A 121,896-nucleotide genomic window follows, 5' to 3' on the forward strand; every position below is an offset into this window, starting at 1 on the left:
TGGTGAGGACAGAAAAATAATAATAATAATAATCTTCTACTCTCTTTTTATATTTTCCCTCTTAACTGAACAATCTCCTTGTCTTTCCATCAGATATTAACTTGGCAGGAGAGCCCAAACCTCACAGGTCAAAAACAACAAAGCGATCAGCTGGAGATATGTACAGGTAGGGAAAGATGTATTCTTGTGTATATTTACCTGTCTCGTTGTTTCATTTAAATTACCAATTGTTTTGTTGCCAAAAATTGTAATCATTTTCTTAAATCTCTCCAGCAGTAGTTCTTCTTTCGAGCTTGATTATGATTTCCAGAGAGATTATTATGACAGGTAAGATCTGCACAAAGACAGTGCCAGTGTGTATTTAGAAAAGTGTGCTGACTTTTCAGTCTGCTTGTGCAGAATGTATTCCTACCCTTCCCGTGTGCCCCCTCCACCACCACCTCCTCTCTCACGGGCTGTGATCCCTACCAAACGTCCTCGGGTCAGTGTGAGTGGGGGAACCAGCCGCCGCGCCAAGTCCAGCTTCTCCACTTCATCCAAGAGCAGCCAGCGGACATCTTCACAAACCCGTCAGTGCCTTTAAAAAAAACAATTATTCTACCTCTCTAGAGGGGTTCATTTTAATCTGCTAGTAACAAAGGCATTTTATATATATATATATATATATATATTATTATTTTAGTTTTTTTGTCTGCATTGTTATTATTAGCCTTCTTTTTCTGTTTTTTTTTTTTACTTTGGTTGGCTTGTCAGTTGTCCGTAAATGCATTCATTTTTCTTTCTTTCAGTGAAAGCAGATGACCTCCAAACTATTAAGAGAGAGCTTTCTCAAATCAAACACAAAGTTGACTATCTTCTGGAGAGTCTGGACAGGATGGAGAAAGACCACATTAGGAAATCTGGTACCATTTTTCATGGATTCCCCCAGGGTTTTTGTAGTAGGGTCACCAGACAATGTAAAAATGGGCCCAGACACTAATCAGTAGTCAAAAGGATTTTATAATTGATTTAAAATACCATTATACCAAAATGTGTTCCTAATATCATTTTAACTACGTTGACAAAGTCAAGCAAAACAGTCAAAAATATCAGTCAAACACATAATTATGAATTGTATTTATATTATTACTAATTTCGTTATTAACAATTGTTATACAGTCAAACCAAAATGTATTCAGACACCTCCAACATTCACGCATTATCACAGTTTATTCATTATAGTTTAGAAAATGGTCATAAAATATGACAAGAAATTAAACAGTTAAACTGTCAATATAACAAAGCAAAACATGGTCAGGGAAAGAAATTGTCTGAATTTTTGGTCCAAAAAGTTTTCTTTCTTCTTTCTGGATAATTTTGGGGTATAATGTGTCACAGTTTACTTCATTTTGCTATGCTCACTTACATAAATGAATTATAGTGTCTACTATAGGTTTGACTGTATTTATTGTATACACATTTTTTATTTATTTTTTCAGAGGGAAAGAGTGTGAAGACAGAAGTGGGTGAGGCTTCCTCCCTTCAGCATTCCAGCAAGAAAGACAGAGAGAGGGAAGAGCAAGAGATAAATGATTCTGAGGGGGAGAGAGATTTGTTGGAGGAGGAAGAGGTATGTGTAAAAATCCATGAGCTAAATGATGGAGGTTAAGTGTTGTAATTGGTGCTGGATACTGTACAGATACATAAACAAGCTTTTTATTTGTTCTTCTTAGGTTATAAGCCAGGGAGGAGAGAATGAAGAAGAGGGTGAGCATGAAGAAGGGGAAGACGATGGTGACAGCATTAACGGCGACGACTCGTAGGTTGTTTTAAACACCAGAAATATGATACACATGCTCAAAATTCAGCCCCTTCAGTTCAGGTTGAGGCCAGACTTTAAAAGATTGTCTAATATGATGTAGATGCCTACAATCTTATAATAACTGACACTACAGTTACATCACTTTAACTGATGGCAGTTTATTTTTAATGTTAGCATGACATCTTTTCAGGTTTTTGAAATGTCCCTTAACCATGATGAAGACAAAAGGTCTGTTTTCAAACAACTGAAATTATTACATTCGCCAGTTATTCTTAATCAATCTGACTTGAACCTGAGAGGTTTTTATATTTCACTAGCAGAAAATGTCCATTATGTATTCTCAGAGTGAAACTGGCCTGATGCCTGTGTGCCCCTAGTGTCTTATTTCTGTGAACGATAAAAATTTTATTTTAGAAGGGGGAAACTTGAGTGGCTTCTTTATTACAAATAGCCGAGAAGCTTCCAGGAAACATCTCGGTTTTTATTTACTGCTCTTTTTTTTATTAACCGTTTTCTGAATCATTCTACAGGAAAATTTCAATAAAATATTAAAAAAAAAATTTTTGTTTAGTTTTTTTCAGTTTTGCAAACATAACAGTCATGAAGGCTTGATAACACTGGCAAATCATGCATGTCAGTGATTTATTTATTTTTTAATATTAGCAGCGAGGACAGATTGTTTTTAGTTTCGTTTTTAATTTAGTTTTTCAATTCACATCACCAATATCATGAATTTGATATTAGCTATGATTACTATTTTACCATCTCACTGCTCACTATGAGCTCTAAATGTCTGATTTTCACTAATTTTAACTTTCTTCTGCTTTGCTGGTGTCTGATCACATGGGGTAAAAATGAAAGTGAAACATAATTCAGTCATATTTGGTTTTATTCAATGTTCAGCATTTGATGATAGAAATATGGAAAGTACTACTACTTTTTTATTTTTTATTTAAACATTGTAACTAAAAAGCAATGATCTCCCTTTATCTATGCCTATTATTTACAACTCTTTACTAAAATGTAGTTTACTTACACAGGAACAATTAAGTTCAAATAAAATAATTATTTCATATTGCACACTGGATGTGATACAAGTTTTAGACAATCACAGGGGGAAAATCAGAAAACCACCAAAACTGGTGTAACTTTCTGGGTCATCATAAACCCAGGTGTTAGCCCAAAGTTGTGTAGAAATCTGATCACCGATCTCCAGTGTGAGAACAACACCATTGCTGCCATTACCATTGGAGGTAGGCTTCCAAGCAAACACTGAGCACTGGGTTTTACCATTCTTTAAGAGACTGACTGCCATTGTTGTTCCACCATGACCATGACCGTAAAATTTGAAGTAATAGGCTCCTTTCACTGGTGCTGTGAAAACACCTGCAATGCACATGTACAAAGCAGCCACAGTAAATATCATATGTGAAGAGGATTCTGCATTTGACATGATATTCTCTTTACAGAACTTACCGGTATTTGAGTCATAGGCACCTCCAATATTGCTAAATACTTTTTTGTAGACCAAAGTTATCACAGAATTAGAGGGCCCAGTGTGTCCTGTTCCAGATTCCAAAAGTCCAGCAGAAAAGGCAACCTTTTTGGCTAAACATTTGAATAAACAAATGGACTGGTGTGAAATGTATAAAAAAAATAAAAATAAGTGTCATTTAAAACATTAAAATGTACAACAAAGTGTGAATTATACATGCCTTCATTTTCTTTTTGGAGAAATTCCAGCTTTTGTGAATGTTCTTTCAGGGTTTTCAAAACTGTTCGGAATGTACATTGATGTGATAATGTTACAATGTTACGAAACAAAGAATTGAAAACAATTTAACTTGTAATTTCTTTAAATTAGTTTCTTTAAATTAATGACGTGTTAAATTTTTAAAATAAAAATTTCAACAACTTTTCCACTTTACCTTCATTCTCACTCAATACTGTGGCCAGTGTTTCTTCTAATTTTTGTATCCTTTCATCCATGTTTTTCAGTTTCTCGAGATCCGCAATATTGTTTAAATTTGCTGTATATTCTTCTGCAAGTGAACTCCCAGCACAGAGCAGCAGTACCATTTGTAACACCGCCATCGTCAGTTCTTTTTCAGGTTCTCAAATTAGTCCTGTAATTAATCCATAATGTCCTCTATAAATAAATAACTGTTGCAAAAGCTTCGAAATTTTGTATTAAGTTTGCGTAAGTCTGAAAACATTTGTACTTTAGACTGATGTTGTGAGGGTTTTGTTTATTTTAGTAATCCATTAGGACAAGTGCAATGTAGAACTGAGCACACTAAATGTGTTTAATGAATTATTAACTCCATGCAAGCCTATTATTAATCATTACAAAGAAGTGGAATCTGACCTAAATGATTAGCATATAAAAATACCAAGAATACGACAGAAGACTCTGTTGTCTGTTGAAATTAAATTAAATTAAATTTGTAAATCAGTTTCCCAGCAGGCAGATTTTGTTATAAAATGTAATTTATTGTTTATTAAAATTAAGGTAATTTATTGATTAAAATTGGGTTTTCTAGCAGTATAAGTAATATACAAATATTCGTTTAAGTACAAATATTAAAAAGTTTTTTAAAACCATTGTGTTGCGAGTATATGCAGCATGTTTCTGTATTTGATTGCGCTGTGAGTATATATTTGGAGTGCATGTGTTGTCAGACTGATGATGTTTTCTTAATATGCTGGTGTTTTTACATTTTACATGTTTTTTTTTTTTTTTTTGCTACATGTTGAGTTCTCTCGGCTTCCGTAGATTTGAGAGAATTTTTTTTTTTTAACATACAAACAAAGAGTTGTGAAATAAGATTGCCATCCATAGTGGGTTAAAAACCCATGTCTAAATTCAATTGAGGGTCTAAATTTACAAATACTTAACTCTTGGTTATCCAAATGGTGAACATCAAAATTTTAGACTCAAAGACACAGTGACAAATTGGCCAAGTCACTAACCAAATTATACTAAGAACACCTACACATTAAGAAAAGCTGTTTGGCACACAAAGGAGGAGTGAATTCAGTTTATGTAATATGCATCTATAAGACTGTCTGTGTGTGTCCTCCAGGTTGAAGTCTGATTGATGTAATAGTTTGGTTATGTAAGGGAAACAGGTCAATTTAGCTCAAAGGGAATCATTTAAGATTTTAAAGGGAATTTGAACAGAATCACTGTTTCACGGCTGTTCACGGAGACGCGCCTGCGGTTCAGTGAACGAGCCGTTTAACATCAAATCTGCGCTGGATACTAATATCCAAACTATAGTGAAAACACTATCAATTAGCACAGTAACAAGATCGGCAGTTTAAGACATTAACTTGTAAGCACAAAACACAAGATACTTCTCTTTTCAATATGAATAAGGCTTTATTAGATAAATCTAAGACATATAAACTAATCTAACATAAACGCACGCACACATACATTCACACAAGTTGCAGGAAGGTCAAAAGTTAGGGAAAGATGAGTTTAAGAGAATGGAAATATGGAATCCCAAGTTAACAGCAATACGTTAAATTGCATAGACATGAACAACCATCAATCACGTAATTAGCGCTCGCATTGAGTTCCTCAATGGGGTTAAAATTATATTAGATACACCAGCACAACAAATATCTGGGAATACGTTGCCTTCGTTTGCTGTGAAAGGGACTCCAGTTGAAAGGGGTATCCCGGTGTCGCTGATTGGCTGGAAGTTCAGTAGTGGCTGAAGTGACGTCTTGGGAAGCCCGTGGTTGGGCGTTTGCTGAAAGTGCAGAGTCGTGTTCGCTGGTTGAAGTTGAATGGACGTTACAAAACTTAACTCAGAACACGAAACTCTCAAACGGAAAAGAAAAGAAATAAAGTTTGACGAGACTAGGTTGTTTTCTTTCTCATCGTGGCATAGTAGCAGCAGGCAGGCACGCTGGAACCGCGCTCAAAGAACATTGATGACTAACCGCATGGCTAGATGCTAAAAGCTAAAGCTAGGTAGCAAAGCTACAAGCTAAAAGCTAAGAGCAGGCATGACTGATAGCACAAGCAATGCTAGACTAAAAGCCGACATGGCTAATAGCAGCAGCTAGACTAGAACTAAAAGCCGACTAAAAGCCGACATGGCTAATAGCAGCAGGCAGACTAGAACTAAAAAGCAGACTAAAATCGTGTCCAAAGTTTTTAAACTTCCTTGTTGGCCACCCCTCAAATGTTGCCTTGACCAATCAGATATGGTCCTGGGGTCTGGGGTATCATAAATCATTGTTTATCTTACCAAGCATGTGGTTCTTGCCTCACAGGGTCTAATTTTGGACATGATTCCTATAATATGATTATGATATATTTTACAAATAAATGATTGTCAGGACAATATCAAGCAAGAAAATGCGATTATTTGAATACTAGACATGACTAGGTATCCTATAGTTATCAAAAGACATACACAATAAGTGATTATACATGATAGTCAAATGTGTGGGTTACAGGTAAATGAATATGGAGTTAAGCAATGGAATGATTCATTCATAAGTCTTTTTTGAGTTCATTCTGGTCCATATATAATGTATAAAAAGCAGTTTCTTTGCCATTCTCTGGCAAAGGACTTTTCTGTGAAGACAAAGGTTCAAAGCCCTTCCCCCTTAGGAATTTCAGTCTGGTTTCACTGGCTGGGGGGGGGAAGTCAATGCAAGTATTTAACTTGATCTCCTGGGTTTACATGTTAAATGCGTTGCATTTCAATCACGAACAATAAATTTGACAATCTCTTCTTCAAATTAAAATTGTTAATAATTGTTCTATTGGTGTTAATGTTGAAAGCTGTTGTGTGAACAAGTTGGTTGGTTGGTTATCTTGCCTGGTTCCTGTGGCACTAGAACTGATTTATGACTTCCTGAGGAATTCAGCTCATGTTTCAGTGCACACAGCTCTGATAGACTCTTTGATTTGTCTGATTTGACTCATTTCTGCTACATATATCCCCCTTTCGATCGGCGAGGTGTTTAGGTGAAGACATCGTCGATCGCTGGAGAAACAAAGGCAGAAGAAGCAGACAAACACAGCAAACAGCAAGACAACACCTCCATGACAGTTACTGTACTGGTGCAGGCATCAGGTTATTTAGGTACACGTGGTTAAGTTCAATTAGTCAATGTAGTTTAGCACATTGAGGATAGTTTAGATCGTCTTGGAAATTGTTTTTATTTTGATTCATCAATCAAATTTGTGGTTAACTTTGTTTGGTTCTTCTAGGTTGTCTTACTTTACATGTTTACCATTAGTTTTCTAGTAATTTCATTTCAATTCAATGAATTGACCTATCATGCATGGAGCTCTCTGGCTTCCATTCAGTTTAGAGTGGCTGGCGGATATTAGGTGTTGCGAGTCAATCCTAATATCAGACCTTCGACCCTCGCAGGGTGTCTAGGCATTTCACCTACTCAGGAAAGAGGGGAAGGAGAAGGATAGGTAGAAGAAGAACAAAACAAAACAAGGCTGCTGTGGGTTTTCCTAGCATGGGTTACAACTACTATTGAGCTAGGATGTCAGGTGCAGCTAGTGTGTCATGAACCTTAACTTAGTGTCAGGTGTTCTACCTATTGTGAGGATGGCTGCACGTTTCTTCATGGTGGGTATGTGTAACTTTGTTACACTAAAAGTTGGATATTCTACCTGTGGGAAGAATATGTTTGTTGACTGTGTTATCAGTAGATGTGTTTACCTCTGGGTGTAGGTAATGTTGTGTATTACTGGTGTAGTGCATGTGTGGTCAGATCTGTTCAAGTCTGTGTTGTCTCCCCCTTTTTCTAGCATGTCACTTAAGACTGGCTCTCAGCATCCTTGGCTTGGATGAGGGCGTGTCCATGGTCTAATGAGGGGTCAGTCCAGCAAGGCAGGAAGTTCTTTAGCAGACAGTTGGAGGCAGTTTGGCATGGCTGTGTGAAGCTGAGTTGCAAAACTTGTCTCCTATGTTGCATTCTTCTTGTGATGCCTTCTGGCTGTAGCAGACTTTCTGACCTTCTGTGCTCTGGTGGTTGCTGTTGCACAGACAGGGAATTTGGAACTTGGAGTTGGAGTTCATTTGACAGTTTGTTAGTGACTGAGGTGATGTCCTTTAGTACCTCAGATTTTTCATCAACAGTTGGCCGTGAAAGACTTGTTCATTCTGGGTTGTTGTTGAACAGGTGCTTGTCATCTCTGATGTGGTGCACCAGGTGATCACCGGCCTTCCGTTCTGTCGCTGGTCACAGCGAGCATGACTCAACTTTGTGGTCATATGCATGTAAATTGTCTTGAAGGAACTCTCTTAGTTGTTCCATGACTTGTTCCGTGTCTTCTAATGGTAAGCGGTTATGTTCTTGTGCATACTCAGCACTGTGCATGTCTGAGTGGTGCTGAGGTGGGTTTTGTTGTCGCTTACCCACACGAGTTGCTCTTGGATGAGTCAGGTGATTACCTTTGGATCTCTGGTTAGGTTTCCAGATGTTATCCTTTTGGTTTCTTGAGAAGCGTGGCTGGTCCCATGGATTTTTCCAGCAGTTGGGCTGAAAGCGGTCGTGGATATGGGCGTCACGTTCTCTGTGCTCTTGATGGAAGACTCTGGTGTTGTGATGCCACTGGGTGTCGTCCAGTGCAAGGCTTGAGTCTTTGTTGACAGAGTTCAAGAGTGTGGAGGTTTTGTTACCTTTCTTTGAGGCCAACTTCTGCTTGTTATAGGCCTTCTGTGTTAGGTCACGCAACTGTTGGATGGTCATGGAGTTCGGACAGGCCATGACACCTAGATGGTGACTGACTCCAGGGTGCAGATTTCTTAGGAAGAGGCTTTTGAAGTTCACATCCTCTTCAAGGTCAGGGCTGTTGTGTGCACCAAAGTAGGCTTGTCGGAGTCGGTTGTAATAAGCTTGTGGAGTCTCTTGACGACCTTGTTTGGTTTCCAAGGCAGTTAACAGTCCATGTTCAGACTCTGGGTCTGTAAACTCTTTAATCAGGACCTCACGAAGTCGCTGGTAGTTTGACTTGGTTTGACTGGGCTGTCGATCTAGAAAGTTTCGTACCTCGGAACTGGACGTGGCTCTAAGGAGGTATAACCAGTCTCTGTCAGTCACATGAGGTCTCACTTCCAGATGGAATTCGATATCTCGCAGGTAAGCTTGGATGTCGGGGCTCTCTGTGGAGTTCGGGTTGAACCTGCTGATGTTTTTAGACAGCTTGTTGAGGTCTTTGATGGTCATCCCGTGTGCAGCTTCAAGGCCTTGGACGGGAGGTTTTCTTTCGTTGGCAGGAAAGGGTTGTGTGGCGAAGGCAGGTGAGGTTTTGGGTTGTGGCCCTTCGCTCCTTTCGTCATATGCCAGTTCTTGGACGTGGGACTCTGCTCTGCTCAGCAGTGATGAGGCTAAGAGATGTTTCTCTTTCCTTGGCTCTAGTTTGTGCTTGTAAGCATTTTGGAGTTCTTTTCTGACCATGTAGAGATCATCGTTGGTATCGTCTAGTTGTTGGGTCAGATTGTCCATTTCAGTTCTGTACCTTTCAAGGTGGTCTTTCAAAGCACTGATTTCAGAATTCTTGTTTCTGATGTCTATCTTGGCTTTCTCCAGTAGCTGTTCGGCATACTGGAGTCTGTTTACCAGGTCTTTCTGAGCAGCCGTTGTATGTTGCTGGTCGAGCTGAGCTGCTGTCAGGGCTGCAAGGAGCTTCATAACTTGTTCTGTTGTATCCTGCTCCCTCTCGCTGGGTGCTTTGAGTTGATTTTGAAATTTCACTTCCAGCTTGTCTATGCGACGTTGAGCACGTGTCAGCTCCTCTTGAAGGTGGGTGATGTGCTTGTCGCTCAGTTTCAGCTGGGTTGTGAAGGCATAGCTTAGTGAGCTCGTGATCTTGACTAGCTCCTCGTGGTTGTTGTTCTGGCTTGAATCTTGTGTCAGGAATCTTCTCAGGATTAGGATTATTATTAAAAATAATAACAGTTCAAATGTCTTTGGAGTGAGGCTGTCTGTTATGCCTCTCAGCCAAATGTTCACATCTTCCCCATGGGAAATGGGGTCTGCAGTCTGCGGCATGTTGGCACGCTGGGGAGAAGAGAGACTGACACAGATCTGTGTGGAGTAAAAGCCTATGTGTGGTGGGACAACTAAGTGTTGTATCAGTGATTGTGAACCACTAGTGAAATGTGGTGATGACTGTGTTGGTCTCAGGGTGTCTAAGTAGACTAGAGATGCGAAGACTTTGTCACTCTAATGAGGAAGAGGAAAAGAGAGACAGAGGTGAAAAACAAATTCAAATGACAAGCAAAATTTCTGTTTTTCAAATGAGGAAAAAATTTTTTTCCAATTAAATGTTATCAAAAACATAAACAATATTATTATATTTCTTGCTTTGGACAAAAGAATGCAATAATAATTCTGATATCTCTTTTCTTAGTCTGACAGGATAGACACCGTACACCTTTCAGTTGGACCGCTCACCAGGGAGTCAGCGAGGCGACAGTTGTTCAACACGTATCTCTATTAAATTGATCTCAACGTTGGATGAGATGCTAAACTTGGATTGCGTTTCCAAATGTAGGGAGGTTAGAAAGAACAAATGAGAGGATGATTACAATCAAATTCATAAGGATGATTCGTCGTCTTTGGCACGGTATTTACTTCACTTAGAATTGATTGATGGTTCTTACATGTCCTACAAATGTAAAAAGAGAAGAGGAAAGTAAAGGAGAGAGAGGACGGAGATGGTAAGTCTCAGTAGCGGTTATCTCAACTACAAGGAGAGCGTTGTGTTAGTTGCTGCACAACTAATCAAACAAAATAAACTTTAAGTGAAAGAGGGTTGTCTTTCTAATTTATTTGAACTCGTAGTGAGGGATAACAATGTCTCCTTTTAGGGCTCAGGTTTGTCGTTCCCAGGCTAGCATACACAAAAGAAATGGTAAGAAATAGGAAAATTAAAAAAAATTAATAAATGGGCAAAATATGCAAAAATGAAATTAAAAAGAGGAAATCAATACGTAAAACAATAGTGGTTAAGTGTATAACCAAAACAGGAAGAGGGGTAAAACGCATTCAAATAAGTAAAGGTCTGAATAGCATATATTCAGATGGGTAATAAATAAATTAGGAAGAATAAGTTTACTTTAACTTCCAAAGTTCAAGGCTTATTCATTCCTAAAATAATTAGACCCAACAGAGAATACTAGAAATAAAAGATCATATGAAATGATCTGAAAGGGAAATTTTAAAGGATTCAAAATAAATTTAATGTTTCAATTAAATTTCAATTTGACAATTAATAATTGTGAGTCAGTATTTCCCTTTCTAGTAGAATGAAAATAAGTGGTCTAGTGAGAAAAGAGAGCGATAAAAAGAAAGGGACTAACAAGTGTTAGTTAAGATGTTTAAAATGGTTAAATCACGTCAGCGTTGCCCAAACGCACATTATTCTACCACTGGATGGTAATGCTAACGGCTAACCTTTGAGGCTAGTGGCTTTAGTATAGACTTCAATGTAAATGCAATGGTTTCGTTAGCTTAGCGACACCGCAGAGTTTGTGCGCTGTGCGTGCACAGTTCAGAGTTGCTCCGGAAGTACGTTAGGCTTCCGGGTCACGGTCGTCACTATGGCAACCAAAACACATTCTAGTGGATTAGCACATGAATCGTTGCATTGTTGCAAATACAGTTAAGCATGTTACATGAAATGTCGGCTCATTTCAACACTGTACAAATAACAACACCGCCTTTCAGTTGGTTTTGCGATGTGGCGCTTAAACTCTCAGTTTGTATAGAGTTAAATTTATCTTAATTCAAATAGCAGCTTCCTGCTGTAGTTATTATATCAATCTCAGCTATTTGATTCTCCGTGCCAGTTTTTCTGGACACAAACATAAAAGTTTTCCTTCGCTGTTGGTACACAGTTAAAATTTACTTGATCAAGCTTTTAAAACACTCCCATTCAAATTACTCTCGGACACACGCAGTGTTAGGCGAGATTGCATTCACTTTGTGAACGGATACAAATGGACAAACATTGTTCTCTAATGTTTAACGTTAACTTAGGGGAGTCGAATATCAAATTTGATTCGGCAGTGGAACACGCACTGGCAATTAAACTATATGAAATATGAATACGGGGACTTTGATAAATAGATTGAGGAACCCGCTCAAAACTATTCTTTATTCACCGATTTATATCCCTTTTGAACACTAACAGTTTAGCTCCGTTCAGCAAACAGTGACTGAGATAGCGTTTGAGACACTGGAACACGCAGTGAAATCAAATCAGCTATAAAACAAGGCATTACACAAATGAGGAACACGCTCAATTTCTACCTTATTGTACGATCTCAGATGTTTACTTTTAAGTTCACTTACTGCTGTTAACAAAGGGGAGACGGACTCGAGTTAAAGTCTCCTCTAGCTCCTTTCATTCAAGCGGGAGGGCGCGCGCTGCTTTCGTCACACAAACACACACATACTCAGGTCTCGGAAGCTTTTCATCTTTCATTCCTTTAGCAAAATCAAAGATTAAATATCTTGGTTTATGCTCACAATTTAGATTAAACTGCCCGCATTCTCCACCATTATAAATGTAAGGGAAACAGGTCAATTTAGCTCAAAGGGAATCATTTAAGATTTTAAAGGGAATTTGAACAGAATCACTGTTTCACGGCTGTTCACGGAGACGCGCCTGCGGTTCAGTGAACGAGCCGTTTAACATCAAATCTGCGCTGGATACTAATATCCAAACTATAGTGAAAACACTATCAATTAGCACAGTAACAAGATCGGCAGTTTAAGACATTAACTTGTAAGCACAAAACACAAGATACTTCTCTTTTCAATATGAATAAGGCTTTATTAGATAAATCTAAGACATATAAACTAATCTAACATAAACGCACGCACACATACATTCACACAAGTTGCAGGAAGGTCAAAAGTTAGGGAAAGATGAGTTTAAGAGAATGGAAATATGGAATCCCAAGTTAACAGCAATACGTTAAATTGCATAGACATGAACAACCATCAATCACGTAATTAGCGCTCGCATTGAGTTCCTCAATGGGGTTAAAATTATATTAGATACACCAGCACAACAAATATCTGGGAATACGTTGCCTTCGTTTGCTGTGAAAGGGACTCCAGTTGAAAGGGGTATCCCGGTGTCGCTGATTGGCTGGAAGTTCAGTAGTGGCTGAAGTGACGTCTTGGGAAGCCCGTGGTTGGGCGTTTGCTGAAAGTGCAGAGTCGTGTTCGCTGGTTGAAGTTGAATGGACGTTACAAAACTTAACTCAGAACACGAAACTCTCAAACGGAAAAGAAAAGAAATAAAGTTTGACGAGACTAGGTTGTTTTCTTTCTCATCGTGGCATAGTAGCAGCAGGCAGGCACGCTGGAACCGCGCTCAAAGAACATTGATGACTAACCGCATGGCTAGATGCTAAAAGCTAAAGCTAGGTAGCAAAGCTACAAGCTAAAAGCTAAGAGCAGGCATGACTGATAGCACAAGCAATGCTAGACTAAAAGCCGACATGGCTAATAGCAGCAGCTAGACTAGAACTAAAAGCCGACTAAAAGCCGACATGGCTAATAGCAGCAGGCAGACTAGAACTAAAAAGCAGACTAAAATCGTGTCCAAAGTTTTTAAACTTCCTTGTTGGCCACCCCTCAAATGTTGCCTTGACCAATCAGATATGGTCCTGGGGTCTGGGGTATCATAAATCATTGTTTATCTTACCAAGCATGTGGTTCTTGCCTCACAGGGTCTAATTTTGGACATGATTCCTATAATATGATTATGATATATTTTACAAATAAATGATTGTCAGGACAATATCAAGCAAGAAAATGCGATTATTTGAATACTAGACATGACTAGGTATCCTATAGTTATCAAAAGACATACACAATAAGTGATTATACATGATAGTCAAATGTGTGGGTTACAGGTAAATGAATATGGAGTTAAGCAATGGAATGATTCATTCATAAGTCTTTTTTGAGTTCATTCTGGTCCATATATAATGTATAAAAAGCAGTTTCTTTGCCATTCTCTGGCAAAGGACTTTTCTGTGAAGACAAAGGTTCAAAGCCCTTCCCCCTTAGGAATTTCAGTCTGGTTTCACTGGCTGGGGGGGGGGAGTCAATGCAAGTATTTAACTTCATCTCCTGGGTTTACATGTTAAATGCGTTGCATTTCAATCACGAACAATAAATTTGACAATCTCTTCTTCAAATTAAAATTGTTAATAATTGTTCTATTGGTGTTAATGTTGAAAGCTGTTGTGTGAACAAGTTGGTTGGTTGGTTATCTTGCCTGGTTCCTGTGGCACTAGAACTGATTTATGACTTCCTGAGGAATTCAGCTCATGTTTCAGTGCACACAGCTCTGATAGACTCTTTGATTTGTCTGATTTGACTCATTTCTGCTACAGTTATGTGGAACACTAGAGATAAGTTCAACTAAATTTTTTGTTATCTGGTTGCTAACCGGTTGGAGGAATACAGTGACGAGTAGTAATAATTAAATGAAATTCAGGAGCTAAAATTAGTGTTATACAAAAAATAATAGTGACAGCAATTATAGAACTAGTCATGAACCTCTGGCAATCATGTTCTGGACTTTTTGCCGAGATCTTACGAGAGGTCACAGAAATCTGTCCAATGTATGTTAAATATTAGTAATAATTAGATGTTACATATAATTTGGAAGAAAAAAAGAAAAAATAGTCCCTCATTTAATTTGTGCAAATGAGTATTGGTGATATTTATTGTTTACAGCAGTTTTGTGCAACTAATTTTTATCACTTAAAGGTCCTATGACATGAAAATTTCACTTTCTGAGGTTTTTTAACATTAATATGAGTTCCCCTAGCCTGTATATGGTCCCCAAGTTTCTAGAAATTTGGATCGGTGTAAATCGAGATTTTTCTATCTTTCTCTGCCTTTGAGAAAATGGAAGCTCAAACGGGCTGATCTTGAATCTCCTCATTGTGACGTTGTAACGAGAATTGTTACCTCCCCTTTCTCTGCTTTGCCCGCCCAAATATTTACATATAATTCAATCGCAATGTCAGCACAGGCGTTTCAAACAGACTTTTATGATATGGATTCGACAGCACCGGCACAAACAGTGAGTAACAGTGTTCATGAATGCCTGATCTGTGATCAGTGATTTCTGATGTGTAGCTAATCATTCAAGTTCACACAGACTTTCTTTCTAAATCGTTTAATACTGTTTATGCATCAGTGAATAAGCCAGTGACTAAACGATCAACTTCGCGTTGTTTCTCTTAGTAGCATGAAACAAATCTGTTATTTAAATTGTGATTTAACTACAGAGAGCGATCAAAGACAGCTCACTTTTTTTCCGGAGCTGTTACACATCGCGAGCATATCTGCACACTTGCCCAAACTGCCGTTACAATGAATGATGCTGTTATGCTGCACAACGGAGCTCTTACTGTATTCATGTGTTTGCTGTTAGCTGTGGTGAAAGCATTTTGTGAGATAACGTGTTGCAATAATGATGAGATCACTGCAGCCTTTCATGTGATGGGAAAAGATAGAATTTTTTTTTTATATAATCCACAATTCCACGATTCGTTAATCTCGACAGCTGTAATAGTAAAAAAAAAAAAAAAAAAAAAATTATATATATATATATATAAATATATATATATATATATAAATATATATATATATATATAAATATATATATATATATATATATATATATATATATATATATATATATATATATAAAACGTTATATTTGAGAGGGGTTCCACATGAACGCATTTCGAATGCAACGATGTCAGCCAATCACAACAGTTGTGGTTTACTCGGAGTCTCACAGCAGACACGCCCCTTCAAACAGAGCATTCAAGCCAGAGTGCTAATATCAGGATCTAAAAATGCTTTTTATTTCTAAATTTTAAATGTAAGAATCATACTAACAATATAAGTACACCTAAGAGAACATTAAAAAGCATTTAAAGATAAGGAAATGATCCATGTCATGGGACCTTTAATTAGGAGCACCACGAAATTAAATTGTCATCTGTTATAGGGACTACTGAACAGACATTGAGAAGATGATTTTAAAATGAAAAGTTAAAAATAAAAAATAAAGCTGTAAACACATGAATTTTTACAATACTGAGTGTGTCCCATCAGGTAATGAAAAGTTCTACCCACACTTGTGGTCTTCGTGCTGACTTGGACATTTGGACCAAATACAGGAAATACGTTATATAAGCAGTCAAGTGCAAAGACCATAAGTTCGTCACTGTAATTAAACACCACAATTGAACCATAGTTCATTTGCCATTTGTACCATTTCTCTACTTTTTGAACAATATTTTGGACAGTTCCTTGTTCCTGCTTTTCAAAGTTGTGGACAAAGCATGGGCCTGGACTCTCTGAAACTTGTTCTGAGGTAGGAGAACCAAGAGTTCACAAGCATCCCAATACAAATAAAAAGTTCTTTTGCATCCTGGCCAAGGGCTAAGGGTGCAGATTGGGATAAAAAAAAAAAAAAAATCAAACTATAAATACAGGTGTATCTCAATAAATTAGAATGTCATGAAAAAGTTAATTTCAGTAATTCAACTCAAATTGTGTATTAAAAAAAATTCAGTGCACACAGACTGAAGTAGTTTAAGTTTTTGGTTCTTTTAATTTTGAAGATTTTGGCTCACATTTAAAAAAAACCCACCAATTCACTATCTCAACAAGTAGAGTACTTCACAAGACTAATAATTTTTTTTATTTTTTTATTTTTTACATTTTTAGTGAATTGTTGGCCTTCTGGAAAGTATGTTCATTTATTGTACATGTACTCAATACTTGGCAGGGGCTCTTTTTGCTTTAATTTGCCTCAATTCAGCGTGGCAGGGAGGTGATTAGTTTGTGGCACTGCTGAGGTGTTATGGAAGCCCAGGTTTCTTTGACAGTAGCCTTCGGCTCATCTGCATTTTTTTGGTCTTGTTTCTCATTTTCCTCTTGACAATAGCTCATAGATTCTCTATGGGGTTCAGGTTTGGTGAGTTTGCTGTCCATTAAAGCACACCAACATCATGATCCTTTAACCAATTTTTGGTAATTTTGGCAGTTTGTACAGGTGCCAAATCCTGCTGGAAAATTAAATCAGCATCTTCAAAAAGCTGGTCAGCAGAAAGAAGCATGAAGTGCTCCAAAATGTATTGGTAAATGGGATCAGTGACTCACACCAGCAGATGACATTACACCCCAAATCATCACAGACTGTGGAAACTTAACATATTTCAAGCAACTTGAGCTATGAGCTTCTCCACCCTTCCTTCAGACTCTAGGACCTTGGTTTCCAAATAAAATATAAAACTTGCTTTAATCTGAAAAGAGGAATTTGCACCACTGGGCAACAGCTGACGCTTTTATCCAAAGCGACTTACAATTGCTATATATGTCAGAGGTCGCATGCCTCTGGAGTAGCTAGGGGTTAAGTGTCTTGCTCAGGGACACATTGGTGTCTCACAGTGGATTCAAACCTGGTTCTCTCACACCAAAGCCATGTGGCATGTGTCACACACCCGGAGCAGTGGGCAGCCGTTTATGTTGCAGTGCCCGGGGAGCAGTTGGGGATTCGATGCCTTGCTCAAGGGCACCTAAGTCGTGGTATTGAGGGTGGTGAGAGCAGTATACATGCACTCCCCCCACCTACAATTCCTGCCAGCCTGAGACTCGTACTCACAACCCTTTGATTGCAAGTCCGACTCTCTAACCATTAGGCCACGACTAAGGCCTACATAAAAACAGCTGCACACTCTAATCGATAGACAACAGTATTGCAATTAATAAAGCTATTAATAGTTTGTCTTATTACTGAAAACATCCATAAATGTAGCAGTTTTAGCCATATTCTCACAATAATTACAATTAATTAACAATTAGTTAACATGCTTGGATACAGCACTCTGTGAACAGCCAGCTTCTTTAACAATGAATGTTTGTGGCTTACCCTCCTTGTGAAGGGTGTCAATGAATGTCTTCTTGACAACTGTCAGATCAGCAGTCTTCCCTATGGTTGTATAGCCTAGTGAACCAAACTGAGAAACCTTTGCAGTTGTTTTGAGTAGCTGATTACCATGTCATATTACCATATTCTAATTTGTTGTTTTTGTCAAATCTGAGCCAAAATCATCACAATTAAAAGAACCAAAGACTTTAACTACTTCTGTCTCTGTGCACTGAATTTATTTAATACACAAGGTTCACAATTTGAGTTGAATTACTGAAATAAATTACCTTTTCCACTACATTCTAATTTATTGAGATGCACCTATATATCTCATTTAATGGAGTGATGTTTTCTTCTCTTTGCCACTAGAGGTTGCTTCAACTCCGCTAGCACTTGTAGACAGGAAAGGCCCTCTGGATGCTCAGGACATGAACTGGCATGCATTCAGTTTACACCAGGGTTTTATCCAAATATAGATGGGTATACAGACTGCAGTTATCTGTAAAAAACCTCTTGTATTCAGTGGCATGGTAATGTCAGTAGCCCAGGGAGAGTCAGCTCGGGTTCTGGAGAAAGAAATATTCTCCTTACTGAAAAAAGGAGTGATAAGAATAATTCCAACAGAGGAAATGCAGCACGGCTTTTACTCCTGTAATTTTGTGGTTCCCAAGAAAGGGGGGAGGTCTCCGTCCTATTCTAGATTTACAAGTCCTCAACAAACACCTCAGAAAGTACAAGTTCAGGATGCTTTCACTCAAAATATCTGTCAGGGAGACTGGTTCAAGTTGGAAATATCGGAGATTTGCATATCATGCAGCATACGAGTATGCCAAAATTCCCTTTTGCCTCTCTCTAGCTCCGAGGATAATCCCAAAATGTGTAGACTACTTTAAGGAATACAGGAGTCAGAGTCTTGTCATATCTAAACGATCTGGTCGTTTGCGCACCATCTCCGCGACAAATAGTGCTCTATAAAGTTCAGTCAGCACCTCTCCCAATGGGTTGTAGATGCAATCGTGTTATGTTACAATAATGTGAATAAAGAGCCCCAAAGGGAGTTACGAGCTCACTTTACTAGAGGGATAGTCCTGGGCTTTATTTATTGGCATTTCTATTCATGGAATATGTGCTGGTCTTCCCCTATATACGTTTGTGGGGTTCTGTAGACTGTAGATTTGACAGAACCTTCATTTGCCCACTCAGTCCTGAGAGAGTGGACAAGTTATCCATTAAGCACTTAGGTATTTCCATGTTAATGTCAAATCTTTCAGACTTTACAGATCTGATTTAATCACTTGAGTTGGGTCAGAGAGGTATAATCTTGATCATAGTCATCTTTAATCTGCACCATCAGCATTTTGACAATACGGGAGTGGTCTATATCTTAAAGTGAGATACTGAACAAATGTTAGAAAGAGAACCTTTGGTTTTTTAACGCAACCCCATTTCTCTGATAACATGAAGTGAGGTATCTCACAATATTGCCCTCCTTGCTTGTCCTGCACGGAGAAGAGATATGCAGAGAATGACATTACAGCAGATAGCTGTGGGTTATATAAAAGGATGCGGGACTCCCTGATCACTGCAGCGATTTGGTCTGCCGTGATTGGCTGACGTGGTGTCATTGGTGCTTCCACAATTGGTCACATCTGGGGTGTTCCCATATTGAGATAAATCACTTCATGTTATCATAGAACCGGGGTTATGTTAGTAACCTAAAGTTTTTTAATAGGCAGAACTTAGGTGTTCCTGTAGCTCGATTGGTAGAGCATTGCGCTATCAAGCGCAATGTTGGGGGTTTGATTCCCCGGGAATACATGATACAAATTGATAGCCTGAATGCACTGTAAGTTGCTTTGGATAAAAGCGTCTGCTAAACTTTAAAATTATTTTTACATTTAATTTAATTTTAATTTAGGTGGAGGCAGAAATATTCCCCTAACTGCTTCACATACTGTACTCTGTGCTGGTTTGTACTGGATAACTCCAGTTATTCCTTTGTTTTGCCTCCAGCTAATGCTGTGAAGTAATTGAGACGTTGGCATAAAAAGATCCCCTAAAAACTAAAATGTAAATGATCTCCTTAACTAAAAAGCAATGTTCTCCTTCTCTTTATGCCTTTACTCTTATTTGCTAAGATGCCGTTCACTTAGATCCAGCCCCTTACTCTAGATCCTATCAGAAGATATAAATTTTGTCTGGTAACAACAACAAGCCAGCAAATTTGCCTAATAACCAAAAACCTGTTATAAGCAATTCTTGTCAGGTACCTAAAACTCCTTTTACAGTCTTCTATGAGCCAAGAAGTTGATTGAGCAAAGTCAGAGAAGAACAGAAGCAGGAGATAAAGTAATGCTGATAAAAAAGAGCAGAGTTTATTTAATAATCTTTTTGCATTCATTTTACAGCTTTTGTATCTTTATTTTTGAGAGTGAAGAAAACAAACCCAAAAAGTATTGTTATTCCAAACAACATCCCATAAACCCTCCATTACCATTCCCACTCTTACTCATGAAGACAAACAGCCCTTGAAGTAAAATCATAAGACTAAACTATAATGGAGAAAATAATATAAGAAAACTAATATAATATATCAATAAATGAATACTGATTATATGATCAAACTAAATAATAAAATGATTAAATGCTAAATTATTATCAATGAATAAATGATTATAAAAGAAGAAAGTAAAAAACAACATAAATGTATATGGTTGCTCTCTTGAAGCAATACAGTTTGCATTTGAGTATTATCAGATCTTTTACACAGGAGCAATTTTTTCATATTGCATCCTGCGCTAGATATGGGTTATACAAAATTCAGAAATTCACAGGGGGAAAATCAGAAAACCACCAAAACTGGTGTAACTTGCTGGATCATCATAAACCCAGGTGTTAGCCCAAAGTTGTGTAGAAATCTGATCACCGATCTCCAGTGTGAGAACAACACCATTGCTGCCATTACCATTGGAGGTAGGCTTCCAAGCAAACACTGAGCACTGGGTTTTACCATTCTTCAAGAGACTGACTGCCATTGTTGTTCCACCATGACCATGACCGTAAAATTTGAAGTAATAGGCTCCTTTCACTGGTGCTGTGAAAACACCTGCAATGCACATGTACAAAGCAGCCACAGTAAATATATGTAGGGTGACCATATGCACCGTTCATACGGGACACATCCCAGCCAGGATTTTAATATTGCCTAAAATATACAGGTTTTGGCTATTTGCACTGTGCAGGCTGATCGTTGTGTAACATTCAAGAGAGCTAGAAAGCACAGAGCAGAGGGCTCCTTATTTTTTTTTCGGATTTGTGCGCAGCGACGCTTCAAGTCAATCGAACGAACAAACACGTGCGCATATTTGCATCGCTTTGATCGTTCCCTCTAGATCTCACCTTCTCATACGCAGCCCCACGATTTGTCTATTATGTACAATACCTGCATGTTATTGGTCAAACTGCTCTTGATGTTTTAGGCATTATTAAAATCCTGGCTGGGACGTGTCCCGTATGAACGGCGCATATGGTCACCCTAATCATATGTGAAGAGGATTCTGCATTTGACATGATATTCTCTTTACAGAACTTACCGGTATTTGAGTCATAGGCACCTCCGATATTACTAAATACTTTTTTGTAGACCAGAGTTATCACAGAATTAAAGGGCCCAGTGTGTCCTGTTCCAGATTCCAGAAGTCCAGCAGAAAAGGCAACCTTTTTGGCTGTGAATAAATGAATAGACTGGTATGAAATGTATGACAAAATAAAATTCATTTGTAAAATTGTAAAATTAAAAGAATTTAAATGTCAACAAAATGTGCCTTTTACTTGCCTTCATTCTCCTTTTGCAAAGATTTAAGCTTATTTTGTGAGTCTTGTAATAGGGGTTTCAAAGCTGTTCAAATACACAAAGATGATAATGTCACAGTGTTGCTAAACAATGAACTTAAACAGATGTGTATGTTGTTGGGCTGGGCGATAAAATGATTTTATCGATTAACTCGAATGTGTAGTTTACATCGATTTGTTTGAATGAAAATCGCTTTTCTTTTTAACATCCGCTGAAGAAGACCGTGGCAGCACAAGCACACCCGCCTAAAAAAGCAACCTACAGCAGTTACTACTTACTTATTTTATTTATGACAATATGTTCTGACACTATATATATAAAAAAAATAATAACTTATCCAGCGGCATTACAAGATGGAAATATAGACTAGAAAATATATTTACACTTGTTCTGTCGTCTGACACTGGCTACATTTACATACACCCAAAGAATCAGTTTGTAATCGGATTGACGGCTTAATCTGATTGAAAAATATTCAGAAATTTTGGATCGGATTAAAGGGGGTGGTTTATACTTCTTCTAATACGATTGAGCGTACATGTAAATACTTGGTTGGATTGAACCACGAAACTGAAAGGACTGCGCATGTGCAATGACGTAGAAATAATGTAATGATGTATGACGCACAGAACGTGTGGCTCTTCCTTTTGAATAAAGTGTTGTATAAATGTGTGTCCTGTCATTATAAAACTCCTTTCACTCGGCAACTGTGACGTGGAGCAGGACAACCTTGTTTTGGATACTCATCCACACTGGATTCTACAGGCAACCCGTTTTGGGTGCAGGGAGGGGCTTTTTTTTGTGTGGTAAATATGAGCAGCAAAGCACAGTGGTTTATATATATATATATATATATATATATATATATATATATATATATATATATATATATATATATATTTATCCATAAATGGGTAAATATTAAGTCTGCTGTTAAAAACAAATGAACTGTGTAGGAGAGTGGTTATTATGTGCAAACAGTGAGAAACTCGATATTATCTATATGTCACTTTCACTTTCACTAGCTATTTGAACAGTGCGCATGTAAAAAAAAAAAAAAAAAATCTGATTTGAAGCTTGTGACATATAAACATGCACATCAACCCAATCACTTTATTTAGCATACAATCAGATTCACCAATCGGAATGAATTCAGTCTGATTGAACCAAAAAGTGTGCATGTAAACGTAGCCACTAGCTGCATTTACATGGACCCTACTAATCCAATCGTAATAGGAATGGATTGATTTAAATCGTAAATCAGATTTCTTGTGAAAAAAATCGCACATTTTTTAAGGCCATGTCGCCCAGCCCTAGTATGTTGCAATTTCTTTAAAATAGTTCATAAATTGTTTTTCTATAATGACGTTGAAAAAAATGCAACCACTTTTCCACCTTACCTTCATTCTCACTCAATACTTTAGCCAGTTTTTCTTCTAATTTTTGTATCCTTTTGTCCATGTCATTCAGTTTCTCAAGCTCAGCATAAATGTTCACATTTGGTGAACAAAAATCTTTTGCAAGTGAACTCCCAGCACAGAGCAGCAGTACCATTTGTAAGACCACCATCGTCAGTTCTTTTTCAGGTTCTCAATTAGTCCTGTAATTATTCCACAATTCAGCTTTGAATTGCAAACGCTGTTACAAAAGCTTTGATACCTTTTCTTAAGGTTGCATAAGTTTGTTAACATTTGTACTTTAGACTGATGTTCTGAAGGGTTTGGCTTATTTCAGTAATCAATTAAGACAAGTCAGATGTAGAATTGAGTGCACTTACATTTTCAGCGTAATAAATTATATATTAATAGATTATTGACTCCACGCAGGTCTATTATTAATCATTATAAATAAGTTGTATCTGACCTAAATTATAAAAATATTAAAATACTTACAATTGGACAGAAGACTCTCCGTAGACTCTCTGTTCTAGCTTTAAGTCAACACAACTATTATATTAAAAAGTTTATATATCAAGGCAATATCAGAGATGGTTCTGGTGCTGTAGAAGCTCTTCAGGTCACAAAGCATCATCATATTTCACTGTTATCATCATGGATATTTAAAGATAAGTTAGTGACCTCCCCAAATGAGGTCATCCAGACTGGGAATGCCTCCTTTAAAAGGCTGGTTTAAGGTGTTCCTCTGCATTTCCTCTTCACCTTTTATCCATTGCAGCATACTAATACAAATTCCTGCACACTTATAAAGTTGCACACTAAAACATGTTCTCTTCTCCACTTTGAGCATAAATAAGTCATCTGTAGTGTGATAAATGTAGAGCAGCCTCATCTTTATAACTTTCAAACCTCAAATGTTTCTTTTTAAGCACACTTATTTCTGGTGTAACGGGGTATTTATAAAGGTTTGTGATTCAGATAGTATTATAACAGCATCTGTGCATTGTGTTTGTGTATACGGTGTATACTTCCCCTTGTAGGTTGAAGCTATAAGGGATACAGCTACGGCCATGTGCACATCAATATTGGGCATGTGCACATCAATATTCTGTGATTTTTTCTTTATGCTAAACACCAATAATACTGTATTTGCATTATTATAAGGGGTAGATTTGAGTTGGGGTAGGTGTGACAACCCTTCAAGAGTTATAGTAAACTGTATGAAGTTTGTTAGTCATGAACTGGCTCAAAACGTGTCTTTTAATTGCAGGTTTGTTCTTTTATTTGTGATTGGCTAGTTCTTAGTTATTTATTTCGGCCCTGTAAGTGCAATGAGAATGCTGATTGGAGAAAAGGGAGGGGAGAAGAGAACTGACGATTGAAAAGAGAGGTATGTTGTTTCTCTGAGAGTTTTAAGCCAAAAATAGACAGAAGTGGAAAGTAATGAAATACATTTACTTGAGTACTGTACTTAAAGGGTTAGTTCACCCAATAATCAAAATTATGTCATTAATTACTCACCCTCATGTCGTTCCAAACCAGTGAGACCTCCGTTCATCATGGGAACACAGTTTAAGATATTTTAGATTTAGTCCGAGAGCTCTCAGTCCCTTCATTGAAGCTGTGTGTACGGTGTACTGTCCATGTTCAGAAAGGTAAGAAAAACATCATCAAAGTAGTCCATGTGACACCAGAGGGTCAGTTAGAATAGTCGGATATGACAAACTGCTTTGTTTTGAACTCTCTCTAACAACAGACATGGAAGAGAAGACCATGCTGAATAAGTCATAGTTTTTGCTATTTTTGGACCAAAATGTATTTCCGATGCTTCAAAAAATTGACCCTCTGATGTCACATGGATGTTTTTTATTACCTTTCTGGACATGGACAGTAGACCGTACACACAGCTTCAATGGAGGGACTGAGAGCTCTTGGACTAAATCTAAAATATCTTAAACTGTGTTCCGAAGATGAACGATCACTTTTTGAGTATCTGTATTATACTTGACTATTATTTTTTATTATGACCTACATTATCTGTACTTTTACTCTAATAATGGAATTGTGTACCGTGTCCACCTCTGAAAATAGAGTATCTAACTCCTGGCTAAGAGTGTTAAATCGACATTGAGCATTACAAGTGTTTTGATCACTTTTGTTCATTTGTTTGGTGTTTTTTCCATCTTATTTTTCAACATGGGAGTAAGCCATTTTCTGTGAATGTGAGAGACTTCCTGTTCATTAGCCACTGTTGGGAAATAAAACAAGAAGAATGACAAAGTCCACTAAACGGTTTGCACAAAACAGTGTATTCATAATTAAGATAATACTTTAAAATAATATGGTAAGACACAGCAGCTTGCAATATCAAGCAGCAAAACAAGCTGTTTTGTACAGTTAAAAACTGGAAGTGAATGACACTGGAAGCCAGAACCATTAAATTTACTAATGGCTGCACTGGGGAAAACAAGGTGGATACTCTGTACAAGAGTTTAATTTATGATTTGTTTTCTTCTGAGCTGACATTATATACATATATATATATATATATATATATATATATATATATATATATATATATATATATATATATATATATATATATATATGCTTATACGAATGAAGAGGCCATTTGCTCTTTCAAGGCTCCCACACTCCACAGCAAAGGTACAGGTCTGCAACAAGTTAAAGGATAAATTCACTCCAGAATTTAAATTTCCATTACATGAACACCTTGGATGACATTGGTGTGAGTAAATTAACATGACATTTTTATTTAATTCTGGAGTGAACTAACACTTTAAGGCGTGTGACTGATGTGTGTGTGCGCCCATGCATGTAGTCTATTGACTGCTAATATTTGCTTTTCACTTATTTGCAAGAAGTGAGGTTTGGTGTTTTATAATCTTTGTGTTACCGAAACGAGCTAAGTGTATTTTCCTATGTCAATTTAAACTGCGTTATTTGTGGTTCCCTGCTATTTTTTGGCTCCCAGTTAATGTGAATTTTACTCATATATATGTTATCTCATTTTCTGAACATGTAGTTTAAAAGGCATTTCTAAGAAAAAAAGCAACAAAACAACTGACAGTTTGATAATCAGTAGCAGTCTTTATTGATTTCTCTGTTACATATATACATAATTCATTTATTTAGTCTTTCCTATTTATTTAAAAATAAATGAAAAATAAATCAAATTGCTAACTTTAATAAACTTACCTTTTGTGCTGTTTGAAGTTATTCTCTTTTGGGTTAACTTGGGTTATCTGTTATAGGCCTAAAATATTTCAGTTGAAATAAATACTCAACTTAAAAAAAAATTCAAACATGTAAACTGCACATAATGCAGTTTTTAAATTAACTTCTAAATTATGAAAACTCTGTTTGTTGTTGAAATATGTTCATTCACACAGTGCCTCTCTTAACTCATTTTTCAACAGGTTAAGGCTATTTAAACATTAAATAATTAATGTAAAATATAGTAAGTATATAGTCTGATATTTCACGAAATGCTCTTCTCTTATGTATGGTGAACTAAAGAGCTGTGGACACTGATGACTTCCTGAGGTAAATGAAAAGCTACATTACAACCTGTTTTATTGCTGTCTTTCTGCTGTTGAAACACTGATTGAGCGATTACATGAAGCAGGAGATGTCCATTTATGTATATTTTGAATTGAAAGTAGTTGCTGTCAGATATTTATCACAGTCACTGCAGTAACCATCCAGGACAATTACCCGATCAAAGTCACCTGAATAATAATTACCCTCACCTGTTGTCACCAATCAAGCAAAGCTACAAATGCAGACCCTCACTAATTACTCACTGAATCTCAGAATTTCATTTTTCTGTCCAAGATACTAGAAAAGGTAGTATCCTCACAATTATATTCTTTCATAGGGGAAAAATTGTATCTGTGAGGATTTCCTTTTAGGGTTTAGACTGTATCTTAGTACTGAGACTGCTCTAATTAGAGTTACAAATTACCTGCTCTCATCATTCAAGATTCAGGATTTTTATTCCTCACATACACATTTATATAGAGCATATATAACCAGCAGTGGTGTGAGTCAGGTCCACTCCATGGACAGTGCAATTATTAAAGAATACACATCATCTGATCATGGTTGTATCTCTCCATTAGTGCTATTGGATCTTAGCACTGCGTTCGACACTATTGACCACAACTTTCTTTTCATAGACTAGAAAACTTTGTTGGCATTAGTGGAAGTGCATTAACATGGTTTAAATCGTACATATATGATGGCCATCAATTTGTAGCAATGAATGAAGAGGTATCCTATCGATCACAATAGCAGTATGGAGTACCACAAGGCTCAGTACTAGGGTCGTTACTCTTCATGCTTTACATGTTACCCTTGGGAGATATCATCATGAAACACAGTGTTAGCTTTCACTGTTAAGATGATGATACTCAGCTCTATATTTCTTTGTGGCCCAATGAAACATACCAATTTGAAAAACTAGTGGAATGCATAGTCGATATAAAAAATTGGATGACGAGTAATTTCTTAATGCTAAATTCTGAAGAAACAGAGGTGTTAAATCTCTTTTTAAATCTGTTTTTAAATCTCGCTTATTACTTATAAAGCCCTGAATGGTTTAGCACTTCAGTATTTGAACAAGCTCTTGTTACATTATAGTCCCCCACGTCTGCTGCATTCTCAAAACTCTGGCAATTTGATAATACTTAGAATATCAAAATCCACTACGGGTAACAGATCCTTTTCCTATTTAGTGCCAAAACTCTGGAATAACCTACCTAACATTGTTTGGGAGGCAGACACACTCTTGCAGTTTAAATCTAGATGAAAGACCCATCTCTTTAACCTGGTTTACACATAACACACTAGAGCCTGGTTTCTCCCAAAGTTTTTTCTCCATTTTGTCACCGATGGAGTTTTGGTTGCTTTGTGGCTTGCTTAGTTGGGGATACTTCATTTACAGCGATATCGTAGGCTTGATTGCTAATGATTGCAAAGATACTAAACTGAACTGAGCTGAATGATGACAACACTGGATTCATTAATGAACAGCCTTTAACTGTCATTTTGCATTATTGACACACTGTTTTCCTAATTAATGGTGTTTAGTTGCTTTGACACAATCTGTTTTGTTTAAAACGTTATATAAATAAAGGTGACTTGACTTGACTCAGTATAACATTAAACAGGATATTCCTTGAATCATAAATAAACGGGGAAAAAAAAAAATGAAATACTTGTTCATTTATCAAAACAATATAATTTAAACAGATAGAACCATGTTCCCTTTATAGTAATGAAATTGACCCCTGTACATTATTGATCCTTTAACCAACCCTTAAACCTACCCAAACAACCAAACCTGTTACCCGTATCACACCTCAATAGCAGCAAAAGAGTTGTGCATTAACACATGCTTTTAATCATTCTTTAATATCTGTTAAAATAATTTGTTAATTTTCAATAATTGCTTGATCGTATAGAATTTAAAGTTTAATGGCATTTGTTAGCATTTTAACTTACATAAAATAATGATTTGTTTGAACATTATCTAATGTTTAATAAGTTTATTACCAAACATCAACAAGCACATTATCTTACATTTCTAACTATTTGAATATATATTATTAACAAATTATCCAATAACCATTATTTGATGTTTGTTAATGATTTATTAATGAAAGTTATTAAAGCTTTACCCATACTTAACTGCAGACATGGAAATGGCATAGCAGGAAGTATTTGTACAATACAAATATTTAGAGTGTACCTTATTTTCCCATAAAGATGGTAAAGATCACAGATTCTTTGCTGAAGTTCCTAATCCTACTGCTAATATTTGCTTTAGGAATTTATATTCCTATGTCAATTTAAACTTTCTTTTGTTGTTGTCTGGTTGTTTTGAGCTACCAGTAAATGTTACATAATATTTACATTTAGTCATTTAGTAGACACTTTTATCCAAAATTACTTACAAATTAAGACAGTGGAAGCAATCAAAATCAAGAAAAGAGCAATGATATGCATGCATACATCCGTAGATGCGCTGGGACACAGTCATCAGTGATGTTTCCTGAGATCATTGGGTGTTTTGGGTCTTTCAACCTCAGACACCCTCCTTCAGGCATCCCAGCTGGGGTTGATCAGGCCCCAACTCGTGTCCCAGCAGTGCCAACCCACTCTTTGGACCTTTTAATCCAAATCCACCTCGATGCTCTTTCTGTGGCTTCTGTGGTAGACTTAATAGCTCTCCTCTTTGCAACTGTGGCTGAGCAGGGTGTAGCATTTGGACCAATCAATTATTATTATATTAACAAATAATATCTAGTGCCCCCTCATCTAACAAAAGGGTCTATGGACCCTTCCCCCAAAATGCAACTATCACCTCCAAAATGCAGAACATGCCTCTGGTTCCATAGCAACTAAACACACACTATCTGATAACACTAGGTTTACAGCTCCCAGAAACTCTTAACTCAAGTCCCTCAAAAACAGACACCTAATGCACATGAAAGGGACACTTCTCTAATTAATTCATAGAAAAACCTTTCTTTGAATTAATTCACATATACTTTAGGGCATTGTTTATGCTGTTACTGTTCTTGTATATTGTCTTTTGAGTACTGTATGTGTTTTAAGCATGCTTATAATGGATCACTAGTTAATATAACAGGAAAGTAACATACTTGGATTTGACAGACAGTTGACACTGGGAGGTCAAGTAAATAATTACAGCAGTAAATATTTATAATTAATCATAACTAGTTATGATTGATTATTCATATTTCTCCTTTGAGCTGATTCGCTACAAGGGTGAAGCTCTTACACAAGGATTGGGTGGCGAAGCCTCCTCACCTCACCTCAATGGGTTCACAGCGAGCCCTCCAACCCCTCCTCCAGGACTCGACTATGAGCTCCTGATACTTATGCTGCTTGTGCTCATTGGCTGCTTCCATCTGGTCCTCCCAAGGGACTATCAGTTCCAGCAATAGAAACTGCTTAGAAGAAGCAGATGTCAGCACCATGTCTGGTCTTAAATAGGTCGATGTTACAAAATCTTGGGAACTTGAGCTGGTTACCCAAGTCAACCTGCAGTTTCCAGTCTGGTGCTGATGAGAGCAAGCTGGCTGCTGGTGTTATCTTGCGATCGTGGCTGATCTCCAGCGTTTACAAAAGCAATTCTCCTCTGACTGCGGATATGTTTATTGTTGGCCACTGCACTGGAAATGTCCTCTGCCACAGACTTCAGGACTTGGTCATGTTGCCAGCTATAGCTACCCTCTCCAAGGGATGACGGGCAGCTACTCAGAATGTGCCACAGGGTCCCAATTCCGGGGCAATGAGGACAAGTTGTCTTGCCACAGACATGCAGGTTAACAGGCCTGGGAAACACATCATAAGATGCTTTTCCACTGTCGGGCCAGTGCGAGCCAGGGCTTAAAACTGCCCGGGCGGGACTAAGCCTCGGTCCAGTAGCACGAGGCCAGAATAGCACAGCGTTTCCACTGTCGAGCCTGAAGCTCTGCACTTCGCTAAAAAAAAACCTGCCCTTTACACACCTCCCATTTAACCCCATCAGTTCACCAACAAAGAGAAGTTATCAGAAAACGAATAAGAAAAAAAAATCACTGGAACATGATCGATCACAAAAAACATAACCGGCATTTTTTTGTTTGCACACTTTGTTAAATATTTTAATTAAAAAGCATCAATGTTATACTATAAGTGATACATTGAGCATAATTGTTAATTGGCCTATTTTAATGTACTTTATATAACCTTTATTCATGATGAATTTATTCAAATGCTGTCTACATTTGACAGCATATACTTTCACACAATACTGTCAGGTAGCCTAGACCTTTGGTTAATATAATTATTTAATAATATAATAATTTCTATAATAATTAATATAATTTGTTACTTCTAAATAAATTATCAATCAATTTATCTCTGATAATCCCAGCTTGCTATGGCCATGCAGGCTTGTTTACGCATTAAACTTGTGGCCACAAGAAAAATATATGTTGTTCCCTCAACATAAACTATTTAAAATATGAAATAACAAAAATAGTTTAATGAAATACTTCATAATATTTAATCATAAATCAGCAAGGCCTCCTGTTGGGTCCATGGCTGAAAAGAAAAACATACAAATTTTAATAACATTGTAAATTACAATTAATAATATTATTTATGTATATGAAATTAAAATAAAAATTTGCACATTCAGCCCAACATATTAAGATGTGCATTAAAAGTAAATATCAATTTACCTCATTTTAATATGGTATCTCGTAAATATTTGTTACATTTAAAAATGTCTATAATGTTTTATAATAAATAATAATAATAATAGACATGCAACGTACATATAAATCTGAAAGTCACTGGGTCTCATTCATGAAACATTCGAAAATATACGAGTAAATATGTGAGTGATTTGCGCGTAAAGAGAACTTCCCGAAAACTCTTCTCCTGATTCACAAAAAACTTCCTAAACGTCAGATGTGATAGTGAAATGTGTGTGTGTGTTAATGAATTCCAATCAGTCGTAAATGCGACGCGCGTGCACGCTCATTCTCAATTACCATAAATCCCTCCCATTAAATCCGACTGACAACTATATATGAGCATCATATTATGACACCAAACGAATGATTCCAACACGTCTTTTCAAAAGCGAATGAAAATTAAAAATTCTCAGCTGCAGAAATTGAAGTTTTATTATCAGAAGTTCATTCAAAACGCCACGTTTTATTTTCAAGCGTACATAGTGGCGTATCAGGTCCTAAAAAAAGGATGCTTGGCAGCATATTACAGACGATGTTAATAGAGTTTCATCTGTTAATCGAACAGTCCCAGAAGTGAAAAGAAAAACCGTATGTAATTACTATATATAATATTTTTTTTCAAAATGCTGTGTGAATATGTACCCGATTAAGAATTAAAATGCTGCAGTAGGCAAAACGTTCAGACGTTAAACGCACTATTTACGCGTGACTGGGAGCAGGTGTAGATTTCTTTCGTACCAACTAACATTTGGAAAATACGAACGTTTTAATGAATCCGAAAATTTACGCCAGAACCACTTTACACGCGATTTACACAAAAAATCGTTCTGCTCGTGTTTCATGAATGAGACCCAATGTCTTAAAAAAATGACACTCTCTGATTTATCATCCTCATTTATATAGGCTACTTATATAAATTCTGTGATTTGCAGACAGTGTCCTTAGCTGATATTTTGTTGAGTTGTATCTACAATATCTTCTGAATATGAATGAATAGCCGTTAGCTTACTTCAGTTTCAAGAGAATAGTCAAAAACAGAGTTAACCTGAATCTGAAAGTCCCTATATTGGTATGCGTTTTGGTGGTTAATTAATCAGGTTTTGCCAAAACCAAGTTATAATTGACCGATATTTATCCTAACAATATGCATGTGAAATATTCAAGAGTATACTAACTTGCTGAATAAAAGCTCTATTCCAGTCTTTAATTTGTATTATATTCTGTTTACCACCAGATGGTGCCATAATGAAAAATATGAAAATGGATTAGTTCAGTATCCATTGTATCAATTTGTTTAGTACTTTACATGATAGACCTTTTACACAATGCTGAGGTTCTTAGATGTGAAAGTTGTCATGCTTAATGGAAGCAAACAAACATATTTTTGTGTTCCCCTTTGCTGCAATAGCAATTGTGTAAGAAAAATACACACAAGTGTTTCTAATAGTGTTGAGAAATTATATATATATATATATATATATATACAGTATTGTTCAAAATAATAGCAGTACAATGTGACTAACCAGAATAATCAAGGTTTTTAGTATATTTTTTATTGCTACGTGGCAAACAAGTTACCAGTAGGTTCAGTAGATTCTCAGAAAACAAACAAGACCCAGCATTCATGATATGCACGCTCTTAAGGCTGTGCAATTGGGCAATTAGTTGAATTAGTTGAAAGGGGTGTGTTCAAAAAAATAGCAGTGTCTACCTTTGACTGTACAAACTCAAAACTATTTTGTACAAACATTTTTTTTTCCTGGGATTTAGCAATCCTGTGAATCACTAAACTAATATTTAGTTGTATGACCACAGTTTTTTAAAACTGCTTGACATCTGTGTGGCATGGAGTCAACCAACTTGTGGCACCTCTCAGCTGTTATTCCACTCCATGATTCTTTAACAACATTCCACAATTCATTCACATTTCTTGGTTTTGCTTCAGAAACAGCATTTTTGATATCACCCCACAAGTTCTCAATTGGATTAAGGTCTGGAGATTGGGCTGGCCACTCCATAACATTAATTTTGTTGGTTTGGAACCAAGACTTTGCCCGTTTACTAGTGTGTTTTGGGTCATTGTCTTGTTGAAACAACCATTTCAAGGGCATGTCCTCTTCAGCATAGGGCAACATGACCTCTTCAAGTATTTTAACATATGCAAACTGATCCATGATCCCTGGTATGCGATAAATAGGCCCAACACCATAGTAGGAGAAACATGCCCATATCATGATGCTTGCACCTCCATGCTTCACTGTCTTCACTGTGTACTGTGGCTTGAATTCAGAGTTTGGGGGTCGTCTCACAAACTGCCTGTGGCCCTTGGACCCAAAAAGAACAATTTTACTCTCATCAGTCCACAAAATGTTCCTCCATTTCTCTTTAGGCCAGTTGATGTGTTCTTTGGCAAATTGTAACCTCTTCTGCACATGCCTTTTTTTTAACAGAGGGACTTTGCGGGGGATTCTTGAAAATAGATTAGCTTCACACAGACGTCTTCTAACTGTCACAGTACTTACAGGTAACTCCAGACTGTCTTTGATCATCCTGGAGGTGATCATTGGCTGAGCCTTTGCCATTCTGGTTATTCTTCTATCCATTTTGATGGTTGTCTTCCGTTTTCTTCCACGTCTCTCTGGTTTTGCTCTCCATTTTAAGGCATTGGAGATCATTTTAGCTGAACAGCCTATCATTTTTTGCACCTCTTTATAGGTTTTCCCCTCTCTAATCAACTTTTTAATCAAAGTACGCTGTTCTTCTGAACAATGTCTTGAACGACCCATTTTCCTCAGCTTTCAAATGCATGTTCAACAAGTGTTGGCTTCATCCTTAAATAGGGGCCACCTGATTCACACCTGTTTCTTCACAAAATTGATGACCTCAGTGATTGAATGCCACACTGCTATTTTTTTGAACACACCCCTTTCAACTAATTCAACTAATTGCCCAATTGCACAGCCTTAAGAGCGTGCATATCATGAATGCTGGGTCTCATTTGTTTTCTGAGAATCTACTGAACCTACTGGTAACTTGTTTGCCACGTAGCAATAAAAAAATATACGAAAAACCTTGATTATTCTGGTTAGTCACATTGTACTGCTATTATTTTGAACAATACTGTATATATATATATATAACTTTAAAGTACTATTATGCACCGTATATATCCAGTATATGTATATATGTATAAATACCCAATCAATTTATGATAGGTAAAAAAAATTCTCTAATTGCATATCATCAGAAATAGGTCACATCAGAGATAAATATTTTGTGAACATCATCTCCAAGTGTTCTGATGTCATCTAAACAAACACCATAGGAATATGCTAAATGGGCTGATGCTTTTGAAATAGTCAACACCGGATGTGCAGTGACATCCGAGCATTCTCCATTTTCTTACGACCCCCTTTTCATCACATCATCTCTCTCTCTCATATGCTCTGCTTTGCCTCATCATTAACCACCAGCTGATGACTAAATAGGAGTTAACTCGCACAGGCTACTAAATAAAGAAGCCCGAAGGGAAGAGGACATGTAATATCATGTTACATTTCTTATATTAATAACTTACCTCTCGTCTTTCTATTTGTAAAGTAATCTTGAGCTATTTAGCTGCCATGTGCTCACATATAATCTTTTGCATACACTGTAATGTCTTCCCAGAGTTTTAAGCATGTAGGCCATAAAAAATGCATTCTCAGTGCTGATAAACACACCGAGCATAAATGCAGTCAGGCAAGTATCATGTGAACCATTCTGGGTCAGAGAGAAGTGCAAGCCAGAACTGATTGCCCAAAAAGTAAACTGACATCTGTGAAACCCAAAGAGCTACACCAGCCTCGTCTCTCCATGTCATCCTGGAGTGACCTAGTGCACATTCTAGCGCAGAGGATGAGCCAAGTGCAGCAAATAAGACCCCCCACCCCCTATTTATAGCTAAGATATGATCTGTGTAACACTTAATATGGAGAAAAAGTCTTCATGTGTGCCTTAAGATCCCTTTCCATCTCATACCATTTCATTATTCATAATCTCTCATTCATGCTTACTTTTTTTTGTTGTCCCATACACACACTTTCTGTTTCCCTAAAGGTCATATAAAAAAAAAATCAGTTTGGTTTGGTTACTTTGCCTTGCTCCAATCTCTAGTCTGGCTTACTCCATGAAGAATAGTGTCTCTTTCTTTTTTAGCAGCCCTCTCTCTCTCTCTCGTATCAATCTCAGTGTCTCTCTTTCTCTCTCATGCACTCATGTAATCCCACCCCCTTAAAACGCTCTTGACCCTGTTACTCGTCTCTTTTACCCGTGTGTAGGGGTTTCATACAGGGGGCCTCAGGACTTGGTCTTGTCTGTTCTGGGTGGTGGGGATCACACATTCTTTCTAACGTAATTTTATGAATTAGGCAGTTTGTTTTAAATTAATTGGAACTACATATTTCCCATCTTAAGTATTGAATCATGAAGTGGAACCTAGTGTTCCTTGGGCTCCTTCTGACCTTCGGGCAGCTCTCATGGGGGCAGAAGGGTATGGACATCCCTGAGTATGATGGAAAGGACCGCGTTCACGACCTAAATGCCAAGAATTTCAAGTCTGTGATGAAGAAATATGACGTGATGGTGGTGTACTACCATGAGCACGTAGGATCCAGCAAAGCCGCCCAGAAACAGTTCCAGATTGAGGAGCTGGCCCTTGAGGTGGGTTTGATTCAGAAATTGGCCAAAGGGGATGGGGTTATGATGGGGTTATACTGTAGGTAGCACCTGGAACCAGTGTAACTGTGGACAATTCTGAAGCATGTGTTCTAAAAAAAAATGCTGGGTTGTTTCAACCCAAATGTGAGACAAATATGGATAAACCAAACTACTAGGTTACATTTTTAAATAAGATTTTAACCCAACGGTTGGGTTTGCCCATATCTGAACAAAATTTTGACCCGAAAGCAACCCAGTATTTTTTAGTGTAGAGGTTTTGAGTGTAGAGGTTAATGAAAATCCTTTACTAAAGACATGTGAAAGGTGGAGTACCATTTAGAGTAGATGTAGATTATCAGATTTACTCATTTTGCCAAAATATTCATGTATATGCACACATGTAATGAGCCTGCTACAGACATCACTTATTTAGATAACGTGTCTAACCTTTTTATTTTAAGTCATTTAGACATATTATTTGTGAGTTTTACACATTGTGCAGCTTTTTAATAAGAGCAGAACATATTTACACATAAATTCTTGAGAATAAATGTCAAAACCATTGTTGTTAACTAATAACAATTGTTTACCTCTAATTGAAATAAAGCTGAAATATTGAAAACATACCTTAAACAAACCTTAAATGAAATGAATAGTTAATAGGTTTAAAGTTGAAGTTGAAACTAAACTGAAATTATTATTTGTTTTTAATATAAATATTTAATAAAACGAATAAAAATGACAAGCACATAAGTACAAAAAAAACCTAAAATATTAAATAAATACTGTAATTGCATATTAATGAAGTCAAAATAAGACTGGTAAAGAGCCCTTTCTTGTATGAAGTTCTGTCTTAATTTCAGTTTTGTTTTCTACATCTGAAGGATATAGCCAGCCACAGGTTTATTTAGCAAATAGTCAAATGTGTTGCTGCATGAGCAATGCCAATCAAAGACTCCTGAAACCAGCAGGCAAGTTCAGCGCAACAGGAATGACTGTGTGGCTATTTATAGCAAGCAATATTTTACTTCTGGGCATGTTATAGATCTGCTCTTATGGATCATGGAACGTTACATTGATAGTAAACATAACTGCATGGCCCTTGAATTTGACAAAAATATTGTGATTTGCATAGATTTATCTACTTGTGGGTGGCTGAAACCATAATTTGATGCTTCTAGCCTTAGTATTAGCCATAGTTTTTGATTGCTCAACCTTGATAGAGGACAATTACTTTAATTATTTATATACACCAGAGGCTTTGCTCTAGATCAGAAGGAAAAGTATAGTCCACCAGAGCCAAGGGAATGTGGGGCCTGTTACACCAGCCATGAAAACACTCTGAACTATGGCATCTATGTTCAGAAAAGTGCTGATGCACCACACAGTATATTTGCACTCTGAGCATAAGCCTGGATGGGTCATTTTTCAAAGAAAAAAATGATTATTATTTTGGTTTTATCTCAGACTCAGTATATTTCCACTTGGGTTTGTCGACAGGCAAGTACTAAAACTAATGTTAAAAAAGATTATGTAATGTACTGTAAAATAACATTTCTAGCATTTTGAAGCTTCAATATTGATATTTTCTATTTATGTTTAATACCAGTACAGTATGTAGGGCCTGAAGGACAGGGCCAGGGGCCAAAATCATTAGTAACACTGTATTAGATTGCGTAAGAAGACAGAGATTAGCCAGCTGTTGACAACAGTGTGGTTAATGTTTATTAAAATAATAATAATAAATTTAATAAAGCTGTAATAAAAGATAATACACATATTAGGTCCTTTTTGTAGAACTGAACCTATTTCGAAATTGTTGACCTTCACACTGTTATTGATCTGAACTGAACCAACACTGAAACGACTTGAGCTAAACTGCACGATTGTCTACACGAGCTACTTTACAGCAAAACCTGAAATGTCTTTATAGTTGAGTTTCCATAAGTGATTCCGCTATTTTCCTGTTTATCTCTGTGAAGCTGCTTTGACTCGATCTGTATTGTGCAAAGTGCTATAGAAATAAAGGTGACAACTCGAAAAACCATAAATGATCTTAAATGACCATTAGATATGTTACCTTGGCAACTAGCTGAAATAAAATAAGTTTAAGTACTGAAATAACAAACTAAAACTAAAGAAAAATAAAAATAAAAGCAAACTCAAGATATTATTAAATACTATATAAATACTAATAAAATAACACAAATAGTATAAAAATAATTCACATTAATATTTCAAGTCAACCTTTCAGATAAAGCTTGTTCTAACATGCCCCCACATGTCTATATCATGATGTGGGAAGATTTGCATATCGCCGCCCAAATGTTCACACAAAGAAAGAAGGCGTAACTTTTATTCTCGCTTTTGAAGCCGGCACCATGTGGAGGAGACGCTGTTTCATGTGAAAGCAAAACTACTTGGTTTGGCCTTCCAAAAAAGGACACAACTAGAAATCAGTCGATAAATTGTATTTACAACATTGTTCCAGAACAGTCCAACCCAAATATTCAGATGCGTGCAGCACATTTTACAGAGGAAGAGGACTGTTTCCTGTGAGAGCAGCCCACAACACTGGTGTCTGGTTCTATAAAGTTTGGCAATTCCAACTTTGCAAGGACAGTCTGGCGTTTCTGACTTTTAAATGTAAAGGATTTGCCACTGAAGGTTAAAACGCAAGTTTTGAGCAGTGTAGAGTAGTGCTTGTTTAATGTTTCTCCGATCACAAATGCAGACATGGTTTTATGTTTATGTGGCGTGATACGCAACACAATGCCTAAAAAGACTGTATAAGTCATTATAATTAGTAATTATGTCCCCACTGGATTCAACAAATGCCTTGTTTGTAATGGGATTTATTGGTTTTGTCTCATCATGTCACACATGACATCACAATATGTTAAGAGGGACAACATTTCCGTCACACACTTGAGGTATTTGGCCAATCAAAACACACTGGATAGCTGGCCAATCAGAGCACACCTCGCTTTTCAGAATGATGTGCTTTAAAAAAAAAAAAGCGACTCAGAATTCATGCTCTGCATTTAACCCATCCAAAGTGCACACACACAGCAGTAAACACACAAACCGTGAACACACACCCAGAGCAGTGGGCAGCCATTTATGCTGCAGCGCTCGGGGAGCAGTTGGGGGTTCAGTGCCTTGCTCAAGGGGACCTCAGTCATGGTATTGCCGGTCCAAGACTCAAACCCACAACCCTAGGGTTAGGCGTCAAACTCAATAACCACTAGGCCACAACTTCCCGGTAGCACATTTCATTACATCAAATACACAAAATATTTTTTTTTTAGCAACATCATATGACCTCTTTAAAATAAACAATAACAATGAAATAATCATGATAAATTATTATTATTTGTATTGTTATTATTATTAACCTTGTTAAGTGTGTTGAAGACTACTATCTGACCCTTGTTTAATGTTGGTTTATTAACATTTATAAACATTGTCCAAAATAATTTTCCAGCCGTGCATTATGCAAAGCCTTTTTCGTGATAGACCATAGATATGAGGGGAATGTGTGCGGTAAAAAATGCATCACAGCAGTCCAGCGCTGATGTAATGTTATGTGAGTTATAATAACTTATAACAGCAGGTGTGCTGTCTGGGCGCAGGAGCATGAAATCTGTAGTGTTGGCTGAGAGGACTGAGTGTTGGGCATAGTACTGTACCTGTCAGCGGATCCCAGAAACTTGAACGTCACCACCACTTTGCCAAAATAGTCCAGGTTGGTCTATGCAGCAGCACTAATTATAGACGCCATAGCTGTTTGTGTGGTACAGAATGCTGTGATGCTCCATACCAGAAGATCTGCTTTCTTCCCTTATAAAAACACTTATATGCTTTCATTTACACCAACCAGCACAGGGAGCTCTGGTTTAATTTCCTTTACAAATTTGGGTTAACTTATTGTTGACATAAACATTTCCTTAGGCCTATTGTAACTGAATTTTAAACTGAATTTTATGAATTGACGAATATACATTCAAGCTATGAATGTATGACTGAAAGAGATGGAGAGGTGCAAAGAGGAAGAAAAAGGGTGCATTACCCCATTGCTGTGTATTGAACTAAACGTCTTCTCCTCCTTCCTCTATCACCCGATTTTGATTTGTCATAAGCAAACTCTATCTAGATTCATTGCAAAAATCTTCTCTTGTTGACTAATGGCTTTTTCTGGATCACCTTATATAGCTGTGGTCTATTTGGCCTTAAGCCTTTAGCTGAGTTTAGCCTAAGATTTGATTAACAGACACATACCCCCCTCCCTTTAAGATATTATGTTGCACTAATGCATAGGACTAAACTGATAGGAAAACATGAGATTATTAAAATACTAATAATAATAAAAATAAGTGAAATATTCTCCTATTATAAGGTACGGTACTATAGAGAAGAATTATCACTCAAATATTGATGCTCATATTATAAACAAACTGAAAGAACTTGCATTCAAATCTCAGATAGCGCATTTACAACAAAAATAGTTGTGTAAACCCTAAAGACTTTTTACAAATCAAATTTTCACAAAATGATATGATCAATAAATCCATTATTTTAAGTGATCATATTATACAAGATTCAACTTGATTTTTGAAAGTAGAAGACAGTTTAATACAATTTATGACTTACATTTAACAGATTGACTTACATTTAACTTACAAACTTAACAGTTTGATTATACATCCCCAAAATTAAATTTTTTAACTCACCCTCATGTTGCTCCGAACCTGAATGATTTTTTTCTGTGAAAAAAAGGATACATTTCAATACAGTGAATGAGAATTTAAGTTTTCGAAATTTTACCATAAAAAATAACATAAACGTCCATACAATGAATGCACTAAATTCCAAGTCTCAGACTGAAAATGTATTTCATTATTAAAATAAGTTTTCCTTGGCATGTTGATGAGAAATCTTTTTTCACGATTCTTGAATCATTTTTTTGTGCCAGATATCTACAATGATCTGATTAGGGGTGTGTTTCCATAGTTGATTTTGGGAAACGTAACCCAGGATGATCTGAAGGATACATTCTGATTAATTTATTGACTTGATTTGATCATGGCGGTTAATGCATAGATACCTACGATATCACATAAGGAGCATTACATAAGCTATCCGCCATAACAGATCTGCAGAAGTGTTTAGCAGCATCTGAAATGTTAACCGTTCCAAGATTGCGAACATGGTGACATATGTGAACAAGTCAAATGAGGGATCTACTTATAGATATCTATGCGTTAACAGCTCACTTGAGGGGAAAATTATCAGTGAAATAATGACTTGAAATTCAGTCTGTTTTTCATTCAAAGCTACCACATGACATAAAAAGACTTTAAATTCTGCATGCATGTGACATTACACATGGTTATGATATGTTTATTCTGCTTTTTCATTAGTTTTGAACCTTAAAGGCTTCAGTCCCAGTGTATAGTAATTACATAGAGAAGAGCATTTACTTAGCACATTGTTTGCCCTTTTGTTTGCATGGAGGAAACAAAGTCAAATATGTTTAGAAGTCACTAATATATACTGATAATTTTAGAATTACATGGATGAAAATACTCAAAGTGAGACATGTGTGAGTATGTATAGGTATTGGCTCCTCACAATGGTTGGTTGCATCTGTCACCACGCCAACACCCTGTTACTGCAGCTCAGCAGGCACATGTAGCGCTGTGATTGGTGGAAGCAGCTGTCCATCATATGGGTCAAGTTTCACACCGATTTAGAAAGTGCAGGGGCAGCGCTCTTGATGACGGCTTTTATGGATGTAAGACTGTGGACGAAACTAACCACAGTTCTTACGGCACAGCCTGAAATATCTGTGCAGGCAGAAAACAAATTAGCTGTCTGTCCTTGTCCAACACGGTGTGTTTGTACTCAGCTACTAAAACCAGCTCTCATTTTGATAATAAATACATAATGGTTGTGCTGACAGGACACAAACCCTAATGAGCTTAAAACAAGAAGTCACTTTACTTTAGTGTTTCCAAAATAACAGGAACTTTCCTCTGAACAGTTATTTCGTGTGAACAGGGTATATGTGAGGGAACCACTAACATGAATTTAAACATCAACTAAATCACACATGGTGTTTAACGAAGCTGAAGGACATTCAAAATGATTGTTACTGTGATATTTTTTTATATTTTTTTTACTTTTTTGTTGTTGTTTTGTTACACAGCTTGCTGCACAAGTCCTGGAAGATCTTGACGATGAGGACATCGGTATCGGCCTACTCGACGAGAAGGCAGACAAAGCTGTTGCCAAGAAATTAGGTAAGCACATTTAAGAAACACTCAAATGTTACCATACCTATAATGTAATGTGATCTACTCCATATAAAAAAACTACTTTAGTACTTCTAATGAACTCATTTGCATGCAGTTTTATAAAAATGTTTAATAAAATCATGCAAAAAAAAAAAAAAAAAGAAGAAAAAGAAAGCTGTGTTCAGTCATAGCACCTAAAATACATGTTTTTGTTTATACATAACCTTAACCTAAAATGTTGATGTTTATGTAAATGCTTCATGTTGTTGTCTGTTTTGTCTTGTCTGTAAATAAGTCCATGTCTGTTACTATAGGGCAGAGGAAGGGATAGGTCATTCATTTTTGAAATAGGATCAATCAAGTCATTTTTTATAAATTGGATTTGATTGTGTTTCTGGTGGAAATTCTCAAAACTAGTTTTTGCTGTTTTAGGATTTATTTGATGATTTATTATTTCCTCTGGTATAGATGACTTGTTAAATTATAGGATGTCAGCAGAAGAACAAGCATGACCTCTGGTGGATATTTCCCACTTGGTTCTCACAGGTTTAATTCTATTTTGTGCTCTTCAGGTCTGGATGAAGCAGACAGTGTCTACATCTTCTTCGAGGACGAGGTCATTGAGTATGATGGAGAGCTTGCTGCGGACACACTGGTGGAGTTCGTCTATGATGTATGTGAAGAATAATTTATACCTGGTGCTGATATGTTTTTGTTTTCTTTCACATTTTTAATTTACTTCCTGCAATTCTTCCCCCCAACAACTTCTCCTTATTGCATATTCTTTTCATTTCCCCCCTATCTAATCAACTCTTTTCCCAGCTCATTGAGGATCCAGTTGAGATCATTGACAATGTGCGAGAGTTGAAAGGTTTCCACAATATTGAGGAGGATATCAAGCTGGTGGGTTTCTTCAAGAGTGAGAAATCTGAGCGTACGTATCCAAATGGGCCATGCAATGGGATTTTTTTCCCCATTTAAAAATAAGTAATCTGTTTGAGAAGTTCATCTGTGGCGTTGTGATTTTTAGACTACCAAGAATATGAAGACGCAGCAGAGGAGTTTCATCCACACATCAAGTTCTTTGCCACCTTTAGTCCAAAGGTAACGTAATGTAAATGTTATTTACACAACCCAACAGAAGTCTAGTTTGACCAATTTTATTGGACTTTCTGGTGACTTTTAGGTTTTATATCTTATCTCATCTGCAGAACCTGGTTTTACCAAGTGCAACATGTTCCTGGATCAACATCTTTGTTGCCCTTGGAACAACATTGTGATTAACCAATCAGATTTGAAGAACCAGTTTATAGTTTTTGTGAAGTTTAGGCTTACAGTCAGGGTTTGGTGCTTGTTCATCAGTGCCATACATTTATCACTTTCTCTGATTTTAAGAATTAGTTAGGTTTAGGTGTATGGTCAAGACTACATTTTTTTTATTAAAATGTTTTTCCAGGGTCAACAACATATGTTGACCTAGGAGCACTATCTCATCTGGATATAATTTTATTTATGCTAAAATGACTTTCTGAATCTTTGAAATGGCACTAGCTTAACTCTGGCAGCAGAATTTTAATAAACAAAGGAACTCTTTTCTTTTGGCTACTTTTCTAAAACTTTACACTAATGTATTAATATTTTATGGGTGTCCATAGTGCATAAAGACTATTGCAGCGGCAAAATCAGTTGTAGTGTGTAGCAATATTTAGACTGTATTCAAATGAAAAGTTAATCTGCACGAGTAGTTTTTGAAAGCAACACCTTTATTTCTATGCAATCTCAATTTACCCTGAAGTTAAAAAGCCCTGAAATTGACAGTTTCTCCATTGATCTTTTGATGACCACTGTTTGCAGGTTGCTAAGAGTCTAGACTTGAAGTTGAATGAGGTGGACTTCTACGAGCCCTTCATGGATGAACCCGTCGTCATCCCTGGTAAACCCTACAGTGAGAAAGAGCTTGTTGCCTTCATCGAGGACAATGACAGGTGTGTTGGCTGACGTGAAAACATTTGTTTAAATTGAGAAATAAAATCAGTAGTGAACATTATTGAAAATGTCTCAACAGGCCGACGCTGAGGAAGATGCAGCCACACAACATGTATGAGATCTGGGTAAGCTGATGCTGTGTCAGTCATACCACAGTTTTTCGGTGCTTGCAAGGCAACACTTGATATTGCTGAAACATTCTGTTTTTCTTCTTTTTTTTTGACAGTTTGCTACAATAAATTCAGCTTGAACCACTTCACATACAGAATCGTTTCAAAGTTTGTTTTGTTGATAATTTCACTCTGCCATTGAGATGAATGGGAATGCTAATGGATAGCTCTCTCCAGGTATTACAGACCTCCTTGATTTAACCGTCTATAATTTAATGCCAAGGGTATGTAATGAAAAGTAAGGTGATGTAAATGTACACTAACTTTTTTAAGCTACACTATGTAACTGTAACCTTCCAAACCATTTCTTTATTTTACCCAAGTAAACTTTGATAAACTGCTGGGACAATTTCCACAAGAAAATTGCATGCATACGTCATTAGCCTGTGGGTAGAAGATAAAGGTTTCTTGTTACAACAAATGAGCCATGGATCATTCATAATGGGTAAAAAAATCGACAAACAAAACAAAAACACATTATTTATTTGTCCATCTGCCCTGAGGCGATGTCCTGTATCAGGGTTGTTATGGCTAACTAAAAATAAAATGAAAACCATTAAACAAAAACTATTAAAGTGACAAAAACACACCAAGAAAATTACTAAAACTTGAACTAAAATTACAATTAATATGGAAAATATAAAAATTAAAACGAATAGTGTCTCAACAATACTAAAATAGCTCTTTCCTGTATCTATGTTTAGATCAGAACATCGAACCACAACAAACCAAATTCTTCAGGAAGATGCATTTAGCTTTTTTTTTTATTTTTTACTAAGTTAGCTTTAAAAATGAAAGTATAAAAAAACCTGTAGATTTGCTAAGATAATTATTGCAGAAATACATAATCATAATCTGTGAAAAGGGTCCATATCTTTCAGAAAATTTAAACACTTAACTTATGCTGCCTTGCAAGCACTGCTATTACCTTCAGGACATAAACAGTATATTCACAAGATTATCTTTAAGAAAAAGATTTGTTGCTAGACACAAGGAAACTAATGTACAGTAAATGATATTCTTAATGAAGGATCAAAGACATTGCAAAGGTATTCCAAGATGTAATCTCATGATTTGATATAGTGACTGCGGACCACAAGATCTTTTGCTTCATGTTCTGTAACCATCATTTTCTGACAGGAGGATGCTCTTGATGGCGAGCATATAATTGCTTTTGCTGAGGAGGGAGACCCAGGTATGAGACATTTTTATTAAGCTGATCAAGGCCACTGTCAATTAAGAACATAATACAACTTTATCTCTCACTTGAACGTGTCTGCTGTTTTCTGGGGGTCCTTGCAGATGGCTTTGAATTCCTTGAAATCGTGAAAGAGGTGGCAGAGGATAACACAGACAATCCCGACCTGAGCATTGTCTGGATCGACCCCGATGACTTCCCTTTGGTAACTCTATGGTTTTTATTGTGCTAAGAATTGTGCAATATTCCAAATATAATCCTTGTTGTGAAAGTAGATTCCAGTACATAAGCAGTGATGAGAGCGTCTCTGTGACCTGCAGCTTGTTCCCTACTGGGAGAAGACCTTCGACATTGACCTTTCCTCACCTCAGATTGGTGTAGTGGAGGTGGATGATGTAAGTTTCTCACAGTAGGATTAATCTGCTGTGTGTCGTGTCTTTCGAGACTGAGCTGTTGTATCCTCTGCAGGCTGATAGTATCTGGTTTGATATGGATGACGCTGATGACATGCCAACAGCTGATGAGCTGGAGGATTGGCTGGAGGACGTGCTAGAGAACAAAATTGATCCTGATGAGGACGATGACGACGATGATGACGACGACGACGACGATGACGATGATGATGACGATGACGACGACGATGATGACGACGACGATGATGATGACGACGACGATGACGACGATGATGATGACGACGATGACGACGACGACGACGATGATGACGACGACGACGACGATGACGATGATGACGACGATGATGATGACGACGATGATGACGACGATGATGATGACGACGATGATGACGACGATGATGATGATGACGACGATGATGATGACGATGATGACGACGACGATGACGACGACGATTAAACTTGTACCATTTTACACATATTATCCAAACTAAAGTCTGTTTATTTGCAACTGTCTGAATAATCAACATCATAAAAATTCCTTCATTAATTTTTGGCGGATATCACAAGGTTAAAAATGACATCATTTAACTGTGACCTTCCATGCACATCTAGGGATGTGCTTACCATTCTCTCACCCATTGACCCAATGTTTTATTCAAAGACCACGCTCTCTCTTAAATCTTCAGATATTCACTTTCGAATGTTGACGTCACTTCTAAATTCAAAATTATTAGCAAAATATGTCTTGCTTCCAGTTCTTTGCCATCCATTTTTTCATTTCATTACACTGTAATTGGCCGTTAAACACACCACTAATACATTGAAAAAGGACCTGACTTTTAAGCATAAAAATGCAACCAAATTTTTTTTTAGATCGTCAGAGTGAGCAGCAACATTATTTAAGTGTACATCCATCTGTTAAATTTGTTGTTATTGTCTCAATGTATATTTGTACTAATATGTGGATGGATTGTTTGTCCCACTGTGATAGGACCTAAAGGTGCTAAGCAGGCTTTTCCTCAAGGTCATTTGTCATACCTTCTTTCTTTGGTAAGATAGGATGTGACCTAATGTGATGTTAGACAGAGAAGGGATTGTCCAGCCTTCCTTCTGTGTCTAAAAAGTGCAGTAAATCACGTTTTCTACAGAAAAATGAACTTTTTTTTTTTTTTTTTTTTTTTTTTTATTAATAAAGACAACTTGGTTTAACTCTTAAGTCTTAAAATAAAAACAGATTGGAATAAAGTGTTGTGAATCACAGTTATTGTTTTTTTTTTTTTTTTATTAGATATTACAAATATGTTTACATTACCAATATGCGTTTGTAGGTTATTGTGTCCTAAATATTTCAAATATGGATTTTACATATCCAGAATATGCCATTGTATTTCTTTTCTATTTTAGCATAGTGTCATGCCGAGGATACAGATGTTCATACAGCAGCTGATGTTTTCGATACAAAAGATGCTACCATCTCACATAGATATTGCAAATGTGTCTCTGTGATATTTTTTATTTATTTATTTATTTATTTTGCCTCATTATTCTGACTTTTATTGCTTTCCTGTTCCAAATGTGACACTTTCTCCGATTAGGATACATTCATTCAATACTTTTTCATCAAATGGTCAGTAAAGGAAGTCAACCTTAGGAGGTCAAAATGTTTTTTATATTAGCTGTATAATTTTGTATTCTTGTTGGGGAATGAAAACTTGGCATGAAATGGAAATTAGCACTATTTTCTAAATGATCATTCTACAGATCTTTTTTGATCAATTTTTTGACCTTTTTGATGTTTAATCAAAATATAATAGGCTAACAGCCTCTCGTTAACCCTTTGCGTTCATGCCTCCATTTTTGAGTGCAACGCCTATATATAACATCCCATTAACAACCGATGAATATAATATTTGTTCTTTTTCGACTTGAAGGGAATATCTCGCCATTTTTTTTATATAAGTTTCATAACGAAGTAAATTTTTTTAACTAAAATAGATGTCAACATGCAGTGCAAACAAGACGAAGAATGGACTAACTTTTCTGTAAAGAAAATTTTTTTTAAACAATGGATATTCTAGAATAAACTACACCATCATATGAAAATATTTTGCTATCAATATTAGATATATCTATCAGGAGCGACTTTCTGGATTTGGCGCCACCGGTTATACGTGCATACATCATTGTGTCAGCAGACACGCCCATTACTTCCATCTTAGCCATGTGGAAATGACCACAAACGACTGCACGACCGCTCCGTTTGTTTTTTCATTGTGAATATAACTGTGCATGTTCAAAACACGAGCACAATGTCCGAGTCCGTGTGCAGGTTTCAGGCCGAGGTGGCAGCCGTTATGGAGGTATTACTGAAGGTGGCCGTCGTGGAGATAACGAAAGTTTTCGAAGGACGCGCATTGGATTGCCATGGCTGCAGGGTCGATAGAGAAGCTCAGGTCAAAGAAAACCTGGTGTGTGTCCCTGACATCAGGGCTCATATGAAAAGTGCATTGACTGATCTCTCTGAAAAGATGGTTTGTAGCGTCGGCGTGCAAGTAGGAGAGACACTGCTGTCCCACCATCAGGGTATGTTTGTCTGCGTAAACAACAGCCACTTCTCTCGCTGTGCACGTCGCTTGTTTTTACTTTCACAGTTGAATTCAGTGTGCACCGGAAGTACGGGCTATCGTATGTGGCAAGCCGTAGCATTATATATTGCTTAAAATGACCTAGTATCAATTTTTTGTTACTGGTATTTATTTAATTATTATTATTAATATATAGTGGCTGGTATAGTTTTCTTTTCCTCGTAACCGTTCATTAGATACTAGTATTTTAATCTTTTTGAGCTATTAGTCTCTATTCCAGTGGTATTTAGTTACTTTTTACTAGGTTATAAAGTACTAGTACTTAATTACTTGTAACTTTTTGGACCAGATATTAGACCTAAGTTTTTATATTTTCAGTAAAATTTCTTTATAGTGATAAAATATTAGTTCAAAACAGCAATGTGGAGAGAGTAAATGCATATTGATTTGTTAGGGTGTTGATTCAAACCAAACATATCCCTATTGCAGTTTTTCTATCTGTATCAATTAATTTATTGAACTCTATCTATATTACATCTATATGTGATTTGCTGATTCATGTTATGCTCTAAACTGAAAGAAGTGAGTAAATGAATGAGACAAAATGAATAGATAAAAGTCACCGTTGGAATAGTACTACTACAATTAAATAGTTACTTAGGTATTGAATCTGAAAATGTATTATTTATTATCGGATTGTTTGAAATAACAAGTAACAAAAATAAGTACTGTTTAATTTTAAGGAATAGTTGGTTTGCCATACTTTTAAAAGTAGTTGCAGCAGTCGGTTGAAGGTTAAAGTCCGTCTTTGCAGCAGTTTAAATTTTGCAGACCATTGCTTTGTTTTCATGCAAAAAATACAGTGATTTGTGTGTGCAGCCTTTCTTAAATATGAGCAATAAGTAATCATCATTATGACATTTTTATAGTCAAAGTATTTTGGATAGACAAAGTTTATTAACCAGTGTGTGTCTATGGTTTTATTCACCTGTTCATGTAAAGCAGAGCTGGTTCAAAACTTTAAAGGATTTTGATTGAAAGGACAGTATGCTCTTAAAACCCTAAATAATGTGCTTTAAGAAAACCTGCAGCACTCATTCACACAGACCAGTTTTCTAATGTTTCTGAATTTTTTAATGTATTGTGTTTTTTCCCACACCCCATTCAGATCCGTACATGCCCACTGAGAGAGACGAGATTTGTCTGCTGGAATCCAGAGGAGAGGAGGGGCTTTCTCCCTCTGAAAAACTCTGTGAGGAGTCTCCAGAAGCTGTGGATTTGCAATGCATGGTTGACCTTCCATGCACTATCTTCAAAGAAACTGTAGGTGGCGCTGATTTTAAACTTTCTCTTAGATTTGTCGACTGAATGCCATTAAAAAAAACAGAAATTCAAGATTATATATATATATCTCAATAATAATTAAACAACACATTGGCGTGTTCACGTTTCTTTGGTGTCTTTTATTAGTTAGATGACATGGAAGAAAACAGATTAATCTTTTTTAGTGTTTTATTTTGACTTTGTAGCTGGACGTTCAGTCCACATTACATTCATAATTTTGTTTTAGAATCAGATTTAGTTTTGTAACTTATTATACAAATGACCACAGAAATATTTTACTATTGAAAGTTACAAGTGTACTGTGAAGTAAACACTATTTCATAATAATTACATTTTAAATTTCAATAATATTTAATAATTATGTCTTAAATTCTTCACTGTTCAAACCCTCAAGCTATTTAAGATTTCAAACCTTGTGCTTTTATTTTGGCAGAATGTTAGGAATTATGTTGGGAGTGTGAGAAAAAAAAAAAAGTCAACCTAGTGCACAGATCACATTTTCAATATAGATTAAACTTGCAGAACATGCAGAGATTGAGCTCGCTGAATTTAATTAGAATTTGAAAACATTGGATTATGATTTGCCTGCGCTTTGCTCTGAAACAAGCAGCACATAAGACCATACAGTTATTTAAATCACAGACTTTAATTTGATAATTGTTAAAGCTATATTGCAGTTATTGTGCGACCCCATTCATTTATTTTTGTTTTATGTTGGATATCATTTCTAAGAAGTTTTTCATCATCTCATGACCCCCCTGCAGTTCCCTCACGGAGCCCCATTTAGGAACCATGACTTGGAGTACAAATTGATTAATATAAATGTAAATGCAAAATAAAAATGTTCCTCTAAAAAAAAATCACAACTTTTGTAATATGTTAATTTAGCCATTTCTGCTGCTTTTCACTACTGAACAAGTCAGTATGTATGTATGTATATATGTGTGTGTGTGTGTATACAGTATGTATACAATGTATTATTTCCTGTTTTAGGGGATTGGCAGAGAAGACGGCTTAATTCATGAAGCCCAATGGCCAGATGACTTAAAGAAAACCGAGATAATTCAGGAAAATGGTATGAAGAAACCAGACATGCTTGATTCATAATCATTTATATTTAAAAATATAAATATAAAAAATGTTACTGTTTGAAGCTAACCAACTATACTAAACTACCAGAGTTAAATACATAAATTGTAGTTTTTCATTCTAATATATAAATAAAACATTTGATGCTCCAGTAATTTAATGTATTTTAGTTTTCTTTTTTTTTGGTAAATAATAAAGAAAATGTAACACTTTTGTGAGAATAAAATATTTCACCCCCCGCCCCCTTTGTATTTTTAGGTCTTCAGGAATCCTTTTCAGACTCTATAGTAGATCCAGAGTCTCATCTGTTCAGCTCTGTTTTAGGTAGCATTCCCAGTGCAGACCTTTCCACTGACACTATGTGGGACCTTAGCCTTATGGAAGTCAGTTCTTTGGCGTCTGTTGAAAAGTCGCCTCTCATAGAACCTCCTCAATCCAGCAGAACCCCAGCGGAGGCCACTGAACTCAGCCAGGCATCAGGTGATAGTACTGCCAGTGCGAAGAAGGTGCGCTTCCAGCTGAGCCAAACACCGTTCGACTGCAAACTGTTACGGCCTTGCTCTGTGCAACTTGTCAACCTCTTGAAGCCATCCAGTGAACAAAGGCTAAACGGTTCCAACAGAAAATGCTTTTCTACACCCAAAGACCTGCGAACCCATCAGCGTGTCCATACGGGACGTCGGCTGTGCTGCTTTAAAGAGTGTGGGAACGGCATTTGGCGTCTGCAGGGTGTCCTCGTACATGGAAATGCTTATGTCTGCAAGATCTGTGGCAAGAAGTTCAAACGCAAGAAGATCCTGAAGCGTCATGAGCGATTTCATACAGGTGAAAAACCATATTCGTGCAGGGGGTGTAAAAAGACATTTGCTCTGCGGAAAAGCCTGCGAAGACACGAACGCTTCCACACTGGAGAGAGACCTCACGTCTGCCCGCACTGCAGGAAAGGCTTCCGTCTCAAAAACAATCTGAAGGCTCATCTGCGCTTTCACACAGGGGAAAAGCCTTTCGTTTGCAACCTGTGCTCAAAGGGTTTTAGGATCCACAAGAACCTTGAGAAACACAGGCTCGCTCACGCGGCGCCAGTTAGCTTTCGAACTCTTCAATAACTGACAAACGTTGTGTGTGACCTAAACCAAACGCCATATTTCTACCTCACATCAGAACCACTGTATCCAACCGTAAATCTAGCACACAATGGCAGGAAGAACGTCAGGGTGACTCATTTTGTGGTCACATTTTCTCTGTGATATCATGTTGTAAATGTTTTTTTTTTAAAGTGTTTCTGGACCGTTTTCTTCTATTGTAATCTTTGCCCCCAGCTGCATCTGTACTAATACTATACAAACGTTTTATTCTTCATGAGGTTCTTGCCTGTAAGAGTAACACATCCAGGGCATTACAGGGTGCAGTGATACAGTCCAACACTAGTAGGCTTGACTGATTCTCGCTTGATGTAAATACTAAAATCATAGTTCTAGGATGCTTTTAAACTTTTAAGTTTTTTTAAAGAATGTTTTTATCTTCTGTCATAACTGTTTTAATGCCCTAAATCTTGTCTAGACCGGTTCAAGTGTAGTTGAACACTGGAGATGATTGGATGCTGCCGGATTCACAGCCTTGTAATCATTTTTTAAGCAATTTGTACTTTATATGTTTTTTTAAAACGTTACTATTTCTTAGCAGCTTTGTTCACTTTAAGCTTATTTTTAGAAAGCTAAAAAAAAAAACTTTAACTTTGTTAGAGACACTACTGCTCACATTTTCCCATTATTATGTTTTACATTCTTTCTTGCATTTAATGTGAGATCATTATTTGGAGAAATCAAACATTTCACTTGAAATCTTAAATTGCCAGAGAGATTTTTTTTTTTTTAAATAAATGTGAATCTTTGTCTTATTCTTTGTTTTTAACCAGCTATGCTTCATCAATCGTATGGTTTTAGTTTGATATAAAAAAAAAACCATGTAGTAACTTAGATTTGTGAGTTTATAACCAACAAAAGAAATTGTTCCACTATATTTCCTGTTTTTCCATTCCTCATGGCCACTGATAAACATTTCAGTTTTCTTTTTGAATAAACAATAACCTTATCTTTGTTTACTGGGCTGACTTTTTTTTTTTAATTGAGACCAGTTACGGACATTGACCTCAAGTAAATTGAGAAGGTTTACTGAAGAAAAACTGTTCCACAATTGTAATGACAAACATTTAAGCTAGCAAATTTGAGAATGATTCCAGATGAAGCTTTGAGAGTCTTTCCAGTAGTGATACAAATGCATTTAAGGAGAAACAACCTTGTTTTTATCAACCATTTAAAGTAACCTTGCAGTGATTATCAAGATCAGGGTTCCTAAACTAGGCTTTGTGAAAAATATATTGATGGAAAGCTAATAATTAAATTATATTTTTTAATAAAATACAAATTATCTTTAAAAAAAAAACATGATAAAAAATATTTTATTTGTACTTGCATTTTGGTAATTGGTCATGTGACCATTAACTGAAAATCATTAAACTATAAACTCTTCAGTTTAAAAGACACAAAAGGTCTTTGAATCATATTAAACAAGAAATATGCTTTGTGACTGAAAAAAAAAAAAACTTATTTACTACTCGTTTACTTATTTACTTAACTTGCTCAGAATACATGGTTTGAAGACATCAATAGACAGACACTTTCTTTAATTTTATTTTATAGTTCACTGAAAAACCACTACAAACAAAGTGGTCTGTTAGCAATGACTTCAGAAACTTGTTCCATTTTGGCTGCCTTTTAGTAATACTTGAATCATTTCTGTAACACAATCTAAAAACAAAGAAAAGAAAGCATAACTAAGGCCAAAAGATTTGATACGAGAGCACTTCTGAACACTGATCTAAGATACCGTCAGTACAACATGAGAAAATTGCATTAGACAAATCACAGAATTGCAGAATGATTGCATTACTTGTCGAGTTTCACTAATACTCATTTTTCATCATAATCAAAACTACTGTATTTGAAAATAAAAACTTCAGATTTTGTCCCACTTAAACTCAAATCACTAGTAACGTAAACAAAAAAAAGAAATCACTGGACCAGAACGGAGTAGAAAAAAAATACGTTCCAAATAAAGTACAATAATCACGTGGGTCCTTTTCTTTTTCAATGTGGAAAACAAACACATGGTTTTTCCACTGCTTTTTTTCATGCCTTAGCTATTTACAACAAAACGCTCGTAAATCCAGTACGATTCTGCCGTGTTCTCTTATAAAAGTCACATCCAGGCATGTTGAGACCCAGATACAGCAGGATTTTCATTTATTTGACGGTGGCTGAGTTCTGGCTCTTAATTGAACACCAGGCCATGAAAATATCCCTGTCAAGAGAGCAAACATGACACTAGCATGGGAATATGACCTTACAAATAAAAAATTAAACATGCATGCAAAAAAAACAAACCTGCAGTGTGTGGCCACACATTCATTGCTGCAATACTCCTTATCCCAGTCTCGACTCTCCACAGCAGGGTTTGTACACCCAGCACGGACACAGAGATTTGAAGACGAGGCCTCAGGAGCAATGCTTACCTCCACCTCCATCTGAAAAACAAGGGAGAGAACATCTCTGAACAACTCTTTGCTGTGTGCAAAGAGATGATTTGTGTTTGATCTTTAAATCGTTTCCTGTATGGATGTTACTAATAAGCTCAATTATAATAACTCTGTTAATGGTAAAGGGATAGTCACCAAAAAATAAAAACTCGGTCATCATTTACTCAAATAGCTTCAGTTCCCATTGACTTTCACTGTTTTTTTTTGGTTCATACAATGGAAGTAAGTGGGAATCAAAACATATGTAAATATGTTCATTTTAAGTATTGTTTCGGGAAACACATAATTGTGGAACTAAAACTATAGCTGGCTAACAACACTTTTGGAAAAAGCTTTGGAATTCAATTTTTTATTTTTAGGGGAATTTTTAATTATGGGAAAAACTAACCTCTTCAGGTTCCTCCCGAATCACTGTCTCATCTGTCCCAGTGACCAACTCCTCTTTGGGTTCTTCCACTTGCACCTCAACAGGGGCGGCGGGATGCACTGTGGCGGAGATGGTGGATGTGGCAATAACAGGATTGGCACTTGTAGCTGTAGTAACAATAATCGGTGTAGACAGGTCGGAGTGTAAAGAAGCAGGCACAATCTTTATCTGAAGAGGTGGAGGTGGTGTAGCCGTGACAGCCAAGGAACTTCCTGGCCCTCCACGGGGCTTGGCCTGAAGAGGTGGCGGAGCTTGGGTTTGTACCATCTGCTGCAGACGTGGTGGAGGTGGGGTGCCCTGCATCTGCTGCAGCGGTGGAGGCTGTCGTCCGGCAGCAGCCGGCTGCACGGCTCGCAATCCGGCCGGGATCACCGTCACCATGGACGTGGGGATCTGGTGGATCTGAGAACCTCCCTGCAGCATCTGTTTGGAGATGATGATTTTCGTGACAGTGGGGGTCGGGCTGGGGGAAGGGGTCAGGGGCTGGCCGAAAGCCAGGGGTAGAGAGCCCGTGCGGGAACGGGTGGTGACTTGAGGCCCATCAAGGATGATATTGGAGGCGCAGATGTTAGTGATGGTGTTCTGCTCAGGGATGGGTGTCAGCCGTGGACGAGCAGGGGCAGCAGGAGCAGTAGTGACGGGACAGGGGACAGAGGGAGGAGTGGAAGGAGTGCTATCCTCCACCTCAGAAGATGACTGATGAGAAACAAAGAAAAGAAAGAAATTAGACTAAAAATCAAAAACTCACAGAGGAAGAACCAGAAACAATTCACTCACTTTGGAAAGCTGATTTGCTCTGTAGGCTGCTAATGCTTTCAGATACTCTTTCCTGGCTGCCTCGGTTTTCCTCTTGTAAACCTGAAATAAAATCTACATTTAATTATGGGAATCATACATTTCCAGATACAATTCCTTCTTTTAAAGCTTCTGAAGAAGAAATATTTGGAAAAAGAAGATTTCAGATTATGAAATGACGTTAATAAAAAAATAAATAAAATAAAATTATAATAATTTGTTGCACAGTGTTTACACATAATTTTAAATGACTTTGCAGTCTTTTTAGACATAGCTGCATTTCAATAATTGACCCTTAAGTATATATTAATCAATGGTGAGTTTGAGGTGGGACAATCTGTTTGTCCAAGCAATGGTTGACAGTCTAATAAAAACATTTTTTTTAAATGGACAACTTTTATGACGTTAAGGCTGGTTCACACGGCAGGATAATTAGGCCAATTTTAGCCCCGATTCACCCCTTCCGACAATTTTAGGATGCTCCGATTATCGTAAAATAATCTGTTCAAATATTCCTGCCATGTGTGGTGTGTTAAGACTGCTCTCCTATGCTCGAAGAATGTTGGGACCGCTCCGATCTCAAATCGGGGATATCCAACATGTTGGATTTATTTTGCCCGATTTCTTCTCGTGTGTGGTGTCCCCCCTGTGGACTGTGGCGTGTAGCCAATCAGAAAGCGAGGTGACGAGGCGGTGAGGAGGAAGTACCGGGAAACAAAATCAAAACAGCCGGCGTATATTTAACAAATATAACAAATACAAATAAAGTCGATGGGCATAACTACATCCACAACTGCAGTCCACCAGAGTACATGGAAACTAATATATGAACGTTTATTTCAACAGTTATTAATCTGTGTAGTAAGTACGTAACAACATTTCTATGAGAGAAAACAACAACTTATCTCCATATTATGATATAGCAAGTATAGTCCATGCTCGCGTTGTCTCCACCTCTTTGACCATCGCCTTTTCTTGTTTTTCTTATGTTTTTTTTCCGTTAAAAACAAAGCACAAACTATGGCCACTGCATCCTCTTCGTCCGCCATGATTGTTTACTCTAAAGTCACGTTTGATCTCGAGGGATTTTGCTCGGGAGTCAAATCGGTTCGTGTGTGATGTGTTGATATTGCCGTGTGGCTGCACACCACACACTGAACGACCAAAACTGTAAGACCCGTGATTTTTTAATCGCTGTGTGTGGGGTCTCTCAGGTTTGGAAAATCGGCCGACAATTTTAAAATCGTCCCGTGTGAACCAGGCCTTACTGCCACTTTTGATCAATGTAATGCATACTTGATGTCAAAAATATTTGAGAAACCTTTGAGCGGTAGTGTATCTTTTAAATGGACTGCATTTTTTGCCGTTGAAAAACTATACTCCACCTGTTTTTGCTCTTCTCCAAGACTGTCCCACATGGATGCCACAATCTTCGACACCTCTCCGAATGTGGCATTAGGGTTCTGGCCTTTAATTGCTGCCTGGGTGTCTCTGAAGAACAGAGCATAGGCTGACACTGGCTTCTGTGGTTCATTGGGATCTTTCTTCTTTTTTCCTTTTTTGCCTCCAAGTGTTGCTCCCGTGTCCAGTGTGGTCAGAGGAACCATGGCCGGTTTACCGCCCACCCTCCTCACCACAGCTGGTAGAGCAGAGGAAAGCTGGGTAGAACCCGTCAAGTTGGGGAGGTGCGATATGATGGCCGGAGAGGTTGAGGAGGAGTCTACCAGCATAGTTTTCTGAAACACAAATGGGGAGATGTTACAAAATGGAAAAACAAAGAAAATGTGCCTCCATTTAAGCCCATAACTAAAAAAACTGACTTGTCTGAAGTCCTCCATGTCTTCATCCTGCAACGAGCCAGCAGGGGACGGTGTGGCAGACAGCGGTTGTTCAGGAGACTTTGACACACTGGCTCCACCACCAAGACTGAGCCCCAACTGAGCGCTTAGATCCGAATGGTCTATGGTGGTGAGCTGGTTGTTTCCCAGGAGACTATGGTTCATGTCATTTATTGGAACATCGATAGTCATGGAGGAGGAACTACTGAAATGGGAGCCAACAGAATGCCCAAGATCCTTAAAAAAAAAAACATGACAGAAAAAAAAAAACTCATTATCTGGTGTGCCAATCTACAATTAACTCCATATCTCATTACATTAACAGCAGTTCAAATGCCCATCCTTACACGCTAAAAACATGAACATAAATCATCACTGATAGAAAAAGAAAAGCTTACCACACCCAGAGTTGAGCTCAGTAGTGCACTTCCTCCCGCCGGGTTAATCGCACCTATACTCAAGTGCTCTATGCCCTGAGATGATGGATTCATGAAAGCCGAGGCAAAAGAGGGATCATTCCCCCCTACCACAGGATTACTGGCAAGACTACTTCCAACTCCAGAAGTACTTGAGCTCTCAGCCTGTTCGGCCAGTTCTCCAAAATGGGCTTCCACATCCTCGATGGTGAGCGCAGAATCTGGATCCAAGGAGATTGGTGGAATTTCAAACTCTTCATCACCCAGACAGGGTGTATAGAAGGTTTTCTACATTAATAATAGAAAAATAAACAAAACAAGTAATTTAATATATAATGGTATAATTATAAAAAATATGCAAGTAAATATAAAAATACATACACACAACACCGATCAAAAGTTTGGGATCAGAATGATAATTTTATGTTTTTTTTTTTTTTACAGCAGTTTCTTATGCTCATCAAGGCTGAATTTATTGGATCAAAAATACATGAAAAAAAAAATTATATCGTGAAATATTATTATGATGTCAAATAAAGTTTTCCTATTTTAATATACATTATAGATAAATATATAACCCTTCAGAAATCACTTTAATATGTGCATTTATTATCAGTTATGAAAACTGTTTAACATTTTTTTGGAACATGTGATACTTTTTTTTCAAGATTCTTTGATTTATAAAAAGAAAAAATAGCATTTACTTAAAATAGAAATCTTTTCTAACAGTATACACTACAATAATTTTTTTTTAAACAAATAAATAAAAAAATTAATTTGAAAGATTAAAACTTTTTATTCGGCAAGGATGTGTTAAATTGTTAAGAAATGATAGCAAAGATTAATATTATTAGTAAAGATTTATATTTTGAATAAATGTTGTTCTTTTTAACTTTTTATTAATCAAAGAATCCTGGAAAAAAATATTTGGCAGCACAACTGTTGCCAACATTGATCATTCAAAAAAAAAAACAAAAAAAAAAAAAAACAGCATTTTAGAATGATTTCTTGAGGATCATGTGACACTTTACACTGGAGTAATGGCTGAAGAAAATTCAGCTTTTCATCACAGAAATAAATTATATTTTAAATTATATGAAAATAGACAACATTATTTTATATTGCAATAACATTTTGTAAGATTACTAACAATTACAGAAATTTTTTTCTGTATTTTTTATCAAATAAATGTAGTCTAAGCATAAGAACATTATAAGTCTTGCTGATCCCAAGCTTTTGACCGGTAGGATAGAGAGAGAGAGAAAGAGAGAGAGAGAGAGAGAGAGAGAGAGAGAGAGAGAGAGAGAGAGAAAAACTCTAGAATTTGTAATATAGACCAGCTAACTGAGTTTTTGTAGCACTACCTCAGATGACCAATGATGACTAGGTCCACTGATGGTCAGGTATGATTCATTGCCACCTGCGAACTAATAAACGGGACAAAATGTGAATTTTTTTCCACTCAAACATTTAGATCAAATGTACACTAACTGACTGCAATACTTGCACAGAGGTGCATGATGTACCTTGTTCGCTGAATCATATCCATTGTAAGACGAGTTATCCATGAACTCAGAATCAACATGTTGACCAGTCCCGTCCGAGAGATCCGAGTAAAAATTCAAATCCATAATGATAATACAGGGAATAAATAAATGGATGAATTAAGTCTTCTGGATCTCTTTATATCAGAGGGAGCGACCGACCTTGTAACAATCCAAGAGCAACAAATAACAAAACAAACAAACAAACAAAAGTCATCTAAGAAGAAAAAATGCTATTCACTAAAAGAAAAGAACCAGCACCATGTTCTCAGTATCGTCCAGCATATGGTTTGTGTTGTTCGACTGAATAATGCCAATAAACCTCATTAGACGATCCAACATGCAGCGGTGGTATGACCAGGTCTGTTTATATATATACATATATACACGTTTATTAAGAGTGATAGATATAGGCTTACCAATTTAGCCAGCCAGCAGCAGCTAACGTTAACTGGCTAAATGGTGCTAGTTCAGAGATGTGTTTCTGTTAAACCCAACATGAGGAGGTTTCATTCATATCGCAGGCCGCGCGGAGAGACTTCTGCTGCGTTACTTCCTATGTGTAATATCCAACGTCGAATTAAATAACACTATAAACTCTATATTCTTAATACATATTCAAACTGGATAATGAAGGTTTGATTTAGAGCTACACTAGCAGACATTTGCTGCAAGTGCTAAAAATGGACCGATTCGATCGGTAATCTGCTACGTTTGTCTGTTTGCATTCACAAGTCCGATTGATCTTCTTCTTCTTTTGGAGTTTTATGGCGGTTGGCAAACAAACGATAGGTGCATTCCCGCCACCTACTGGCTGGAGTGTGTGGAGCATTGATGGAAGAGGAAACACTAAATCATAAAATAAATAAATAAATAACTTCTAAAATCCGGTTAAACACAATAACTTTTAAAAGTAAGTCATTAAAGCATTATATATTTTATAATGAATCAAGCCATTATTAAACAGAGTTTTAAGTGTAATAATTTCTATCCCTATTTATTTTAATTCTTCCAACAGAAATGCTCTTTCATTATCATAAGCAGAACAATTTAATAGTATATGCTCTTCTGTTTCTGGTAATCCACACAGAATACAGTTCCAAGACTCATGCTTATTCATTTTATATATAATTTATTTTTTTTAAAGCAGAGTGTACAATGCGAAGTCTGGTAATGACTTTATCTTCTCTTCTTGATTTTGATAAAGATGTCTTCGTCTCTCCTCCTTATTCCAAACTTCTTGCCATCTCATTTTTATTGCTGTTCTTATTTTAGCCTTAACTTCTTTGCTTAGTGGAATATTTATTTCTATGTGATAATTTTAGTGGTTGTTTTGTGCAACTTCATTTCAATCAACTCCAACATGTTCTGGAACCCATCTTGAAACATCTTAATTCCCATCTTTTTCACTCTGTACATACATAAAAGAATTTGAACATCTTCCACTGATAAAACTTAAAGCAGAGAATGAATCTGAACATATTCCCGCATTCATTGGTCAAGTAGAACGACTAATCGCACTCAAGTTTAAATACAATTCAATTCATAGCTTTCAGTCACGTGACTGACCCTGGAAGCACCACACAGCTGTCACATATTTTTCTCATACTAAATAATGGTGGTCAAATGATTTAACCATATGCAGGACAAAAGTGTCAATGGCTGAAGGCAGTAAATCAAGTGTTGTAAAAGAAGAAGCCACAAAGCATGCAGCTTTCAGGAAGAGCTGCACAAAGAGCTTCACCAAGATAAACAAGCATTAATGTTTGTTAACTGGAAGATAACTGTGACAAATAGTTAAACCTGACTTACCTTCAGCACTGTAAAAGTCAAGAAGCGTTAACCCTGCTGCATACTGAATTTCTAGGACTTTTATTGTCTAGCAATAGTCAACCTTAGAATGTAAACTATTGTAAATTGGTGATTTAATGAATGTATGGGTCAACTAAATCCACAACAAAGCGAAGTTGAAACTAACGTATTAAAACAATAAAGACGATGACATCTGTTGATACCACATCCAAGTATGAAATATGAAAGACAGAATGAACTTGCTCTTCTACTCGGCATGTATTCCAGGAAGCCAATAAAAAGGTCCTTGAGAAGTCATTTAAATAAATACCAACAATTGATTGAAATGAATTCAACCGACATCAGTTTCCACTGTTGACTGCTATTCATATTTATAATCACAGAGACAGCTGGAGTCAGTTATTGAAACGGGGATAAACGCATAATTTTTGCATCATTGCAGGCATAGGACCAACTCTACTTTGTACAATACAGCCATCATCTGTCTAACATTGTTTCAGTAACTAAACCTAAACCCCAAATCCTACCCATACCCTCCCATCTCCCAAACATACACACAAAAATGATTTACACCCAACAAAACTCAATGTTCTTCACCAGACCGAGGCACCACAATGGCTCAGCTCAGTGCATGACTATGGATCCTCCAGCGCACTGTTAACAGTTCAGCCTGAGGATGTGAACAAAAAGCTCCTTTCTCAGCCAATAAAGGACGAGAGGGGCTTACTGTGGGTATGTGAGAAGTGAAATTGATACATTTAATCTACCTGGAATTAAGATTTTTCTCAATGTGCCGAATGAGATGTAAAAAAAAAAAAAAAAAAAAAAAAAAAAAAAAAGGCGGCGCCTATATCTTTCCTACACAAAACAGTCAAGTACAAATTCAACCCAAAAAAAAAAATCTATTACTCCATATTTTAAGCAATAACATCAATAATAATTATAAAAATAATGAAGGCAGAATATAATAAAATAAAAGACTGTCATGATCTCGGTCTACTACATCTAACATGAGATTTGGTCAATCCTCGGAGCTTGAGGAAGAGTCTGAATTCTTAGGTGCCATGATGACATCATCCAAAATGGCCTCTCTGTCGGAGCTATCATAGCCACCTTGGGACAAACTGTCGCCTCCATCCATATCAAGAGCACTTGGCTCGATCTTCACATTGTAGGCTGGAGTAAGGAAGTGGTGAGATGACGTGAGGTGACTGCCGTCCTCCAGGTCCTCGTCGTCCATCATGTATGCACCATCGGAAACTAACGTCTCGTCTTCGCCACCTCCCAGGAGAGGGTCTTCAGTCTGGATGGAAGGGGTGGAGAGGTAATGTCGGTTCTTTTTGGGGACTGAAGCATGGGGACTCAACAGTCTGTGGAATAAACTCTCAGGCAAGAAGCCCTGAGGTTAAAGAGAAGGATCAGACCAAATTCCACAAAAATAACCACTGACTGAACTAAAATACACTACACAATCATGATTCCAATCATCAATGACCTGACTTCTGCTGGAAAAGTACTCTTTTATTGTCATGTTGACAAACTATTTTCCTGTTTGACACTGTATAGCTGCTTTGACACAAATCAGTTTTGTATAAAGCACCATAAAAAAAGGTGACTTGCCTACAAGGGTAGATGGGGTTAATTACCATAAACATGGAGCTAATACAGGAGACACTAACCGAGTTGCGAACAGTCTCAGACCATTCTGGTGCTACAACGTGGTCAGGATTCTCCTCCAGGTGCTCTCTCAGGTCCTGTAGTAAAGGCCCGTATATTCCACCAAACTGAGAAAAAAAAATAAAAAATGAATAAGACTCAGTATAACACCAACTGCATTCAACTTCAAATATAATCAAGAACAATAACTGTCCCATATAAAACACATTGTAGATAGTTTAGCATAAAATAATTTTAGCAAATCAGCAAATCATTACTTCAGTGTCACATGGGCCTCTGAAATCATTCTAATATGGTGATTTGGTGTTAAAGAATTTCTTATTACTAATTTTGAAAATAGTTGTGCTGGTTACTTTTTGTAGTCTAAACGGGAAAAGGTGTTAATAAAAGCTAGACTTCTGCGTCGAATCAAAAAAACAAAACATTCTGTGATCGCACCGCATTTCCTCCTAAACATTTCTGCTTGTGACATGACAAATTCTCCATCATGTTGTCTTGTTACACACCATCTTCTGTTCTGTTGTTGTGTTCCGTTTTCTCATTTTAAATAAAGGATCTGTTCTTCGATATTTAACAACTCAAGCTGCAAAAGAAGGCGCTTTTTATTAGCCGCCATCACTGCTGCAGCTTGTTCTTCAGCTTTTGCCTTGATACTGTGGGTTACACCATCAACATACCCTGTGGACACTGGATTCTAGTGGTCTGCGTGTGTAATTGCACGATGACGAAGACAATGATGCAGAAGCATAAATGAAAACCGTCTTGTCTATGGCATAGAGGCTAAAGCGTAGGTCTGACACACAAGTATAAATCAGTCTTTATGGCAGAACTGCCAAATGTCTTCTCTCACCTTCTTTCCTGTCCTGAAGTCTATAACCTTCACTCTCTCACTCCCGGTAAGTGCTGCTCCTTTCTCTACCCTCTTCCTCCTCCTCTTCCTTTTGGTCTGGTTCACCAGTAACTGCAACAGAGAGGGACATTTTTAGCTGTGTCGGTCCAACAAGGACTCTTAGAAGACCGTTCAACCTGAGTTTCACACTTACTTCTAACATGTCTCCCTCCACTTCATAATCTGGGTTTTCCTTGAGCCAGTTAGGAAGGTCCCTTCTACGGGGAGCATGGAGAACCCCTTCAGCATCTACCAGCTAAATGTCAGAACACAAACACATTATGCAGCTGGAAATACCTCTAATACATCAGTGTAAACTTCTGAAAATTTCTGTACCTCGTGGTCCTTTTTCTTTTTGCGTGCACTCCCTTCACCATTTGGCATGAGAGCCTGCTTCGAAAATGTCAACTTCAGCCCCTCCTCCTAAAGCATATGAAACAAATGCAAAAATGAAACCAAGCAGAAGCACAAAAGACAGTTTAAGTTCATAAATGTCTGAAAACCACCTCACCTTTAGGAGTTTTACTGTAAACTCTGATTCTTGGCCTTCATGAGTATCTGCAGACAGGGCACTGTTGCTTTTGCGTGCCACTCGGGGGTAACCAAGGCCATCTCCGAGGTCGTGCTCTTCAGATGTAGCATTGAGCTGTATGTCAGAGACGTAGCGGCGACCTGAAGGCCAGTGCCCCGTTAGAACCAGCGAACAAAGGTTTTCTATTCGGTTTATCAACACACGGTCTTTGGGCCAATCAACTCTCAGAGGGTCAGTGAGGGACTCGAGTGCGGCGCCTTCTTGAGATGGTGTGAATGAGAGGATGCTGTTTTCTTCATCACCATCACACATCTTAAGAGTTGCTGCTAAGAGATCAGAATCATTATAGTAACAATCACATTCAAATCAACCCAAATTAACCATTATTGGTGGCCAAAGAACAAAAGTAAAAACTTTATGCCCAGTGAAGATCAGAATGATTAAGAAAATGAAAATAGACCCTTTTTATTTTTATGTTCTATGGATATGGATTATAAATCGTGTCTCCTTACATCGCTCTCTCTCAGCATCACTGTCTCCGCTATCATCAGAGCTGCCAGAATGACGGGAGGAGGAAGACGAGCCTGAGTCTGAATCGGAATCCGAATCTGTTTGTCCTTCACCTCTCTCTCTTTCTCCTTTTCTCTCACTCGGACCATTGTTTTTGCTCTTCCAGCCCCATGCCGCTTGAACTCCAACTTTCCCCTCAGAATGAGAGAGAAGCATGGCTGGAGAGTCTGACGGACAGAGGGCCTCCACCCCCAGCAGCCGAGACTCATCATCCAGGCTCTCCTCCTTGATAGTGGTGGGATCCTGGGACTGATTTAACGTTTGAATCTGCAAAGCTGCTTGGGCTTGCTGGTTCTGGAGGTAGTCGAGGCGGCTCTGACTGAATGAGTACTGCGGGTCAGAGAAGATTGAGAGTTCTGTGCGGATGATGCCATGTCTAGCGGCGGCTAAGAGCAGCTCGTGGTCGTGCTGTGGGATGCTCCACCAGCTGGGCAGGCCAGAGGAAGGTGGTGCCAGGCTGAGGCGTTCCTCCAACGAGGGGTGGGGAAGAACTCGCTCACGTAGCCGGCACAGCAAGGTGACCCTGTAGAGTGTGCGCGTGGCTCGTTCCTCTGTGATGGGGGCCAGAGACTGGGACAAATCTTGAGATTCTAAGAGCGGAAGCAGGGATTATAGTAGACAATGTGTTATTAAAAAAAAAAACATTTTTTATAGGTTTATTTCAGTTTTAGCAATTTTAGTACTCACAACTAAGTTGCCAAGGCAAAATGTTTTATTTAACGAGGCAGCTTTAAATATTAATGTTTTCGTCTAATATTCATTTCAACTACTGAAAACTTGTAAAACACATTGACTTCAAGTAAAAGTACATAACAAAATTTTAAAGCATAACGCACCTTCTCCATGTGCTGGCCGAACGTGACACACTTTCCGACACATGGACATGAAGCACTTAAAGTAACGTGTCAAGCTCTCATCGGTTTTCTTATCAAGTCGAGCAAAAGAACGGAAGCGATTCCAGTCCAAATGATGCTTGTCCCCTTCTGACGCATTAGCCTCTTTCTTTATTCTTTCGACCCCAAAAGTTGATACCACCCTGTAAAAATCACACTCTTCCCTACGAGTCCACCTGAAACAGAGAAGCTTATGAGAATGCTGGACAGCGAGACTGAAGATGCGGCTTCAGGAACAGGTTTCTTGAGGAACACACCTTTGTTGTCGTTCTTGTCGGGCTATCTCTTTGAGTTTTGTGGCTTGTTCACAGCGTCTACGTCTACGGTCGCCCTTCTCTGCTGCCTCCATCTTAAGCTGCTCTCGTCTGTAACTGCGTTGGTAGGCTGTAATAAGACGGCGAAGTCTGGCTGTGAGCGACGAGCTTGTTGGCCAGTAACACAAATCTGACGATCCCGAAGATGGCCCCTCAACCTGCACAGGGGCAGAGCGATCTTCCACACAGATCTCACCGTCTGCATTCACCGAATCACCCTGAGGAGCACATTATCCAATTCTTTTGTAAATTTCAATTCCTGATAACACCACAGCAAAAAAATAAAACAATTTGGTGTGATTCTAAAGGCATTTACCTCTTCATATAACTCCTTGGTGTGTCTTGTCGCGGGTTTGAATTCTGGATCTTCTGAGTACTTGTCATAGTCCCCTCTAAAACACAATAAGAACACACAAGTTCACAAGGAAATTCAGCAATACTCATTCAGAAGCTTAACTATACCAGTCAATCATACAAGCTGAAAAATGATAATGCAGGAGTCAAGAGATCAAGTCTGCATTTCCCCTAAGCATTGTAATCCTAAGTAGATTGTAGAACCATTGTCATCAATGGTGTCAACGGTCAATGTAGCTCACAATTCTTTTGAGAAACATTGCACAAGTCTGTCTGATACTGACCCCTCCCCAAGCTCTCGGTCTGCTGCTTGCTGCTCCGCATTAATGTCCTGCTCATTTGGACGGCCACATCGCTCAACAAAACATAAGCAGGGGTCAGCACGCATGGTGGTGTACATCTCATATCCTGAAACAGCAAGATGCAGATTGTAAAACACACTGATCTGCAAGACTATATATTTTAGCTTGTGGGCACTTCAGAATGTAAACTCTCCTAAGACTTAAGGACTTAAGTTCTTCTTAAATAACTGAACACCATTGGACATGACGTTAATAAAGACTGCACATACCATGCTTATAGACACCAATAAGCAAGCATCGGTCAGCTTCTGCGTCCCACCAGCCAGATGGAACGTCCTGCTGCTCCATTTCAGGCAACCAGATATCAATATCCCTGCAAGGAAACACACTAGCATCAGTGAAGGAATTTAAAGGAGTTTTCTAAATCTAAATTGTGAAACCTGGTCAATGCACCACAGAAACCCTAATATTTAAGCTTAAACAACATAGAAAGATCAAAGAATTAAGGATTTAGTGTTAACTGTTGATGTTATGCATTTAGCAAACGCTTCAATCCAAAGCGATGCAAACTTTTGCATTTAGATGAACATTTATGCATTTAGCAGATGTTTTTTTTTCAAAGTGATAATGATTTTATCTAAAGCAGTGACATTAGATGATGGCTCTACCTTGCATCAGCTCCTCTCAAAACAGAATCAGCATGTTCTCCAATGACCTCCTGTTTCAGGTAATACAGCATACGTACTCTCAGCAACACTCTAAAAAAAGGGGACAGTGAAATTAAGACACTTAAGCAAATATTTTGCAGAGTATAATAAAATAGTGTTCCTGATAGGTCTAACATACTTGTTGCACTGGTGTTTTAGGTGTTTTCGGTAGCTGTCATCAAGCAGAAGACTGTCAGGATTATATTTTCGGATCCACTCAACTTTCTGCACATCAAAAGAGCTCTGAGCCTTCACTCGTTTCCCCTTCCTGCCACGGGGGACAGGGATGGACAGGCCTAAAAGAGAGCAGAGTGCCATAATGAGCATTTATAAAAGCTTTAAACTTACTTAGCATGAAGCTAATGCTCCATTTCACAAGCTACATAGGAAGTCATTCATATCCAATGGAGAGTAGTATGTGAGTTAGGAATGTAATGTTTCGATTGTCTCACAATTTTTTTTAACAAAATGAGATTGAGGACATACAGTAAATGAAAATGTGTAATTTTATTAGGCTATTGATGCACGTGTCTTTGTGAAATTCAAATAAAACTAAATTGAAGTTTCAAAAAACAAGTTACACAAATAAAAGAAATCTCTTAATATGAACAAACTAAGGCTTAGTCTGTCCTCTTTCAGAGGCAACCACTGGATTTTATTCATGATCCAAATGAAGATGCATCATACATGCAGCATGAGTAGTTTTAATCTAAATTAGACTATAATTTAGAAATTTGAAGCAGAATGCTCTAACTTTAGCTTTGTGAAACTGTACAACATAAAACATCTGAGCGAAACAGCAGACAAGCTGAATGAGATGCAGATCCACTCTCTGACAGCAGGTGGTGCTTATGAACAGTAATGATAGTGTTTCCTGGGTTACCGCTGTAAACAAAGCAAAGCTGTGCTTATGAACTATTTTAATATGCATTGTTCCAAGTATGCAGTCTGTTTAATATGCAAGCCCCTTTAAATGGGCTGTATGTAGGATTGACACAGAAGTTGAACTAGGTATTGCAATCCAAATTCAAAATATTGGAGTTGTTTTTTCTTTCACCCGCCCCTCCTTCTCAGACTTGACAACACTAACAGGAACGAGCACACTTGATGATGAATGAAATGAAATACACTTGCAATACATCAACTGGCAACCCAGGGTGCTGAAATACAATTGGGTAAACAGGCGGCGAGCAGGTTTCACGAACCAAAACAAAGACCGACATTCCGGAACAGAACGTACATTTTCAAAGGAGAATAACTGACTAAAGCAATGTTTTTTTTAAATATCTGCAAACATATTATGGTATAAGTTGAACTAGGTATTGCAATCATGGCATGCAAGTGCAGCTCCTATCTCTTTGAACAATTAAAACAGCCATATTGAGCGTTTCATTTTCCCCATTCAAAACTATATGAGTGACATGTCTTGAATACTCTATAGTCTTTAATTGCTCGGAGGCAAGATGAAAAGAAAATAACATGTAATTTTTCTATTACAGAAAGATTTTTCCTCAGAGATACATTCATATAAACTCCTACTGCAATTGTATCGCGATTTGTTTTGCATGTGAACCGATTTGAATAAATTTTAAACTGGCTTGCGATTAAACATTACATCCCTAATGGGGAAATGCATGAAGTTCCACTCAAATGCGTATGCTGAATTTTCAAATGCAATGTGTCATGCTTTACTTTAATGTGTCATGAACTTCCAGATCAGATTAGAAGAATTTTAAATCAAAACTATGAGCACAAGGTTAAAATTACCAATACTGAAACAATCTTTAAATAAAATGTTTGTAATGTGGCCAGTAATGAACAATTATGTCCAAACTAATGGTTTGATACTGTAATTATTACAGTTAGTTATGTCAATTAACCCACTAAGAGTCTTGTTTTGTGCAGATATATTCATATATTGTTTACTCCAACCAATTTGAAAGTTAGAAATGCAACAATCATACAGGAAAGTCAGAGATAGCGAAAAGGTGGCTGGAAAATTTTGACCAAAAAAACTGAAGACCTGATGGAAAACCACCTGAGGGTCCTTGCTGGTAGAATCAAAGAGTATTAATTAAAAAAAGATTATAATAAGAAGTCATACCAGAGTGATTAAGCAGAGCCTGTGGTTCTCGTCCATTCTCTGGAGGGGTGATTAGCTCCCAGATGAAGCTCTTGATGTTCTCATCTCCACGGTAATGTATCAGACAGAAAACCAGGATGACACGGCAGATGGTTTCCACGTCACGTTCACTGAGACGCCTCTTACAGCGAGCATGAGACAGTATATCCCGCCAGCGGCCCCATCTGTATAGACAAAATCATGCTGAAATTTAAAATGTATGAAATTATAATTCCACAGAAAGTTTCATACTCGTGGAATGAACAGGTGAATTAAAACCAACACAGCTAAACATGGTCAGGAAGAAAGTCACATACCCATAAACAAGTAGGTGTTTTTCCACTCTGAAGCAGTCTGTGCGCCCATAACCACCACCAGAATGCCGGTCTGAGCGCCGAGAGGCCCGAGATTGTCGGGAATTATGGGCTGTGTAGTCATCATCGCTGTCCAAGTCAGAAAGATCACCACCCTCTCCTCGCAGGGTGGAATACTGACGTGTTTGTTTCCTTATTCTTGGTGTGTCAATCACAAGAGTATTCTGCAAAGAGTTGGCATGAAAAAAAGGATTAAGGAATAAAAGGATAGACTAACAGAAAAATAAAAGATCTAGTAACAATTTTCCAAATGCTACACTGTACCTTCCTGTTGAAAGAGTCCATGTCTATCTCAGCTTTCGTGGCCCACTTCTGCCAAAACTCAGGATCATCCAGAGCAATATCTGTGCGGTTCTCAGACGCCACAAAACTGGCCTTGGAGAAGGTGGATCCTTTACCTTCACTCTCTATAGTGATAGTAGTTGCTCTTCTCTGAAGTATCTGATCGATGTCCTCCTCACAGAAACGGCTGCCCTCATCATTCTCGTCCATAATGGCTGCGTAAGCACCTTTACGAAGCAAATCCTCAATCTCCTTCTTTGAGAACTGCTGGATCTGAGGAAAATGAATAGTATTCCAGTGAGTGATGATCTAAAGTAACTTCTGTGTTGAACTTGAACAATTTAAAGTAATTCACCAAACCATTCAGGTTTTGAACGAATACAAACTATCCTTTAATAGAACAATATCAAATCAGGATTCCTTTCATTCTTACCCCGTTAACACTGCTGTCTTTATTTCCACTCATGCTTTGCAGAACAGCTCGATCAAGTCCCAGTTTAAGACTCGCTTTGTCCAGCATCTCCCTTTCATAGGAGTTTCTGGTGATGAGACGATACACCTTCACCGCTTTAGATTGACCAATACGATGACAACGTGCCTGAGCCTGTGTGGAAGAGAAGACAAATGATGAGACTGAACATGTAACAGAAAACATTGTCTAATCACTAAAAAAATTATAATGTCAGATCCTCACTTGAAGATCATTCTGTGGGTTCCAGTCCGAGTCGAAAATAACACAGGTGTCAGCAGCAGTCAGATTAATGCCCAAACCTCCAGCCCGGGTACAAAGCAGGAAGACAAAGCGATCTGAATCAGGTTTACTAAAGCGATCAATGGCCGCTTGTCGCAGATTTCCTCTGACCCGGCCGTCAATGCGCTCATACAGGTATCTAATCAGAGAGAACATCTCATTTTAGATCCATCTAACAAACCAGATGGCAGAATTACAATTCTTTGGCTGCAGTTGCCTTATAAATCACACATTTCCATTTCACAGTTTCCATTTCTAAAGCTGTACCTCTTATGTATGAGGTAGTCTTCAAGGATGTCGAGGCACCGCACCATCTGTGAGAAGATGAGCACCTTGTGCCCGCCAGCCTTAAGGCGAGGAAGCAGCTTATCCAGCAAAACCAGTTTCCCTGCAGAGCGCACCAGAGCCTGGAGATGAAAGTCTGGAGCCATAGGATCATACACCTCCCTCAGCTCAGCCACTATCTTCTCCTCGGCACCTGCACAGACAGACAAAGAGTGGAAAGTGTACAACAAAAAGATGAGCAATATAAAAATAAATCAGGATGGGAAACCAATAAGCAGCATTTTAGCATTTGTTGGTGTGTGTGTGCGAGTGCAATACAAGAACAAGACCAACGCAGTCACAAGTTTGAAGTAAATCCTATGCTCAGCAACATGTAAACAGAGACTGCAAGCCTATAATTACATAAGAGCCACTAAAAGGGAACAGCTATAAATTTTGTACCTGTAATGAGGTACGGGTGGTTGCAGCACTTTCGAAGTTCCATCATTGTGTTGAGGAGATTGGGTACATTGCTGTTTTGCGTGGCTCCCATGCTAAGGAAGCTGAAGTTACGTTCTAGAATAGCACGGTAATACTTCTTCTGTACATCAGTCAACTCCACCTGGGGACCACAGAAAATGATGCACTCAGAATATTCAAAAGCAAAGAGAATTAACCATTTGGAATAGTCCTGATGCTATAAAGTTCATACCTCAATAATGGTCTCTTGCTTTGGGGCAAGGTTTTTTTCTACATCTTCTTTCAATCTACGCAGCATCATGGGCTTTAGAATTGACTGCAGTTTCTGGACCTGATTATCAAAGACAGAGACTGTGTTGGAAACTGCTTGATGCTGTTAACAGATGATGTATCTGCCAAAATTTTATTTTTTCTACCTGCTCCTCTGTTTTAAGATCGCCAAACTCTCGCAAAAACTCGATCTCTGAGGGGAACTGGGCCGGTTCCAGAAAGTGCAGCAGACTGAACAGCTCCTCTACTGTGTTTTGAAGTGGAGTGCCGGTCAACAACACTTTATGCTCCTGAAAAGGGAGAAAAGAAAGAACTGTCAAATTAACGAATCACAATTAATTATTTTGGAACTAACACATTAATACATTCAGTTTCTTTTAAAGAAGGCCAAAAATAAAAAGATGAATCACTTACATGGTCAAGCATCTTGAGGCTGTCAAGGAGTTTGCAGTTTCTGTTCTTCAAACGGTGAGCTTCATCTATAACTACACAGCGCCAAGAAATCTCCCTCAGCTCTGGGCAATCGGATAGAATCATCTCAAAAGTTGTGATGAGCGCATCAAACTTATAGGCCCCTGGTATTAAGTGTCCCTAAAGAAGACAAAAAAGAGGGCAAGGGAGAGAGTAAGCCAGAATGGGGCTATCATAATATACTAGTACAACTTTAACAACTTTAAACTACTTTAGTATTTTTTTTATGTTTTAAATTAGATTTTTATTTTGTAAACTGACAGAAACACACAATGCAAGCATCTAAACCAACCTTGTCATCTTTGCAGTACATTTCATATTGCTGGATCATCTGTCTACTGGCCAGACTGCCGTGGTAAACAATAGCATTCATATCTGTCCAGGTGCAAAACTCTCTCTCCCAGTTTGTGATGGTGGATAGAGGGGCGATGATGAGGAACGGCCCCTGGACCCCTGCAGCAAACATCTCTGACAGCAGGGCTATAGACTGAATGGTTTTTCCCAGACCCATTTCATCTGCCAGGATGCAGTTTTGCCTGTGTAGGAAGTCATGAATACAGGAGAGAGGGTGTAAGTAATGGATAAAGATGAGCAACAATTTTATTCAGAAAAAAACCGCAACATTAACAATAAACAAAACATACAAAGTTGTAACCTACTGTATTGTTAATTCAATCAATCTCAGTAGTGAACTATTATAACTATTATTGACCCCATGAAATTGTTTGAATGCAATATGTGACAACCCTAGATTGTACCATGGACAAAATCAGTTAAAATCAACCAAATTTTTAACATTCTTCAGCACCTTTTCACCTACGCCAACAGTCCTGCCCGAATCAGACAGCAATAAAGTAATGCGCCTGCATTAGTTATTTGAGTAAGGCCATAAAAATTCAAACAAAGATCCCAGGGTGACGGTTCTGATTAGGACACCCACGATTACCATCAGGAGGCTGCTGATCAGTCCAAATAGAAGGCTCTAGAAGGATTTACTTAGTTTCTTTTATCTCCAAGCTACTGCTTTAGCACTGGACAAGTGGCAGGTGATATTTATAATGGGGGGGGGGGCATCTTATGCTAGAGCACATTTCATGCACCCCTGAGCAGGGAATAAATCTTCAATATTTTTGGTTCAGTTTCCAGTAAGAGAAGTTGTCATGTGAGAGTTCATAAGCCTAAAGATACCTCAAAGCTAAAACATGGACATGGAAAAATAAAAAAATTCTTTAAAGATTCTCGAATGTGGAAAATTCTTTAAAAAGTAAATAACATATTAAGCCAGTTTTTAATAGTTTTTAGCCAGCTGAAAACCCCAGGCGCTCATCTGAAAACTCCCAGCTGTGAGCCCCTGTGAGCACTTCTGTAGCACACTGGTTTTCTTTCAGTTGAGACGCTTTGGTTGTTATGATACTGAATATCAGTAATGTGTAGTAAATAATGTAGCAGACACATTGTAAATGAAATACTGCAAGCATTATTTCTCATATCAATATTCACAGCAGTCCAGGTATCCCATCTAATACAGACATGAATACACGTAGACAAGCAATAATAATGTCAATCATTATAATAGTATGTGTATGGCAGTCCCAGTCATAGTTATTAATATTCTGAATTGTTGTTTGTCCAGCTCGCGCTGCGCTCTGAAGAGATAATCACCGTTGTACTACAAGGAAGTGCTTTACTCAACCAAATGCATCTTTTATCAGGTAAATAATATATCCATGACATATATACACCGGCTGAAATGTTTTGGAATTACCTGTACCCTACCAGATCTGCCCGTGTAAGTTTGAGTCTTGGTAAATTTTTAAATCCCTGCCGCCAAGATGCTCCTCTGTCGGTCACGGATTATGGAAAGTGAAACATAAATCTATAGTGGTGGTTGGATTAATTCACGTACTTTGAAAAGAAAGAAGCTTCAAATAAATATTTTAGATTCTTTTTCAGCTTTATCATAATAGGCTGTATATTCACTTTGGGAGAAAACTGGTAGATCTGTGTGAAATCAGAGCTCTCCCATATAGTCAAAGTCGCATAATCATAACACCCCACGAATATTCGACTGTTAGATTGGTAGTCGAATCAGGCTCCTTGAATCAAAGCATTGGATCATCAACACCCTTAGTGGACATTAGGCCTTAGTTTATTAGCAGGGTATTTACCTGTTGTACCAGTTGAAAAGCAGCCAGTTGACTCCCTCCAGTTGGTACTCTCGGAGCTGGTTCCCATTCTTATACTCTCTGGACTCATCTATCTTCTTCCAGGCACTTGCAGCAGGTCGAGGCTGATGGAAGAGCAAGTCTTGTTAATAATTAACCACTGTAAAAATGCTCTGGTGACCAGGCACTGAGAGGAGAGAGGAAGCAGCAGATAAAATGGTATGTAGTGGATGAGCATGCCAATATCTCACAGTTCTCTTGAGTCGGGCCGGGCGGCTTTCAATCTTCCTGAATTCTTCTACTTTTGCTCCATCAACATCCTCCTTCAGCTCCCAAGTAGCATCTTCATAGGGCAGAGAGCACCACTTCACTAGGTAGTACACAACCGGCTGTGAGAGGGAAAACAACACTCAGAACCAGTGTTTTGGAACAGTGCAGTTTGAATTAAATGTGATTAGATAAGACTAGGTAACAAGAAATGTTAAAATCACTGGATATTCACAGACCAGTGCAGTCTGATACATTTACAAGTTACTCTTTTTAACAAATCATTCAAATAGACTCACAAATGCACGAAATAGGAGTTTGAGTATCAGTCATTTGACATTTGAAAATGTTGTCTGTGGTTGATGAATTCTTACCTCCCCATTGTCTTTATCGACACTATGTGACTCATCCAAAATACGATCGACTTCCACATAGTCTTGATTGAAAGGTTCCTCATCCTAAAGCACAGGGAAGCATTCCAGATATGTTTGTAAATACTGAAGAACACAATTAGATGAGATTTTCTAAAGCCATGTGTCTTATTCTACCAAACAAAACATTTTACATTTGGCTAATTTCAAATGTATAGGGTCTTACCTCCTGAAATATGTTCCTCATCTGTGCCTGTTTTGTCTTGAATCTCTTCAGCTTCTGATGGATCCTCTTGTCTCTTTGAAGCTGCTCAAGACTGGCCCATTCACAGTGCATGTACGAACTAGAAACACATCATAAATTAACATTTTCAAGAAAATAAGAATTGCATTCCACAAAATAATTGCTTGATCGATTGTTTAGAATTAGACAGATTTAAAGGGTTAGTTCACCCAAAAATGAAAATCAGCCCATGAATAATTACCCCCTTAAGTCATCCAAGGTGTATATTACTTTTCTTCTTTCAGACCAATCCAATCAGAGTTATATAAAAAAAACTGTTTTTGATCATCCAAGCTGTTTAAAGGCAGTCAGTGGGTGTTGTAGAGCATCAGTCCAAAAGAAGTGAAATAAAGCGCATCCATTTTATAATAAAACGTATCTCACACTGCTCCGGGGGGTGAACAAAGTCCTTGGAACTTTGCAACAGCTTGGAAGATCAAAGAGAATTTTTTATATAACTCTGATTGGATTCGTCTGAAAGAAGAAAAGTAATATACACCTAGGATTACTTAAGGGTGAGTAATTCATGGGCTAATTTTCATTTTGGGGTTGAACTAACTCTTTAAAGATTTAAAGTTTGTCTTTGATAAAAAATAAAAAATAAAAATAAAAAACCTAAAACTAAATCTGGTCTATTTTCACAACAAAGGCTTGAGAAAACAGGTGATGACTTACTAGTTTTTATATTTGACAAAAAATTCCTCCACATTAGTATACTGCCCTGGACACACCTGGATCAGGACAAGAAAATGCCACAGAGATTTAGTCAGAGCAAATGAGCTCAAGATTTCACAAGTTATTGGTAGTGATTAACAGATGCTTGCCTCCTTTGTGGTCACCCGCATCAATAATATTTTATCCACAATAGCAGCATCCTCCTCACTTGGGTTCTCCTGAAACAAATCAGAAACATTCCAATACATATCAATTTTTTATTATTATTGGTGGCATAGGGTCAACTGTAAACAGCTAAAAACGACTGACAAAAGCAGTAATGAGGAGGAGAAAAATGGTAGTAAGAAACACAAACGTCTACGCACCACAAAAAACTGCATGCTTTGAAGACCATCACCATCCAGTTCCTGTCTGAGTTCTGCTCCCATGGACTGGAGATACCCAGCACCAGACACAGGAGCTGTGGTAACATCAACATCCGCGTCCATTTCATCTTCATCATCTGTGATTTTAATGTCCAAATCCTCCGTGTACTTCTTCCTCTTCACTTGACGGTTTGAACGTCGCTTCTGTTGAAAGAACAGGATCACAGGAGAGTCGATAAATCAGATTTATGGCATTGTTCTGAAGCCCTATATTCAAAATTCTGTCACAATGCAACCAATGCCTGCCAACACGTACAACACTTTAATGGCTTAATATAGATGCTATGAATCACTCACTGAGTGACTGATTTTATTTTAGTAAGAAGTACTAAAGCATGTAATACCTGTGACATTTCCTCCTCCAGTGTGCGGGGTGAAACAGGTGGGCTAAGATCTATATCTGAATGATCAGAGGATCCATTTCTTTTCCTTTTCTTACCACCCACTAGAGTGATGGTGCTAGGGAGAGGAAATAAAGTGTAAGAATAAAAAAAGGCAGAGGCACAAATGCGCAAATGAGCCAAACTCTTCTAGGGAGAAAAAGAAACCATAACTTACTTGAGCTTAGTCTTGGATTTACTTTTACTGCCTCCGCCTCCAGAAACCACTCCTGGAGTCTTTGCCTTGGATTTCTTGTCTCCTCCCGCCACCACTTTCCCTACTCCTGCACTTGGGCTTTTCTTCTTGCTCCCTCCCCCTCCCCCACCACCACCTACTCCTTTCTTTTTTGCTCCTCCAGCCCCTGCGACATCATCTAGATCTGCAGAGGTCTGTCCGGCTGGCAGTTCATCCTGGTTAAGCACACGGGGGATGTTCCTTTCACCCCTGGCTTTGGCCCGTGCGATGGCCTCAGCAACAATGCGATTTGCTTTCTCCTGTTTGCCCAGGGTCTCCACTCTTCGCACGGGCTCCTGGACCTTTGCCAAACGCACACCGGAAGACGCAGCTGTAGTTGTGGTGCTGGACGCAGAGCCGGCAGCCAAGGTATTGATAACTTTAACCACAGAAACGGCCCCACCAGCACTGGAAGCGGTGTGTGACTGCAGAAAATATTTATTTTATAAATATTTATAACTTATTTTTACAAATATTGGAACCAAATGACATTTGATTGACTTTAATGAGTGACATACAGCTTATAACTACCTGTAAGTCTTACTACCTGTAAAAAAACCAGTCGAGTTTATTGGCTGGTTGTTCATATGGCAAACTGCTTATGTGTAGATTAAGTGTATATATATATATATATGTTGTCTTGCAAAATTAAGGCATTGTTTAAATTCAGTTATTGGAACTCTCTCATTCATTTGGCAAGGAAAATGATTTTCTTTTACCAAATATTTTGCCCTTTTGGGTAGTAAAAGAATAATTAATGGAACATTTTATGAATCAGAATTATTGTAAGGAATTAAACTAGACAAAAAGTGTAAACATATATAAAATCTTTAAATAGCAATACTTCATTTTCTTCATATTCCAAGTGGTACAGAAAAAACAGAATGCAGTGTTACCTAATTAATCAATATACATTAAAGAACATCACAGAACCATAAAACAGATGCAAGAATTGCCCTACCTGTGGCTGCAGCAATAGTTTAAGAGGCACTGCTAGTCTTTGTCCTCCTTGGCCTTGAGAAATCTGCACCACCTGAGGGCTGCCACTAGCATTAGCTCCCCCAGAAACCAACTGAAACTGTTGCACACAGAGAAAAAGCGTCCGGTCACCAAAAAGTTACAAGAAAAAGAATATCTTACAACACATATGACCTGTCCTTTCACTCACTTTGGCTCCCTGTTGGTTAGGCTGCTGTTGAACTTGCAGCTGAATGGTGAGTACTTTCGGCTGTGCACCCGTTTGACCCATCTTGCCTTGGGTGAGAGCTGCCAGCTGGCCTCCCTGCAGGACCAACTTCCCCGGCAGAGAGCTCAACACCAGCCTGTGCTGCTGACCCTGCTGACCCACCCCAGCAGCTGCAGTTCCCCCAACTGTCATTGTCCCAGCCTGGCCTCCACCTTGCGAGGGTTGCTGTAGCACCAGAGTGATCCTCTTTGGTTCCCCCTGAATAGAGATAAAAGGGGCTATTAAGATTCTAACAGCAAAAATAACTACAAATTAGTAAAAACAGCATGCTAAACTTATTTTATCATCACTAATATACCATTAATTTGTATTGATATTTTGAATGAATTTTTATTTTTAGCTTTTCTTTTATTCAATAGTAATATTGCTGTGTTTATCAAAAAAAAAAAAAAGTCCATATAATTAATATAATATTGTTATTTTATCAAGTTAATATATAGATGTAAATGCTGCATAGCAAACTAGCTGAAATACATTTATTTAAAATGTATAATATGTATTATTCATATAATAATTTACACAACTGGTAATCATATAAATTCGATTTTTTTTTATTTATATTAATTATTATAATTATTATTTAGGTTTAGGATTATTTTATTGCAAGCAACCAAACCCTGTTTTCTGGTTTTAGTTTTAATTGACAATAAAAAACCTGGGAGAGACTGACCTGCTGTGAAACTGCTGAAAGTGTGACACCTTGAGGTCGGCCGGCCGCTGCTGACGCTCCAGGGGATGTAGTAGCTGGCGCTTGGTCCTGTGTTTGTAATGCCACCTGTGTCTGAGGCTGCACCTGGACCTGTGCCTGTACCTGTGCTGGCTGTGACGGTGACTGGAGCTGCGTCTGCGCAGGTATCTGCACCTGGACTGGCTGAGTGTGAACCTGCGATTGAGTCTGGGGCACAGAGGTCAGTAACACCTGCTTCATCGGGCCATTTGGAGTCTGAACTAGCCTTTGGACTCCTGTGCCCATTTTAACCTGTCCCTGCCCAGGAGATGTCGCATTTAATACCATCCCTGGCCTAAGCGGGGTCCCTGTCAGAACTCTAGCAAGGGTGACTTTCCCTGGAGAGCCTGTGGCTCCTGTGACACCCTGTAGCACTTGAGTCTGACCCTGAGGGCCTTTGAAAATGACAATTTTTGGGGCAGACTGCCCTGTCGCCTGTTGCGTAACAGCGATTTGCTGAGTCTGCAGCTGCTGGGTAGTGACTTGAGCCCCTGATACAGGTACTCCAAGAGAAGAGCTCAGCAGGACCGTTGCCGCCCCACTGCTATTACTGGCCACCGAGAGAGAGGGCTGAATAGAAATTGATGCCGGGGCAACAGAAACCTCATGGGACATCTGGGTGGGCTGCTGTGTTTGAAGGGTCTGCAGAGGGATGGAGGCAGGAGCTGCAACAGGTGTTGAGATTAGAGCTGGATCTGTGACATCACTGAGCACAGAGACTCCAGGATCTGGTGAAGGGTCCGTAGGTGGGTCCACTTGGCCCAGTGCCAACTTCAGCGCCTCCTCGACTGGGTCTGAGGAGAACGCATCCTCCGGTAGGGAATCCAAATTGAACAGTGGTGTGTCATCAAAGAGGTCCATAATGTGGTCTGACATCTTGTCAAAGAGTTTGTGAAAAAAAGAAAAGAACGTGTGATATCCAGTGTCGGTAGAAAAACATCCAACAAGTCCGAAGAGATTTTGCAATTATGCTGTTGAAGGAGAAGAAAAAAAAAAGAGAGTGAGAAAAACTGTAACCACCTACATCAATTCTTTTTTCCCATATGTTAATGAAGTTATAACATAATTAAGAAGAGTTACTGGATTCCAGTATACAGTAAAAATGTATCAAGTATTTGGCCTTAAATAAATATATATATTAACAAAAAATTTTTTTTTAAAAAATGGATATTGTTTAGGATAAAGGATAAAGTTTCTCAAAATTTAAGTGAAATGGGAAAAAATAAATAAATATAAATATATATATTATGTTAAATACAACATACACACATGGATAATATAAATGAAATCATAATTATACACACTTATTAGATAGTTTTCTGTATATATCTATATGTCAACATGTCAATACTGTTATGCAAAACATATAAGTAATATACTGAGAACAAAATCTACAAGCACCTTCAAAAATTTAAAGATACCTACAAATCACTATCAAATTCACATCTATCAGAGATAATATGTAATCTCCAGTTTGACAGGTAAACTTACCTGAACTTAATTATAAGGGAGTGAGGAACAGGAAAAGAGAGAGTCCACCTATTCACCCTTCTTCACCCTCTCTCTTCCTCTCCTACTCTCTGGAGTTACTTTTTGCTTGCGTTTGACTTTTTGTCTGGTTGAAGTGAGCTCTAGAAGATCCATCAAAAAATGTGTGTAACGATGCCCTGGAAAAGACAAAATAATAATAATTTACATGAATTACACCATTGATACTATACAGTTGCTGCATCTTACTAAACGGCAGTGCCATCACTTCACATGGCATCATGTCTGACTGACGCTTATGTCACTTAGCGAGTATCCTAACATTGCTTTTGAAAGTCAAAGAGTGCAAATTTGTATTACCTCTAATGGCATATACTTTTTCATTCCATCAGAATATGTTATTCAGTTATGTTTACTGAAATCAACATTGCCTTCCCATCAATGTGGAACAACAGTCCTAAACTAGACACTCGACAAACCCCATCAATGTTTACAATGGCGATTCCTATAGCTATAAATGCTAAATATGTGCTCGATCATTTAGTTTTTCTCTGACGACCGATTTAAGCTGTATCAAAAATTGTCCATCATTCATAATACATCTCACAGTTCGGACTCTCTTTCAATCTCTCTCATCAACAAACCGGACCAAACCAAAGGCAACGTGCTACAAAAACCATAGCCCGACTACGAACAGACATGGACAAGGCCGCAAAGCTGTTTCGACTTAGCCAGGGCGTATTTTATAATAAAATATGCCCTAATAACGCTGCCATCCAACGCCCCAACTTTCCCCGCAATAATTTCGGGGTGCTAAATTTACCTTTGCATCGACACACATGGCTTTCTCCGTCTCACAACACTGTACGATTACAGGAAACGGCCAGCGTAGAGCAGGAACTAACTTCTTGCCAGCGCTAGGTCGACCGCGCAGCCCCCGATCTCATGTGCTGTCCGCTGATTGGTCCATCATCAGAGGGACTGTCAAAAGGAACACATTCCATTGGTGGAATAAGTTGTCTATCATTCCGGTTTGCGGAATTACAGGGCGGGAGACATTTAATGGGTATCGGTCGTACGGATAGTTTGGTTGTGGCTGCACTAAATGCGGCCTACTTGTTATCAGCGCGATTCAAGATGCTCGTTTGTTAGAATTTAAACGGCAATGGATTAATTTCTTTATTATGACTATTTAAGGAAAAATGCAATATTATAATTGTATATTAAAGAAATAATTTCCATAGCTTTACGCAATTTTTGCAAATGTATCCAAATTTCCAAATAAAGATTATGATGCTAAATTAAACATATACTCGCATTTTATAGTAGCCTATAATATATTATTTATTTGTTATATACGGGTACAAAGGTATTCATGATTCGAAACTGTTCCTGTTTTATAAGAGAAGTTTTGCTATGTAAAACACATTGAAAATAAAATTATAATTTAAATACCAACACAAAAAATATGTGTATGATGTTAAAACACTTTAAATAATATTTAACATTATTGTTTATTTTGGGGTATAGTAATTTATTAATTTAGCATGATTAAAACACAAATAACAGGCTTTGTGGATGTTAAAAACGTTCAATAATATTCTAACTATTCATTATAGTGTTTAAAACAAATATTTACATAAATATGTAGGCCTATTTTAATTATTTTTTATTATTATTTTAATCTTTAAATACATTATTACTAAAATATTTAAGTATTTTTATTATACTTTAGTATTTTTAAACATATCTCTCACATCTATATTTAACTCTAGCACCCTCTATTCTAAATCTAGATTACTTCTTTCTTTTTTTTCTTTTTTTAAATGGCCCTTTTAGACTTGCACTCTGTTCATTTATGGACTGCTTTTGTTCTTAAAAAAAATTATAATCTTTTTGTATTCTATCTATTTTTATGCAGTATACAAATAAAGAAAAGTAAAAAAGGCCTCGAACAGCTTGCTCTATTCTTTTTCTAATTCTATCAGTTTTCTTTTTATTATATAATAATAATAAAATAAAAAAACCTTGCCACATGTACTGCATTAAGCTAACTAAGACTTGTTATAGCACTTGCATATCTTTGCTCTATTGTTGATTCTGATTGCCTCGATTGTTCTCGTTTTGTAAGTTGCTTTGGATAAAAGTGTCTGCTAAATGACTAAATGTAAACGTGTGTGTGTTTATGTATATTTGTGTGTGTGTATATATATATATATATATATATATATATATATATATATATATATATATATATATATATATATATATATATATATTGTTGCCTATGTGTGCATGTGTTTGTTTGTATGTGTGTGTGTATATATATATTTTTTTATTGTGCATTGGATACTAGATTATATGTGTTAGGAAAAATTAATGATAAACAGCTTACATCAACATAATTTTACATGATTCTTTTTAAACATCACAAACAGCAGTCTTTGATGTATTTTTCACCCTAGTTTCTTAGAGTAGCATGCTGTGTTCTTTCATCAAAAGACTGGTTAGAAAAATAAATGTTAACATCAGTAATTCTTTCTTTTCTTGTGGTTTCCTTTTCCTCTCTCTCTCTCCTTATCTGTTTCCTGCTCTCTCTTTTTTCCCCCTTGTTCTGTACGTGTGAATAAGTGTGTCTTTAAACCAATGAAGTGTAATTTATTAACTGTGACAGCCCACCCTGCATGGTCCATAGGAGTCCAGTGTACACTTACACGTCTGCCTGCCAAAAGCTCCATCTGCCTTTGCTCGCCCAGTGTCACTGTAGTTCATATCCGTTATGCATTATGCCTATGCTGCTATCTGTGATGATTCTTTGTCAATCTTGCCAGCTCTAATGCTGAGAGCTATATTTACAAACAGCTGTTGCTAGAGGTAAAACACCTCATTCAGAGAAGTAACACAGGTTGAGGACAATTCAAATTTCATTTCACACAGAACAAGAAGGAATTTAGATTTTCAGTCAAGGGTTTCCATTTAATAAGATGTATTTTTACAAAGCTTTATAACACACACAAACAGCTCCATAAGCAGGCAAACATTTTATAAACAGAAACCTCACATCAAATTGTTAAGCTATATTTTAATTAAAAGGGAATTTAGAAATGTAATTTTGTTAAAAAAAAAAAAAAGAAGAAGGAAAGAGTGACTTTTTAGTGATTTTCAAATCACATTTTTTTCTAACCTGGTTCTCAATAATATTTAATTATAATACTTAATTGTTTTCTTGAATAACAAAATATATATAATATTTAATTAGAACATTTAACACCTAATTTTCTGCATTTTCTTTTCTCTGCTGTAAAAAATAAAATAAAATAAAATAAAAAAGATCAAATATAAGGTTTTCTGTGGATTCCATTTTCGTAAAATAAATCCCCAGAGAGCAGGTCACCCTCTCTCCTCGGCATCTCCTAGATCTTCACATGGTCATCTTTATAAAGGGAAGACCAGGAAGCCTGAAAAAGTAGAGTACTTCCATCCTCCCATTAGATTGCCCTTTTCTAGCTTGAGATAAGCCTTGTCCCCTCTTTCCATGATCACAAGCCCAGCATTTGTGGCTGCTTCTCGCGTCACATCCTGGTCTCCAGCAAAGGCTGAGATCATCGGCCAGCCATTCAACATCAAACTCACCTGTGAATAGGAAAAAACGTTTTCACAGCAATGCCTTAGAAGATAAATTTTTGGTTTCCCAAAGAACATTTGTGAACAGTTCTTAAAATCAACAGTTAATAAAAACAACTATATTTTTCAGTGTGAAGTGTGAAGAACATTTTAAAACTCTAACACTATAAAGAACCTTTTGTGCAATTGGAAGGTTCCATGGATGTTACAGTTCTTCATGGAAGCACAGTTGCCAATAAAAAACCTTTATTTTTAAGAGTGCAAGAAACAATATGTAGTATGTACCTGTATGGTTTGCCTGTTGTATGCCTTTACCACATGGAAGTTGAAGCTGTAAACCCCTCGTCTCGGAGCAAGGAAGATACTGCTCTCTTGGTCAAAATGACCACCAACGTTCACCAAGATCTGACAAAAACTAACCGATTAAACAGAGCTAAACTACATGCGAGTATTTTAATGTGGAAAGATTGCTTACCTGGTCAAAATAGATGATCATGGTGCGATTGCTCATGTCTGTGGGCTCATGGTTGGTTTGCCGTGTGGCGGAGAAGGCCACACGGCCGGTACCTGAGCGCACGGACATCCCCAGTGCGTTACCTGCTGGTTCTGAAGATGGTGTGGAGTCACAGACCACCAGGCATTTTCCTTCCAGCACTATGGGCTCCGTTTCATTTTGCCCCATGACCACTTGATGGCCAATTAGCAGAAGTGGCGCTAATATCAGCATCGGCAACCCAAAGCTGGGTAGCATTGTCTTATTATTATAGCTTATTATATCTCGGATGAAATTAGGTGCAAATGTTCCCTGCAATTTGCTCAAGTAGGTCGTCTTCTGGAAACCAAGGCGAATTGAGTGGAGGATCCACAAAATCTGTGATGTTATGAGCTCCTGTAAAAGTTCTAGACCTTTAAATCCTTAGCTTTGTCTTTCACCCTCACTTACTCTTTTACCCTCTCTCCCTCTATCTATTTTGTCGCCACCCTCCTGTCTGTCACAGTTTCCTGATGAAGATCTACTTCTGTGCTTGTTAAATTGCCTGTAGGGAACAAAAGGCAAGGACGCTTAGAGGTTTCTCATCATCCCGAAAAAAAAAATCCATCATCATAGCCAACCTGTAAGAAGACAAAGAGAGAGAGAGAGGATAAAAGAGTTCTGCCAACAGGTATGCTTGTGTGGGGGAGGAGGAAGAGGAGCAGTGAAGGATGAAGATCATGAGGTAACACTTTGGATCCCGTTCAGCTGAGGGGAGCAGCATCCAGGAAAGAGTGAGAACAAGAGAGAGAAAAAAGAACAACTCCACTGAGAGACCATCTGTCTTTAACACGCTCGCACTTCCCTCCTGACGTTCCACAACATGCAGGACCTCTCTCCCCTACGCAGATCCTCTATCCTCTCTCCTGTGCTTGTGCTTATTGGCTGAACCTCCTCTCTCTCCTCAGTGCCTTGGCACGCTAAAACGCCAACAATATGCAAAGTCCTGAAACCCAAGAATGTACATCTCGGAATTTGAACTGAAGTATGTCTATATCAGGTCTTAATTGGCTCAGCTCATTAATTTACTATTCAAGTCATGGTTATACTCTTTATGAAGCAATGACATTTACAAAGGTCAACTTTCTTTGCTTCTGGTCTTGAGTGAAACCTCAATGTCTGTGCACTTTTAAATAAGGACTAATTCTGCTCAGTGATGTCCTTGAATGCTGCCCACTCATTTCACAAACCATTATCTTTATTTTCTTAACAAAACTTCACTTATTCACTTATTCACTTATTCTAACACATTATTTATAATAACTTCAGGTTATATAAAATCTTTTATAGCACTTAAAAAATAAAGGAAAAAAATATGCATTTTGCATTTTTCCCTTATAAAAATATCTAAATATCCTTTATTATTTCTTTACTTGAGAAGCACAATTGTGTACAATAATAAGACTTTATTTTAAAATATATATATTTTTAATATCACATTTTAATTATATATTTTCTTACCTTATTGGCAAATTGACTGTATTTATTAAAACATTAATCTAATTTAAAACATAAAGTGAGGTTTTGGGTTTCAAGTATGTTTGGATATTTTACAGAAAAACAAGATAAAAATTACTTTTTATGTACCAAGGGAGTAACATAAGATGAAATTAAGTTCATAAGCTTTTGAGGTATGAATAAATAGCAAAGTACCTGATTTAGTGGGCTGTCCCTCTGTTTCCCAGGTGTAATGATGCAAAGTGTTAAAGCTTCTGTAGAGAAAAACTGAATCTGACAGCTTACAGATCTTCCTACTCATCCTGTCTCCCAAGATCCTCCCCTTCTCATCCACTCCACCTCTCTCTCTCTCTCTCTCCCTCTCTCTTTTTCTCTAATAATCCATGTAATCTTTGATGTAAACAGCATGGCCAAACCGGGATCTATAGCTGTAAATGACAGCCAACAGTCAGTATAGAAAGCATATAGAATAAAACAGAAACAATAACATGAACCATTGTCCCAAAAAACATTATTGATCCACATTGTACACGAGCATTAAAGGACACAAAGGATAAAACAATAAAAGAAAATCTGTAAAAAAAATCTTTTTTTAACATCTCAAGGAATTAAACTAATAAATAAAAAAAAAGAATAAACATATTTAGTCAAATTTCATGTATCCGTCTGTTCTATAAAAACGCTGGCAGGGATGCTGGAACCTATGAAAAAATATTTGCTAACATGAAAAAATATTACATTTTTAGAATGCATTGTCAATTGCACTTTTATGCATGTAATATCCTACAAAAATAAACTGGGCACTGGCAAAGTATCATACTAATGATAAATATTTGAGATTTGTATTTTGCTCATTTGAATATCCATTGATGGAGAAAGATGCATTGGATCTCAGTTCCCCTTACAGTTAGATGAAAAACCTAGTGATAAAGTTTTGACACTGATTAGAAAAGAAAATTATAATCTAAAATTCAAATTTTCAAAATAATAATAAAAAGTAGGAAAAAACATTGACCATAGACAGTTAATTGGAATATTTGTTTATTCTTGAAAAATTAATTCAGCTTTTTCACCCAGAGCATTATATATCCTTCAAGAAACATGTAACTATTTATGAAATACAAGTTTCAACAGCAGTGTTGGTTCCTGTTTCTGTAGATGTAGTTATGTTTTCTTGAGGATGGTGACTTTGCTGTTCAGCTCTGGTTTGTAGAGGCCAAATCCTAGGCAGATGGGCTGGGTGAACCTGGTACTGAAACTGTGCAGAGGGAGCAGAGTGGATGAAGATCCTACTTCAGAAAAGGCAATGGAGCCAGAACCATAGTCCAGAGTGACTGCCAAATGGTTGCCAGACATTTTTGCGGAGAGGTGGGTTTTCTTTCGGTTATGCCAGGCAGCAAGTTTCCTGTCATGCTGCTGTGTCAGGCTCCAGGATATCTGAGTAATAACAGAAAATCATAATGCTCAGGACATAATGAATTCAAAAAGAAAACAGGCTAGGCCTCTGACATGTTATGACTAGAATAATAAACACATTCAGGTTTTATATAATTTAAGATCCGTTTTCTGAGAAAAGTTCAGAGAAACATTGTGAAAAAAAATTAAATGTTACTTTTGAATAGTTAAATACTATTATTACTAGTACTACTACTAATATTTATTATTAAAATGGATTGAATTTGAAGATTATCATTTAAATCTGCTTTCTAAATCTAAACACAAAAATCATTAGATTAATCACTTTTTATTCTATTGACACAAACACATCGATTAAATAAAAATGTAAAAATCTGATTATATTTTACACATTTATATTCTGTTATTGGGTTATTGCATGAAAGTATATCGGTGCATTTATATTTTAAGAATTTGGTCATTATATTGAACATTAAAAAGTTTACAATGTACCTTGTTGCAGCCAAAGGCTGTGCCCTCTTTTGATTTTCTCCCAATACTGTGGTAAGTCACTGCTATATCCCAGAAACCCTCCACTTCCAGCTCCCAGTAATGGGTTCCTGAAGAAAATATCTGACAGGAGAGCACCTGAGACCAGTGGTCAAAGCGGTCAGGATGCTCAGGGACAGGCAAGCGGGTTTTGACCCTCGTCACTGTCCGTAGGTCTTCAGAAATATTTAAGAGAGGATGGGCTGAGTTTTTGTCCAAGGTTAACGGGCTGCTTACTAAATAACAAAGAGAAACTGCGATTGGAAATCTAGCCACTAGATGTCACTATTAAACAAGGCAATTCTGCTCAAAAACAGTATTCAGAAAAGTGTTACAAAATATTGATTAGCATCACACTTAGGTAAGCCAAGAATAATATCACTTAAAAAAATCGTAATGTTCCTAGGGTCAGTGCCCATTGTGTAATGTGTGAATGATAATACATACAGAGATCTCTCTTGAGTTCAATTAGGCAGCGCAGGGTCTCGGCTATGAATTCTCTATATTTATTTTCCACATTTTCTAAGACTCGTTTCTTATCCATGCTGGGCTGAGGTGGTGTGAACAGAGGTGAGCTGAGATCTGCCATCATCCTGCAAGGCAGAGTAACTAATACAGTAAAAATTACATTCTTGTTCATATGCAAACTAACATGCACTCACAAATCACAAGATATTTCTATGACACTCACTAAAACAATCACGGTTTAACTAAAGACTTACTGCGAATCCTCTGTCTGGAATGCCTGTGAAATATTATCAAGTTTAAGTCATTTTAATCTATTTTAATCTACCTGACTTCTGTAAAGCTCCATGTTTCAATACTAAAACCTTGTGGATGCATTTAAAAAGCTAATATGGCCATTAACTATGTTTATAATGTTGCAACAACTCTCATATCAAATCAAATTTACACAAAACATGCTTTTACTGTATTACAGTAGACATTTTTATGTAAACATACTAGATAAGAGTTTAATTGAATGTATTTATAGAACATGAATTCTTTAAATATAACATAGGCTATTAATAAGCATATAAAATACTAAATAATAAAATATCATAATTTTGTTATCAGCATATGGTAAATGACGCCTGATATGCATTTAATCAGGAAAATATTAAAGTGCGTCCTCATACCCAGATTAGCAGGAAGGGATCGCTCTCGTCCAGCAGGGAGCCGAGGAAGCGGTGGATGCCCTCGGTTTGGTTCAGATCTTTTTCCACCCTGCTGCAGTCTTCCTTCACCCTCTCCATGGCCTGCTGTCTCTCCTGTTCCGTGATGTTTATCACGGCTGACACTAGTCGGCCCACCTGAGCCTGCAGGGCTGAGCCCATCTGTAAAACCTGAGAGACATCACTCACAGAAGAGTCCTCCTGAACACACACACACACACACACACACAGAATATGTAATGCATGCATGTTGCGTTCAGTTATGAAAACCTGTAGTCCTTATATTTCAGGTTAGGAATATTACAGTTTAATTAATTGAATATGAAGTCCCACAGAGCCTTAAACTTACTACTATGCTGCGACAAGCTTGTTGATGTTCTTGAAGCATCATTTCACCTTGCTTTACTTTCTCTTCTGCTTTCTCAAACATACTCTGTAATTTGATCTGTAACATATTAGAGAAGAGCTTTTTAAATTTGAACCCTGGGTTTACAGAGTTTTTATAACAGTATAAAGTCCATGAATATTTAATGAGGCAACCATATTTTATGACATAAAGCATATAGTTTATGATTGGTTGCTTGTTGGTAAAGGTCAAGGACTGTTTCTTCTTAGCACCATGAAAAGGAGCGTCTTTTAACCCAGGGTTAGAAGTGGTGCCAGATCCCTTTCAAAATTCAAAAGCACAAGCGTGAGTGGCCATTTACACAGACGTTGGGTTCTAAACATGCACCCCATTGCATTTTTCAATACAGTCTGTGTGAATGGCCTCTGAAACACTGCTTTACTCTGGGTTAAAAAGCATAATTAAAAAAAAGACAATAAACTGCTCTAAAGTTCAGTGTGAACAGTCCTGGACCATAATTAAATCCCACAACAGGACCTTTTCTTAAACAACAGTTTAATAGATATAATGAAGACTTACTTTGTATTCCTCCTCCACTTTTCTCACCCCTTTGACCTGGTGTTGAGCATGTCGCCCTTCCACAATGCAGTCGGGGCAGACATACTCCCTATCATCCATGCAGTAATACCGGAATATCTCCCAATGGGTAGGGCACCTACGGTGGGATACGTCCATCAATGGCTCCACCAACAGGTGAGTGCTATAAGCAGGACGCAGCAGGTGTGGCTGCAGATGCTGCTCACACAGAGAGATCTCACATCGCAGGCAGGTCTTCACTGCAGCTTGGGCCTCATCATCCTTGTTTTCTGGACAGCAGTCACATACCACCTCTCCCTGCTCCTCCAGGCATTGTGGGCATACGAATCTTTGCTTGCCACAGCTGGCACTCTGGCTCCAGGACTCTTGAACACAGGTCAGGCAAAAGCTGTGGCCGCAGGGAAAGGGGTGAGCTCGACCAATCAGGTCACGACACATGGGACATGTGTGCTCTTCTTCCATGGAGCCCATAGCAGCTAGCTGCAAATTTATTTTAGTAAAATATATATTTATATTTTTGCTTTATTTACTAAAACATTGGAGTTTGATTATCCCAACCAGCCCAACACAGCTACACTGATTCAACCAATAGCATAGGTTTGGGATGATACTGATACTACATGTATTTTTTATGTTTGATTTTAAATGTTTTTGAATATTTTTATACAAGATTGTTAATGTCTGCTCCAAAATTAAATTAAAATTTGTATTATGTATAAAACTTTTATCTGAGAGCTTCTAAATCATTTAGCCATTTACTACCAGTGCATAAAATATGCATGACACGAAATAAAACAAAAAAGTGTGCTCTTACTGTGATTGGTAACTCATGGTAAGTCAGATTCTGCACAGATTAATACAGACCTATGTGGCACAAACTAAGCCTTACTGTTTAGTTAATCTCTCTCCTAATCAACTATTTTTAGAAAGCTGTTCCATTTGACTACTGGATAAATGAGGTAATATCCCATGAGTCCCTATTAAAGTCATTAAGTTATTATTGAAAATGTGAATAAAAGGGGTTTAATATTATTTTGTTTTTAAGTTAACATGCTGAGACAACTATACAGCCTTTTGTATGCCATTTCTTCCAAAAAGTGTAAACACTGGATCTGTGGCACTATTAGAACTAGCAGTTTGTTGGAGTATCTGACAAGCCCGCCACAGTTACATTACCATAAGTTTGGGATAAGACTATTTGTTTGATTAGAAATGGCAGACAAGAGGAGCATTTGGGAAACGGCTTGAAATCTATCAATATTTTTGCAATTCTGTTTGGCATCACTGATCGCATGGAAATGACACACTTTAATTTGTTATAACTGGCTCTAAAGTTTTCCCTGCAAACAATAACTGACCCAGGCAACTGTGGAATCGAGAGATCACCTTCTCAGTGGCTTCTTGATCTGAATAATTGTCATTCAGTTACTACAGCTACAGGGTTGGCATTATGATGCATAACCTATTAAAATACAAAGGCTTACCTTTTTTTGTCCTGCAGCCTTGTGTGAAAGATAGAGGAGGAGGATTTTATACAGAAGCACAACCCAAGTGTGTGTGTGTGTGTGTGTGTGTGTGTGTGTGTGTGTGTGTGTGTGGCAGCTGGCTTATCCTGCAGTGTCTTCTTAGACTGACTGACCTATCAACATTAAGCCATCACATGACCTGTTATTTACAAAAGCAATATGAGGTGAGTGAGGAGAAGAAACGAAAGCAAATAAATTGAATCTGGTATCTGTTTAAATGACACTGATTGCTATGCAGAATAGATCAATATATAATAAAGTATTTTGATTAGATGTCATGGTTACAAAACACAAGAAAAGTGACATCCATGGTCTTTTTATTTTGTTACTCCAAGTTAAGCATTTTTTTTAAAAGACAGTTCAATTAGAAAAAAATAAAGGTGAAAAAATTGCTTGTGACTCAAACTTCACTATCTAAAACCCTTACAAAGCAATCACAGGATGGCACTTTGTACCTTTTGTTAGGACGCTGATAAACCAGTTCATCAAATGCAGAGACACCCAAAGACTGACCAAATAGCACACATAATTCAAGCAAGATGTCTGTTAAAGATTGCTTCATCTTGAAAGCTCTGCTGTATACAGACATTTGATAGATGTATTTAAGATGTCAGTCATAAACATCTTAAATAAAAAAAATGTATTAAAAAGTCTATTTGACATCTGATAGGAAACGTTCTATAGACATAGTACAGATGAGCAAATACTATAAAAAATATTTCTTGCAGATGTAAATGCAAACATCAAATAGACATCTCCATTCTCAACTGTGATCAGCTGTGGTCATTTTCTCAGTATGAAAAGAGCTTTCCTTGAGCATTTCAGTCCTTGGTAGTGCAACTGAAGCAAACAATCAACTATAGGTGGCAAGGCACTGTAAAATATGTCTGGGATAAAGTTGTGGACAAGCACAAGAACAAGTCAAGATTAAAAAATGAAAAGGCTTTATCAATGCCTTGTAGCACAGTGAAGTCTATTATAATGAAGAAGTGAAAGGTAATTGGTATGACACAGACCCTTCCAAACTGTGTGAAAGAGCCAGGAGGAAACTGGTCAGAAGAGCTACTAAGAGAAGAGCTACCATGAGGCCTAAAGTAACTCTGAAGCAGTTGCAGGAATTTTAAACAAAGAGTGTTCATTGTGTACATGTGACATCAATATCACAAATTCTCCACAAATATGGCTTGTATGGGAGTGTTGCAAGAAAAAATTCCAGTCCCCAAGAATGGCTACATGTCTTGATGTGCAAAGTTAGCGGAGACATATCCCAACAGACTAAAGTATGTAATTAAAGCAATATGATGGTTCAACAGAATATTGACACAAAGGGGTGGATCCTTTTTCCAACTCAGCAAATGTTTGTTTTTTTTTTTGGGGGGGGGGGGGGTCTGATATGATATACAAAGTCACTATATGTGAACATTAAGGATATTGGAATGATGAGAAAAAGTAGGATCATCACTAGGATTGTGCATAGATGTATTACCAAGAAGAACAAATCAATATAGAAATGCTAAAACTTTTTACTTAATACAAATGTGAGAGACATCATTGTGGTTACAGTAAAAATAAAACCAATACGTTTCAATCAAAATAAAATTTCAAAAACAACAACTAATGTGTCTTTAGATAATGGATGTTAAGATAAATGTACAAAAGCTAATGATACAAAACTGATTGATTGATTGATCTAAATTGATTTGCCAAATAAAAACACAATGCAAGGTTTAATGTTACAAACCGCATGCATGAACCAAATGCAAAGTACATAATTTATACTTTTGTCAATACACTTAAAATATCATAATGTATTTAAGGTTTGCTAACTACAATCGATAATTACAGGGTCCTTAATTTTATTTTGCAGATTGTCCAAATCTTCCAGAGATAAAGAGCATTTTTAGACAGTAAAGCAGAGTAAAAACGCAGTTCAGCTATGACTTTTTTTGGTCAGAACTTGGTCAGAACTGTAAAGTGAGAGAAGAGATAATCAAGAGTGAGATTAAGCTTTTTTTCCTGGCAGAGAAATTTGTGATTCTCCAGAATTCAGGACTGTCTTGATAGGTGCCACAATTGTTGAAAATCAAACAAGGCCAGCAAAAATAAAATGTGTGTGAAGAGAGATGGAGAAGTTTACAAGAGAAAAGTAATTTTAATTGACACACCTGGATGGTGGCCATACACGTATGTAAAGAATCAAATCAAGTCAATCAAACAGGAGGAGATCCATAAAATAATACCATGAGCGAGTGTGTTTATACGTGCACATATGTCAGGTATAATGGAGTCCTCAGATATCAGTGCAAGTGGAGTGAATGTTTTAATTACTTCAAGGTTTAATTATTTTACAGTTAAAAAAAAGTTTAATGTCATGTATAGCAACATTTAAAAAAGTTATGGTGAGTTTGTAACTCCATTCTTTGTCTTAACTATTTCAGTAATGATTGGGTGGAGTTTGCACTTCAGATTTTTTATTTTTTTTTGTTGTTGTTGATGAGATTACAAAACCAGAACATCAAGTACACCAGTTCAGAGAATCGTGAGAACAAGTAAGAACGTGCATTTGAAATTTGAACAGACAGAAAATATTTAAAATTATAATTTGAATGTACACCACAGCAAGAGATCAGTGCTAAGATAGAGAAAGTGGGAGAAAAAAAATTAAAGGGAAGAAAAACACTGAAAAGAAGGAGATCGTTTTGAGCATTCAAACTGACATTTTGCAACTTAACATGGAGACAGAAGAGAGCTCCGATCGTAAACACAGTGAGTATCTTCTCTTAAATGTTAAACATTTAATGTCCGACATAAACCATTTAAACAATTTTTTCCCCTCTGTGAATGGTGTGACAATTGATAGAATTTCATGAAAACATAAGCTTCATTGCAACCAAGGCTGAACTAGTGCAACAAAAATGGTAAAGATTTAATATTTAAATAACTTCAAAACCATTAACTTCAGTCTGGGTAATGTGTAAATAATATTAAAAGAGACTATGTATTCTCTTGTATAATATGTATTAATATATATTATTAATTATTATTATTATATTTTTATATATTATTATTATTATTATTATTATATACAATATGGATTTTATTTAAGTCTGGATATGAACATACCTGAAGTTAGATTATTATTTCTAAGTTCCAGGTAGGTTCCTTTTGGTTAAAACTTGTGAAAAGGATACATATTATTTAATTACACTGTGTAAATGTGGTAAAGGTTTATCAAGAGGATGAAGGAATGTCGTCAGATGCACCCAAGGTGCCACCATAAGAATGTGACCAACAGAAATGTTGTTTGTTTAGAACAACCTGTTTTCTAAACTGCATTTTGAACAGTAACACTGATGAAAACAACTGCAGCAACAATGTGAACAGATTCCACTGCAAACTACCACAGAGCTGCATGATTATGTCTTTATGGACATTTTTGAATAAATAGCCTACATTACAAAAAGTATCCAGCTGACAGACTTTTAAAGTGTACTACAGTAAATTAAGTGAAGATGAAAATAGCATATGTCTCTATATTTTCTCTTGCAGACTGTCCAGCTCTTACAGAGATAAACGCCATTGTAATAGGGAGTAAATTAGAATACAAATGCAGTGCTGCAAATACCATCCTTGGACATAAACACTGGGAAGTGGGCAACGAGATAGTCAAGAGTGAGATGAAACAGGGGGTGGTTCAGAACAGGAAGGTTAATTTGGTAATGACACCAGGATGGTGGAAAAGCTCCACACTGGCAGAGAGTACAAAGTATATACAGATGGAGATTGTGCACAGTTTAAAACTGTGTCCTGCTCCACATGCCTTTCTTCTAGTGATCAATCTACACAAACCATTCACAGGCGTGCACCTAAATAATGTGCTGGAACACATGGAGATTCTGGGTAAACAGATCTGGAACCACACCATCCTTCTGCTCATGTATCACAACAAAACACAGAGACATGCAAACAGCAAGCAGCTCATTGAGAGAGCAGGGACAGAGATTAAAACAGTGATAAAGAAGTGTGGGAACAGAGTTCATGTCTTCAGTTACACTGACAGTAAAGAGATAAATGTGGAAAAACTGTTTCAAGAGATAGAGAACTTGGTAGCTGAGCATGAAGGACAGTGCTTTAAAATTGACAGCAAACTGTTGGAAAATATGGAGGAAAAGAGAAGGACTGTGAAGGAACGAGCAGAAGAGAGAGTGATCCAAGCCAAAACAAAGATGCTAAATTTAAATCAAAGTCTAACAGGTAACGTGCATTTTTTTCACAAAAAAAAATTAATAAATGAGATGGACTTACGTAGTCAGTATAATCCAAATTGAAAGTAAAGCATTGTTTATGAACTCTCTCATTCTTTTGGACAGAAAAAAGTTGTAATTTTCCAGAGTTAAGGATTGTCTTGATGGGTAGCAATGCTGTTGGGAAGACCTCAGTGATGAACACCATCCACAACATGAAAATGACTCAAGAGAAGAGCAGGACAAAAGAGTGTGAAATGAGTGTGAGAGAAATTGACAAGAGAAAAGTCATTTTAATTGACACACCTGGATGGTGGCCTTACGCATCTGAACAGGAGACACCAGAGTCAGTCAAGCAGGAGATCATGTCAAGTGTTACTATGTGTTCACCAGGACCTCATGCAGTTTTGCTGGTTCTTCAGTCTGGTGTGGCCTTCACTGAAGCACATAGGAGGTCTGTGAAGGAGCACATGGAGCTCCTGGGTCGATCTGTCTGGAAGTACAGTATAGTGGTGTTCACCAGGGGAGACTGGATGGGGACCCCCACTATTGAAGAGCACATTGAGAGTGAAGGAAAGGCTCTGCAGTGGCTGATCGATAAATGTGGAAACAGATATCATGTTCTTAACAACGTGCAGCAGGATGATGGGACACAAGTCAGAGAGTTGATGGAGAAGGTGAAGATAATGGCCAGATTAAACACAGTGCTTCCGGTAGCTGTGGGTGAAGCACTAGAGGAGATGGAGGACAAGGATGAGGAGGAAGCAAATATGAGGGTGGAAGAACAAGCTGAGTGTAGAAGCTTCTTTGAGGGTCGTCCTCTCTGTAAGTAGTATAATATGATCTCTGCAGATTCCATTAACCCAGATTCTTTTTTACCATTTTATCACTGATTTGACCATTGCATGTTATAACATTGTAAATTTCTTAAATAATTAGCAAAATATCCATAGGAGCTGATTTTTCTTTTTTTTGTTGTTGTTGTTGCTAAACATATTTCTAAAAAACTTCATAAGCTAACTGTATAAATTGTATTTATAGTGGACGAAGCCTACATTGACAAGTGGAGGAATGATTTTCATCATGTATCAAACTATGGGACCATGTCAGAGCTGTCAGAGATCGAGCACCAGACCTATGGAAAAACAAAGGGATCAGAAACAATGCGGCACATTAGTCCAAAAGAGTTAAACTGACATTTTACATTCAAAAGCATTTACGTACATGGACATTGGACATGGATGTGCTATTTTCACCCAGTCATCTAAGCTTTGACAGAGAAAAGTGGTATTTTTTTTTAAACATTGTAACACTGATATATCATTCGATATATAGTTTTGTTTAAATGTAATTACATTTTAAATAAATGTACACAATGTTTATATCAATAAATATACCTATACTATTTTTAATGAAAATATAATACATTGTGTTAAAGATGTGTCTTTAAGACACATCGGGGGAAGTTGTGGCCAAATGGTTAGAGAGTCGGACTCACAATTGAAAGGTTGTGAGTTCGAGTCTCGGGCCGGCAGGAATTGTAGGTGGGGGAGTGCATGTACAGTGCTCTCTCCACTGTCAATACCACGACTGAGGTGCCCTTGAGCAAGGCACCAAACCCCCAACTGCTCCCTGGGTGCCGCAGCATTAATGGCTGCCCACTGCTCTGGGTGTGTGTACATGGTGTGTGTGTGTGTGTGTTCACTGCTGTGTGTGTGCACTTTGAATGGGTTAAAAGCAGAGCACGATTACTTGGCTGTATTTCATGTCACTTTCACGTTCACTTTCACTTCTGGATTTTCATTCAATTTTATTCCTTTTTTAACCATGTAAAATATTACTACAAAACAATATGGATGTAATCTCTGAAAAGATTACTGAATCCTTTGTTCAGTTTTGTTTTATCCAAATTGGTTGAAACAAACATCCATTACATACAGTTTATCTTGTGACAAAATGCCTTGTATTCCATATGTACTTAGGACAACATTGTAGTTCAAAAAATAAACAACTTCTCAACAAGTAGGTACAGCAGAATTATTTTTTTATTTGATGAAGGAGGAAAAAGAAACATAATTAAGCAAGTTATGGCAGTAATAAAATGTTGGCAAAAGCAGTGTTTGTTAAACTTTTTTGTATGATTTAGTTTTACAATATAATACAAAAAAATAATATACTCTTACAGTAACTATAGCAATTAAATATTTACAACATCCTCATACAAATAGCATTTTTTTCTAGTGATTTACTAAAATATAAAAATAAAAAAGTCTAATTAGGCTACGTCATCTAAAAAGAAAACGAACCTTTATGTCACAAACCGAAAGCAAACGCAAAAGCCACTCTATTTGGCATGTTAAAACAACCGTGTCTCGTAACGGCTCGTTAATTACTCTGCAGAGACAGTGTCCGGATCGGACCGACAGACTCTCAGACAGACATCCGTCGATGCTGCAGCATTAATGTGCTCAACAAAGGCACAGGCCGGGGAGAGGGCCATTTTTACCTAATACAAAGGAAGCAGAGCCGCGAGGGAGGGAAGGACTATGGGAATGACAAGAATCGAAATATCACGAAATCTCAATGTGCAGTCAAACCAAACACTGAACAATGAGTGAGCAAAGTCACGACTACAACAGAATATAGTGTGTACTTAAGACAGTACAGCATATAAATAATTTAGATGTCGAACTGCCTGCTGTCAGAGCAGACTGCGCATCACGGTGGCAAAATGCCGGAACAGCAACGATGATATTACGACCAGACGCTGTACGACGTACAATATCCTCATTTTGAAAACACTCCTGAAAGATTATCGTCTACTGGTAAGTGTTTATATCATTTACAAGCCCTACACTTAAAATTTCAGTTACGTCAAAGTATTTCATATAGTCATAAGAAATATGAATCATAATCGGTTATGATCATAGAGCGCGCGCCGGAGGATGCAACAGGTCGCGCGTACAGTAGAGCTGTAGTTCCCTCGTGCATTTGGCTGACGTAATTATGACATTTGTACAAAAATTTTACGAAGCGTTTAATTGCGTTTATTGGACTGCTAGCTAAACCCTTTAATGTATTTTATCATGAATATCATTTTAATAAAAATGTTTTGTTCCCTGTTCATCTTACGTTATGATACAAATGGTATAATTACTGTATGTGCCATATCAAAGGATTGTGTGCATAACCAAAAACTGTGAAAGCCAAATGAATACAAAAATAAATAAATAAATAAAAAATAAAAGAGAAACATATGTACATGAAATATAGGCTATAGTTCTGTTAAGGACAAGGATGTATTATGGTTTGTTAAAATAAATACCATTATTTTTCAGATTAAGCTACTGAAACCTCATCTGAAAGCAGGACATATCTGAATTGCAGACAGTCAACATGTAGATTGTTTCAAATTCTATTATCAGACCTACATTTTATTTTTGTCATGATGCCACTGACATCAGATAATCTCAGGCCTTATTTAACTTCTAATGAAAGTTAATGTAGGCCTGTTGAATGAATGACTTTATTAAACAAATATTATAAATATAACTATGAATACATGTGCTCCCCTGAAAGATTCTTTGCAGTAAGCTATAAGAAATATATAAAAAAAATGTATGAAATGTCTATCAGTGTTTAAAAAATTGCACTGTATAATTGATCTCAGCCCTTCATGCTCTTACCTGGTTTCCAATTATTAAAAACTTAGTACTGAGACTTGAAAAAATGTTCAGGGGAACGCCTTAAAACTTGGGGGTGTAGGGGAAAGGAGGGGTATATGCATGAGTAGGTGGTGTTGTGCGTTATTTGAATGCAAATGCAGAGAGAACAAGCCGAGACTGTGTTTGAGAGAGAAACTGGGAAAAGGAGGTGGAGAGTTGTCTTTGGATTTTAGTTAGACACTGAATAGACACTTTTGAGACATTGCTTGCTCATGTATGCCCTTAGCATTTGGCCTTGTGGCTTTCTATATAAATGAAACATGGATTTATATTTGTTTTTCCGAACTGATGCAGTGAGATTTACTGTAATTTAGCTCAAAGAGAAAGATTTTCAATCTGTTTCAACCCATGGGCCAATTAGCCATTGACTTTCCCCTGCATCATGTCACGCCGGAAACAGAAAAGACCTCAGCACTTTTTCAGCCCCATCCTCAACACTTCATGGCTACTTCAACATGGTGAGAAATGTTTTACTGTTCAGTAAGATAGCTCCATTGTTTCTGTCAGTGAGCCACGTCATTTGAGATCATTTGCAGTGACTTCAGCAGATTCAAATGTTTCAAATATCTGATCTCATTTTAAGAAAAGAAAAATAAAAGAAGGTAAAAATAAAAGGAATTTCTGTTATATTTGGACATAGTTACATCCCAGCAGCTTCTGTCAAATGTCCAATTAGTACTTTTCATCTTCATCTTTTATCTTTCACCTAAGCTTGGAATTTAGACCGCCCATGGTATTAAATGTATGGTTATTGAGAATGATAAGAAAAAAGAAGAACAAATAGCGAAGCGTACATAAAGGGAACAGAGCTGTGTAATATACTAAACTGGATTTCGAAAAGGGGATTAGAAATTGTTGTGGAAAAAGGTGGAATACTTTGAAAAAGGAGGAGACACTTGAGTGCCTTAACGGGAATGCCATGAGACTTCATTGTCTCCGTAAGGCTTTGTGGTCGTGCAGTCAGGCATTAACTGCCAGGAAGTATGTGCATAAGAATGTGTTGATCTGTGACTTAAATTCTAGAGTTCTTGAAGTACAGGCAACACTTTATGCATCTTTTCATAGTATATGAGTTTGTATTCATGCTATTATGTCTTCTGTAAATCACATTAGTTTTTTTGGATATGGCTCTGATGCTGAAGGTCACTTATTTTAAGCAATCTCAACAGGTGACAACAGAAAGGCTCACTGACCTTTCAGGCTTCGCTAAGTTAGGACAGAAGATTTGTTTTAAATATACAAGATGTAATGGCATATATTTACTTACTAGTGGGTGGGTAGGTGAGTCGGTGAAGGGGTTTGGGAATTTTGTGGCGAGGTTCATTGTCCGTGTTCATTGTTGCTGTGGAAACAAAGTTGGCTGTTAGTGGTGCTAAAAGCATTGTAAGCTGCTTGAAGGATGGGATTTCAGAACATAGGAGAGAGAGAGAGAAAGAGAGAGAAACAGCAATGTACAAGGCTAAAAATGAGGTGGAAATTAAAAGTACACATTATGTTCTTCATACTTTATGAGATATGATAATAGAAACATATATTGATATTAAAAAAACGTTGCTGAAGGTTTATGATAATGGGGGTTCAAGTGGCACAGTAGGTGCAATTGATGGGAGCCTTGGCTAGAAGAGCAATACTACACTTAGGTTGGCCTTACAAATACAGTGTTTCTAACCAGGTCAGCCAGAGGTACCCTCTCCATATGCTATGTTTCCTTGGTGAAACTTGTGTAAGCAGTGAGTAAAAAAAATTGGAAAGCAATAAAGATAACAACCTAAAGAAAAATAAAAGTACTAAAGGTTCAAATTTGGTTTGTAAGGCTAAAGGCCTTTGGGTTTATCAGCTTTGCTAATCCAATGTCAACAATAATGTGGCAGACAGCAAACAAAATTAATTAAATTGCTAAACTAATTGTGTAATATAATCTATACAGTTACAACTAATTTAAATTACTCAATGTAATACATTAATTTGTATTAATTAATTAATTTAGAATGACTTAATAGTACACTAACAGTACTAGTGACAATTATTCTCATATATGTATTGTAGTGGCTACCTTTATCGGTCTAATCGGTATTAAAATAGCGGAAACATACCTATGCAACAATATCTGTTTAATAATCAAAGAATTTCCTGAACAGGTACAATTTTATATTCTTGCATTGTACTTGACATGCATTATAAACATTAGACTAGCAGTATCAGAAGTAAAATAATGTTTAATTATTTGCATGGCATAAATTGTTGCATAAATATTTTCTCTCACATCTCTTAGACGAGCAGTTGGCAGTGAAGTCCCTCACCTCTACTCTTGCAAAGAACTCTTCCTGCTCTTTCTCATACTCAACAACTCAAGGCGGCCAATCTTCCTTAAACCCAAGCCCACCAGTGGAGAGGCTCACAAAACCTTCTCTGACTCGAGCCAGCCATTGTGTCTATCATATCCCCAGCCAGCCGATACAATTTGCTTCAAACGTCACAGAGTCTCACCTTTTCCAAATTTCTGATATCCCATCCCGTTCTACTAATCGGTGTATGACTACCATTGCACCATCTATCCTCCACACTCATTTACCCATGGCTTCTCCAAAGTTAGGTGTGTCAGCAACCACAACCTCCTCTTCATCTTCATCTGCTGCTGCTTCTCTCTATGTGCCTCCACATCCTGGAAGCCCCAATTCTGTACCTCAGGGTCCCCCAAGTCCAATTACACCCTCTTCCAGCCCAAGCACGGTCCCTTCAGCCCCAGCATGTGCACCCGTCAGTATTGCTTTCATCTTGGAGGAGCTACGTGTGCTGCAGCAGAGGCAAATTCATCAGATGCAGATGACTGAAGAAATCTGTAGGCAAGTACTGAGATTGGGAGGAGAATCTTGTGAAGTGGATTCAAAACCATTTATACTACCATCTCTGCCACAGCTCTGTTTAAAAGGTTCTGATAACAACCTCAGATCCTCCAGACCAAAGTCATCACCTCCCCCTTCCTCTGTGGCTCCTCTTTTAGCCTGTTTCTCCTCCCTGCTACCCCCTCAGACCACCTCTAAGTCCTCCAAACATGTCCACCCTCTCTCGAATGTCTTACGACCCCATAAAGCACAGTATGATAGTGGGGTAGTTACTCCAGCAAGCTTCACCAGTCATACAAGTGCTTCCACATCTTCATCAATGTCTACACCTGCTGCCTCAAACTATCCACTCACACTTTCTCTTGGCCCTCCATCTCAAAAACCATTCACCATAGGAGCTAGTGGACACAGTGGTGTGACCTTCCCAAACCAATCAATGCCAGCAGCTGCTGTCCCTTCAGTCCCCTCACAGGATCCAAAACTCTCTGCTCAAGGAGGTACAGCTGTCTTATCGTCCGGGCGTATGCAGCATGCATGCCGATTTTGTCGGAAACTCTTCAGCAGTGATTCATCCCTCCAAATACACTTGCGTTCACACACAGGGGAGCGTCCTTACCAGTGTCCTGTATGTTTCAGTCGATTCACCACACGAGGGAACCTGAAAGTCCACTTCTTGCGGCATCGTGAGCAAAACCCTGAACTCTCTTTTTCATTGTTTCCCTGTTCACTTTTTGCATCTGTTACTGGAGGATCAATGGGAGGACCAGCGCAAACACAGACCTCCACCAATACAAATGCTACTCAGAGGCATCAAAAACAGCAAGAGGATGATATGTGTGGTGACAGTCCTGAGGGAACTACTGCCTCAACACGTGCTACAACCTCATCTCTTCCTCCTAGTATTGATTTGGCCCTGCTTACCACTGCACACTCTCTCATTCAGCTCAATCGTGCTGCTGCAGCTGCCGCTGCTGCAGCCTCTACATCCACTACCTCCTCAATCACATCCTCATCACCATCCACTCTGGCCTCCACACTTCTTTCAGCTCCTGCCTCATCCACCGCCTCCATTGCTGGGGTGTATAAAGGAGTGAAACGCTTTGATGAGAACACCCCACCAATACCTACTTTGCTCCCCCATTCTGCTTACTCACAGCTTGCCAATTTACCCAAAATCTTCTTCCCAGCATCTTCCAATCAGCACCATCCAGGCCATGGGTATCTCAGGCCAACAACTCCAGCTGGATCATTCCTGTCATCCCCACAACAACACATCGCATTCCCGTTCACAGCATCATCCCCTACCCCTTCCATCTCGACCCCAACCTCGGACACATCGAAGCTGCAGAAGCTGGTGGAGAAGTTGGAAAAAGAACCACAAGGTCAGTCAAAGTGGGTTTCATCCATTGGGGAGACTTCTACCAGTGGCCATAGTGTAGCAGGAGCATTAAGCTATAGCAGCAGTGGTTTAATGAGCACAAGCACATTCAGTACTAATGTGGTCACCTCACTTCCATCATCTACAATCCAAATACCATCATCCCTCTTCAGCAAGGAGTCACCCTACCTAGGACTTATGAATTCTGCTGGGACACTTGCCCCTAATCAGTGTAGTGTGTGTCTGCGGGTGCTTAGCTGCCCAAGAGCATTACGTTTGCACCAGGCTACACATTTAGGTGAGCGACCTTTCCCATGCAAGCTATGTGGTCGTTCCTTCTCAACTAAAGGAAGCCTTCGAGCACATCTTGCCACCCACCGTGCCCGCCCTCCAAACAGTCGTGCCCAGAATTCTTGCCCCTTATGCCAGCGGAAGTTCACCAATGCCCTTGTACTACAACATCATATCCGCATGCACTTAGGAGGACAGCTACCACCAGAGCACATGCCAGATACCTCAACAGAATGTGATATTTTGTCCCATTCTGAGTCTATTGAGCTCTCTGCTTCAGAAAACAGCCCTAGTGCTACAGATGTTCAGTTAATGGATGCTGATCTACAGACCGTTTCGGATTCTAGACATACTGAATCCCTTGCTGTCAGTACTGCTCCTACAGCATGTCCCATAACCTCTGGCCCACCGGCTTCACTTAGCTCAAATTTTGTACCACCTTTAGACCTAACCTCTGACCCATCCCTGAATCCATCCCCTCATTCACCTACAATATTCAGAGCTGATCCCCCTGAGCTCTCAATCAGTGTACCTTCTCCAGTGGAATCTGCAGCCTCCCTTTTCATTCCTTCCACCCAGTCAGCATCAGCAACAACTGGTCCTTCTACCACTGATGAACTATCTTTTGAAATTTCCAGCAACACTTCCTTCTTGGAAGATAAAAAGAGATCATGCTCCTCTGCTCTGAAGAAAGCAAGTCCACTAAGAGATGACTGTGAACATAGTGAAAATATATGTGACTCACCTATTCCTTGCTCTGGATCCAGATCAAATCTGGAGGATCTTCTTAGTATACAAGCACATAATGCATCCAGAGTTCCTCCACCACTAACAGAATCAACACCACCTTCTCTCCTCGCGCTGAGATCTGACAGTGCATCTTCTCATATAGTACACCTAGAGGAGCCTGACCAAAGCCTTCTCCAAACATCCAAATTAATCCCCCAAGAGTTCCCTAAGGAAGAAAATTCGGAAGATAAAATACATAAAACACCAAAGAATGGACAAAGAACAACTCCAGATTTGAGTATTAATGCAGATACGGTATCAGACACTGTAAATAAGACAAATGAGGATGAGACTGAGGATTGTGACACACGTGTGCAGAAGACCCTAACGGAAGCTCACTGTAGTTCAACTGCAAAGGATAAAGTGGATAAAGATATAACAGGAACTGAAATGGACAGAACAGAATCAACTGTATGCATATCACTGACTCCCAGTCTTCCACCTCCAATGCCAGAAAAAAAAATATACCACTGTTCTGAATGTGGAAAAGAGTATGCAAGTCGCAGTGGACTTAAGGTGATTGGCATTCTGAATTCATTAAGCTAAACAATTATTGTCATCCAGGGTGAATATACAGTTCAGCATATGATAGTTAGTCAAGAGGTTTTCATCCTTGTCTTGATACAATTTGAAAGTTTAATGATAATTAAATAACATCTCTTACTATAACTTCTAGGGACACATGAAGCACCATGGAGGAGTCGTCAAGGCACCCCGAGCTCCTGCAAAGACCAAGGGCCCAGAGAGAGTGCTGCATCATGAGCGGTCACAAACTCACCACCTTGCAACCTTCCTGCCACCGGGACATCAGTGAGTTTCTTGAACCAAGCCCTCAGCGAGCTCTCCATTAGACCTTGTTAAAAAACAAAGTGTTAAGATGAATTAAATAGCTGACAAATGGGATGGAACCTGAAGGCTATTTTGGACTAAGAGTTTTGACTGAAGAAAAAAAAACAACCCCACTCATGTGCACAGAGTAAACACATAGAGCATTATTTCTTGGTTTTGAAAATGTCCCTGATCTTTAACCCAGATCTTTTATGCTAAAATACCTGAATTGTGTATTTTAAAATATGTAATGATGTCTAAATATATCTTATATAACTTCTTTGAATATTATGTGATGTTCTTTTAGATGAATGTTGATTATTTGGTCTGTGTTAGGTAAGATGGATTTGTTTACTTTTCCAAAGTGAAGATCTTAAGGTAGCTAAGGATTTGAACAATTGCTCTGGGGGAGGAACAGACCAAAATTTATTAAGCCAATGATGACATAATTGATCACTTTCTCACTAAGAGTTATTTTATTGGTAAACCATTTCTCTATTCTTATACACAAAATATGCAGTTGTTTATCACAATCTATAAAGGATGGTAAAATTTGGAGGGAATGTGTTTCAAATTAAGAAATATAAAACACATCTTGTCGATACCTTGTTCCAGGGCAGCCATGCACAAATCATTGTTATCAACCTTTGGTCAAAAATTCAAGCTCAAGATATTTTACACACGTCATCAAATTGGCATTATGTAAATTCACATGAAATACTCTTGACTTGTACTAAATCTTCAGACTTTTACTTAACAGTTTATCAGTTGGGAAGCACCAAAACACCAAACTGTAAATATGACTTGTCAAACTGTGTCCATGTTTGTCCTGTCCAGCTGTATAGTATTAGACAATATACGGCTCTTAACATCAACTAGACTAAAGAGTCAGGTAAGATTGTTTAACAAACCTGTATGTCCGTGTAAGCTCTTGTTACTTTAATACTGTCAGTGTAGCTATTGAAAAAGGTAGAAATAAATCGAATGATTCTAAGATGAACCACTATCTAGCTTAAAAGGTAACCTTTCTATAATTCTTGGTAAAAATGTTTATTTCTTCGGTGATGTTTGTTCTTTGTCTGGATACTTTAACATGTATCTTCTATAGAAATGAATTGGGTGTATGAGTCTGACTGTGATATGTAGTTTCATGGTACAGCTAAAAGATAAAAAAGGAAATAAAAATCAGTTTATTCATGACAAAAAAAAACTAGAATATGGAGTTATTTTAATCATGCTCAATCTTTGCTGTTTTTTAGAGTATAAATCTCATCTACAGTGGTGTTATTCTTCCTTGGTGGTCTGAGGGAAACACAGATTTCTTCAAATACAGGCATCCCTAATCCATTCACTCCCTAACACAATCAAACTCCTCTGCACTGCTTCTGTGTGTGCCACATCAAGCGCGGTGAGGGAGAGACCGGAGGAAGTGTTGACAATCTGTCTGAGGACTGGCCTCTAATCTCTTGCACCATGACAACCATGCAGAGGCACATAAGGAAGACAGAAGGAAGCAGAGTGTAGTCTGTGTTTGTGTAGAGCAGTATGTGTATATGGTGTGATGTTCCAATTCTGTATGTATGGGTAATAAATTTGCATGAAAATAGTTTGCAGAATTACAATTACAAAATGCTGCATCTAAGATGGTCACGTGTGTAAGCTCACTAACAGGGTAGACTATTCGTAAACTTCACAAAGCTGTACTTCATGGCTGGGGTGACATTTGAAAACTGCTTGTATCCAAGGCCAATGCACCACTTCAACAAAATCTAGCATATTAAGTACAAAACCTTGAATCAGAGCAATGGAAAAATATTAATAAACCATCTTTGCCTTTGTTACATACTGAATGTCTTACTTTTGGAGAAATTCACAGATGTTCAGTACATCCATAGACAGATATAGCACATACAAAGAGTTTCAAACACCAAGATGTTCAAACGGACCTTATGTTGCATTCAAACATACCCTAACATCATTGAACCTTTCGATAGAAGTAGGTTTTCAATTCCATCTTCCCACCCAGCAACAAGGAAAGAAGCTCTACCAAAAATAAAAAAGGAAAGCTAATTATTAGTCTCTTTATATTAATATATTTTTCTCTTATATACTATACATACAATGACATAATCACAGCAGTAGGTGGCGCCGTTGAACCTTAGCGCTTATCCACCTTTTTCCTCAACGCGAAAGTAAGCATATGTGTGAGACTTCCGCTTCATTAGCCGCGGTAAATAACCGTAAATACAAGATTAGAAAAACCCATCAGTTTGAAAATACCCACAAGGTCATAAACGCCCACTTTTTCTCTGCAGAGACCTAAGTCTCCCCATTTTTACCTTACGTCAGGATAAAGCTGGATAGACTTTAAGACATAAAGGTGTGAATCATAAAATAATGGATTATGGGAGCCTGGATAAAAACACGTTTTAAAATGTAAACTATTTCAAATGGTCCCAAACTTTTACTTAACAATCAGCTGTTCTCCATCTAAAAAAAAAAAAAAAAAACGGAAGACATGTTGCTCTTATGTTTACTTTCGTTGTACTTGCACTGCCACTTTAATTTTTCTCCATGTAGCTCTATCTACGATGACATTTTAGACAGTTCTACCCCAGTAATCATAATATTACCTCAGGAGGACTTCTTATGAACACTATAACTCTTAACACTGATTAACTTTATTGTACCTGTTACTTCCACTTATGGGCATATAATACTCTGTCCATGTCTTTCTGTCTATGGGCACTGTAGTCACTCAAGAACCTCAGTGCTCTCCATGTACGTCTATGTCTTATGTTTTATTATTGTCGCTGTCTGTCTGAGCATCGTCACAAGCATTTCTATGCCCAGTTTTCCCCAGTGTTAACTATGCAAATGACAAATAATTGCCTCTTGACTTGACTTGAAACTAAAAATTTTGTAAATCAATAGGTAAATAAATAATAAGTAAACAGCTAAATAGAATATGCACTCACATATATAAATATATTATCATGGTGGGGGGGCTTTCCAATGACTTCCTTATGCAGAAATTTAATTTAATTTAAATTTATATACACCCATATTTAATTTTACGGCTGTCAAAATAACATAAACAGTTAAATTACATTAATTAAATTAATGTCCTGGCATCATGCGTATTTTCCCCTCCATTAAAACAGTTGAAATGAATCATTTTGTCATGCTTGTTTGCTTTAGCATTGTTTTGACCAGTCATAAGTCATAGCCTATGGTAAACACAAAACGACTGTCAAGTAAAACCATGAATTAAAATGGCAAAAGCTAGTTAGAGGGAAGAACTGAGGCAGATGAAGTATTTTCTCAGCCCACGAGGTCGAGCCAAGCAAAGCAGAACAAGGTCGTCAGCAAGGCCGTTAAGTTCGAGCAGTTGAAGAGCGGGATGGGCTTATGTTGAGGAAGGAGGGCTTTTTCTTCCTACCGATTTTTTTTCCACGTCTGCAAGCCCGGAGAAAGGGGCTGCAGTACATATGAACTCGAAGATTTGAACCAACTAACGCAATGAAATAGAAACAAGACAAAGAGAAATTTCGCACGGAATGTTAATCTTTCATACTGCGTTCTGTCGATGCAACATTATCAGCGATTAGTAACTTTACATAACAAAGTATGATTTTATGACTATAGAGTATCAGTCACTGCGATGCAATAGTAATCTATAGCAGTAATTGTTTACATTTTGATCAACTTCAACATTCTCCCTTTCTCCTGGAGAAGTCAAATTACTCGATTATTTTCTACCACAAAAGAAGTGATAGGCGTAATTTTTAAAGCGTGGTTATGTTTTGACAGTTGCGAAAGCAGCCAAACTTTATTAAGATTGACTAACGTATTTTCAAAAAGGACTCATCGACAGAAGAATGATTTGGAGACGGTTAACGGAGCTGTTGCTCCTAATATTTGTGTGCGCGCACAGATCGTCCTCAAAACAAGACACGAAACCTGAGGTGAGTATAACATTAGTGCATTTTTCTCGAGACACTGATATGTATTACGTTAGTGATAACGCATCCAGATTTATTGATGTAGCAGATGTTTTATGTTGTGAATATTTTTTATTTTTTTGTGTAAATGTCTGTACATGCTGTATATATGTATATTAGGGTCCTTAATTTAAAGTCTTGGTAGTGTGAATCTCTCAATACCTGTCAATAACATGTGGAAAAATGTAAAAAATATATTATATTTGGAATAAAGAAAATTAAGCCTTTTTGCATTACCATTAAACAAATTTTTATTTACAATTTTCATTTTAGTAGTACAGAAAATCTCATTCACATTATGGATTTTTACATCTCTGTAAATAATCATCATAAAAATATGACAGTAATTATAGAATCTTATAAGAATCATTCTTTAAAAATAAAAGGAATTAACCAATAAAATGAAATCGAAACATCCAGACATTTCAGGAGGCAATATGCTTAAATGTAATGAAAATAATGACACAAATCAACTTAAAGGTCCTAAAATATGCTTCATTTTAATTTTTTATTAAAAAAAAAATATACTGTGCCATGTTTTCAAGAGATTTTTCTAACTATGCATATAGAATGTACACATCTAATTATGTCACACTAATTTCCAAAAATAACTTTAAAAAGTTGAGTGAAATCCAGAAAGGATTATACTATGGATCTTATTACCATCATGAGCTTCTGAAATCAAATCTTTATATAGCAAACTCTTTACCAGCTGGCAGCCAGCAGCATTATTCAGTCACAGATGTTTAGCTTTAAGAATCTCTGATATTTCTGCCCAGTGATCAAAGAACAAATTAAGAAAACAGGAGAGGAGTGGAGGATTCTGAATTAAGGTCAAGTGAGAGACCGCAGAGATTGAAAGATGCTGAGGATGCAAAAAAGAAAAAAACGACCAATTACCACAAGAAAACAGGAAGAAAAGTCATGTCTGTAATGTTGTGGTCAGAGGGTGGATGGATATGCTGAGGATGAGTTTGGGGGGAAAAGGTTGTTATGCTCCTATAAGCTGCGGGATGTAATAGATGACATCTGTCCTTAGTTATGGTCAAAAAAGAGAGGAGGGGTTCTTTTCTTCCTCTCTTTCTCCATTTTGTCTAACAGGAAGTCATCACAATCCTGGAGGAAGTTCTCCTAATTTCCTTAAGGATATCCTTATGCAAACTCATGCACACCTGTGGTTTTGAACAATATTACTGTCAATATCCACTTCCCTTTTTTTGGTGAAACCAACCATGACATGCTATTTGTGATAGACTTTTTGAATAAATCACCCGAAGAGTGCCACTACATTTATGAAGAACTTCTAGGGAGTTGTACATCATAGTGCTTTATTGGGATGTGCAGTTGGCCACATGTAGCCAGTCACAAAACTTTTTTTAGGACAGGACCAGAGGAAATGGTCAGGGGATTTTCTGTACGGCATTGACCACATGGCTTTAGGACAGATGAGAGATGATGATGCCAACAGTTAGTGATGTCAAGTCAAAGCGTATGGAAGGAAGTGGGATGTGGAAGGGGGTGGCAAGTTACAGAAAAGAGACACAAAGAAACATTTAGTTGATCTTTTCAGACAGGAAATGTGGTGGGGTGTGAATGATGTAAGTCTGCCCTAAAGAATAGAAGTTATTGTAGGATGAAAAGTGATGTCATTTTCAGAAGCAAGAGAACAACAGAAAAATGAGCTCAAACTACAAATTGTCCAGTTCCTGTGTCACTTAAGGCAAAACAACCCACAGTTCTTTGCAGTAAGTCTGAAACGCATGGGAAGTCCCGACATCCTATTTAATAGTAATGTTCTCATTGTGCACTTTCCATTTGAAAATATAATTTTTCATCAAACAGCCAAGTGCCTCAAGTGGTAAAATCTGACCCACTGATCTATAAAACACATGGAAAGATGAGTATAAATAGTAACTTCAGACTTTTTCCACAGAGCATCCAACCATTCTTTAAAAATAAATAAAACATAAAATAATTGAAAATTAAATAATGACATTGGAATACATTCTTCCTTAAAAAAAACACTTATCAACAGAATAGAATTTATTCCCAATTTAAATGAAAAACAAGGAATTTAGGGACTTCAGTGCATTAATTTGCAGAGTAAATTTAGTTTTCGTGATTGATAAACTTCAGCGGTAACTTGTTGTTTTGTAAACTCCTATGGAGCTTGTGTTGATGGTACAGTGTTGATAGCCAGCTGTTGAGGTTCATTAGCGTAACCTGAGCAGTTGAACTGCATTTTTATGATTTGGCTTCACCACACGCTCACCCAGATTCTGTGTTATTCTATTGGCCCAGAGCAAATGGAAGTTGTGACTCATTTTCCCTTAAAATTGCATGTCTTTTTTCTCAAGTCTCTCTGATTTTAATGTGCATATGCGCTCAAACACAAAATGGTGTCTGTTGCTCCTTTATGTATCAAAAAAGATAGGGAAAAAGTCTTGCACACTGTCATACCTTGCAAAAAATTAAATGCCTGAAGTCATGACTTGGTTTTCCATTGCTTTGAATGTGATCTATACATCTATCCGTGAGAGGTGTTAATTTTTTTTTCCTTTATATTAAAACTTAGAAATTGTCATTGAAATAGCTTTGGGTGGCTATGAGATCACCTGATTAATTATTTCAAATAATAAAAATTACAAACACTTGACTCTTAGTATAACGACATAATCAGAGATTGGTCATCTTGTGTTGTGACTTTGCACCACCACTTTAGCAGACCACAGAAGTGAAGGATGGCACAGCCAGTATTTCATATGAATCATACGTGACCAAATTGTTTTTATAACCTTGGGGAATAATGAGTTAACTTTTATGTGAAAATTTAAGGACATCTGTTTTTGTGGAGAAGAGTTCCTCTATGAGGAAGACAGAAATTACTGGCAAAAAGAGGTAGACACTGCGGGGGGTGGTGTTTGAATTTTAATTTTAAAGTTGTTTTTGAGAGATGGCAAGTAATGTTGCACAACAGCAAAGACATCAGTCATGATGTTTGTCCTTTTTCAGTTCACTGCATGTTATTAATCCTGCAGAATGGAGGTATGGTGTCTCTTACCAGAATGTGATTTCAATTTGATCTGATTTCAGTCGCTGGACTGCTTAGGGGACACGTTCATCACAATCTCAGCCACTTCTTTCCCTCATATGGATATTACACACTGAACCTTTGTTTATGCTGTGAAAGACTGAGATTGAGTCACAGACTCACAATGTCTGATTATAGAAAGGAATGGAAAGAAACTTTGTGGAAGTTAAGAAATTTCACAATACCATAGATGAGAAGAGACACTCAAACAAAAAGAAAAACAGAGGAATAAAAATAGAAAAATAGAGGAATAAAAGTACAAGAAAACAGCAAGTTCTTAAAAAATGACATCAACTTGGAAAACATGTTTTGAAGCATCTGACCGTGTGGACGTAATCACATCTGCTGCCAAAGCACACAATCAGAAACACATTCAGCCAGAGAGCACCAATACAAACATAAAACATGCTGATCATGCTGAGATACTTCTTTCTGGTCACTTTTTACTCACAAAGACAGCACTAGCTATAACAGCCAAATCATTTTCTCTGTATGAGCTACGGCTGAATGAGGGTGTTCTGACACCCTGCAGGGTGTGTTTCTACATTGTTGCCCTTCATTCCTGCAGTAGCATGAGAGAGAGAGAGAGAGAGAGAGAGAGTGGTGGAGGAGAAAGAGAAAGAGGGATTACAGGATAAAGGCTCTGTTTCTGTGGTTTCAATGGCATTAACCAGAGAACTGGGAAACAGTAAATTACTGAGTGACAGTTTAATTTTAACTGGAGACAGCATTTGTCTCCCTGAGGGAGTCACAGACAGGTAACATTTCACCTTTCATTATCTCATCTATCATCCTATATTGCTACAAACAAAAATGCATTTGTGTCACCACTGACTCAGTTTCAAGATAAAGAGACTGCTTTTATCTAAAAGGAAAGCAAGGCCATAAATCAATCTAGACACACACTTGATATATTCATTTGTTTAGAAGTATTTCTTTAAGTGCATTTTGAGTTCAAGTGCCATTACAGTGTTTATAAGTGATTTGTGACATGAATTGTGAAAAGCAACCCTGCCTGATCCCTTGGGTTTGTGAGTTACACTCCTACTAACATTAAATGAAGTTCTTGTTTTGTCAAATGTATTCCAGCCGATTCCATTCTCAATCAGTATTTTGCCTGCTTTTCTAGTAAAAACTATTGTATAACCATACTTAAAAAATAAGATAAAGTATACTTGAGAAGCAAAATTGCAAAAAACAAGAATTAAAATATATCTTGAATATACTTTATATTTTCTTTCCTTGTTTTTTCTTCATTTCAATGATGAATCTAGTGAACATTTGTGGGGTGTAAAACAATTCCAATGGGGTAAAAAAAAAATATTTACACAACCATTAAAAAGTTTGGGGGTCAGTAATGTTTTTCTTTTTAAATGTTTTTGAAAGGAGTATCTTATGCTCATCCAAGGCTAAATTTATTTGATAAAAAATATAATAAAAACAATAATATTGTGAAATACTGTTACAAATTAATTTTTATTTATTTTTTTAACGTTATTTTTTTTGCTGTGCTGATAAAACTGAATTTTCAGCAGCCAATGATCTTTCAGAAATAATTTGAATATGCTGATTTGGTTCTCATTAAAAAAATATTATGTTTAGTGTTGAAAACAGGTGTGCTGCTTTATATTGTGGTTGCCTTATTTTAATTTTTTGTTGTTGTGATTTAAAAATAATTACTGTCACTTTTGATAAATTAATCGCTGTTAAAATGATTTCTTTAAAAAATAGTCATTGTTAATGTATTAGTTTAAAATAAGTTTGTTTATTTTTTGCTCAAGTATAACCATTATTAAAAAGACAAAATAAGGATTATTTTTCCTTTTATTTTCTTCTTTGCAAATACCTAAAAAAAAAAATCTGATAAAAGTTTAATGATGAGTTTAATGATGCATTCAGTGAACAGAACTAATATCTTCATGACAATATGACCTCATGCACCTCAATTTAAAAACAGAAAAAAAATTATATCACAGCTAAAAAAAATTAACAAAACAAGGTATCTTTCCAATAATAAATACCTTTGTCTCTTTCTCTCTCGCTTTCTAGGCATGGCTGCAGCAATACGGTTACTTGCCACCTGGTGATCTCCGCACACATACGGCCCGCTCTCCTCACTCCGTCTCCTCTGCCATTGCTGCCATGCAGAGATTCTACGGCCTGACAGTCACCGGCAACCTGGATCCTGGTACTCTAGAGTAAGTCAGCTGCCCACGTAATTGAAACAGCAGAGGGTTACTGTGTAGTGTAATTAGTGTTTCCATGTCCAGTTAATAACAACAATTGGGTCTAGATGATACCATTTTCTCTCCATGGAATCAGCCTTGCATTTTTTGAACACCTGTGGCTAGTTTAGGAGATTCAAGTGCTTATAGATATCTCTGTGGAATTATTTTGGGCCATTAGTTATATGGTTGTTAGTCATGGAAGGAGAAAATGGAAAACTAGATCATTGTGTCAGCAATCCTCCACTGGTGTGCAATGAGCCACGCAAGATGAAGAATATATGAGGACAGAAATTAATGGCCATCCTGTCCAAAATCACTGAAATTAAATCTGTTGTGCGGTGGATGATCTAACGTATTGGACGGTGCTTTCCAGGGCAATGAAGAAGCCCCGCTGTGGCGTCCCAGACAAGTTCGGAGCCGAACTGAAAAGCAACCTGAGAAAGAAGCGCTATGCAATCCAGGGACTCAAATGGGACAAAAATGAGATTACATTCTGGTAAGAGACAACCTTAACTCCATCCTCTGCTAGATCAATAAAAGAGGAGTGCATGTTAAACTGTAATCATTTTAGGCACAAAACTCCCATTCAAGCCATTACCGATTAATTGAGGTTTGCTGTCATAAACATTTAGATATGGCTGTGGCTATGCTTTAGTAAATACGCACCACACTTATGGAAAAGTCATCTTTGGCCGACTATACGATTCTGCATCGCTGCAGCCAAGGCCAAAATTCCTGTGGGACTTTTCTGTAATGTAAATCACTTTCTCTCCCCCTTTCCTCCATATATTCCTTTTTTTTTCCTATGTCCTACTTTCCTCTGATTGCCTCTCCAATTCCCCCGTTTCTTATCTCTTCTCAGCATACAGAACTACACACCAAAAGTTGGGGAATACGAGACGTTTGAGGCGATCAGAAAAGCCTTCAAAGTGTGGGAAAGCGTTACTCCTTTGAGATTCCGAGAGATCCCTTACAACGACATCAGAGATAAGGTTGAAAACTTTGCTGACATCATGCTCTTCTTCGCTGATGGTTTCCATGGCGACCCCAGTCCGTTTGATGGCGAGGGAGGCTTTTTGGCTCATGCTTACTTCCCAGGCAATGGCATAGGAGGAGACACACACTTCGATGCAGCAGAGCCTTGGACCATCGGCAACCGTGACCTTTTGGGTGAGGAATGCAAACACCAGAAGTTAGCAGAAATACTCGAGATCTCCCGAGGATCTCACTTCTTGTTTAGATATGACTAAGTGAGTTTAGATCAACTCAAACATGTTTGGTTTGAATTAATACTTAAGTCCATGCAAATGTTGTTTGTGCACACTTTAATTGCATTGGGTAGAATCAGCCTTGCATTTCCATGTAAATGTTTGGAACATCTCTATCCAAGAAGCTGGTCTTTGACATTTCCCTGCTCTGAACTGAATGCCCTAAAAACTGAATAATAGCTCTCAGCAGTCATTCTGTGCTGTCTATTCTTAGCATCTCAAAATAGTTGTTTTTAATGTGTACTGCACAATTACACAGCATGCTACTTAGCCAAATCGTACCTGTACTGACACAGTTATCTCGTTCTTTCATTCAGGTAATGATGTGTTCCTGGTGGCTGTGCATGAATTGGGTCACGCCCTGGGAATGGAACATTCGAATGACCCCTCGGCCATCATGGCTCCCTTCTACCAGTGGATGGACACTGACAACTTTGAGCTTCCTGAAGATGACCGTAGAGGCATTCAGCAGCTTTATGGTAAAACAATCAACATCATCACAACTTGAACTGCTAACCACACCATAGTTCAAGGCAGGGTTATCATTAACTAAGACTAAAATTATATGTTTACAATATATTTATTAAATCACTTTCACTATAATATTTAATCTTGTAATCAGACCATTTATCTGGCACAAAAGAAAGCATTAGCATATGCTTATTCATTTGGATAAAAGTATGACAAAAATGAATTGTTCAGGACCAAACACCGGAGGCCGTCCGCGACCACCTGTCACCCCACGGACCCCCCACCACACTCCATATCCCACACCATACAGGCCCGGAGGACCTAGTTTTGGTCCTGACATCTGCGAAGGCCATTTTGACACCATCGCCATTTTCAGAGGAGAGATGTTTGTGTTCAAGGTACGGATGGAATATGTGTTTATGCAGTAGGTTGGAGTTGGATATCATGCAGTATGTGTGTTCATCACAGTTCCTGTCCCTGTGTTTTAGGATAAGTGGTTCTGGCGTGTTCGTAATAATCAGGTTATGGAAAATTACCCCATGCCAATTGGACATTTCTGGAGAGGTCTGCCTACACATCTGAATGCTGCCTACGAAAGAGAAGATGGGAAATTTGTCTTCTTTAAAGGTACTAGTCCTCTTCTATCGCATGATTTCAATGGAAAAAAGATGGTTTTGACTGGCCTGATACTGCTCCAGGAGTAAAAGCATTTTTCATCTCTTTCCTGCAGGGGATAGGCTTTGGGTGTTCACTGAATCGAACTTGGAGTCAGGTTACCCCAAGACTCTGAGAGAAATGGGCAGTGGTCTTCCAAAGGACAAACTAGATGCAGCCCTCCTGTACACCCCTACTGGTTACACCTACTATTTCAGAGGAAACAAGTCAGTAGCTTTGATATTCCATAATACAAGGCATGAGAACAAACAGAACTTAGATCTGAAACTATTTATTATCTTCAATCAGATATTATCGTTACAATGAAGACACGCAGTCAGTGGATCCAGACTACCCCAAACCTATGAATAAATGGCAAGGCGTTCCAGACAACATAAAGGCTGCATTCATGAGTCGAGATCAAAGTGAGTCTTTCACTGCCATTTGCTTTTTTAATCAACCTCCAGTCTTTCATAATAATAACCCTTCTTTATTCTGACAAGGTTGTTCTTTGTCCATTCTAGACCTTATTATACGGTCAGTCATGTGACACATGCACACAGAATTATGCAGTAAAACAAGAAAACACCTATTCACAACCTCTTACTATGTGTCAACACATTTCCAGTTATTCTATGCATTTGTCTGTTCATTCTGAAAGAGTCTACAGGTCTGTTAACTCAAATGTTCTGATGGAAATCAATTCACAATTTCAAGAAAAAGCTGTTCTTTTGAACTATCTATTCATCAAATAATCCTGAAAAATATCACTTTCACTTTATCCACAATAAGAAATGTTGAGCACCAAAATCAGCATATTTAAGTAATGTCTACTGCAATTCAGCTTTGCCTGTGATGAATAAATAACATTTTAAAATATAATAAAATATTTTTATTTTTATTTTACAGTATTTCTGTTTTTATTATTATTTTGATCAAATAAATCCCCCCTTGATGATGTTAATACAATAAACACACACACACGTGTATATATATGTATAAGTTTGTGGAGCGGGCCGTCGCCATCTTGGCAGTGCGTCACTCCGGGGCAATTGAAAATGGGCAAAAAGGCGGGAGCTGGTTGCTGAAGCCACGCCCACCCAGCGCGACGATGGTGACCACAGTGGCAATCCACCTGTCACTCTAATGGCCACGCCCTTTATTATGCAGAACTTTAAGGCTTAATATAATATAAACGGATGAGTGATAAAAAATTCACCCCCCCTCACAGTTGTCATGAAGGGGAAAATTAGCTATATAGACCAAAATAATTTTTTGCACCAGGTTGTAAACATGTTTTTTTTCTGCTGTAAAGTTGGGCATTTTAACATGGGGAGTCTATTTGGATTATAGAGCATTTATCATTTGTCACGTTATACTTGGTTAGAACACAAATCTGGCCGGTGTAATTTCCTGACCCCCATTCCCTCACTTATAACAATAATGTCCTGCCTCCCTCTAATACAAGACATACATAAAAAAAAAAAAAAAAAGAAAAATTTACTAATTAAAACAATGTCAGGATGTAGGCTTTGAGCTAAAGATTGCTACCTTTGTATAGTCCTGACCTTTCCTCTCTTAAATCTTACAGGTTATACCTACTTCTACAAAGCCAATAAGTACTGGAAGTTTAACAACCAGTTATTAAGAGTGGAACCTGGATACCCCAAGTCTGCACTTAAGGATTGGATGGGCTGTCCTAACGAGGACTCCAATACAGGTGGTGGTGGTGGGGGAGGAAGTGACCGTGACCGTGAACGTGAGCGCGAAAGAGAACGTGAGCGAGAACGTGAAAGGGAGCGCGAACGGGAGCGTGAACGTGACCGCACACGCGAGGAAGACAAGACTGAGGACGAAGGCAAAAAGGAGGAGACAGAGGTGATCATAATCGAGGTTGAAGACGCACCCAGCAGCGGGGGAGGAGCGGCTGCTGTCGTGGTGCCACTCATGTTGCTGGTGTGCGTGATCCTTACGCTCGGAGCACTTCTCTTCTTCCGCAGATACGGCACACCGAGACGTTTGCTCTACTGCCAACGCTCCCTACTGGACAAGGTTTAAATGTTTGAGAAGAGATAATGGAAGAAAGGGAAGGGGAGGAGAGGAGAGGAGAGAAGAGAATTGAGCATATGCAAGGATTTACTAGCAAAGCAAAACCAAAATGAGAAAAGCAAGTTAAAAATGGTTTTGGTCAAAAAGGGACCCTTTGTTGTTTACTTTAGAAATGATGCCACTCAGACAAATCTCTGCATTTTTATATTTTGTAATTAGTGGTTTTGAACGTTTTGCTTTCACACCAGTGCCGAGCTCTTCCCGCACGCTGTACAAAGGCATACGGTACTTGTTTTTCCCCTGTCACTTTTACTTCATCTCTCCCCTCTTCTCTCAATATCTTTTTCTCTTCTTTCCCTTCTGGTGTAGCCAATGACGCCAGCTCTTTGCTGTTTGTTTAGCCTTTCGTAAATGTCATTTTAAAGTTGTGATTGCTGTTGTATGTCTAATTGTGAACTCTAACCCTCGAAAACAGCGCGTGTCTCAATCAGAAGACTTTGTACTTCTCTCAGGTTGCGGCCAATGCTCATCACATTTCCAGCAGCCTCATGCAACCTCAATAACAAAACCATACTACCATGGTTATTGAATGTTACAGGGTCCACATTGATGAAAAACCTAAAAAAAATACAAATTCTTAAACCTCTGTGAAAAAAATAAAAACGAATTAAAATAGATTAACATTTTTCTAGCTCTACTTTAATTTAAAACAGTCAGGAATTGCTTTTTATGAGTGTAATTTCTGTTATTTTTGAAATCCTTTAAGGATGCATGAACTAGGTAAGTCGGTAAGAAGGTGCCATAGTACCCTGGCATTCTCTCTAGTACTATATAAATACCTAAGTGCATGAATATAGTAATCATTACATACCATGGTATAACCATTGCTGAACCATGGGACCACCACTACTTCTGTAGTGCTCCCATATGCACAAAGTTACCAGATATCATGAAAGATTATTTGCATTGGCTTATGAAAGGTAATTCTTTTCACTAAACCAGCACAGGGTTCTGCTCCCACCCCATGCAACTCCCAACTCAGGTTAAGAAACCAAAGTCATGTGCCATTCCAAAGATAATTGATACTTATCCCACTAACAATGCCTGCAAAGCTGTGCTGTCTGTCTGTGTCCTCCAGTAGTATGGCTTTATATTGTACTGTATTTTAAATAACTATTATTGATAATGATGATGTCATTATCATCATGATTATTACTATTGTTATTGTTCTCAATGTCAAGAATGTGTTTTTTGATTTTAACAACTGTCATTAAAAATGTCCTGCTGGACAGGCAATAATGTATGTCTAATGAAGTGGCCTTAATTTAGGGGAAAGTGAATGGGTGGGTTTGTATTTTTGAACTGAAATAAATGTTTTAAATATATAAATGATATTTTCACTGCTTGTGTTTGAAATTATTGAAAACTTGTGGTGCTTTTAAAAAAAATGGGAATCTAAAGTTTGAATTAAAAAAACAACAACAACAATAATAGTAATATTTAAATGATGATGATCATCATCTAGAAATAGATTGTGCTTGTTTCAAACCTTTTTTTATGTTTAAGTCAAAAATAAAACATTTGGTAAGTTTTCTTTGCAGTTTCTTTTTTTTGATGTCTGACGAACATTATAAAACTGCCAGGTAAAGTTCATCCAAAAATGAAAATTCTGTCATTATTTACTCACCCTCGTGTCGTTCCAAACCTGTATGACATACTTTCTTTCGTGAAATTTTATTTATTTTATTTTTTTTAATGGATGACAAAAGGCACTA

At 37.6% G+C, this 121,896-nt stretch overlaps 12 protein-coding genes across 21 annotated transcripts in view; 6 read left to right on the plus strand and 6 right to left on the minus strand.

Annotated features, from left to right (window-relative positions):
* Window positions 1-2,926, plus strand: part of LOC113119770 (heterogeneous nuclear ribonucleoprotein C-like) — a 5,225-nt gene extending 2,299 nt beyond the window's left edge. For 3 of the 5 annotated variants that reach the window (XM_026289434.1, XM_026289427.1, XM_026289454.1), the window contains 7 exons: window positions 1-2; window positions 94-166; window positions 274-327; window positions 400-569; window positions 789-902; window positions 1,479-1,609; window positions 1,713-2,926. The exon at window positions 1-2 is cut by the window's left edge. In XM_026289434.1, coding sequence (XP_026145219.1) covers window positions 1-2; window positions 94-166; window positions 274-327; window positions 400-569; window positions 789-902; window positions 1,479-1,609; window positions 1,713-1,802 — 634 coding nt within the window. In that variant the 3' untranslated portion in view covers window positions 1,803-2,926. Of the gene's footprint in view, window positions 3-93; window positions 167-273; window positions 328-399; window positions 570-788; window positions 903-1,478 lie in introns of all 5 variants that reach the window. The other 2 variants (XM_026289442.1, XM_026289445.1) reach the window with 2 other exon arrangements.
* Window positions 2,673-4,091, minus strand: LOC113119799 (complement C1q-like protein 4). Its single transcript, XM_026289467.1, has 4 exons — window positions 3,730-4,091; window positions 3,517-3,576; window positions 3,278-3,409; window positions 2,673-3,187 (listed from the first exon to the last, which is right to left on the minus strand). Exons 1-4 carry the CDS (start codon window positions 3,893-3,895, stop codon window positions 2,910-2,912), a joined length of 636 nt encoding a protein of 211 aa, XP_026145252.1. The 5' UTR covers window positions 3,896-4,091; the 3' UTR covers window positions 2,673-2,909.
* Window positions 4,092-20,563: 16,472 nt separating this feature from the next.
* Window positions 20,564-23,334, minus strand: LOC113110954 (complement C1q-like protein 4). 2 transcript variants are annotated; one of them, XM_026275277.1, is made up of 4 exons: window positions 23,037-23,334; window positions 21,619-21,681; window positions 21,324-21,508; window positions 20,564-20,926 (listed from the first exon to the last, which is right to left on the minus strand). In XM_026275277.1, the coding sequence occupies exons 1-4, from the start codon at window positions 23,203-23,205 to the stop codon at window positions 20,612-20,614; spliced, it is 732 nt and encodes a 243-aa protein (XP_026131062.1). In that variant the 5' UTR covers window positions 23,206-23,334; the 3' UTR covers window positions 20,564-20,611. The 2 variants fall into 2 exon arrangements, with proteins under 2 accessions (XP_026131062.1, XP_026131072.1); XM_026275287.1 differs by having other exon boundaries at window positions 20,567-20,889; window positions 21,377-21,508; window positions 23,037-23,326.
* A 12,288-nt stretch (window positions 23,335-35,622) lies between these two features.
* LOC113119825 (calsequestrin-1-like) lies at window positions 35,623-47,145 on the plus strand. The gene is made up of 11 exons (XM_026289497.1): window positions 35,623-36,034; window positions 42,243-42,336; window positions 42,903-43,003; window positions 43,153-43,264; window positions 43,361-43,434; window positions 44,185-44,315; window positions 44,396-44,441; window positions 45,627-45,681; window positions 45,789-45,889; window positions 46,005-46,079; window positions 46,153-47,145. The coding sequence occupies exons 1-11, from the start codon at window positions 35,798-35,800 to the stop codon at window positions 46,552-46,554; spliced, it is 1,428 nt and encodes a 475-aa protein (XP_026145282.1). The 5' UTR covers window positions 35,623-35,797; the 3' UTR covers window positions 46,555-47,145.
* Window positions 47,146-47,991: 846 nt separating this feature from the next.
* LOC113119834 (zinc finger protein 502) lies at window positions 47,992-53,206 on the plus strand. Its single transcript, XM_026289510.1, has 4 exons — window positions 47,992-48,680; window positions 49,851-50,005; window positions 51,020-51,101; window positions 51,374-53,206. The coding sequence occupies exons 1-4, from the start codon at window positions 48,407-48,409 to the stop codon at window positions 52,219-52,221; spliced, it is 1,359 nt and encodes a 452-aa protein (XP_026145295.1). The 5' UTR covers window positions 47,992-48,406; the 3' UTR covers window positions 52,222-53,206.
* Window positions 53,207-53,783: 577 nt separating this feature from the next.
* On the minus strand, window positions 53,784-60,484 carry LOC113119815 (TOX high mobility group box family member 4-A-like). Its single transcript, XM_026289487.1, has 10 exons — window positions 60,150-60,484; window positions 59,713-59,892; window positions 59,551-59,613; window positions 58,169-58,474; window positions 57,753-58,007; window positions 57,318-57,668; window positions 55,915-55,995; window positions 55,099-55,833; window positions 54,559-54,698; window positions 53,784-54,475 (listed from the first exon to the last, which is right to left on the minus strand). The coding sequence occupies exons 2-10, from the start codon at window positions 59,815-59,817 to the stop codon at window positions 54,418-54,420; spliced, it is 2,094 nt and encodes a 697-aa protein (XP_026145272.1). The 5' UTR covers window positions 59,818-59,892; window positions 60,150-60,484; the 3' UTR covers window positions 53,784-54,417.
* Window positions 60,485-62,398: 1,914 nt separating this feature from the next.
* LOC113119839 (chromodomain-helicase-DNA-binding protein 8-like) lies at window positions 62,399-81,984 on the minus strand. 2 transcript variants are annotated; one of them, XM_026289530.1, is made up of 39 exons: window positions 81,880-81,984; window positions 81,060-81,235; window positions 79,512-80,539; window positions 78,764-79,039; window positions 78,557-78,673; window positions 77,539-78,020; window positions 77,325-77,439; window positions 76,921-77,124; window positions 76,705-76,773; window positions 76,556-76,611; window positions 75,824-75,941; window positions 75,601-75,684; window positions 75,211-75,348; window positions 74,963-75,084; window positions 73,087-73,330; window positions 72,738-72,914; window positions 72,470-72,613; window positions 72,286-72,384; window positions 72,036-72,195; window positions 71,577-71,787; window positions 71,253-71,448; window positions 70,992-71,162; window positions 70,541-70,831; window positions 70,220-70,440; window positions 69,885-70,087; window positions 67,920-68,076; window positions 67,742-67,831; window positions 67,343-67,446; window positions 67,056-67,179; window positions 66,734-66,809; window positions 66,361-66,635; window positions 66,047-66,279; window positions 65,153-65,800; window positions 64,620-64,963; window positions 64,445-64,531; window positions 64,263-64,364; window positions 64,070-64,180; window positions 63,222-63,326; window positions 62,399-62,941 (listed from the first exon to the last, which is right to left on the minus strand). In XM_026289530.1, exons 3-39 carry the CDS (start codon window positions 80,442-80,444, stop codon window positions 62,564-62,566), a joined length of 7,665 nt encoding a protein of 2,554 aa, XP_026145315.1. In that variant the 5' UTR covers window positions 80,445-80,539; window positions 81,060-81,235; window positions 81,880-81,984; the 3' UTR covers window positions 62,399-62,563. The 2 variants fall into 2 exon arrangements, with proteins under 2 accessions (XP_026145315.1, XP_026145306.1); XM_026289521.1 differs by having other exon boundaries at window positions 64,620-64,966.
* Window positions 81,985-84,011: 2,027 nt separating this feature from the next.
* Window positions 84,012-87,145, minus strand: LOC113119850 (cerebellin-1-like). Of its 3 annotated transcripts, none has more exons than XM_026289560.1 (4): window positions 86,866-87,145; window positions 85,156-85,717; window positions 84,966-85,085; window positions 84,012-84,689 (listed from the first exon to the last, which is right to left on the minus strand). In XM_026289560.1, the coding sequence occupies exons 2-4, from the start codon at window positions 85,429-85,431 to the stop codon at window positions 84,492-84,494; spliced, it is 594 nt and encodes a 197-aa protein (XP_026145345.1). In that variant the 5' UTR covers window positions 85,432-85,717; window positions 86,866-87,145; the 3' UTR covers window positions 84,012-84,491. The 3 variants fall into 3 exon arrangements, with proteins under 3 accessions (XP_026145345.1, XP_026145328.1, XP_026145338.1); XM_026289543.1 differs by having other exon boundaries at window positions 85,156-85,793; XM_026289553.1 differs by having other exon boundaries at window positions 85,156-86,158.
* Window positions 87,146-87,253: 108 nt separating this feature from the next.
* On the minus strand, window positions 87,254-92,820 carry trim110 (tripartite motif containing 110). The gene is made up of 9 exons (XM_026199253.1): window positions 92,714-92,820; window positions 92,217-92,334; window positions 90,715-91,212; window positions 90,139-90,234; window positions 89,754-89,990; window positions 89,337-89,359; window positions 89,062-89,207; window positions 88,579-88,850; window positions 87,254-88,107 (listed from the first exon to the last, which is right to left on the minus strand). Exons 1-9 carry the CDS (start codon window positions 92,818-92,820, stop codon window positions 87,835-87,837), a joined length of 1,770 nt encoding a protein of 589 aa, XP_026055038.1. The 3' UTR covers window positions 87,254-87,834.
* Window positions 92,821-94,740: 1,920 nt separating this feature from the next.
* On the plus strand, window positions 94,741-98,058 carry LOC113119862 (uncharacterized). The gene is made up of 4 exons (XM_026289574.1): window positions 94,741-95,024; window positions 95,808-96,512; window positions 96,629-97,327; window positions 97,544-98,058. Exons 1-4 carry the CDS (start codon window positions 94,991-94,993, stop codon window positions 97,696-97,698), a joined length of 1,593 nt encoding a protein of 530 aa, XP_026145359.1. The 5' UTR covers window positions 94,741-94,990; the 3' UTR covers window positions 97,699-98,058.
* A 750-nt stretch (window positions 98,059-98,808) lies between these two features.
* sall2 (spalt-like transcription factor 2) lies at window positions 98,809-108,197 on the plus strand. Of its 2 annotated transcripts, none has more exons than XM_026289590.1 (4): window positions 98,809-99,327; window positions 102,500-106,044; window positions 106,205-106,338; window positions 107,616-108,197. In XM_026289590.1, the coding sequence occupies exons 2-4, from the start codon at window positions 102,760-102,762 to the stop codon at window positions 107,620-107,622; spliced, it is 3,426 nt and encodes a 1,141-aa protein (XP_026145375.1). In that variant the 5' UTR covers window positions 98,809-99,327; window positions 102,500-102,759; the 3' UTR covers window positions 107,623-108,197. The 2 variants fall into 2 exon arrangements, with proteins under 2 accessions (XP_026145375.1, XP_026145370.1); XM_026289585.1 differs by lacking the exon at window positions 98,809-99,327 and adding an exon at window positions 100,270-100,685.
* Window positions 108,198-110,237: 2,040 nt separating this feature from the next.
* Window positions 110,238-121,526, plus strand: mmp14b (matrix metallopeptidase 14b (membrane-inserted)). Its single transcript, XM_026289601.1, has 10 exons — window positions 110,238-110,324; window positions 115,501-115,649; window positions 116,053-116,175; window positions 116,542-116,849; window positions 117,265-117,426; window positions 117,650-117,816; window positions 117,907-118,045; window positions 118,149-118,299; window positions 118,382-118,497; window positions 119,664-121,526. Exons 1-10 carry the CDS (start codon window positions 110,238-110,240, stop codon window positions 120,128-120,130), a joined length of 1,869 nt encoding a protein of 622 aa, XP_026145386.1. The 3' UTR covers window positions 120,131-121,526.
* Window positions 121,527-121,896: the final 370 nt, after the last annotated feature.

Source organism: Carassius auratus, chromosome 2 (genome assembly GCF_003368295.1).
Source record: "Carassius auratus strain Wakin chromosome 2, ASM336829v1, whole genome shotgun sequence".
Taxonomy (NCBI): Eukaryota; Metazoa; Chordata; class Actinopteri; order Cypriniformes; family Cyprinidae; genus Carassius; species Carassius auratus.

Coding starts and splice junctions, on each gene's coding strand:
- LOC113119799 (XM_026289467.1), bottom strand. CDS start 3,895: ATGGCGGTGTTACAAATGGTACTGCTGCTCTGTGCTGGGAGTTCACTT. Junction 3,577..3,729: donor AGTATTGAGTGAGAATGAAG/GTAAAGTGGAAA, acceptor CATTCCGAACAG/TTTTGAAAACCCTGAAAGAA. Junction 3,188..3,277: donor TGCCTATGACTCAAATACCG/GTAAGTTCTGTA, acceptor TGTGCATTGCAG/GTGTTTTCACAGCACCAGTG.
- LOC113119862 (XM_026289574.1), top strand. CDS start 94,991: ATGGAGACAGAAGAGAGCTCCGATCGTAAACACA. Junction 95,025..95,807: donor GAGCTCCGATCGTAAACACA/GTGAGTATCTTC, acceptor TTTCTCTTGCAG/ACTGTCCAGCTCTTACAGAG. Junction 96,513..96,628: donor TTTAAATCAAAGTCTAACAG/GTAACGTGCATT, acceptor TCTTTTGGACAG/AAAAAAGTTGTAATTTTCCA.
- LOC113119834 (XM_026289510.1), top strand. CDS start 48,407: ATGTCCGAGTCCGTGTGCAGGTTTCAGGCCGAGGTGGCAGCCGTTATG. Junction 48,681..49,850: donor ACTGCTGTCCCACCATCAGG/GTATGTTTGTCT, acceptor CACCCCATTCAG/ATCCGTACATGCCCACTGAG. Junction 50,006..51,019: donor GCACTATCTTCAAAGAAACT/GTAGGTGGCGCT, acceptor TTCCTGTTTTAG/GGGATTGGCAGAGAAGACGG.
- LOC113110954 (XM_026275277.1), bottom strand. CDS start 23,205: ATGGTGGTCTTACAAATGGTACTGCTGCTCTGTGCTGGGAGTTCACTT. Junction 21,509..21,618: donor TTTGCAAAAGGAGAATGAAG/GCAAGTAAAAGG, acceptor ATTTATTCACAG/CCAAAAAGGTTGCCTTTTCT. Junction 20,927..21,323: donor CAGAATCCTCTTCACATATG/ATTAGGGTGACC, acceptor GTCACCCTACAT/ATATTTACTGTGGCTGCTTT.
- trim110 (XM_026199253.1), bottom strand. CDS start 92,820: ATGAAGCAATCTTTAACAGACATCTTGCTTGAATTATGTGTGCTATTT. Junction 90,235..90,714: donor AAGTGGAGGAGGAATACAAA/GTAAGTCTTCAT, acceptor AATATGTTACAG/ATCAAATTACAGAGTATGTT. Junction 89,208..89,336: donor TTCCAGACAGAGGATTCGCA/GTAAGTCTTTAG, acceptor TCTGCCTTGCAG/GATGATGGCAGATCTCAGCT.
- LOC113119825 (XM_026289497.1), top strand. CDS start 35,798: ATGAAGTGGAACCTAGTGTTCCTTGGGCTCCTTCTGACCTTCGGGCAG. Junction 44,316..44,395: donor TTCATCGAGGACAATGACAG/GTGTGTTGGCTG, acceptor ATGTCTCAACAG/GCCGACGCTGAGGAAGATGC. Junction 45,682..45,788: donor TGCTGAGGAGGGAGACCCAG/GTATGAGACATT, acceptor GGGTCCTTGCAG/ATGGCTTTGAATTCCTTGAA.
- LOC113119839 (XM_026289521.1), bottom strand. CDS start 80,444: ATGTCAGACCACATTATGGACCTCTTTGATGACACACCACTGTTCAAT. Junction 75,685..75,823: donor TGAGGAACATATTTCAGGAG/GTAAGACCCTAT, acceptor CCTGTGCTTTAG/GATGAGGAACCTTTCAATCA. Junction 66,810..67,055: donor GACCGAGAGCTTGGGGAGGG/GTCAGTATCAGA, acceptor ATTGTGTTTTAG/AGGGGACTATGACAAGTACT.
- mmp14b (XM_026289601.1), top strand. CDS start 110,238: ATGATTTGGAGACGGTTAACGGAGCTGTTGCTCCTAATATTTGTGTGC. Junction 116,850..117,264: donor CGGCAACCGTGACCTTTTGG/GTGAGGAATGCA, acceptor TCTTTCATTCAG/GTAATGATGTGTTCCTGGTG. Junction 118,498..119,663: donor ATTCATGAGTCGAGATCAAA/GTGAGTCTTTCA, acceptor TAAATCTTACAG/GTTATACCTACTTCTACAAA.
- sall2 (XM_026289585.1), top strand. CDS start 100,610: ATGTCACGCCGGAAACAGAAAAGACCTCAGCACTTTTTCAGCCCCATC. Junction 100,686..102,499: donor TTCATGGCTACTTCAACATG/GTGAGAAATGTT, acceptor CACATCTCTTAG/ACGAGCAGTTGGCAGTGAAG. Junction 106,045..106,204: donor CAAGTCGCAGTGGACTTAAG/GTGATTGGCATT, acceptor TATAACTTCTAG/GGACACATGAAGCACCATGG.
- LOC113119815 (XM_026289487.1), bottom strand. CDS start 59,817: ATGGATTTGAATTTTTACTCGGATCTCTCGGACGGGACTGGTCAACAT. Junction 58,475..59,550: donor GTCATCATTGGTCATCTGAG/GTAGTGCTACAA, acceptor TTATTAATGTAG/AAAACCTTCTATACACCCTG. Junction 58,008..58,168: donor TGAGCTCAACTCTGGGTGTG/GTAAGCTTTTCT, acceptor TTTTTTTTTAAG/GATCTTGGGCATTCTGTTGG.
- LOC113119850 (XM_026289560.1), bottom strand. CDS start 85,431: ATGCTACCCAGCTTTGGGTTGCCGATGCTGATATTAGCGCCACTTCTG. Junction 85,086..85,155: donor TGATCATCTATTTTGACCAG/GTAAGCAATCTT, acceptor AGTTTTTGTCAG/ATCTTGGTGAACGTTGGTGG. Junction 84,690..84,965: donor ACAACAGGCAAACCATACAG/GTACATACTACA, acceptor TCCTATTCACAG/GTGAGTTTGATGTTGAATGG.